The sequence below is a fragment of the Rhinoderma darwinii genome, chromosome 8, assembly GCF_050947455.1.
Source record: "Rhinoderma darwinii isolate aRhiDar2 chromosome 8, aRhiDar2.hap1, whole genome shotgun sequence".
In the NCBI taxonomy this organism is placed as follows: Eukaryota; Metazoa; Chordata; class Amphibia; order Anura; family Rhinodermatidae; genus Rhinoderma; species Rhinoderma darwinii.
Genome location: NC_134694.1, coordinates 97,090,588 through 97,234,766, shown reverse-complemented (window position 1 = coordinate 97,234,766; position 144,179 = coordinate 97,090,588). Strand labels below are relative to the sequence as shown.

Sequence of the window (144,179 nt, the reverse complement as noted above, 5' to 3'; positions counted from 1 at the left end):
TTAGGACATTTGATGATAGGAATGATTTGGTTACCTGCATGCCTTTATTATGTGGGATATTACTGTACAAGGAGGTTACGTCTGCTGTTAAAAAGTGTAAACTGGATGTGGAAACGTCAATTTTGAGATTAAATAGGTCACTGATTAATTGAGTGGAGTCTTTAAGGTAAGATGGTAACGTGAGTACAAATGGTTGGAGGTGTAAGTCTACAAAGTGAGAGAGGTTACTGGTTAATGAGCCGATTCCTGAAATGATAGGGCGTCCGGGGGGGTCTGTGAGTGTTTTGTGGATTTTAGGGAGATGATAAATAAAAGGTATGTTGGGGAAGGGTACATGTAAAAAGCTTTTTTCTTTTTTCGTGAGTAAGCCCTCCTGGAATGCTTTCTCAATCATGGACGTATATTTAAATATATAAGCAGGAAGGGGATTGGACGCTAGTTTACAATAAAAAGTGTTATCATTTAAAATCCTACTCGTTTCCTCAAGATAATCGGTTCTGTTCTGGATAACTATCCCACCACCTTTGTCGGCAGGACGAATGACTAAGTCATCATTATTTTGCAGGGATTTAATGGCCTTTCTTTCGTACGAGGTTAGATTATCATGATAGAGATGGGGAGTCTCTAACGTCCTAAAATCATTACTTACTAGGGTTGAAAAAGTTTCGATGAGGGGACCCTGGTGATAGATAGGATAAAATTCGGATTTGGGGTAGACTTCAACGGGAATGGCTTTTACTTTTTGGAGAGGTGTCTGTGGATCCTCTAATGCAATAGGTAATGAACTAGGTTTTTGTAAAGCAAAGTGTCTGATGAGAGTGAGTTTTCTAACAAAACGGTTGAGGTCCATAAATAAGTCAAAATCATTGGTTGAGGATGTCGGGCAAAATGACAATCCTTTGTTGAGCAGATTTGTCTCATGGATGTTTAGTGTGTACGATGATAAATTAAATATTTTTACTGTTTTGTTCGATTTTTCTTTGGGTTCAATCTCGGGCATAGGTTTACTGCGTTTCCTGCCTCCTCTCCGACCTCTGTGTCTGTGTTTAATTTTCTTTTTATGGAAATCTTCTGTATTTTCGGAAAAAAACGGGTAATGGTTTGAGCTTTGGGGCTCGTTAGATATGGTAGGAGAATGTCGTTGCTGGTAACTGTAGGGGTTAATGGAGGTCTGGTGAGTTCTGAAGGAAGGCCTAAAAAAGAAGTCGCTGCATAGGTGATGTCAAGTGAGGATGTTGCTAAATCCGTGCTGAAGGGGTTGTCTATGAGAGGTGGAGATATGGAAAGACACCTACGGGGGCTGATGAATGTGCCCGGAGGGGAGGACTGGGGTGTGCTGTGCACTGATAATTGAAGTAAGGAAGGTAAGTTATCTTCCATGGTCTCATTGAGTGAAGAAGAGGGGGAGTCAGGAATGGTCAGGACTTCCATCGGTTCTGGTACAGAAAAAAACTTGGAAAGGTGATAATCCAAGTCTGATGCCCTAAAGGCATTCAGTGGGATTTTGGTAATTAGTCCCTTGTTAGGTAAGGGACCCGGTTGTGTAGAAATGCAATCCTGTTCTGGGTGTTGGAGAAGGGATTTATTTGCCATTAGTGGAATGAGTATGGGATGTTTTTCAGCAAGAGTACTGTTAGATACTCTTGTCGAGGGACTGTCGATACTTGGTCTCTGATGTAGTCTTAAACTATTCTTGAAGGACCTACTAAAAGTGTTCCCCTCGGCAATGGGTGCCCGAGGCTTGAAGGGGGCCCTGAACCTTGAGGATTTATCAAAAGGTGTTAAAGAGGTTCTATGTGGGGTATCGTGTTTGGTTGCGACATTATCTGTTTTGGATATGTGCAGTGCAGATGATTTCCAATCTCCCAGGTCGTTTAGGGTATAATCATCGCGGTCTCTTTTGAGTTTCTTCACTTTTTTTAGAATAATATCTTTTTCATATGCATTTATTCTATTCCCCGTAGAGGTTTCAAGTTTCAAAAAGTCACGATGTTCGGTGAATTTAAGGAGTTTCTCTTTGATTGTTGTGATTTCCAATTTATACGAAACACTGAGTGTATTGCGCTTTTTAAGAAGCCTTTCCAAGAGACCTAGATGGCATTGGTCTAAAAAAGACTTCCAGTCAGTGCTGAAAGGCAAATCAGTGGGATAAGGATTGCTGATGCAAAACCTTAAACCCCTTGGGGCTATATTTTCATTGATATAAATTTGTAAAAAACGGCAGTCAATGCTCTGCAGAGCTTCCTTTTTAAGGGCATCTTCCAGTGACAGATACAGATCGGTCATCAGTTTGGTCAGTTCGGGGGAAGCATCATTACTCACTGTCTGGAGTGCCCCCATCGTGGTGTCAGTTCCGATCAATTCCATGATCATGTTTTCCCGTAGGATGTTCCTTTCTTCTGTAAAATCCAACATTATGAGTGTTGATTGTAGGGAAGTGAATAATACGGGATCAAGAATCCACAGCGATATTCCAATGGAAAAGGATAAATCCACACACGCGGCTGCCGATGCAGGAAAGATTCCTGATGTTGGAGTGCTGATCCCGAGTGGGGCACTTTGTTGCAGTCCAACCTAAATGAAAATACGAGAAAAAAGACGGCGCCACCTTGTGTAGATCAGTGGATCGAGGTGAGAACACAGTGCAAAGAAATATGCTCACCAGATATACGCTTTATTACCTCCGTCTATCTGGTGAGCACTCCAACATCAGGAATCTTTCCTGCATCGGCAGCCGCGTGTGTGGATTTATCCTTTTCCATTGGAATATCGCTGTGGATTCTTGATCCCGTATTATTCACTTCCCTACAATCAACACTCATAATGTTGGATTTTACAGAAGAAAGGAACATCCTACGGGAAAACATGATCATGGAATTGATCGGAACTGACACCACGATGGGGGCACTCCAGACAGTGAGTAATGATGCTTCCCCCGAACTGACCAAACTGATGACCGATCTGTATCTGTCACTGGAAGATGCCCTTAAAAAGGAAGCTCTGCAGAGCATTGACTGCCGTTTTTTACAAATTTATATCAATGAAAATATAGCCCCAAGGGGTTTAAGGTTTTGCATCAGCAATCCTTATCCCACTGATTTGCCTTTCAGCACTGACTGGAAGTCTTTTTTAGACCAATGCCATCTAGGTCTCTTGGAAAGGCTTCTTAAAAAGCGCAATACACTCAGTGTTTCGTATAAATTGGAAATCACAACAATCAAAGAGAAACTCCTTAAATTCACCGAACATCGTGACTTTTTGAAACTTGAAACCTCTACGGGGAATAGAATAAATGCATATGAAAAAGATATTATTCTAAAAAAAGTGAAGAAACTCAAAAGAGACCGCGATGATTATACCCTAAACGACCTGGGAGATTGGAAATCATCTGCACTGCACATATCCAAAACAGATAATGTCGCAACCAAACACGATACCCCACATAGAACCTCTTTAACACCTTTTGATAAATCCTCAAGGTTCAGGGCCCCCTTCAAGCCTCGGGCACCCATTGCCGAGGGGAACACTTTTAGTAGGTCCTTCAAGAATAGTTTAAGACTACATCAGAGACCAAGTATCGACAGTCCCTCGACAAGAGTATCTAACAGTACTCTTGCTGAAAAACATCCCATACTCATTCCACTAATGGCAAATAAATCCCTTCTCCAACACCCAGAACAGGATTGCATTTCTACACAACCGGGTCCCTTACCTAACAAGGGACTAATTACCAAAATCCCACTGAATGCCTTTAGGGCATCAGACTTGGATTATCACCTTTCCAAGTTTTTTTCTGTACCAGAACCGATGGAAGTCCTGACCATTCCTGACTCCCCCTCTTCTTCACTCAATGAGACCATGGAAGATAACTTACCTTCCTTACTTCAATTATCAGTGCACAGCACACCCCAGTCCTCCCCTCCGGGCACATTCATCAGCCCCCGTAGGTGTCTTTCCATATCTCCACCTCTCATAGACAACCCCTTCAGCACGGATTTAGCAACATCCTCACTTGACATCACCTATGCAGCGACTTCTTTTTTAGGCCTTCCTTCAGAACTCACCAGACCTCCATTAACCCCTACAGTTACCAGCAACGACATTCTCCTACCATATCTAACGAGCCCCAAAGCTCAAACCATTACCCGTTTTTTTCCGAAAATACAGAAGATTTCCATAAAAAGAAAATTAAACACAGACACAGAGGTCGGAGAGGAGGCAGGAAACGCAGTAAACCTATGCCCGAGATTGAACCCAAAGAAAAATCGAACAAAACAGTAAAAATATTTAATTTATCATCGTACACACTAAACATCCATGAGACAAATCTGCTCAACAAAGGATTGTCATTTTGCCCGACATCCTCAACCAATGATTTTGACTTATTTATGGACCTCAACCGTTTTGTTAGAAAACTCACTCTCATCAGACACTTTGCTTTACAAAAACCTAGTTCATTACCTATTGCATTAGAGGATCCACAGACACCTCTCCAAAAAGTAAAAGCCATTCCCGTTGAAGTCTACCCCAAATCCGAATTTTATCCTATCTATCACCAGGGTCCCCTCATCGAAACTTTTTCAACCCTAGTAAGTAATGATTTTAGGACGTTAGAGACTCCCCATCTCTATCATGATAATCTAACCTCGTACGAAAGAAAGGCCATTAAATCCCTGCAAAATAATGATGACTTAGTCATTCGTCCTGCCGACAAAGGTGGTGGGATAGTTATCCAGAACAGAACCGATTATCTTGAGGAAACGAGTAGGATTTTAAATGATAACACTTTTTATTGTAAACTAGCGTCCAATCCCCTTCCTGCTTATATATTTAAATATACGTCCATGATTGAGAAAGCATTCCAGGAGGGCTTACTCACGAAAAAAGAAAAAAGCTTTTTACATGTACCCTTCCCCAACATACCTTTTATTTATCATCTCCCTAAAATCCACAAAACACTCACAGACCCCCCCGGACGCCCTATCATTTCAGGAATCGGCTCATTAACCAGTAACCTCTCTCACTTTGTAGACTTACACCTCCAACCATTTGTACTCACGTTACCATCTTACCTTAAAGACTCCACTCAATTAATCAGTGACCTATTTAATCTCAAAATTGACGTTTCCACATCCAGTTTACACTTTTTAACAGCAGACGTAACCTCCTTGTACAGTAATATCCCACATAATAAAGGCATGCAGGTAACCAAATCATTCCTATCATCAAATGTCCTAATTCCTGATAACCAAATTTCCTTCCTAACCAACTGTATTGATTTTATTCTTCATCATAACACATTCACTTTTAATAACAGTTTTTACAATCAAATCAGAGGTTGTGCGATGGGTACCAGATTCGCACCAGCCTACGCAAATCTGTACATGGGGGCCTTTGAAGAGGAATATATCTTAGGAGAACATCTTTTTAAAAAAAACATTCTTTTATATAGGCGCTATATCGACGATCTGTTCTTTGTGTGGACAGGATCAAAAAACGAAGCTTCTAGTTTTATAAAACTTTTAAACACTAACAGTTATGAGATTGCTTTTACCCACACTTTTTCTGACACCTCAATCGATTTCCTGGACCTAACCATTAGCTATGACACCTTGACCAAACATTTTATCACAAAAACCCATTTTAAATCCGTCGATGTAAACAGCTATATCGACTTCAAAAGTGCCCATTACCGCCCGTGGCTAACCAATGTACCCTTCGGTCAATTTAGAAGAGTACGTAAAAATTGTAGTACCAACGAGAATTTTAGAACAGAGTGCAACACCCTAGAGGGGAGATTTAGAGAGAAACATTTCCCTCCACAACTTATTAAAGATGCAAGAAAAAAAGCTTCACTACTATCCCAGGATTCCTGCCTAATCCCTGTACAAAGAAAACCAGTAGCCAATAAATACAACACCAACTTCATCACAACGTTTAACCAAGGTAACAAAACAATAAGGTCAATATTGCATAAGCACTGGCACATCATAAAAAGTGACCCTTACCTGAAAGATGCGATACCAGTCCATCCAAGCATCACCTTTCGTCGTTCACTAACCCTTAAAAACATTTTGGCCCCCAGCAGAATCCGAAAACCCAATACGACAGCAGCAACATTTCTTTCCAGACCAAATGGCTCCTTCAAATGCGGTCATCCACGATGCCTATGCTGCAATAGCATCAATAACAAGAAATACTCATACACATCAATAGTGACTAAAGAGTCCTTTCCAATTAAATCATCCCTAAGCTGCAGTAGTTCATATGTTATTTATCTATTGGAATGTTCATGCCCACTCCAATATGTAGGGAGAACGACACAACAACTCAGATCCAGAATAAACAAACATAGATCCAACGTAAACACAGGTTATTTGAAACATAGTATATCTCGTCACTTCACCCACTTACATAAATGCCAATTCAACGAAATTACAGTTACACCCATTGAAGAGATACATCACGACGTCCCCAACAGATTTATTAAACTGAAACAGAGGGAAAATTTTTGGATTTTCAAATTACAGACTTTACATCCAAGAGGTTTGAATGATATCTCCGAATCATCTTTGGACTAACCTACACTCCAAACAATTAAGGAATCATTAAAAGTTTTAATGATCTCCTAGTTCACCCACATCATGTTTTGTCTCCATAATTTACTTTCCCCTATTCATCGCCCTTAAATATAAGTATATATATATGTATATATATGTTTTCTTTCCAAAGTAGCAAAATTCCTGCATGTTTTTTATGGGTGTGTATGTATTTATCTTTTATATATATGTATTTTTTATGTGTATATGTATTTTTTATTGATATGTACCTTTATACTTACAGCTTACGTTGTCTTTTCTATCCCCGGATCTCACTATACAACTACCACTCTTTCCCCTCCATATACAGTAGTGTCAAATATGGGGTTCTCATACTAATCTATATTGCTGTTTCAAACAATTTGCATACTCCGATTATATACCGGACCGAACAGTGTTGCTAACCATGTTAAGTGCCATTTAGCGCAACCCTAGATGAATACCTATGCCTGATATGGCCTTCTCTTATTTAAACAATATATGCCTTTTAATAATAATAATTTTAATACCTTACCCACGGCAAACATTGTTCTATAATTTGTTCCTTTCCTTGTTGTATTCCTCTGGTCGTCCTGGTATCGAGGCCGCGTCCCGGCATCGTCTACTACGGACTTACTCATACTAATTTACACCCTCTAAAAAGGTTGCCAATTTCTGTAACTATAAAAACATGCCGCATACTTCAACCACAATCAGGACGTGACTAAGTTGCTAACCACGCTAAATGGATTCATCTAGTAATGTTTTATCAGCGTAGCTATTTAATAAAACTTATGCCCGACACGGCATTTGAGTGCACTCTTTTATGTAATTAACACACACCTCCAGGCAGCCTTCAAATGAGTTCAATGCCGTACACACAGCAAGCAGTGTTCCATCAATTCATTCAATTGCTGCATTTTCTGCTTGGTTGCCCTGGCAACGAGGCGGCGTCCCGGCTTCGTTCTGTTCTAACTAAGATACTTCTTCCAACTTCGGTTTTACTTATTTTTCACTTACTTCTTTTTCTTGTTTTAACTGTATCCCATTTTATGAATAAACACCTAATTTGTATATCGAAATACATTACGCAACTATATTTAGGCTATATGAACCTTTTTCATTTTTATAAAAAAACCGGGAGTGACGTCATGAACGCACCTTGACCCCGTCAGATTTGGCGGTTTTTTCTATTATGTTAATTTGTATCTACAGACTATATAAGTTGTGTTTCTCTCGAATTATACATGGCCTGATGAAGACGATTGTTCATCGTCGAAACGCGTAGCCACTGTCAATAAAATTGAACTATTAAATATCTCGGGACTTCGTTCCATATCATTTATACCACACAGCAGCGCCTCCAAAAAGATCCAATTTTCTTTTACCTGCAATTATTGCTTACAGACCTCATCTTACGTAACAAACTTATTTATCCGCTCATAGCGTCAAATACAATGAATTGATGATGACTATTCGTTAAACTGGTTTTGTTTCACAGCTTATTGAAAGATGGATTTATATAGTTCCCATCGAACTCTATAATAAATCAATTTTCCTCCAGTGATGGTTGCAGGCAGCCAGAATTAAGGCATGGGAAAACAGCTCCAGGGACATGCACTTCTTGTTACGCACCGTAATTTGAAAATGAGGCATGAAATAACGCCCTGTTGGAACAGAACGCCGTATTTCCCATTGAAATCAATGGGCAGATGTTTGTAGGCGTTCTGCTGCCGATTTTTCAGCCGTTTTTCGGGACGTTTACGGCCCGAAAAACGTCTGAAAGTAGCTCACGTGAACATACCCTTATAAAAGATATAGGTTTTGAAATTGAAGAACACAGAATAATAATAAAAATGAAAAGGTACACTCTGGCCACGGAGGTTCGGTATTTGGGAGTATGGATTCAGGCAGGGACTGTGTAGCTTAATTTATGCAGGACCACATAGTATCCTATATGGACATCCTTTGATCATTGACCTTTATGTATGCAGTATGTCCATATAGGCTGCTATATAAACATGAGTCAGCGACAGCCTGCAGGGCAGTCCCCAGGGTCATTACAAAATGTTTTAGCCTTCGACATGTGTCCTGCAATAGTCCCAGCCCCAAACACTGTGATTTATATATGATTATACCTAAACAGCAAACAGATAATACAACTATACAAGCATCAACAAGTGTTTATAAATACTTTCACACCATGACCAAATATTGCTTAAAAGGGATGTCTCATGAAGACCAGCCCTGCCTCTGTCCTATAATTAGGGCACATGAAACCGCAAAAAAACAGAAAAAAGTTGGTAAGAACATACAAACAAAATGACAAGTGTACAAGTGCGCTCCAACTGCAAACAATACATGGAAAAAGAAAAAAACATTGCAACAGCACTCAGACCACCAAATGCACTGTGTTTCGATCATTTTACACTACTGCTACTATTATCTATACTTACAAATGTATGACAGCGTACATCTTGATCAAACTGTATAAGTACACCTACCACAAGGTGACCACTTTTAACTGGGTCCCTAACCTAAAAAGACACCTCTCTACTGGGCCTAAGCCCGCATAATGGTAGGTAGGAACCAGCTTTACTCTAATTAGAAATACCCTTGGGCAGAATGGGAGGAGCACACAACCAAAATGAAGGCAGTCACCAACCCCCATATACAACATGTAACACAAAAAAGTTGGTCAGCACATCCTAAGGGCAAGTTCACACAGTGCTAAAAAAAAAACGACATGTAAACGTGTCAAATACTCTAGCTTTTCTTGTGAAGCGCTTCTTAAAATACAGGCACTTTGGCCAGTTTTGTGTGCGCTTTTTGAAAGTTTTTTTTACGCTAAATTGGGACTCTCATTGAGTATGGGAACATCTGGTGCGGTTTACGGGCCAAAGAAATAACCAGCTTTTTTTTTTTTTTTTTTAGAGACAATTTTTTTAACACGCTTGAATAAAAAAACACGTATGTACGAACGGCGCGCTTTCCCATTGATTTGAATGGGAAGCTTAACCAAGCTTTTTTTATGTGTATTTCAGCGCATAAAACGCGCCAAAATACACGTTGAATACATGCCATGTGAACAGGGCCTTACAAAATGACAAATGTGTAAGTGCATGTATGTTGTGACTGCAAACAAAACCATTGCAAATGCACTCTCCAAAATGGGGGCAGTCACCACCCCAAGGTCATTCTGCAGGCTAAGGCCAAGATCACACATACAGTTTTGATGCAGTTTTTGGTGCAGTTTTTTGCTCAGGTTTTTTAATCAGACACAGGAGTGGACACAAAAGAAAGGAGATGAATTAGTCTTTTCCTTTTCCTTGCTGTTGGATCCACTTTGGATTAAACTAAAAAGTCCAACACAAAAATTGCATCAAAAAGGTGTGTGATCTTGGCCTTAGGCCCTGGAGAAAGGTGTCTTTTTAGGTTAGGGACTCACTTAAAAAATGTTGCCTTGTTGTAGCATATGGGCACACAAAGTTTGGTCAAGATGTGCGTTGAGATTCTCACCTTTAGGCCGGATTCACACGAGCGTGTGCGTTTTGCGCTTAACAGCTCCGTGTGTCAGCCCCGTATGATGCGCGGCTGCGTGATTTTCGCGCAGCCGCCATCATTATGACACTCGGTTTGGATGTTTGTAAACAGAAAAGCACGTGGTGCTTTTCTGTTTTCATTCATAGTTTGACAGCTGTTGCGCGAATCACGCTCGTCCCACGGAACAAACAACTGCTTGCCAGTAAAGGTATGTACACACGCAGTAGCAAAATACATCTGAAATTACAGAGCTGTTTGAAAACGTATTTTATGGACGTTATTGGAGCTGTTTTGACTTCAATGGGTGAGTGATGCGCGAAAAACGCAGAAATATAGGACCTGTCGTGAGTTTTACGCAGCGGACTCACGCTGCGCAAAAATCACGGACAGTCTGCACTGCTCCATAGATTTGCATAGGTCCGTGCGACACGCGTGAAAAACACGCGGGTGGCACGGACGTATATTGCGTTCGTGTAAATCCGCCCTTAAGTCGTTTTCCTTTGATTGGGCACACCTGGAAAACTAATTATCACAGGTGTCTGAGATTGATTACAATGATCCAAAGAGCCCTAAGGGTATGTGCACACGGTGAGAGGCGTTTACATCTGAAATGACAGACTGTTTTCAGGAGAAAACAGCTGCCTCGTTTCAGATGTAAATGCTCCTCCTCGCATTATGCGAGGCTTCTCTGACAGCCGTAAATTTTGAGCTGTGCTTTATTGAGTTCAATGAAGAACGGCTCAAATTACGTCTGAAAGAAGTGCCCTGCACTTCTTTTGCCAAGGCTGTATTTTTACGCGTCGTCGTTTGACAGCTGTCAAACGACGACGCATAAATGACAGGTTGTCTGCACAGTACGTCGGCAAACCCATTCAAATGAATGGGCAGATGTTTGCCGACGTATTGTAGCCCTATTTTCAGACATAAAACGAGGCATAATACGCCTCGTTTACGTCTGAAAATAGATCGTGTGAACCCAGCCTAAGGGTATGTTCACACGCTGAGAGGCAGTTACGTGTGAAAAGACAGACTGTTAACAGCTGCCTCGTTTCACACGTAAAAGCTCCTCCTCGTAATTTACGAGGCGTCTGAGACGCTCGTAAACCTTGAGCCGTGCTTCATTGATTTCAATGAAGAACGGCTCAAATTACGTGGCAAAGAAGTGTCCTGCACTTCTTTGCCGAGGCAGTAAATTTACGGGTCGTCGTTTGACAGCTGTCAAACGACGACTCGTAAATAACAGGTCGTCTGCACAGTACGTCGGCAAACCCATTCAAATGAATGGGCAGATGTTTGCCGACGTATTGTAGCCCTATTTTCAGACGTAAAACGAGGCATAATACGCCTCGTATACGTCTGAAATTTGGCCGTGTGAACATACCCTTAGACACAATACCATCCATGAGTTTAATTGAAAAACTAATAATTAAATGTTTATGACACTTAAATCCAATGTGCATAATAATTTGGAACACGGTGTATATATCCAGACAGAATTTTCAGGCAGATTTTCCTGCCTGCAAAAGACTCCGTGTGAATAGGGCCTTATGCTTTTTTTTTACCCTAGGAGGGGTTCTGTGTGACGCGCGTAATTAGCGCAAGAGCAGTAAAAAGTATGACTGAAAACAGAAAAGCACCACGTGCTTTTCTGTTTACAAACATACAAATAGAGTGTCACAATGATGGCGGCTGCGCGAAAATCATGCAGCCGCACATCATACGCTGCTGCCACACGGAGCTTTTATGGACCTTTTGCGCGTGCAAAACGCACACGCACGTGTAAATTCGGCCTTATGTTGTACTGTTTTATTTGCACCGGGATGGTGATGGTTGGCTTGACTCTGGGGGCAGGGCTTGTACTATAAACTTTCTGTGTTCACGCAAAGCCATTGTTTAGTGTTGGGGTGGAAGAGACAGATCTGCGCAGGAGTTTTCCCACACATGTGTACAGCAGGCAAGTACTGTGCAACTCGTTGCAGCCTACTAGGCCTTACATTGCCGGACCATTTCCTGCATCTGAACCTGCTGGATTTTTTATGACCGTCAGTCCCCCTTCCCAACCGTGGGGCACCGACTGGCAACCTAACAAAGGCCCCAGGGTCTGCAATAAGCTTCTGTCTATTAGACCATGCCAGAAGCAAAGCCTAATAGCATGCCTGTCAGGGCGGATTTACACGAACGTGATATACGTCCGTGCAATGCGCGTGATTCTCACGCTCCTCGCACGTACCTATATTAGTCTATGGGGTCGTGCAGACAGTATGTCCGCTGCGTGAAATGCACAACATGTCCTATATTTCTGCGTTTCTCGCGCATCACGCACCCATTGAAGTCAATGGGTGCGTGAAAATCACGTGCACCACACGAAAGCACTTCCGTGGGTCGCATGTGATTCGCGCAACAGCAGTAAAACGTATGATTGAAAACAGAAAAGCACCACGTGCTTTTCTGTTTACAAACATACAAACCGAGTGTCATAATGATGGCGGCTGAGAGAAAATCACGCAGCCGCGCATCATATGGTGATGAAACACGGAGCTGTTAAGTGCCTTTTGCGCACGCAAAACGCAGCGGTTTTTGCGCGTGCAAAACGCACACGCTCGTGTAAATCCGCCCTCAGTGTGAGGGTATGTGCACACAGCAACGCCAAATACGTCTGAAATTAAGGAGCTGTTTTCAGGAGAAAACAGCTCCAGAATTTCAGACGTTTTTACAAGTGCACACATTTTTCGCGGCGTCTTTTACGGACGTAATTGGAGTCAATGAAAAACGGCTCCAATTACGTCCCAAGAACTGTCCTGCACTTCTTTGACGCGGCCGTAATTTTACTCGCCGTCTTTTGACAGCGACGCGTAAAATGACAGCTTGTCTGCACAGAACATCGTAAGAGCCATTGCAAGCAATGGGCAGTTGTTTGCCGACGTATTGGAGCCGTCTTTTCAGGCATAATTCGAGGTGTAAAACGCCTCCATTACGTCTGAAAATAGGTCGTGTGCACATACCCTTACACTAAGGCCGGATTCACACGGCCGTGTTCGGTCCGTGATATACGAACCATATGTTGGTCATAATTCCCAGACCTAACACAGTTCAGAGAGCTGGACTCCTAGCATCATAGTAATCCATGATGCTAGGAGTCTCTGCCTCCTCACGGGAATACTGTACTGTAGTTATGTTTTCAGTACGGGACGGTATTCCTGCGGGTAGGCAGGGTGTATGTGGGTGCTTGACTTCTTTTAAGTGAGAGAAGAGTCGACACAGATTCTTGGAAATAACCGTTCACTGGAATATAACGACAACTGTTTTCTTCAGTATTAAGCAGACAGTAAAGCTGAGTTTGGGGACATCGATCCCGCAGGAGTCCCCCTGAGAGAGGTCGCGCCTGAACTCACGGTGCCCGCATGGGGCGATGGAGGCGTCTCCGCCAGTCACTGTGGTAGCTACCCACTACCGAGCGGAATATCCAGAAGTAAGGGTCACACTCTCGGCTCCTGGGTACGCTGTGAGTGTCAGTTGGACTAACCGGACCTTCTGGTACCACCACAGGTCTTTACGGTGCTAACCGCTACCTTTCGCGGTATCCCTCTCCCACCCTCGGCCGGTGGCCCCTATACTCTCGGTCTCACCTGGAAGTGCAATCAGTCCAGTGATGAAGGATATATGTATATATATATATATATATATATATATATATATATATATATATGGCACTTTCTTATATTGTCCATACGTTAGTATAATCACAGTTTAGTCGTTTTGTCCTCTTTCCCTCTCAATGGCGTTCCGTCACGCTCCACTTTTCGCGCTCTCCCTTAACTCCTCCCCCTACCCCTCTTGCCGCGCGTGACGTCATGATGTTACTCGTCACGCCTCTTCCTCCGCTGCTCTGTATAGAAAGTGCCTGGGTCATGACGAAAGACACTGTGAGTGTCATCGTCATGACAATGCCATCGCTTCCTTCGGTTCGGGAGCTGCGCTCCCGAACCCATCCTCCTGGCCGTGGTCACCATGTCCCTGCGCTGCAGGACAACGAGTGTTTATCCTTCTAACAAGGGAGTCCTAGAATCATACATAACTATGATGGTAGGGGACCGGCTCCCTGAAGTATGTTTGGTCCAGGAAATACGGCCGACATGTGGTCCGTATATCACGGACCGAACACACTTGTGTGAATCCAGCCTAACAGGCAATTGATGGTATGAAATAATATGTATTCCACAGAGCATTGCCTGAACTGGATATAATTGTATCCACTTCTCAGCTGAGAACAGGACTAGCTATGTAGGGAATTGCTGCCTCTGACTGTAAACAAAAGTGTTCTCATTCACTGACAGCAAACCAATATCTTGAAAAAATGTTCACACTCATTAAAGAGGCTCTGTCACCACATTATAAGTGGCCTATATTGTACATGATGTGATCGGCGCTGTAATGTAGATTACAGCAGTGTTTTTTATTTAGAAAAACGATCATTTTTAACAGAGTTATGACCTATATTAGCTTTATGCTAATGAGTTTCTCAATGGACAACTGGGCGTGTTTTACTATATGGCCAAGTGGGCGTTGTACAGAGGCGTGTATGACGCTGACCAATCAGTGACCAATCAGCGTCATACACTTCTATCCATTCATTTACTCTGCAGATAGCGATATAGCTATATCGCTATGTGCAGCCATATACACACACATTAACATTACTGCAGTGTCCTGATAATGAATATACATTACCTCCAGCCAGGACGTGACGTGTATTCAGAATCCTGACACTTCTGTAGTGTGTCTGTGATTTACAGCACAGCACAGCGAGATCTCGCTGTGAATGACAGCTTACAGCAAAATCTGGCGAGACTACGCCTGATATGCTGTAAATCACAGAGAAGTGGTCAGGATTCTGAATAGACATTGCGTCCTGGCTGGAGGTAATGTATATTCATTATCAGGACACTGCAGTAATGAGAGAAGTGTATGACACTGATTGGTCACTGATTGGTCAGCGTCATACACTTCTCTCCACAACGCCCACTTGGTCATATAGTAAACCACGCCCAGTTGTCGATTGAGAAACTCGTTAGCATAAAGCTAAAATAGGTCATAACTCCGTCCAAAATGATCGTTTTTCTAAATAAAAAACACTGCTGTTATCTACATTACAGCGCCGATCATATCATGTACAATATAGGCCACTTATAATGTAGTGACAGCCTCTTTAAACTTTATTTATATAAAACCAGAAAACCCTTTAATACAACGTTTAGGGCTTTATTAGTCACTTATCTCAAGAAGACAGTGACCACTTATTGTTGGCAACTACTGCAATAACAAATAAGACGGCCGGGAATCATCACACTGCTGTTTTGTGTTTTCATGAATATATTGACCTCTCTGGAGCATGGAGTGGGAGTATGAGAAGGAATTTTTGGAGCAGTAGTGGGTAAATTACAAGTAAGGCTTCGTTCACATTTGCATCGGGGTTCATTGATTTCAATGGTAATGCTTCCATTGCTAATGGTTTCTGTTTCTCTCCATTCCGTAAGGTTTCTGTTTTTTTGACGGAATCAATAGTAAGAGTATGTTCACACGCTGAGTCAAAAACATCTGAAAATACGGAGCTGTTTTCAAGGGATAACAGCTCCTGATTTTAAGAAGTTTTTGAAGCCACTCGCGATTTTCGTGGCCTTTCTCGCGGCTTTATTTACGGCCGTTTTTGGAGCTTTTTTCAATAGAGTCTATGAAAAACAGGTCCAAAAACATCCCAAGAAGTATCCTGCACTTCTTTTTTGTGGCTGTTTTTTTACGCGCCCGTTTTTCAAAACGGCCGCGTAAAAAAAACGGCCCATCGGAACAGAACTCCGTATTTCCCATTGCAATCAATGGGCAGATGTTTGGAGGCGTTCTGCTTCCAATTTTTCGGCCATTTTTTGTCTGTTTACGGCCTGAAAAACGTCCAAAAATATTTTCGGCCGCGTGAACATACCCTAATGCTAATGGGAGGTTATGGTTTCCATTTGATTTCCGTTCGTGGGTTCCCCTGATGGAAAGGTCTGACGGAACCCACGAAAGGAAACCCGAACGCAGATGTCAACGAATGCTAAGAAAGCTATTAAGTAATTGAATAACATATAATAAATACCAAATAACAAATACAATATATCTTCAATATGCTACATATACATTTGTAATTGGTTTAAATTGAATGATTGCCATCTAGTGGCTGTAAGTGGTATAATATTAAGGTCAGAGCACTAACAAAGTAAGCATGTTTATTCTAATTTCCTGCTGCGTTACTCCCTCCATATTAGTTTAATGGTTGGCCAAAAAAGAAAAAAAACTAGGACCCAAGAAAGATTTACTAGAACTCCTGCACCCACACACAGTAAAATGGTGGAGATTTATTAATAGTAGAGCACCGTCATAGTAGTGTACCATTCTCCCCCTGAGGTCAGCGTGCGCTTTATGGTATTGGGGTTTAAATAATGCCAGGTCTGTACTGGTACAAATCGATCAATTAGTCGCACAGAGTGTCTTTGTTAAGAAAAGCCGTTTAAACCCATAACGACCGCTCACTGTCTTTTGACGACGGGAGGTGCAGGTTCCCAGTCTATAGTGACGTCTTTTGGCGTCACTGTAGAAGAGGCTGATGAGCTTTCCTGGGAGCACTCATTCTCTAAGCAGGAGCTGTGACTTACAGCTCCCGATCATAGAGAGGCCTTCTGAGTACATCTGGGATTGGAAAAAAATCAGACCACTGCTGTTTAACCTTTGATCGCCGTGGTCTGTGACCGCGGCATGAGCAAATGGGACTCCCGTCTTCGATCAAGTCACTGGAAACCAGATGACGCGATCGGAGACTATGTGCTGCCAAGAGCAGCCAGTATGGAGTATGCTAATACATTATAAGTAAAAAATAAAGTTGTAAATATAGTTATCCCTTTATGGGATTAAAAAAATGTAACAAAAAAATAAATAAGAGAGGCAAAAACAAGAACATTTATGTGGTCATGTTATCCGGGTTATTAAAATTGATGACCTATCCTTATGATAGGCCATCAATATTAGATAGGTGGGGGTTCGACTTTCAGCAACCCTTTGCCCCGTTCCTGGTGTCTAATCATTATTTACAGTAATGCTTCAAGGTATCCTTTCATTCAGCCAATGTTTTGATCCCTCTAGTGGCCACATTCAGTAAAGCAGTGTTATAGCTTATTTACTATGCCTTGGTAAATACTGATTAGATGGATCACACATTTAACCCCGTCCCACCGCAGCCATTTTATGGATTTTGATTTTCGATTTTTCCTCCCCACTGCCCAAAATGCATAACTTTTTTATTTTTATAGCTGTATGAGTGCTTGATTTTTGCGGGACGAGTTGTACTTTTTCATGGCACCATTTATATGACCATATAATGTACTAGGAAATGGTAAAAAAAAATAGTTTTGGTGTGGAATGAGAAAAAACAGCGATTCCGCTATTGTTTTTTGTGCTTCGTTTTTATGGTGTCCACCTTGCAATTAAAACGTCATGTTAAACTTTATTCTGCAGGTGAATACGATTATGATGATACAAAATTTATATAGGAAAAAAACTAATTGTAAAAAATAAAGAGACGAGCTGTCGTTTTTATTGGTACCATTTTGGGGTACATTCGAGTTATTGATCACTTTTAATTCCATTCTTTATAGGAGATTAGGTGACAAGAAAAACAACAATTCTGGCGTTTCACTTTTTTTGTTTTTCCACGGCGTTCACCGTGTAGGATAAATAATGTAATATTGTCATAGTTTAGACTTTAACGGATGCAACAATACATTTATCTTTTTTAATTCTTTATTTTATTTTATATATATATATATATATATATATATATATATATATATATATATATATATATATATATATATATAATCATTTATATATTAGAACAGACTGTAACGGTTGAAATCAATCAAACAAACCCACAAAAATTTGTATTTTTTTAAAAAAGGGAACAGAAAAAGAAAAGAAAAATAAAAATATGCTGCAGGTGTCGGCTGTATTTTACAGCGGACACCCGGGACTAACAGTCGGGAGCAGCGATTGCGCTATTACTGGCTGTTTAACCCCTTAAATGCTGGGGTCAATCACCACCACAGCATCTGAGGCATTGAAAAGTTGAGTTTCTTAATGGACAACTGGGCATGTTTTACTTTTTGACCAAGTGGGCGTTGTGGAGAGAAGTGTATGACCAACCAGCTTCATACACTTCTCTCCATTCATTTACACAGTACATAGTATTCTTACTAGATCACTATCTGCAGCCACGTACACACACATTAACGTTACTCAAGTGTCCCGAGAGTTAATAGACATCACTACCAACCAAGACATGATGTCTATTCAGAATCCTGACACTTCACTAACGTTTGTGTGAGATTTACAGCAAGGCAAGCGTAATCTCGCGAGATTACGCTGTAAATGACAGCCCAGCATGATCTCGATGTGCTGTGCTGTAAATGCATTGCGGGGGAGAGATGTGCTGTCAGAGGGTGTCGCCCCCTCTTTCTAATGCCCTAGATGCCAAGGTTGCTATTGACTGTGGCATCTAAGGTGGTAAACGAGCAGGATCGCGCTCGAGCTGGATCCTGTGAGCCCACTCCATACTTTCCCTACCCGGCTATGACGTAATTATGGACAGTGATGTCAGGGGCAACCGCAAAACCAGAGTCCCAGAGCAGAGCATTACTAGCACTCTGCCTGGGACTCCAGCTCTACTCCTGACATCACTGTCCATATATGGACAGTGATGTCAGTGGAAACGCCAGAGCCGGCGTCCCAGAGCAGAGCGCTAGTATTGGCTCTGCTCCGGAACTCTAGGAAAGCCACTGACATCACTGTCCATATATGGGGCTTCCCCAAAGCCGGGGTCCCGAAGCAGAGATGTTTCTGGCGCTCTGCCTGGGACTCCAGCTCTGCTCTTGACATCACTGTCCATATATGAACGGTGATGTCAGGGGCTGCCCCAGAGCAGGAGTCTCGGAGCAGAGAGCTAGTATAGTCTCTGCTCTGGGACTCCTTCTCTGGGGAAGCCTCTGACATCACTGTCCATATATGGACAGTGACTTCAGGGGCTCCTCCTTCAGAAGAATCCCCGGCAATGCTCTGGTTGGGGATTCCACTCCTAGAGCGAGCCCCAATAGAGCTATCTTCTACAGGGGACTGTGTCACGGCATGAAAAATCGCCGGCCTGTTCCTCCTTCAGACCGCTCTCTCCTCTCCCGAGGGAGCTACGGTGCCCAGCAGGCCGCCGATGGCAGTCTCAGGGGCCACATGCGGCCCACGGTCCGCGTGTTTGAGACCCTGGTCTACAGCATACCTCCCAACTTTCAAGTGTTGCAAAGAGGAACAACTGATGCTGCGCACGAGGCAAATTTTTTTCCCCTCTTAAGCCTTGCCTCTAAGCCCCGCCCAATTCCTGCCTCTACACACCTAGTTCAGCCCACACAGTATCATGCTCCCATAGCGCCCCATACACCGTATAATGCCCCATAGTGCCTTCCCACAGTATAATGCCCCCATAGGTCTCCCCACACAGTATAATTCCCCCTTAGCAGGTGCCCCTAAAAAGTATAATGCCCTCTTAGCAGGTGCCTCCATTCAGTATAAGGCCCTCTTAGCAGGTGCCCCCATACAATATAATGCCCCCTTAGTAGGTGCCCCCGTACAGAGTAATGCCCCATAGTGCCTAATAAAAAAATTATAAAAATACTTACCTAGCCCCATTCACATAACGAGTGGAGGAGATCCCTCTGCTACGCCGCTCTGTGTTGAGTGGCTCGGTGCAGACAAGCGCAATGACGTCACTATCTCACGGCCGCTTTACACACTAAATGCTGAAGCAGGGAGTTGATGGTTCCCTGCTTCAGCATTGGATTGAACAGTATTTGCGTCCTGAGGACACAGATACAGTTAAAACTGGGACATTCCATCCGCCGCCCGGGACACCGTATGGAATCCGGGACTGTCTCGCTGAATCCTGGACGTTTGGGCGGTATGGTCTAGTGTCCAGGCTGCTTAGCTCAGAGTATTGCCTAGACTGGATTCAATTATTATCACGTTTTAGCTGAGAGCCGGACTAGCTATGTACCAGTTTACAGTCTCTGAATGTAAACAAGTGTTCTTATTCACTGATAGCAAACTAATATAAGTCAAATGGTGAGGAATTGATACACAAAGTATAGTAGAAAGTTGTAGAAATTTTCATTTATAGTAATGAAACTTTATTTATAGAAAACTAGAAAACCTCTAAGTTCTTCCTTTGTTCTGTTTTTTATTTGTATTTGTTGTTTTTTTTTTATAAAAGGTTTAACAATTTTTTGCTGTTTTTTGTAATCTTGCAAAACCATGAATCATAAAAAAACAGAACAAATACACACAAATGCACATGTGAACTATGAACTTGAAAACATGTGTTCCATTTTTACAACCTGTTGACTTCTACGGGCTACAAAATGGTACCCATTCAGGGACCGTTGGAACATGCTAGGTACTGAAAAAATGGCATGCGCATAAAAAACGTGCAAATAAAAAAAGAACATATGAAAAAAAAGACATTTAAAGGTGAACATAAAACATAAATTTACAAGGCACACATAATAGAAAATGGTGTCTTTACTAGATCTTTTTTCAGACCATAATAGCATTGAAACTGATTGGATTCATCAATATGTATACTAATTGTTAGGAAACATCTGTCAAATTTAGGTTGTCATAACTACTAGTCCAGCTTCTGGGTGGCCCTGGTTTCAGTTGCAGAGCCACTCCTATTTCTCATTCTGCACAAATCAGGGCCAAGTGTGGAGTATTTAAATCTGTACAGTTTTCTCATTGTTGCTTGTGATTGTTCTTGTGTATGCATGTGTCTGATCAAGCTCCTGGTTACTCCCCGTATCACCTTGACTATTTGGACTTTTAGTATCTCCTGGTTTTGTACTCTGCTTGCTGATTACCCCACGGGCTTGTCTGGTTATCCGTTCCGGTATTGCCTGCAGTTGCACCTCCTGTCCAACACTGCACTCTGTAAAAGCAACCAGGGTTCTATGCATCCAAATCCAACTTGCCTTGTGGTGGGCTCTGGTGAAGACCATAGCGTAGACTTAGACTCTGCTGACCAGAGTGGTGACGGACTTGAGGTAGCTGATTTACATGCACGCTTGATCCAGACAGTCTCCAGCTGCCTTTGGGGAATTGGTCGTATAGCAATTCCATAAACTTGCACTCTGGGGAATTGCTCAAGTAGTGATTCCTTGACACATATATTGGTACTATAAACATAATGGTGTATTATTATTATTATTTCCCTTTTATTAATGTTCCACCTTCACAACCATTTTTTTTAGTTGTTCTAATGCATCTAAAATGTGAAAAAAAATAGCCACTTTGCAAAAAGTCTTGATCAAAAATCTTTTTTTGTGCGTGTCACAGCTCTTTTGCATCTCCATGGTAACAGATTACAAACAAACCCGGTGTAGTCTGATCCTACAGTTATGCTGCGTTCCATTCATCCCCTACTTCTTACTAACTTACAAAATTTATATTAGCAAGAAGTAGGGGACAGACTACACAGCACTTGTACAGTGGAGGAAATAAGTATTTGATCCCTTGCTGATTTTGTAAGTTTGCCCACTGTCAAAGACATGAACAGTTTAGAATTTTTAGGCTAGGTTAATTTTACCAGTGAGAGATAGATTATATATAAAAAAAAAAAAAGAAAATCACATTGTCAAAATTATATATATTTATTTGCATTGTGCACAGAGAAATAAGTATTTGATCCCTTTGGCAAACAAGACTTAATACTTGGTGGCAAAACCCTTGTTGGCAAGCACAGCAGTCAGACATTTTTTGTAGTTAATGATGTTTACACACATGTTTTTTTGGCCCACTCCTCTTTGCAGATCATCTGTAAACCATTAAGATTTCGAGGCTGTCGCTTGGCAACTCGAATCTTCAGCTCCCTCCATAAGTTTTCGATGGGATTAAGGTCTGGAGACTGGCTAGGCCACTCCATGACCTTAATGTGCTTCTTTTTGAGCCACTCCTTCGTTGCCTTGGCTGTATGTTTCGGGTCATTGTCGTGCTGGAAGACCCAGCCACGAGCCATTTTTAATGTTCTGGTGGAGGGAAGGAGGTTGTCACTCAGGATTTGACGGTACAAATGTGCTTCTTTTTGAGCCACTCCTTCGTTGCCTTGGCTGTATGTTTCGGGTCATTGTCGTGCTGGAAGACCCAGCCACGAGCCATTTTTTAATGTCCTGGTGGAGGGAAGGAGGTTGTCACTCAGGATTTGACGGTACATGGCTCCATCCATTCTCCCATTGATGCGGTGAAGTAGTCCTGTGCCCTTAGCAGAGAAACAGCCCCAAAACATAATGTTTCCACCTCCATGCTTTACAGTGGGGATGGTGTTCTTTGGGTCATAGGCAGCATTTCTCTTCCTCCAAACAAGGCGAGTTGAGTTAATGCCAATGAGCTCAATTTTAGTCTCATCTGACCACAGCACCTTCTCCCAATCACTCTCAGAATCATCCAGATGTTCATTTGCAAACTTCAGACGGGCCTGTACTTGTGCCTTCTTGAGCAGGGTACCATGCGGGCACTGCAGGATTTTAATCCATTACGGCGTAATGTGTTACCAATGGTTTTCTTGGTGACTGTGGTCCCAGCTGCCTTGAGATCATTAACAAGTTCCCCCCGTGTAGTTTTCGGCTGAGCTCTCACCTTCCTCAGGATAAAGGATACCCCACGAGGTGAGATTTTGCATGGAGCCCCAGATCGATGTCGATTGACAGTCATTTTGTATGTCTTCCATTTTCTTACTATTGCACCAACAGTTGTCTCCTTCTCACCCAGCGTCTTACTTATCGTTTTGTAGCCCATTCCAGCCTTGTGCAGGACTATGATCTTGTCCCTGACATCCTTAGAAAGCTCTTTGGTCTTGCCCATGTTGTAGAGGTTAGAGTCAGACTGATTAATTGAGTCTGTGGACAGGAGTCATTTATACTGGTGACCATGTAAGACAGCTGACGTTATTGCAGGCACCAAGTTGTTTTGGAGCGTGTAACTGGTCTGGACGAGGCTGAACTCTTAATGGTTGGTAGGGGATCAAATACTTATTTCTCTGTGCACAATGCAAATAAATATATATAATTTTGACAATGTGATTTTCTTTATTTTTTTTTATATAATCTATTTCTCACTGGTAAAATTAACCTAGCCTAAAAATTCTAGACTGTTCATGACTTTGACAGTGGGCAAACTTACAAAATCAGCAAGGGATCAAATACTTATTTCCTCCACTGTATGTAGTCTGTTACCATGGAGACAAATAGGTTTACAAACAAACTGTAGAAAGAAAACGATACTTTTAATCAAGACTATTTTCATAGTTGCTTCATTTTTCATTTTACATGTGTTTGGTGCATTAAAAAAAAAATAACTCTAAATATCCTGCCTAAATGTAGATTATTTTTTTTACATAGCACAAACATTAATAGCACATTATTAAATGTAAACATTATTTTGGATTCCTTTAATTTTTATAATGTATCAGGGTCTGTGAATTGATGTTTGAGCTATTGTTTACCTATTGTTTTTCAGTACAGTGAAATGTGACAACCCCTTGAGAATACTGGAGGAAACAGCTGCAACTTCCTACACTATAACAGTAGAAGTCAAATCTTATTACAACGAAATAAAAAAGAAAGAAAATATGACAATTGTAGCTCTTTACTATGTCTTTGAAAACATGGATTATTGCGCAATGATTAAAATCCCATGGCCTGTAGGGAGCACAATGGTCAGGCCCTCATTTAGTATAATTTTTTACTTTCACCACCATCATCAGATATTATCATTTATAGATTTCTATTCACACTCGGCTTTATGGAATGCTGCAGTCTTGAGGGGCTGCTAACTTTTTTATTTTTAAAACTATATGTCTATATATTTGCGTTTCGTTGTCTTTAGTGGAAAAAGTACAATAGGAGAAGCTGCATGTACAGTTATCTTCATTTTCTACTTAATATTGCACATGAAGTTTTTAATATTTCCAAGCACTCGCAAAAGAAAATCACAATCACAGATGTGTTTGCAAAGCGGTTTTGTAGCAATTTTGTGTTTGATGCTACAATTCACACAACTAAATTAAATGTATAAATCTGGGGGAAATGTATCTTGCAATAGAGTACAAGGCTGCAAGCAACAACATAGTGCTAACCCCTGGAGGGCGCTTTTAGCATTTATGAAGGTGGATTCACACAAGAATTTTTTTTGTCCACGTTTTCGTGTGCAGATGGGATTGCACAACGGATGCACTCTTTTTATTTTTACTTTAATGTGAAAAAAAAATGTGAGGTAAAAGCATATGTCTCTCCAAAAAATATCTGCAGCACTTAAATTTTGTTCACATTGAAGTCAACGAGAAACAGACTGGACAACTGATGCGAAAAAAATGCATCAGCAGTGCAATCCCATCAGCACATAAAGACATATGAACTAATGCTGCTACCATGGTCTTTTTGGGGGATTTTAAAAACAAAATGACTCATCTCTTCTCACAGCTGAGAATTTTCTCCAATTATTAGTCTACTCTATTCAATCCTCTGTGAGGTTAATACATCAGCAGCACAAATATTTCTTCCGTCCTGGAATATAACATCTATATGGATTTTCATCATCTGAATATAAATAAGAATGTTTCTATTCACTGACGCAGAGATTTTGAAAATGGTGAGGAATTAAAACAAAGTATAGGGAGTGGCAGACGTTTCAGGGAAAAATATACAATAATAGACTAAATCTGAAAACCCTTACGTTGCATGGGGCCCTGTGCGATATCTTCTGTTGGCACCCCCATATTGTGCACTGTCATACAGTGCAGAAATGAACAAACAATGCCTACTTGTCAGCGTCAAAGAATGGTGTTATAAAGAATTACTTTAAAAATATAATATTGTGCTTATGCAAATAGTGCCATGTTCAAATAATACGGACGTACGGGAATCAGATAACTGCTGCATACATAAAATTATTTAATAACATTGCTATACAAGTAATTCCTGGTGGTTACAAACCTCGGGTGCCAGGTTATCGCTTGTGCCCCTTAAACTGGGGCAGATGCCAGCCATGCAAATAATGCAGTATATATATTTAGACAAGATATGTAAAATAATGCAAAAATATAGGACTCATTACCAAACAGGTCCTGATCTTTTGCTTTATGTATAGTGGAATTCTGTGATTTACACATAGGGCTAATAACCTAAGGAAAGACATGGGTGATGAAGCGCCGATAACTATCTTACACCAACCTCAATAGGATACTGATTCTCATTGCGAAGATCTAGAGCAGCGTTTCCCAAACTGTGGGTCCTGGCCCGCTGGGGGTCGCGAACCACTCACCAATGTCCCGGTTCCAACTGTATCTGCGTCAGTTGAATTCAATGCTGGAGCAAGGAGCTGACGGTAATACTACATGACGAGTTTTTGATAAAACGATTTATACTTTTAGGGTATGTTCACACGGCCTATTTACGGACGCAATTCGGGCGTTTTTGCCCCGAATTACGTCTGAAAATAGCGCCTCAATAGCACTGACAAACATCTGCCCATTGAAAGCAATGGGCAGACATTTGTCTGTTCACACGAGGCGTATATTTACGCGCCGCTGTCAAATGACGGCGCGTAAATAGACGCCCGCGTCAAAGAAGTGACCTGTCACTTCTTTGGCCGTAATTGGAGCCGTTATTCATTGACTCCAATGAATAGCAGCGCTAATTACGCCCGTAATGGACGCGGCGTTCAAGCGCCTGCACATGCCGGTACGGCTGAAATTACGGGGATGTTTTCAGGCTGAAACATCCCCGTAATTTCAGCCGTAACGGACGCCCTCGTGTGAACATACCCTAAAAGACGCTTCAAAGGAATAATATTTATAAAAGTTTTACTTTAAGAACATGAACAGAAAGTGACTATGTGAGAAATAATATTCGTTCAGTCTAGTTAAACCATGAATAGTCCTACATTGAGCAGGACATAGTGAAACAAAATGAGTTGCTGTTGGTCACTTCTGGCAATCTTTCTAATACATAACATGCCAGTAGCCAGATTTACAAGAAAAGTATATTTTACTGGCTGTAAAGGGAGCCACATAGCGCTGCAACCACATGGACATCATAAACTGCACCTCAAGCCACTAAGAATACTCAGCAGCTGAGGTGGTCGGCTCTTGGGTATGAAAAACGTCCAAGTTTGATGAACATAAACATTATAACCCTGATAAAATGTTGTGGTGCCGATTACAGGAATGGAAATGTTGCATCATATTAATGGAAAATGAAATTATATAAGGCTTTAAATTGTTGTATGGAACAGCTGCTTATAACAATGTAAATGCTGAAAAAATCCCATATAAGATAAGAACTGCGTTAATATAAAGCATTATGAGAAATGGCTCGTGTTTTAAGCAATTGCACATACAGCAATTACCTTATATATTTTAATAACTTCTGTGCCAAACTCTAGCAGTGCGCTAGATGCGAGGCTGGTCACTCAGAGAAGGACAGAATGGTGCAGGAGCATAGAGGAGGTAATTATTTAAATATGACTGCTTGTTATGGGGGCACTGTGATTGCCACTGTGGTCATTAGTGTTATGGGGCCAATGTGGCTACCACTGCTATAAAGTACTGTGACAGTTATGGAGTATATTTGTGCGTGTACCATGACTGTCTGTTATAGGGGCACTGTAGATGTCTCTTACAATAATGAGGGTTCTGTGGCTTTCTTTTATAGGCGCTTCATTTGGGCACTGTGGCGGACTCCTTTGGGCAAACCGTAGCTATCGTAGCTTAACCGGGCTCTGCAGATGTCTTTTATGGGTGCACTGTGTCTTATGTGGGCTCTGTGGCTGTCTTTTATGGGTACTCTGTAGGTGCCTTAAGTGAGCACTGTGGCTGTTTTATGGGTGCAATGTAGATGTCTTATATGGGCTCTGCGGCTGACATGGGGATATTCTAGGTGTCCTAAGTGGGCACTGTGTCTGTGTTTTATAGATACACTATAGGCATCAACTTTGGGCTCTGTGCCTGACTCTTATTGGTATACTGTAGGTGTCACATTTGAGCACTGCAGCTAACTAAATACGATGAGTTACTGTTGCTGTACTTGTTATGGGGGCAGCATGCCTAGAACTATTTGGGCTAATGTAGCATCTGAAAAACTTGCATTGCCCAGCACATATTCCTGTCCTTACCACTCTCCAAATATTCGCAGGTGTGATCCATCCCCCATTCCCATATAATTTGCATAAATAAGACTTTCCACTCAGAACTACTATATTGCTATACGTTATCTTCATTTAGAGGCAGATTTAACTAATAATTAGCTGAAATAAAGCAATGTGACAAGTCAGTCCTACATTTACTGGGGATTTTATATTTTAAGGGGAGACGTTCTTCAATTCCAATACACAGCAGTATGGTTCTTGGGATATTAATGAGTCAATGTGTTTCTGAATGTTTTATGGTGTCTTCTCTGTTTTTATGAATGTGCTGATAAACATTAACTGAATTGCTGTGCAAACGTCCCACAAGGGACCCTATCCCAGTAGAATCGGTCAATGCCGTCATATTTTGCCCATAAATGCTGCTTTTTTATTTGCTTTTGTTGACTATTGGAAAACTGCAGAGAAAGTGTTTTCTGAAAATAAATAGCTTGTTTCTAAATATTTACTTAACTGAAAATAAGAAGGAAATAATAATTGCTAATGGATACAAGTTCTTTCTATTTCCTTTTCCATCTATATACTCAAAATTATACATGGTCGAGACTACAATTTTGGTAGGTGCTCAGTTGACTGAACATTTTTTTTATGCGTATACAAGTCTCTTTTACATCTCTTTTTTGGGAAAGATTTGGCTTATTTAATAATGTCGAAACAAATAACATCCTGTTTTTAGAATTAGTAGGGTAAAAGTAATTATATGTTTTCACAACTTTACTCCCATCACTTTGAAACACATAAAATGTCCGTAAAAGTTGAGTGCTGAATGTATTTCTTTTGGTAAATAATTTGTGTACGTTAGTCTCTTAGAACTAAGGCAATGGGTGTTTTTTTATTTTTATTTCTATATATTTTTTTTCGTTTTATAGATTTCATTGGATCTACATAAAAGGTAATACTAGTGGTGATCATATACATAAGAAAGTGTTTGCTTGGCCCACAGCTCTCTATAGGATGAGCGTGCATATTTATCTAAATAGGATAATCTCATTGCGAAATGAACGATCGGGCATGTTAAAATGTCATAGAACAGTCTGGTTGTCCCATATACATTAGATTGTTGGCCAATCCTGCCTAAGTCAGCATGTACGGCCGGTATTTATGGAATGCGGATGGCCACTTTAACCCGAGAGAGAGAGTATAACATTACTTTTTTAAAAGCATATTTCAGCATATCAGGTCAACGGAAAACAATACAAATTTTATTTTGTCACAATCACAAAACAGGTGAGCACTCACACTAGGCCGATGTTTAGATCTGTTTTTTAGAGATCACTTTTCAGCAGTCTATAATCATTGAAAGAAAATAGATAACAAAATATATGAATTTAGAAAATAAAAACAAGTGAGAAAATTTACGTCGTTTTAATTGGAAAAAAAATAATAATAGGGTGACACATTTCCTTTTAAATGCAGTAAACATGGGCATAACCATATCTACAGCAGCCCAGATGCCATAGGGGCCCACTCAGGTGCAGAAATATTGTTCCTTTTTGTGGGTAAAAAAAACTTGGTGCTATTTTTCTGCTGTCCACCGTTAATTGGTGGGGTCTTCTTTGTGCAGATTATCTGACATATGACACTACTATCGATTCCTTGGTAATTATGTTGCGGTTGGCATTTCTACAGTTCAGTTTATTGTCAACCAGGTGGGGTGACCCAATCCTGACATTGCTATAGGGCCCTCAGAATTCTAGTTACTCCCCTGGCTGTAAATATACCATTAAATATTGAAGCTGTCCAACACATAATAAAAAAATTAAATAAACTGGGGCTATTTCTGAATTTTACATATTTAAAAAATATGGTATGGTTAAAAAAAAGACCTATGTCCATCAAAATCAGCAAGGAGAGAGGATGGTGTGAATTAAAGGGAAGAGTAATTCTAAAAAAAAATTATTAATCTTAGTATACCCTTGTTAATCTAGAGGGGAGCAAAAAACCTGTGGTATGCCATGTTCTGATTTGTCCTAAAAGGGTTAAAATAATTCCTTCATGACCTCAAGTGGAGATTGGACTTATGCGGAGAAACCTATGGTTTCCGTTTTTTTCAGTCAGGGTTCCGTTCTGACGGAAAGCTCAGACGGAACGGAACGCCAGAACGGAGCCCTGACGCAGATGTGAACAAAGCCTAACACAGTATGCAGTCGGTTCCTAATCTCCCTCTAGTGGTGACTGCAGGCATCCAATATGTTCTCATTTAAATCTATGTCTATGCAGAGGATTTGGAGCCCTGTATGAGAAGAATAGTGCTCCCATTGCTATATGTATTAAAAAGAATTAATCAGCCCACAATTTTGAACCGAAAGTGGCATGATGACAAAAAGTGGAGATTCATTTTAAAGTGTAACCTTTTATGTTCTCCAGAATCTGAAACCAGAGCAGGGATGACAAATGACACACTATTTTACAGTCTGTAAACTGGTCTCTATAGGTGAATTATAAACCACAGTAAATGATGGTCTTCAACTTGCTGATGGGCTGTTAGATTTTCTGACAGCTGTCCTTCCAAATCTTCAGATCACTTCTGCTTGCAGCAGAAGTAATTCTACTTACAAGAGTACACTAGGTAAAGGCAAAAAATGCAAGATTCTAATAAATTAGAACAAACACCCCTAATTTAGAATTAAATCATTATGAAACACAATTTTGAAATAATTTACTTAACCCCTTAACGATGAGCGATGGATATATCCGTCACAAGCGGGTGCTAGTTCCCGCATAGTGACGGATATATCCGTCACTCACATTTCAAGTGTACTGCCACAGTACCCACAAGATTAGCGTCAGGAGCCGGGCTGTTCTACACAGCCAGGCTCCTGCCGCAACAGCCGATATTGGAGAGAACTGCAATTCCGGCAGTTGAACCCTTTAGATGCTACGGTCAATATGGTTTTTTTTTTTCAATTCCCTCCCCAAAAAAGTGACTAAAAGTTAATCAATCTACTATTTGAACCCAAATATGGTGCAATTTAAGAATACAACTCGTCCTGAAAAAAACAAGCCTTCATACGGCTATGTGGACAGAAAAATAAAAAAGTTATGACTTTTGAATGCAACGGTGAAACACGAAAAATAATGCTTGGTCATTAAGGCCAAAATAGGCCTGGTCATTAAGGGGTTAACACATTTGATTTTTTTCTTCTTAGTCTTTACAGATCATTACAACGTTTTTTTTTCTAAGTAAAGTTAACCTTAAGCGTAACAAAAATGTATATTTTGGACATGTTTACACAGGGCATTGCGGTGAGAAATGATCATTAAAGTTCCACATAGCCCTTGGTTACCAAGGAAACAAGTTATATCCGCTCTGATTTTCAAGAAAGGTGCCAATTACCTGGTTTTAACTATATATTTTTTTTAAAACACACGCACAAAGGTTCGAGTTGTGACAGAAGTTTTCCATCATATGATTCAGTGGCATCATGATTGCACATTACCTTAGTGTACATATATAAAGCTGCCTCTTAGGGTATGTGCACACAACCTCTTTTCAGACGTAATTCGGGCATTTTACGCCTCGAATTACGCCTGAAAAAACAGCTCCATTACGCCTACAAACATCTGCCCATTGCTTTCAATGGGTTTTACGATGTTCTGTTCCCACGAGGTGTGATTTTACGCGTCACTGCCAAAAGACGGCACGTAAAAAGACGCCTGCATCAAAGAAGTGCCTGTCACTTCTTGGGACATTTTTGGAGCCGTTTTTCATTGACTCCATTGAAAAACAGCTCCAATAACATCCGTAAAATACGTGGCGAAAAATGCGAGTTGTTAAAAAATGTCTGAAAATCAGGAGCTGTATTCAGGCGAAAACAGCTCCGTATTTTCAGACGGATTTTACTACAGAGAGTTGGAGACTTGAAACAAAGGGATTGTCCGTTTTCTGCAAATGAATTATATTTTTTGTATTGTAAAAAGTTATACAATTTTCCAATATACTTTCTGTATTAATTCCTCATGGTTTTCAAGATCTCTGCTTGTTGTTATTCTTTAGGAACCTTCATTGTTTACATCCAGTGGATAAAATTCTGTCCATGGTCATGTGATGGACACACAGGTGCATGGCTCGTTACAGTATGTGTATCAGAGCTGTGTTTTCTCTTCTAACCACGAACAGAATTGTATCCACTGGATGTAAACAATACTGAATAACAACAAGCTTGAAAATTGAGAACTTGAAAATTGAGAGAAAGTAATACAAAAAGTACATTTTAAAATTGTATAGCTCTGATTATACAAAAAATAGCTGTAATACTTTAATAATTAATTTGCTGAAACCGGACAACCCCTTTAAGAAGTTTATAGAACAATTCATTGAATTATAGAATATTATCTGAGTGCAAACAAGAACATCATCCCTGTATATATGATAACAAAATATATATTCTATTCCTCACATAGGTTGCCGGGTTTGGATTTACTAGGGCAAGGATGGCAGAGGTCTTGGTTTTAACTAATAGAGTGGACCCCTGTTAGGGTATGTTCACACGGCAAACAAAAAACGGATGTAAAATACGGAGCTGTTTTCAAGGGAAAAAAGCCTCTGATTTTCAGCCGTTTTTAAAGCTTCAAGTGTTTTTTGATGCTTTTTTTAGGGACGTTTTGGAGCTGTTTTTCTGTTGAGACGATAAACCGCTCCAAAAATGGCTCAAGTAGTGACATGCACTTCCTTTTTACGGGGCGTTTATGCCGTTTTTCCCATTGAAATCAATGGGCAGATGTTTGGAGGTGTTCAGCCTCTGTATGTTTAGCCATTTTTCGGGGCGTTTACGGCCCGAAAAACAGCTGAAAATAGGCAGTGTGAACATATACTTAGACATAAAAAGGTTGTCTCGGAAGAACATTGATGGCCAATCACTAGGATACGGCACTCATGTCTGATAGGCAGGGTTATAACCGCTGTGACCACCATCGATCGCAAAAACTCACATCAAGTAGCAAAAGATTTGGTCCGATATAAAATCATTCTAACTAATTCCGAGAGGCCACGCAATTGGCTTTTGACTATAAAGGGCTGACCACTCAGAACATTATAAAGTACAGCAGAGCCAACAGAAGAAAAAGTGCCACCTGCCTGCCTTGACGAGGCGACCTCATTCAGGTCGGTCCCTACGCTAGACATTACAACAGGAGATTCTACCTATCTCTCTGGTCTAGGCCTACAATATATCCCCCTGCTGATACTCCCTGATTATGAGACCAGATTTATTCTCAGCACACTGTTGTATTAAGCCAAGTTCACACATAGCATAAATACTGGAGAATTTCTGTCTGGAATTTCCGCACAGAAATTCAGTGGCGTATTACAGTAGCAGCATAGAGGATGAGATTTAAAGAAAAAATAAATAAAAATAACGTGCGAAAACTAATCTGAGGTGCGGATACTCAATATACAGCATGTCATTTTCTCTTGTGAAAATGTTGCAGAATTTCTTCAAGGAAATTCTGCAGTATTGACACTACATGTGTGACAGCAGTATTTCCCAGAGCGACCACAGTTAAAGGAGATGGGCTCCTAGCAATAGTTCTCTATGAGTATAGTATTTCCATATGGAGGCAGGGACTCCAAGCGTCATAGATAACTATGATGCTAGGAGTACGGCTCTGTGAACTGCGGTCTATCCGGGAAATACGGCAGACACACAGTCCGTATATCACGGACCGAACACGGCTGTCTGAATAAGGCCATAGGGTGTTAACACATGTGCCAGTTTTGAGCAGGTTTTTTTTAGCCACCAGGTGCCGATCATAAAGGGAGAGAAAGTACACAGATAGTACTTTTCCTCTTATTAGAATAAACTCCAGGTTTATGCTTAAAAAACTGCATGAGAAAACCTGCACGCGTAGTCTAAAGCTGGGTTCGTACCTGGTGTAAATGCTGCGGAGTTTCCGCAATGGAATTCTGTGTGGAAATTCTGCAGCATTTACAGTAGCAGCAAAGTGGATGAGATTCACGCTGCAGAAAAAATCCCCTGCAAAAACATTCAGAAATGTACCTACGGTGCAGATTGTAAATCTGCAGCATGTCAGTTAATGCTGCGAAAATGTTGCTCTTTTGTTGCGGGTTTTCCTTATTGAATACAATGGCGAGTAAATCATAGCAACAATCAGAATATGTTGCGATTTTTGCGGCAGAATCCGCCGCAAAAATCGCAACTCAGTAGAGAAAAAAAGCTGTTTTTGGTTTAAATGAATAAAAAGGTTTATACTTAAATCTGAAAAAAAATGAAACTTTTTTTTATTAAAATTAATTTCAAAACCAATACTTACCCCCGAGGCGTTGTCATAGCGACGCATTCCTCTATTCGGAGTGAAGTCCGGCGTTCTGGGATGACATTTCATCCTATGTGACTGCTGCAGCCAATCATGGATAGCAGACCGATAAGGCCTTCCTTTATGTATTTTTTCTGTTTTGGTTCCGTACCTGGTTTTGTCTTGAAAAATAAACGCAAAATCTCCAGAAAATCTGCATCTACACTTCTCTTTACAACGCCCACTTGTACAAAAGTAAAAAAAAACTACCAGTTGGGCATTTAGAACAAATTAGCATAAAACGAAAAATAGTCATAACTCCGTCAAAAATAAAACATTTTTTAAAGAAAAAACTGTTATCTACGTTACAGCGACTATCATATTAGGTAGGAGATAGGGGGGGGGCAATATGCTGATTAGCGCGTATTCTCCATAAAAATACAGCCCTACTTAGAACAATATAAAGCAGATTATAAGGGGCCATTCACATTACACCATTTTCATGCAGTGCAGAAAATAAAATGCTGCAAACAGCATTCCTGAGGTTTTAAGCCATTTTAGTATCTGTATCATAGCCGAAACATATGGACCCACCGCGGTTCTACTTGATCAAACTTCGGGTTCTCAACGTGGCCTTATTATTTGATTATTAACACTTTCAGTGTAGCCATATCAATAATGACCTATTAGGGAAGATTTGATCAGAGGCTTATACAGAAATCATAGGGCCCCATACCCTACTAAAAGGGGGATTTACACAGGACGATTATCGGGCAGATGAGAGTTCATATAACGCTCGTTGCCGATAATTGCCCTGTGTAAACAGGGGAACGATCAGCAGATGAACGAGCAAACGCTCGATCATCTTCTGGTCGTATCGTTTTAAAAAAGTGAAATATTATCGTTGTCGGCAGCACATCTCGCTGTGTAAACCGGGAGACACGCTGCCGACATGATAATAATGGATGGGGATGAGCGATCGGAATAACGACCGCTCGTCCCCATCCATAGCACCATGTGAAAGGAGCAAACGAGCGCCGATCAACGATGTCTCGTTCATCGGCGCTCGCTGCACCGGCTGCTTTTCAGCTGCTGTAAAAGGGCCTTAAAGGGAATGTGTTGCCAGCAAAACATGTTTTGTTTTTTTTAGTTAAACAATTAGTGTGTGGGTGATTAAACATTGCTCACATTTTTTTAATTTTTTTCACGAGTCAGGAAATATTATAAATTGGATTCAATTTATAATATTTCCCAGCACTGGTCACTAGATGGAGCCATTCCCAAAATTGCAGCATTGCATGTGGTAAAGCAACCACATTGCTTTATGCTGCAAAATTGGGTAAAAATCCCTCGCTCTAGTGAGCTCTCAGAATCCCCCCCTCCTTTATCCTGGCTAGTGCCGGGAGAAACGAGGGGATTGAACGGTCTAACCTCCTACACTGTGTGTCGCCATTTTTTGAGCTAACACACAGTGTAGTAGGTTTACATACAGTAGTAAACACACACTGAAGCACGAACATACATAGAAATCACTTACCTGCTCCAGTCGCCGCCGCTCCCTCCGGTCCGTCCGCTCCGTCTGCTGCCGCTGCTCCATGTGCACAAGTCCAGAAGCCGCGACCGGAAGTAGTAATCTTACTGCCCGGCCGGGACTTCCGGTCCACAGGAAAATGGTGCCGGACGGCGCGCATTTCAAATCGGACTGTGTGGGAGCGGCGCATGCGCCGTTCCCACACACACGGCGTACATCATAGTGGATGGAACGGGCCCCGTTCGCAGTCCCTATGGGACTGGAGCTGCCGTATTCCATGTCTGTATGTGTCGTTAATCGACACATACAGAAATGGAAAAAAAAATGGCAGCCCCCATAGGGAAGAAAAAGTGTAAAAATAGAAAAAAGTAAAACCCAAACACACAAATAAATACAAACGTTTTTAATAAAACCCTAACATAAAACTGATATAAAAAAAAAAATGTTGGTGACACTTTTCCTTTAAGAGCACTGACAAAAATACAATTATTTTTTTTATTAAAGAGGACGTGTCACCTCTCCTGACATGTCTGTTTTAGTAAATACTTGTATTCCCCATAAAATCACAATTCCTGTTAGAACTCTGCGTTTTGCCGTTCCTCTGATATTACTCCAAGAAATTTATGAACAAATTGATAATGTGTGTTACCATTCCCCTTGTCAAAGGGGCGTGTCCCTAGACAGTCTCACTCTGCCAGCACTGATTGGACATTGTCAGTCTGTGCAGGGACACAACCCCAACTGGTAACACCCAGTTGTCAATTTTTTAAATATTTTCCTAGGAGGAATAACAGTTAACTGTCAGACATAAGTGACAGACTATGACTACTGAGAGGGCAGTATGAAGGCACAGACAGTATCCCTTTAAGCTAAAACCGTCAGGTCAGACCTTTTTGAATTATTTTCTAAGTAGAAAAGTGGAGGAATTCATTACTAAAAAAAATTACTCTGAAGCCTCGCCAACTTTACCCAACTAGTGGAAAGTTGGCGAGGTGGATAAGGTGCTTTATATATATGGGAAGTAAGAGGAGGGTCCCCTTCTCACCAGAGTCCCCCAAGCAGTGGTGTGGTCTGCCTCTATGGTGATTACACCATTGGCTTTGGTTACTCAGTACAAATCTATTCATCAAAATGGATCCAAACCTGGCACTTTAAGGCTATGTTCACACGGAGTATTTTGGGGGAGGAATATCTGCCTCAAAATTCCGTTTGGAACTTTGAGGCAGATATTCCTCTCCCTGCACGCCGATTTTCGCGGCAATTATCGCGCCGTTTTTCGCCCGCGGCCATTGAGCGCCGCGGGCATAAAACAGCGAGAAATACGCTTTCTCCTGCCTCCCATTGAAGTCAATGGGAGGTCAGAGGCGGAAGCGCCTGAAGATAGAGCATTTCGCTTCTTTTTCCCGCGAGGCAGTTTTACTGCTCGCGGGAAAAAGACGACGACGCCTCCCATTGAAATCAATGGGAGGCGTTCTCGGGCCGTTTTTGCCGAGTTTTGCGACGCGGTTTCCGCGTCAAAAAACTCGCCAAAATACCCCGTGTGAACATAGCCTAAAAGGGATATTCCAGCAAATACCCGAGTTCACCATTGTAATTGTACATTATGGAGTAATTCCTATTGATAAATCTGTTAAGGCCCAGAGCTTGCAAGACAGCGGACAAATGCTGGATCACAGATCATCAGAATTTTCAATGGCCGTGGGACCCCATTAATAGACAGTTTGGTTTTATTTTAGAATTTGCTTACTTTTGTACTTTTGCTGTTGACAGAGCACTTCATACAGCATTATAATGTATGTAGTAGACTGATGAAGATCATATACTACAATCTGTTAGGCTCAGTTCACATGTAACGTAAATACTGCGGGTTTTCCGCCACAGATTTTGTTGCGGAAAATCTGCAGCATAATACAGTAGCAGCAAAGTGGATGAGATAGAACAAATCTCATCCACACGCTGCGTAAATAGTGAGCTGAAAAACCGATCAGAAATTGACATGCGGTGCGTTTTTTTATCCGCAAATGTCAATTGTATTTGTGTAAATGCTGCTTATTTGTTGCAGGATTTCCCCATTAAATTCAATGTGGAGGTAAATCCCGCAACAAATTACAGATGTTGCAGGTTTTTTTGTGGCGGAATTGCAGCGATTCCACCTCAAAAAGCGCAACAAAAAAAAAACGTAGAATTACGCAGAAGTCTACGTCATCCCAGGGCTGCAGGACGTCGGAGGGACGCGTCGCCATGGTAAGTATCCATTTTTTTTTTCTGGGCAGTTTTCCGCAGCAGACATTCTGCCAAGAAAAATACGCCACAATTTGGTGCACTTCTTCGGTCGGAATTCCCTGCAGCACATAGGGCGGATAAACTGTGTGCTTTTACGCAGCGTATCCGCCCTGTTTGAACATAGCCTTAAAGTGTAACTTTTAAAAAACTTTTGACATGTCAGAAGTAATGATTGGTGGGGGTCAGCGCACTAAGACCACCACCGATCGCTAAAACGTTGCGGCAGAAGCACTTAGCTGAGCACTGTGCAGCTTAGTTTCTAATCGGCTTTCCTCAGAAAGCCGATCGAGCGATTTACAGCCCCAATAGAAAATCTATGAGTCCGTACACCGCTCGCTCGACTTTCTGAGGAACAGTGCTCATCCGCTTCTGCTGTTTCAGTTTAGGGATTGATCGGGGTCTCAGTGCTCGGACCCCCACCGAATGAAACTTCTGACATGTCACTATGACATGTCAAAAGTATTTTTAAATATTAGTTACCCTTTAAACGTTTTCAAATCATACTCGGAGTCGGTTTTGAGAAGGCACTTGGCCTTTTGACTGCAGAAAATTGTATACTTTATAATAGTTAACTAAACACAAAAAAAAAATCAAAAAACATAGGTTTTCCTCCACAAAAATAGTCTGTGGATCTTCATGATGTCGGCACTGAGTACTTTGGCAGCATGCAACAATGTGAGCTATAATTTCTCTACTGATATAATAGTACACTGCTGGTTAAACCACACTATGAATGCTTGCAAATGATATGGGGGTGACCTGAATTTGATCTTTCTATATAGCTTTTTGGGTTCTATATTTAGCAATGGGCAAATGCAACTGAAGAGATACATTAGGTTGTAATGCAGGACCATATATTATGTAGCCATGTATATTATCATGCATTATGTAAAGTAGCTCTGCTATAGGAAAGTAAATGAAAGTCTAAACATAATAAAACAAAATTCTTTTTTTTTTTTTTTAGACAAAGGGTCAATGAATTTCCATCCGCCACTTACATTTATATTCGAGAGCAGCTGGCAGGCACCTCAGTTGTTGCTTTAGGAAGACTTTTCCCCTCTCCTTACATGTCTATTTTAGTAAATACCTGTATTCCCCATTAAATAGCAATACTGGAGAATCTTTTCTTAAAACTCTTCGTTGTGCCATTCCTCTGTTATTCCTCCTAGAAATATATAAATTGACAACTGGATGTTACCAGTAAGGCTGGGTTCACACGACCATGTTACGTCCATAAGTCCCGGACCGAACACAGTGCAGGGAGCCGGGCTTCTAGTGTCATAGTTATGTACGACGCTAAGAGTCCCTGCCTCGCTGCAGGACAACTGTCCCGTACTGTAATCATGTTTTCAGTACGGGACAGTAGTTCCACGGAGAGGCAGGGACTCCTAGAATCGTACATAACTATGATGCTAGGAGCCCGGCTCCCTGCAGTGTGTTCGGTCCGGGACTTCCAGCCGAAATACGTTCCGTCTATTACGGACGTAACATGGTCGTGTGAACCCAGCCTAAGGGTGTATACCACACATCCTGACAATGTCCGATCAGTGCTGACAGAGTGAGACTGTATAGGGACATACCATGTACAATGGTACCATCCAGTTGTCAATTTATTCCTACATTTCTAGGAGGAATAACAGAACAACGGCATAGTACAGAGTTCCAAGAAAAGTTGCTCCAGAATTTGTTTTATGGAGTATTTAGTGAAATAGACATGTCAGGAGAGGTGACAGGTCCTATTTAAATACTTCTTATAGAGCTCTTTGCCCCCCCCCCCCCCAGGCACAAGGGCCTGGGTGCTACCCCTGCCCTCCCTATAATTACGCCCCTGGCTCCACCCATGAAGCCAGAAGCAGTAATGGAAGATCACTGCCAGACCTGGGCTATGTTGGGAGGACACGTGCTTGGACTAGGGGATAGAGCGCAGATAAGTAGCAAAAAAGGTGATTTTGTGCATAGAAATGGGGGTTTTGTTAGCTTGGTCAATGGAAGTTTGTGGAGGAATTAGGCTACAACATCGGGTGGAGGGCAAGTAGATTGTCTGCGAAAAGTAGTGTTATAACTAAACCAATTGCCCTTAGACTGCAGTCCTTGATGTCTGCTTCCTTCACCCACAGAAGATCTAGAACTCTTCTCCTTTTAATACTATTGTATTCTGTTACATTCAAAACTGGGTTATACTTTACATTACTGCTATAATGGGATCAATATGAATCATACAGGTCACACTGGCAATAACCCCTCTGTGTATAGTGGTTGTAAAAGCGGGACTGTAACCTGGTGCCAACCAACAGAAATCCTACACTGACATCTCTGCTTCTGCCAAAAAGTTACCATGATTCACATATTCTTACTTCTATGTAACTATAATTCATACAAGCGTAAAAGTCATCAGGGAAAAACGGACAACTTTACATCAGAGTTGAATTAGTATAGTGTCAGAGTGCATTCAGTTTGTCAGTTTTTTACGTCCCTGTAGCTTCAGTGATCATAAGTTTTTCACGTACGTCAAAGAAACTGATGCTGCTATCCGATTTTCCCACTGACCCATTGACTTGAATGGGAGAGTCCAGTGCGATAATCGGACCAAAGTATTACATGCCGTGATCTTCTCTGCATGGACTTACGGTCTGTGTGGAAAATCGGACATGTGAATTGGACATAGACCTGTCTGAATAGTGCCTTTACTATTAATGTCAGTGTATGGTGATTAAAGAATTAGGCCCCATGCACATGAACGTATTTTTGCGGTCGCAACTCATTTTAGCAGGCCCATGCACACAACCATGGTTTCCACGGTCCGTGCATTGCCCGGGAGCCTGGACCGCAAAAAGATAGGACATGTCTTATTACGGACGCATTTTGCAATCCAGGCTTGTTGAAATGAATGCACACAGCAATGTGCACAGCCCGCGATTGGCGGGTGGCCGCGGGTGGAACTCCGCGGCTGACCGAGCCGCAAATCACGGCCTGTGCACACCACTACGGTCGTGTGCATGAGGCCTAAGGCTATGTTCACAAGTAGTGGAAATGCTGCAGATATTCCGTCCGGATTTGTGGCCAGGAAACCGCAGCTTATTACAGTAGCAGCAAAGTGGATGAGATTTCAACAAATCTCAAACACACACTGCGGAAATTTTCCACGTAGAAATTGACCTGCAAAGTAGATTTTTAAACCCACAGCATGTCAATTTCTGCTGCGGAAAGAGCAAGGACTTGTTGCTTGTTTTCCTCAGTGAGTTCAATGGGGAAGCGAAAATCTGCATATCACCTGTGGTTCTGCAGTACAGAAAAAAATACCCCACCATTTTAATAGGTTAAAATGAAAAAACTGTATACTCACATCCCCTGGCACTCACATGGCAACGCGTCCCTGGTCCTCCGACTGGTCTTTGAACACCCAACCTCCAGTTTTCGTGTCGGCACGTGACCACTGCAGCCCATCACAGCCGGAAAGGGTCACATGTGATACAATTTCATTGCAAGAGGCCGGGTGTACAGAGACAACCCTTGTCTTTAGGGACGCGTTGCCACAGGAGCGCCAGGGGATGTAAGTATTCTTTTCTCTGTAAGCTCTGGTGTTCTCTCACAGCGGAAAATCCACTACAAAATCTGCACCAAAATCAGCCCGATTTGGTGCAGATTTTCTGGAGGATTTCCCCACGGGTTGGATTTTGCTGCAGAATTTTCTGCAGAAAATCCAACCCGTGTGCACCTACCCTAAGAATGTAACAAAGCCGTATAAAAATGATTTACAAGTTGACATAGTACGGCTGCTTCGCCTTACTAAATTTCCACTCTGAAGTTTTAGCCTGCCCTTTGATACAGCAAGTAGTAAAGGCGGTTTTACATTGGGCGATTATCTTGCAGACGAGCGTTTATATAACGATAATTGCCCTGTGTAAACAGGGGAACGATCAGCAGATGAACGAACAAACGTTTGATCATCTGCTGGTCGTATCGTTTAAAAAAAGTAAAAATGTATCGTTGTCGGCAGTAACCGAGAGACACGCTGCCGACATGATAATAATGGATGGGGACGAGCAGTCGGAGTAACAACCACTCGTCCCCATCCATAGCTCCGTGTGACAGGAGCAAGCGAGCACCGATCAACGATGTCTCATTGATCGGCGCTCGCTGCACCGGCCACTTATCGGCCGGTGTAAAATGGCCTTAAGTCAGATGTGAAGTAGAATATCTGGTGGGTGCTTCATTAATAACAGTTACCTGTATCTAAGCTCTGAAGGATTCCGTTACCTCTTTGAGCTCACATAGTAGTCATCCTCGTAGTCTACCTCGGAGAGACATTACATTCAGTCGTGCACTAATTATTCATTTTTGCTTTAACATGCAACTCTAAATATTTAATACCTTTCCATTACTAGTGGCTCAACTGTAAAACATAGCATGCCCCTAAAGAATACTTAATTGCTTCTTTAGATTTCACTTGTGAAGATGTGACTTTTATAAGCAATGCTTGCTTACCAACAATGGTCTGCTCAGTGGAAGGAGGAGATCTAGGACAATCACAAGGAAATTAAACTATTAGGTAGGAGTGGAAACTGTACATCAAAGACTGAGGTTAACACTTAATCTTGAGGTTAAAGACATAAAGCTGGTTGATGCTAGTAAATAAGATTAGCTCAGCAAATAATACATTCGAGTGTAAAACAGCAATCAATGGAAGACGGGAAGAATGATAATCCTCGCTGCTGCTTGGTCAAAACGTCACTAAATTATCTTAAAGAGACACTAAACTTAGAAATGAATGATAATAGTAAGGAGAAAACAAATATGTCCTCACTACTTGTCAGTCTGTACGATTTTCCTGAAGCAATCTTGAAGAAACCATACAGAGAAGAGCAGAGAAGGTGGGGCTTAGCCAAGGGGTGGGGCAAACATTATTTGTCTCCTATGGCAGAGGAGTAGGGAAGGTGTCCTGCTGCAGCCAGTTGTCTTACAGCCAGACACAGCATTGTAAAAAGTAGGGGGAAATGGCTGATCTCCGGGGACAGGGGACACATAGAAGAATTCTTTAGATATTTCACAGTTTTGATGTACACTTGCGCTATTCATGTAAAGCATATATTTTCTATGACCTACTATTTCACTAAGATAAATAAGGTGTTTAGCATCGTATTTAGGTGAAGCAATGGATAGGAGAGAGATATAACCACTAGATCCTGCTGATGAGGTGACCCGCTTAGACAGTAAGATTTCTCCTCTGTCAGCCCATCATCCAACAGGTTCTCCTTGCTGTTTGCTTGTTATTACTGGATCGCTTACTCTGCTAAAGATAAAATGAAATGTTTAAAATAATAGAAAAATAATATGTTATGAATAAGGGATAATAATATTCAGCCAACCTATAATAACAACAGGGGGTTCAGTCTCATTTAAACCCATCTGAGCTTAATGGGCACAGTATTAACCACTAATAACTAGGTTACTGTTATAATAGCCCACAGAGATTTATAAGTTATTCCTCTGTGTTACTATTTGAGAAACAGGTTGACATGATGCACATTGTCTACTGTCACAAACCTGCATAATGTAATAATGAATATTCTGTAATATATTGTACAGAATTATGTTAACATTTCCAAAGTGATAAAGTACAGTAAAATAAAATATGTTACTTTATTTCAAGTGAATACAATATTATAAAGGAGTTGGTTTCTGACTAGATTAATTTGTATTATCTTGCCCAACTCTGTGCCGATTTGATAGTGCCAAGGCATGCTGTGGGCAGGATTACCATGTAACAGACTATAATAGCTGTGATTCCTCTCCTCTCTCAGACATTGCTTCTATTTACAGCTACCTGCATGTCCTTCTATTACAAGGCGTAAGGTAGTGCTGAAATTACTCACTGGGGTAGATTTACTAATCCAAATGTGCCAGAATTCTGGCTCAAATTGACCAAGAATTTTGGTGCACATGCCATGCGCCATATCCAGCTTGGCTTAGCAAAAAGGGGAGTGGATTAAGATGCATCAAAGTTTAGGTGCAAAAAATGTTGTCTAAAATAACCAACCAAGAGGTGGTATAAAGGTAGACAGAAGTGTCTAAAGATGCACCAAATTTGTGATCCGGCATGAGCCAATTTGACAAATTTGACACATCTAGTTTAATTCTAAGCTATTTAAATTTAAGACAGTATTAGTAAATCTGCCTTACTGTCTTTACACACAACACAAATCTGCTACTGAGACACTGATCAGCTGTTCTGCTGCTTACTGACTCTGCACTCCTGCTGATCTGCTGCCCAGCATAGAAACACACCGCCTCCAGAGAGGGTGGAGAGCCAGGGAGTAGTGGAGAAAAGAGGCATGTGATCTCATGTCAAGTCAACCACGTGTTCAGTGTACAGGACTTGACACAAGCAGGAGATAAACACCATGAGCATAGTCATGTGACTGCATGTGAGACTGGCTTACAGAGGCATTTCAGCTACAGACAGTACATTAGTAAGTGATAAATCTTACTGCAGTTAAACCATCTGCACACAATTTTTAACCCCTTCCCGCCAGTTGTCATAAGTATATGTCGTAGAAAGCTAGCGCTTCCCGCAATTTGTTGTAAATTTAGGACAAATAAATGGCACGGGCTCAGAGGCTGAGTCCATGCCATCATCCCCGGGTGTCAGCTGTATGTTATGGCTGACACCCTGCTGTAATGGTTGGGACAGAAGTTAGCTCCGATCCCCACCATTAACCCCTTAAATGCAGCAGTCAAAAGCGACCGCTGCATTTAAGGAGTTTGTAGCCAATTGGCACCCTAGCGACGAGATCGCTGGCTGACAATTTCAAGTGAGACAGTGTTTGTGAAGCCCTGTGAAAGGTTCTCTTCAATACCATATAAACCTAGTAGTCCTGCATACAGTTGAGGGTTGGATGCAATTGTATCCAGTCTAGGCAATCCTCTATGAGCGAAACACTGTGGACTATACTTTATCTACATTGTAGCAAACTATCAGGACAGAGATTTGTGCTGCTGCTGATGTATTTAGCTCAGAGATCGATGCCTACACTGGATACAATTGCAACCAACTATGTGGAGTATTAGGGTATGTTCACACGGCCTATTTACGGACGTAATTCGGGCGTTTTTGCCCCGAATCACGTCCGAAAATAGCGCCTTAATAGCGCTGACAAACATCTGCCCATTTGTCTGTTCACACGAGGCGTATATTTACGCGCCGCTGTCAAATGACGGCGCGTAAATAGACGCCCGCGTCAAAGAAGTGACCTGTCACTTCTTTGGCCGTAATTGGAGCCGTTATTTATTGACTCCAATGAATAGCAGCGCTAATTACGGCCGTAATGGACGCGGCGTTCAAGCGCCTGCACATGCCGGTACGGCTGAAATTACGGGGATGTTTTCAGGCTGAAACATCCCCGTAATTTCAGCCGTAACGGACGCCCTCGTGTGAACATACCCTTAGAATGTTTCTATTCACTGATAGAAAACCACAGTCATGAAAACAGTGAAGATTTGTAAAACTAAGTATACTATAAATTTGCAAGACTTTATATTATACAACAATTAAAGGGGTTGTCCACTACTGAACAACTGATGACCTATCCACCTGATAAGTCATCAGTACATGATCTGTGGGGGCTCGACACCCGGACCCCACACCGTTAAGCCGCTCCGGCTGCCTCCGAGCACTGGACGTACATGCCGGAAGATGTTGGCTCCAGCCACTGAATAGCGGCGAGCTGCCCTACTGCAGTTCTGCTCCTATTCAAGTGAATAGGAACAGAGCAGTTCGGCAGCACGACTGGTATGCTATGTACGGAGCCATCTACTTCCTGCTCCGTACATAGCATAATGGGACATAACATCCGGTGTCTGGAGGTAGTCAGAGCGGCTTAATGGTGCGGGGTCCGGGTGTCGGACCCGCACCGATAATATACTGATGACCTATCCGGTGGATAGGTCATCACTTGTTCAGTAGTGGACAACCCCTTTAAAGAGATATTTCCATCTTTGAATGTTATGGCATATTGCTGGGCTGTGCCATAACCTTTTGATTTGAGTCCAACATCTGGAACACCCACATTTTCACAAGACGAAGGTCCCCTTATGAAAACTTCTGCTCATCAGTACTCATAACCACCTGCAGCGCATGGAATTGCAGTACAGCTTCATTCAAGTGGAAGGGGCTGTCAGCTGCTGTCCAACACAAGCTGCCTCAGCGGCCTGTCTAGACGTGATGTCACTTCCTGGACCTTACGGGGGGAACTGCTCCAGTATTAGGGTATGTTCACACGCTTAGCAAAAAACGTCCGAAAGTACGTAGTAGCTGTTTTCAAGCAAAAATAGGTCCTGATTTTCAGCTGTTTTTTAATTAACCAGCGTTTTTCCGGCCATTTTTGGAGCTGTTTTTTTAGTCAATGAAAAACGGCTCCAAAAACGTCTCAAGAAGTGACACGTGCTTCTTTTTCACGGGTGTTTTTTTACAAAACGGTCCCGTAAAAAAACGCCCCATCGGAACAGAACCCCGTTTTTTTTGGGGGAAATCAATGGGTAGATGTTTGGAGGCGTTCTGCTTCCGATTTTCGGCCCGAAAAACGGCCGAAAATAAGCCGTGTGAACATACCCTTACACTGCTTGATAATCAGCCATGGTGCTGTTGATCCTTATGATTTTCCTGTGTTTGACCCGGATTTCCTCTGGATTCTGCTTGATTTGACATATCTGTGTGCCAATCTCTGGCCTGACCCTGCCTCTTGATTCTGACTACTAAGGGTATGTGCACACACACTAATTACGTCCGTAATTGACGGACGTATTTCGGCCGCAAGTACCGAACCGAACACAGTGCAAGGAGCCGGGCTCCTAGCATCATACTTATGTACGATGCTAGGAGTCCCTGCCTCGCTGCAGGACAACTGTCCCGTACTGTTTCAATAATGGTCCCAGATATTCATTGTTCCTGCTGGCTGCCAAACTACCGTACTGTGCGCAACTCCTTCACCAACAAGTCTGCATGATGCCACTGAAGTCTGTTCTTGTGGGTTGTGCTACTCTGCGTCACCGCCCGTGAGACAGTTCACTTAAAGAGAGAAAAATACACAATGGCGCAGACATAAGGCATTATCCCACGTTTGAAATTGTCAAGAATAAGAGACTATTGAATGGTGCTCACCTGGTGATGTCATGCTAGGAGCAGGGCATCCCTGTAGACATATTCTAGGGAATGTAGCGGTCCAGGAAACTGAAAGCCGAGGGTTCGTCCGGATGCAAAACTTTGTCCGGTTACAGTACGGGAAAAAAGTTGTATAGGTATATTCCTAGAAGCTATACCTAAAAAGAAAGCCTCAAAATAAAGAGCACGGAAGCAGCACTCAAAATTCATTAAATTGATTAAACTCCTCACTTTGTTTTGAGTGCTGCTTCCGTGCTCTTTATTTTGTGGATATTCATCATATAGGGAGAAGTCACTCCTTATTTTTGAAGAATAGCACCGACCATTTTTTGGTTTCCTGTCACAGTGCTGCTCCTTCCTTGGTTTATTTTTAAAAAGAAACCTCGGTGCGGCGCTGTTCCCTACTCGTGAAAATCCTTTGAGTGGTACCCAGCAATGAATATCCAAAAGTAACGCTGAGGTTGTGCAAATAAAAGGTTTTAATTGTGATCATCAAAGCAATGCATTTCGGAGCCGTACCAGCTCCTTCATCAGGCAGTATCACAGAGATAGGTTAGTGTGTGAATAGTGCAAGTATTTGCACTTAAAAAAATGGAAAGAAAAAAATGGGAAGAAAAAGGGGAGTGGCATTGATAAAAGGTCAAAGGTAAAAAAAAACAACTTTACAAAAGATCATCGTATATGTTACTTTTAAATAAAAAAAAAACACCCATGAGACGTCCCGCTACACTGCTTCACCATTTTCAAGACATTATTCAAGTTAAAAATACGCTAGATGGAGACTGGTATTCAGGTACATTCGTGGGCTTGTAGTCTAATGCGGAGCATGAGGGTATGTTCACATGGCTTATTTTCGGCCGTTTTTCGAGCCGTAAACGGCCAAAAAACGGCCGAAAAATCGTAAGCAGAACGCCTCCAAACATCTGCCCATTGATTGCAATGGGAAAAACGGCATTCTGTACCGACAGACCGTTTTTTTTGCGTGGCCATTTTGAAAAACGGCCGCGAAAAAGAAGTGCATGTCACTTCTTCAGCCATTTTTGGAGCCGTTTTTCATAGACTCTATGGAAAAACTGCTCCTAAAACGGATGTAAAAACGCCACGAAAAACCGCGAGTGGCTCAAAAAACGTCTGAAAATCAGGAGCTGTTTTCCGTATTTTTAGACGTTTTTGAGTTTGCGTGTGAACATACCCTTACAGGGGCTGTGTTGCAGTTCTTTAAACAGAATGGAAACACTGAGGCCCCGTGATTCAAAGGATCGCTGAGGATCCAGGCAGGACCCCATTCGATCAGTAAGTGAGGCCATATCCTATCCATATGTCATCACTTACTATGATGGGAAAACCCCTTTAAGTTTTATTTACATTAAACCGGAAAATCAGTCTATGTTCACACGTTAGATTTGCCACAGTCTGAAGCTCAGATTTCTGCCTTCAATTTGCCAGCGGATCCACATGCAGATTAGCTGCATTGTAATTCAATGGGGCTAATCCACAGCTTTTCCATGCGGAGTCCACGCAAATAATGAACATGCTATGGATACGCAGCACGTTCATAATTCTGCTGCATGTGAATGGGGTTACAAAAATCTAATTTCCTTTCATTGGATTCGGGATGTCAGCAGATTTGATAGGATTTAGGCGTGACATATGCGCCTAAATCCTCATCAAATCCTGAAAATGTCCCAAGAGGTTTTTCAGGAAGTTTGATGGATGGCCTATCATTAGGGGTCCATGTGGGGTAAGGGTCTGACCACTGGAGCCCCATGGATCAGCAGAATGAAGGGGCTGAAGTAGTATGGCCCCGTCATTGTTCTTCCAGACAAAGTGGCGTGTCTGTAAATGCGCTTGTACCTGGTACTGCAGCTCAGCCTTATTAATTCAAAATATTTCATGAAAAGATGGGTCTGTGTCACACACTCTGCAGGATTTGCGTAAAATCTTCTCCCTGTGCACTCTTAATACCTTTTTCATTTGGCGATACAGCTTGTCGATCGGCGCTCATTTGCTTCATTCAAATGGAGCAATGATCGGGAGTATGGGCCGAACTATCATGACTACGATTGTTCGTCCCCATACATTAGCATCTTGTCGGAAGCAAATCCCGGAGAGATGTGCTGCCGAATAGCGATCATTTTACTGGCTGCATAAAAGATCGAATCAGCCGATGAACAAGCATTCCTTCGTCATTGCGCAGGGCAATATTCGTGAACCAGCGTTTGTACAAACGATTGTCACTCGATCATTGGCCCATGTAAAAGGTACTTAAAGGCTCTATTCACACTAATCTTTTACTGTACTTTATTTCTGTATTCTGTTTATTCTTGTTTTTACAGAAAAGTGTAACTGACCTGACGTTCCGTTATTTTTACCACTGAACTGGAGCAACAGATCTTAATGGAAGCATTCAGATGCCTTCAGATAAAAACAGAAGTGGGACACTAGTGTGAACAGAGGCTAAATGAGCAGTTCTTATCCTGCCTGGTCTCCAATGCAGGTAAAGCAAAGCCGAGAAAGACAGAACAGCTCAAGGGGGTTCTCCAGGACTTAGGATAGGCCATCAATCTTGGATCAGTGGGGGGTCCTATGGGTGCTGATCAGCACAGTAAAGGGGTCCCTTTATAATCATTAACCACATAAACACGCAGCTCTTTCGTACGAGCGGCTGCACCTGGTACTGTAGATCGTCCCATTCAGTTTCAAGCACCCCGCCATTTAAACATTGATAGCTATCCAAAGTATATGCCATCAATTTCAAAGTCTTGGAGAACCCCTTAACCCCTTCCCTCTTTAGCCACTTTTGACCTTCCTGACCGAGCCTCATTTTTCAAATCTGACATCTGTCACTTTATGTGGTAATAACTCCGGAATGCTTTCACCTATCCAAGCGATTCTGAGATTGTTTTCTCGTGACACATTGGACTTTATGTTACTGGCAAAATTTGCTCGATATGTTCAGCATTTAATTGTGAAAAACACCAAAATTTAGCGAAAAATTGCAAAAATTAGCATTTTTCTCAATTTAAATGTATCTGCTTGTAAGACAGGCAGTTATACCACACAAAATTGTTTCTAATTAACATCACCCATATGTCTACTTTAGATTGGCATCGTTTTTTGAACATCCTTTTATTTTTCTATGACCTCACAAGGCTTAGAACTTTAGCAGCAATTTCTCACATTTTCAAGAAAATTTCAAAAGGCCATTTTTACAGGGGCCAGTTCAGTTGTGAAGTGGCTTTGAGGGCCTTATATATTAGAAACCCCCAAAAAGTCACCCCATTTTAAAAACTTCACCCCTCAAAGTATTCAAAACAGCATTTAGAAAATGTCTTAACCCTTTACACATGTCACAGGAATTAAAGCAATGTAGAGGTGAATTTTACAAATTTCATATTTTTTTGCAGAAATAAATTTTTAGTACAATTTTTTTTATAACACAGAAGGTTTTACCAGAGAAATGCAACTCAATATTTGTTGCCCAGTTTCTGCAGTTTTAGGAAATATCCCACATGTGGCCGTAGCGTGCTACTGGACTGAAGCACCGGCCTCAGAAGCAAAGGAGCACCTGGTGGATTTTGTGGCCTTATTTTTGTTAGAATAAATTTTAGGCACCATGTCAGGTTTGAAGGGCTCTTGCGGTGCCAAAACAGTCAAAATCCCCCAAAAGTGACCCCATCTGGGAAACTACACACCTCAAGGAAATTATCTAGGGATGTAGTGAGCATTTTGACCGCACAGCTTTTTTACAGAAATTATTAGAAGTAGGCCGTGAAAATTAAAATCAACATTTCTTCAAAGAAAATGTAGGTTTAGCGATTTTTTTTTCTCATTTTCACAAAGACTAAAGGAGAAAAAGCACCGTAAAATTTGTAAACCAATCTCTCCCGAGTAAAACAATACCCCACATGTGGTAATAACCGGTTGTTTGGAGACACGGCGAGGCTGAGAAGGGAAAGAGCGCTATTTGGCTTTTGGAGCTCAAGTTTAGCAGGAATGGTTTGTGGAGGCCATGTCACATTTACAAAGCCCCTGAGGGGACAAAACAGTGGAAACCCCCCACAAGTGACCCCATTTCGGAAACTACGCCCATTGAGGAAATTATCTAGGGGTATAGTGAGCGTTTTGACCCAACAGGTTTTTTGCATAAATTATTGGAAATAGGCCCTGAAAATGACAATCTAAATTTTTTCAAAGAAAATGTAGGTTTAGCTTATTTTTACTCATTTCCACAAGGACTGAAGGAGAAAAAGCACCACAAAATTTGTAAAGCAATTTCTCCCGAGTAAAACAATACCCCACGTGTGGTAATAAACGACTGTTTGGAGACACGGCTTGGCTTAGAAGGGAAAGAGCGCTATTTGGCTTTTGGAGATCACATTGAGCAGGAATGGTTTGCGGCGGCCATGTCACATTTGCAAAGCCCCTGAGGGGAAAAAACAATGAAAACGCCCAAAAAGTGACACCATTTAGGAAACTACACCTCTTGAGGAATTCATCTAGGGGCGTAGTGAGCATTTTGACCCCACAGATGTTTCATAGAATTTATTAGAATTGGGCAGTGAAAATAAAAACAATCCTTTTTCTTCAATAAGACGTAGCTTTAGCGCAAATTTTTTCATTTTCGCAACAAATAAAGGAAAAAAAAGAACCCAACATTTGTAAAGCAATTTCTACCGAGTACGGCAATACCCCATATGTGGTCATAAACTGCTGTTTGGGCACACGGCAGGGCTCAGAAGGGAAGGACCGCCATTTGGAGTGCAGATGTTTCTGGATTGGTTTCTGGGCGCCTGTGGGCCCAAAACAGTGGAAACCCCCCAGAAGTGACCCCATTTTGGAAACTACACCCCTCAATGCTTTTACCTAGGGGTGTAGTGAGCATGTTAACCCTGCAGGTGTTTTGTAGAAATTAGTGTGAACTCGATGTTGCAGAGTGAAAATGGGATTTTTTCCACAGATATGTGGACAATATGTGGTGCCCAGCTTGTGCCACCATAACGAGACAGCTCTCTAATTATTATGCTGGGTTTCCTGGTTTTAGAAACACCCTACGTGTGGCCCTAATCTCTTGCCTGGACAGTCGACCAGGCTCAGGAGTGAAAGCGTACCATGTAAAATTGAGGCCTAATTTGGCGATTTACAAAGTATTGGTTCACAACTGCAGAGGCTCAGATGTGAAATAATAAAAATAAACCCCTGGGAAGTGACCCCACTATGGAAACTGCACCCCTCAAGGCATTTATTAAGGGGTGTAGTGAGCATTTTCACCCCACAGATCTTTTCCATAAATGAATGCGCTGTGGATGGTGCAAATTAAAAATTTATATTTTTCCCTAGATATGCCATTCAGTGGCAAATATGTCGTGCCCAGCATATGCCACTGGAGACACACACCCCAAAAATTGCTAAAAGGGTTCTCCCGGGTATGACGGTGCCATATATGTGGAAGGAAACTGCTGTTTGGGCACGCTGTAGGGTTCAGATGGGAGGAAATGCCATTTGGCTTTTGGAGCGTGGATTTTGCTTGGTAGTAGTTTTGTTTGGAGTCTTACTGGTGTTTCCGTTTATAATGTAGGGCATATGTAAGCCGAGCGGAGTATATAAGGGGCATAGTCAGGTGGTATAATAACGGGGTAAAAAAAAACAATAAAATAATCCATAGATGTGTGTTACGCTGTGAAGCAATCCTTTCTGCACAGGCCGGTGTCGCACTGATAAATGGTGTCATTTCTTATCCCCCTTTTGGTCCACACTCCGCGCCTTTGTAGTTTGGGGAATTTTGCTGGGAAAGTGTTGTCCTGGTATAATACGGGCACCGTCGCTTCCAGCGGATATGTTTGGGCCCTCCCTTTCCTGGTTCCCTAATTTTAGGTCCTTGAAAAATCGCCTCTTCAAACAGAAGAAATGTTCCCCTCGGGCACAACTGCATATTTTTTTATTTCCTGACTTATTGGAGCCATAACTAATTTTATTTTTCATAGACGTAGCGGTATGAGGGCTGGTTTGTTGCGGGATGAGCTGTAGTTATTATTGGTACCATTTTGGGGTACATGCGACTTTTTGATCACCTTTTATCCTATTTTTTGGGATGCCAGGTAAACAAAAAAACGCAATTCTGGCACAGCTTTTTTCGGTTTTTTTTTATACAGCGTTCACCATGCGTTATAAATTACATGTTAACTTTATTCTGCGGGTCAGTACGATTCTGGCGATACCTAATTTATAGAACTTTTTCATGTTTTACAACTTTTTTGCACAATAAAATTACTTTTGTAAAAATAATGTATTTTTTCTGTCGCCAAGTTGTGAGAACCATAACTTTTTAATTTTTTTGTCGACGGAGGTGTATGAGGGCTTGTTTTTTGCGGGACGAGCTATAGTTTTTATAGGTACCATTTTTGGATACGTGCGACTTTTTGATCACTTTTTATTCTAATATTTGTAGGGCAAAGTGACCAAAAAACAGAAACTCTGGTAACGTTTTTTACGGTTTTTTTTACGCTGTTCACCGCGTGCAATAAATAATATAATATTTTGATACCTCCGGTCGTTACGGTCGTGGCGATACCAAATACATATGGTTTATTATTATTTTTCAATAATAAAGGACTTGATAAGAGTAAAAGGGGGATTGTGTTTTATTTGATTACTTGAAACTTTTACTGTTTTCAAACTTTTATTTTGTGCACTTTTTTTTACACTTTTTTATACTTTTTTTACACTTTTTCTCAAGTCCCACTAGGGGACTTGAAGTTCCAACGGTCAGATTTTTTTTTTTCTAATACATTGCACTACCTATGTAGTGCAATGTATTAGATCTGTCAGTCATTCACTGACAGCAAGCCGATTAGGCTTCGCCTCCCGGCGGGGCCTAAATCGGCTTCCGTAATGGCAGAGCAGGAGACCATTGTGTCTCCTGTTGCCATAACAGCAGTCGCCAGTCCCGATTGCCTGTCAGGGCTGGCGATCTGCTAGTAACCGCTACGATGCAGCAATCGCTTTCGATTGCTGCATCGAAGGGGTTAATGGCAGGGATCGGAGCTAGCTCCGGTTCCTGCCGTTACAGGTGGATGTCAGCTGTACAGTACAGCTGACTTCCACCGCTGATGACGCCGGATCAGCTCCTGATCCGGCGCCATCTTGCCGACAGCTACGGAAGCCGATCAGGCTCCGCCGCCGGGCGGATCTTGACCGGCTTCGGTGCTAGGCAGACCTGGAGGCCAGTATTAGGCCTCCGGTTGCCATTGCAGCCACCGGAACCCCGGCAATTTCATTACTGGGGTTCCGATGAGCTGCAAACACCTTAAGTGCAGCGATCGCGTTTGAGCGCTGCACTTAAGGGGTTAATGGCGGGGATCGAAGCTAATTTCGGTCCCCGCCGTTACAGTCGGATGTCAGCTGTAAGATACAGCTGAGATCCGGTGATGATGGGACCGGCTCAGCTTCTGAGCCGGTCCCAAACATTTGGCGTACATGTACGGCAAGATGCGGGAAGTCAGTACTTTCCATGACGTACATGTACGGCAAATGTCGGGAAGGGGTTAATGTCCCACCCCTTTTCCCAAACTTTTTGTCTCCCATGTTCTAGCATGCGGCAGAGGGGCTTATAGACCTTTTGTTTCCTGAGAAAAATGTGATAGCGAAAAGCCAATTGAGTATGGCAGACGATATGTGATCTGGACACTATGGCTAGGGCAACACGGCAACATTGGTCGGGTGACATGAAGATCACAATGTGACATCGCAAGCAAAATTGTGAATGTGGCCGCGTTACGACATACGACAGTCGCAAAAAATCCAAACCAGATAAGATTTTCGCTCGCAGATCGACAGTTGCGCGCTTCTTTGCCTGCATTAATTTCAATGTAAGTCGTGCGCAACTGCAACTCATTTGGGACATGTCAGCAATTTTTCATCGCACAAGACTCGCAACTAAATCGCACCCCAAAATAGTAGTTCGACAAAAAAAATTTGCTGTGCGACTTGATGTCCCTGTAAAAAGATTTATCTTCAGTGTCCCTGAGAAGCGCAGGGAGACTGTATTGTATATGTAACACATGCTGAGACTGTCAGTCCGGACCCCGCAGCGCCGTTACCCGGTTACACCCGAAGTGAACACAACCGCCGCCCCTCAGTGTCACCTTTACCTCCGATACTAGATGACGACGTTCCAGGCGAAGGGCGGAGCATCATTGACGTCACTGGCGCATCACGTGACCGGCTTTAGTCGGGCTCCACCCTGCGCACAAGAAGCTGCCGCAACCTCCCGTCCTCTCCCAATATGGCGCCGCTCGCCTGCTGAGCTCTCCCAGTTCCTCCCGTCCCCGCCGTTCACCGAGACATGCTCACAGCCGGATAGTGGCAGCACCGAGCAGCTCAGCGTTTTCTCGTAAGCAGTGTGGGCCCCGTCCCCACCGAGACAGCCCTCTCGCCTATAGTCGGAGCAGGAGGCCTCAACGCCGCCATGGCTCATTCCCCGGTAGCCGTGCAAGTGCCTGGGATGCAGGTGAGAGGCCCTGGCCTTGGGGAGAGCGCTTGTCATTATTGTCTATAGTGTCCATTATGTGTGTGTGACAACAGGGAAGGGAGTACATATATGTAGTGTGTGGCACATGCGAGTTGTGTGTCTATGACACATACATAAGAAGTGTATATTTTCTAACAGCCTCCATTATTACTAAGCTGGTGGTAGACACAGATTTAGCCTAAATTGCTGCTATATATATTCCTTATTGGGAGGCTTGGCCTTAAAGGGGAGTTCCACTAAAACAATCTTATGGCATGTTATTGATCGCAACGTCATCTTCTGACATGTTACTAATGGCCATAAAGTAGCAGTCACACAGTAATGTGGGTAGACCACCATGGGTGACTTGGATCGCCAGTGGCATCGGATCAGAATTTCTGCTGTTACCAAGGACCTTAACCCCTTTCTCCTGTGCCTGGCTGCTAATATGATCCCCACTGATGTGATCCACCGACCTGTCAGAAGGGGGGAGTTGCCCTTTAAATGTCATAGATCCTGCTATAATAGAAATAATATTTACAAATATACATGATTAACTTTCAAAATAAAAAATGACTTTGTTTTCTTAACAGATTTCTGTTAAAATATAGTTTTGTTGATTATCTGTGTGAGCGCTTGTTATTGGTTGTAATGGGTGGACGCCTATATATGTCCCAGCAGGCTGTGCGTACATGTACACCTGTAGTCTAATGACTTCACTTGTTTGTATATACAGATTGACGCCTGGTTCCTCTGTGTCCGTCCAGTGTTTGTGTTGTAATAGGCTTTATGGAGCTCAGATCATGTCCTGTAAATTGTGGCAGGGGCCTGGTGTACACACTTATGCAGTAGGGCCCTGCCTTTTATCCTCATTGGTTACACATGTCTTGGATCTTGGTGTGTTTATAGGGTTTGTTATATTTAGCATTTTTGCTCTGTCATTGTTTGAGGTTTGTATCTAGAAATATTTTGCATGCAGTTGGGTTTGCACTGTATTTATATTGGATATAAGTATGATGTTTGTTACATTGAATCTATCGCTTGGCGGGTGTCGGGGCAGGTGTAGCTGTGAGGTCTCTTAATTCTCATCTACCAGGAAAGATATAAATGTGACTCCCCTGTAACCTTCTCACAATATTATATTACCATCTCGCTCCACTTTCCACTCTAGCTCTAGTTCCTATAGAGGTAAAGAACTTTTCCAATATTTCTCTGCAAAACTTTTTTTTTTATGTGGAAGGGTGAAAATAGTTATACTTCCATAATGCGGTGCCATATAGCGTCTCAACACCATTAAGTGCCACATAATACCATCATGTAGTGCCTGTGTGATTATATAAGTGCTGTACAGTGCCAAAATAACAGACCTATGTAGTGCCCAAATCAAATGAATGCCACAGTATTTACCACGTTGTAAATTTAAACCATGGTGGAGGTCTCGCGTAATAACCTCTATTGCCCATACTATGATCACACCCAACCCTGATTCCAGAATGTTTAACACTGTGGAGCAAGTCCTTTTTTTTTTCTTTTAGTCTGTGCCAGGGGTCAGCAACCATCGGCATTCCATTATTGTGAAACTATAACGCCCAGCATGCACTGACAGCCAAAGGCTTTCTTATTCTAGCTGAAGGCTCTCAGGGAATGCTGGGAGTTGTAGTATTCTTCAGCATCTGGAGTGCCGGAGGTTGCTGACCCCTGGTCGATGGTCTCATCATGAAGTAGCAGCACATGACACTCCATAATGGATGCGTATGTCATGACGTTAAACTGTCCATGTCTATGGACCTGTGTACCTAAACACTGTATTTATCATGACGTTATATCCGTCATAAAGCTAGTGCCGCTACCCCATCATGCACAAATGTGTCAAATAGCAGGAAGGGGTCATAGAGCCCCAAAATAAGTGTGCAAATCCCAATAATTTAAAATTTTCTTGAGTGCTGTCATCCAGCTTTCCAGAAACCCTGAATGACCTAAAATCTGCGTTATCTAATTATATCCCCCCTACTGCTTCACTTGTGTTTTATACTAGTTCTGGCAACTTTATAGTTCTCGCATTATCTTTGTGATCCAGGAAGATCAGTATGAACAAAGCTATAGACCCCTCCCAGATAGGGAAGTGCTACACTGCTTCGGGTGGTTGGAGGACACCGAAAAAGGTGAAAAATACAATTGGATTATAATTGGTGCGCAGTGCTGTATTTACTGCTCAAGTGATGCGTGTTTCCTGGGTGAACTCTCACTGGTCTTAAATCTGCAATAGAGGTGGTGGGAAATGCTACACAGCGTATTAGTGTTACTGCTTAGGTGTAGGAAAACATTGAGCAGTGTTGGATTACCCGGTATTTTTCGTCAATTCTGTTTTTCAAGGTCAGAATTCAGAAATGACATACAAGTGCAATATCAGCTAGTTGACTTGGTCATCTTCCAACTCCGATAAACTCCTATTCAGTTCTGTTTCCTCCTCCAAGTCACAAAGGAGTCTTTTTGTCACCTTGTGCACACATAACAAGTGAATGAAGTCTGAATCCTTTGCAGTTATTATATATATATATTTTGTAAGTTTCCAATTCATGAGCGGTCAGAAGTCTAATGAAGTCAGCAAAATGTGCTGCTTCCCTCCGCTCCTGTGGGGATGTACATAATGATCGCCTGCTGTAAATGTTATTTCCTGATCATTTTGCTCTTTGCACTGTAAGTGCAGATTAACAGTTAAAAACACGACTCTTCCTTGTAGGTTCTCTTTGAGGGTGCTGTCCCAGCTGGGCGCGTTCAGTGATAGCACAAATATGACACTGAGCCCTGTACGATTCCCCCGAGCTTGCTTAGTGACTTTGATAACTTGGCAAATTCATAGCACTGCAGTATTAGTTCTGCACAACAAAGGTTCAGCCTCTTGTCTCAATTGTCCAGATAGCCTTGGCAAATCCCTGTATCCTGCTACTTTATACCTTGTCGGTCGGTCTGTCGTCTTATGTATTGCAGTCAGTCATTACGTGGATTTAAAAGGGTATTCCCATCTCGGACATTTATGGCATATCTACAGGATATGCCATAAATGTCTGATAGATGTGGGCACTTCATCTGGGACACGACCCCATCGCTAGAATGGGGGCCCCTGACCCCCATCCTTCGTTCTCCTACTTTCGCTGGGCTCTGGCAACTGGGCCAAGAGGTAGCAGGGAGTGCGGCTGAGCAACACGCTTTCCCTAACTACCATAGATGTGCATGGGAGTTAGAGAAAAGGCAAAGCACTGCGACCTACACGGTTTCCAAAGGTCTTAAGTTATGGAAACAGCGCAAATATTCTGTGACATGTCTACGATGGGAGTACCCCTTTAAGGGTATGTTCAGACGGTGAAGTTGTGCTAAGGTTGTTCCCATGTGACAAATTGCCACGGTTCTGCTTCTTGCACAGGAGAAGCTCATTAAAACCACACAATCTATCCTAAGTGTAATTTTAAGAATTGCATTAAAGTACAGGTCTGTAATGTAATTTATAACTTAAAGGGGTTTTCTGAGACTGTAATATTGATGGTCTATTTTTAAGAGGCTAGAATTATCTCATCAATTGAGGACTGAAATGCTGTTCTCCTTCATTGTTTACTCAGGCACAGCGCTGTACATTGTTTTGGTTGTGCCCAGATAAACAATGATGGGGATGCGGCACTCCAGTCCTTCTGTGCAGCTGATTCACGGGGGTGAAAGGATTCAGAGCCCCACCTCTCCGATATTAATAGGTCATCAATATCAGTCTCAGGACACCTTTTTTTTTGTTGAGACAACCACTTTTTTAATTGATATGTCGTTCTTTAGATGTCCCAGACGAGCAGCTGTAATCGCCAAAGAAAACTGCGGCTTTTTCAGCGGATAAACTGATATGCGGTGAAAACATACTGGACGTTCAAATGAATAGCTGGGTCATGTCCACCAAAGTGAGAACTGCTTTGTTAGACTGGATTCACACTTTGCATATTAGTTGCATATTTTTGAGCGGAAGCCAGAAGTGGATCCAGAAGGAAGGATAAGTTCTTTCTTTATATTTCCCATTCCTTTTGAAACTACTTCTGGCTTTGGCTCAAAAATCTGCAGCAAAATCTGAAACAAATATGCGATGTGTGAATCCAGCCTTAGTGGCTCTTCGCTCTAGCTAATAGAGGAGGCTCTTGTTCTGACTTATCTTATTTGTGGTATTTAGTGATCATTTATAATTTGAGGGCTTTCTTAACACCATAATATTTTTTTTTTTTATATCATCTCACGCTAAATAACCTGTTAAATTAATTCTTCTGATTTTGTTTATGTAATGTAGGGGCAATAAAATAGATTTTATGCAAAATAATGAATGTTGGGGGGGGCGGAGGCATTGTGTTTTTTTGTTTTTTTTTGGGAATCCCATTAAGGGAGAACTTTACTTACAACTTTATCTTTTACTTGTAATGTATTAGCATACTCCTGTGTGCTAACAAATTACACTGTCACTATGACACAGGCTTCTGGAAGGGCAGTACATAGTGTGCCTTAACAGCAGGCAAACTGAACAGACAGCCCTGGGGTCCTTTATAGGTCCCATGGGCTGACTGCAGAGGGATTCCCCGGTCTTTGATCACGTCACGAGATTCCCGATGACCAGATCAAAAGGGAGTTCCCTTTGATTATGCCGTGATCAAGGCAATGAAAGGGTTAAACGGCTGGGGTCGGAATGTTTTCCGACTAGCTGTATTCAGCAGGTTGCTTTAAGATCAGAAGCTGTAAGTTTCATCTCCTGCTTAGAGAATGAACACTCACAGGAGCGCTCATCAGCCTTTTCTACAGCGACGCCAAAAGACATCGCTGTAGACGAAGGACCTGCACCGCCTGACGTCAAAAGACTGTGGGCGGTCGTCAGGGAGTTAGTGTACCTTCAGATTTGCATAGTTTTTACACATAGGACAAGTGTAAAATAAGTTCCCTCCAACCTGTGACCCTATACACTATTTTATAACAGTCTACATATAACCTACACATGTATCCTCAATATAAATAGGGCAACTCCAAACTACACTGACCAAAATGTCAATAATAAGGCTACACACCTAAATAGATATCCAAAAAGGATGTTCAAGTTTATTTATAAGACCATATGATATTTATTTAATACATAATCAAAAGAGAAGCTGACCAAGCTGGTAGGAAAGTGAAACGCGCGTCAAGGTTTTTCTTTTTTTTGTTTGTTCCTTGTAGTGTAACGTTGCAGACGCCGTGTCCAGGGTGAAGTTACTTGGACCTCCACACAATTTCCACATCAAATAGTTTGGGGTTTGGAGTTCTTGGTAGTTTTGTTGTGTATCTATAACAGAGGTATTCACATTTATTGATGTGTTTTATTTTCGATACTTGACAACTAACATGACAATAATAGTTTGTATTTTTTGCCTAGGTATAATAAAATCATACTGGTTTATATTGGGGCTAGAGAATTATGCACCCAATTTGTGATTTAGTGGATGAAATAGAAGTGGGTTCGGTACGAGTGGCATTATTGTTTGTTACGACACCCTGGCACGTGTATCTTGTCTTTGATATTAAAGGGATAGTCCCATTTTGTTAATTATGTTTAGTATGACAGAAAATATAAATATATTCATTTTACTAAAGTTTGTTTTTCTAATCTGTAGCGGTTTCCAGATGTTCATGCCTCTTTACCCTGTGTACCTTTTGTTTGAAGCTCGTTGTCTAGGGTTACAGCCACCGCTGTGGTCCTGTAGGTGTTCTCCTTTAAGCCCATTGCTTTAACAAACAGGCTGGCCGGGGTCTTGTGAATGCACCTGTGCGATTTTCTCCCTTCATGGCCACCTTTCTGGAGCTGGATAGACTGCTCTGGGGCATGCGCAGTAGCCCATGAGCCATTGAATAGAGCATCAGGCCTCAGGAGCAGGAGTGTGCATGTTCAGGGCAGCGGAGCTATTATTACAGCACATTGCAGTTGCCGTAAACTATTAAACGCGGATGTGGCAGGCAGCGATGCGCCAGAAGTGTGGGTAAGTGGCGAAATAGGGGTTTTCGGGCTTCTAAAAATGTTTTTCCCAATAGCTGAAAATGAGATGATATAACAAAAGCAGCAATATTCACCTATACCTTTTCCCTAGACGATCCAGCGCTGATGCGGCACTTCCAGTGATTGTTTACATGGAGGTAGCATGTGACCGCTGCAGCCAATCAATGGGCTAAGCGTTGACGAAAGGATAGATGAGTACTGCTTCTTCTGTGAATCTCATTTTCGGTCAGTTGGAAAAAAATGGCGGAACCCGATAACCCTTTTTAAGAAGGTGTCTTTTGTTTTTACATTGTCTGGACAGTGTCATCTTGACCCTTGTTTCTGTTCATCTTTTTTTCTGAGTATCTGTCATATGGTATAATTCATATACTTTATAAACTTTTTTTTTTAAAATTATCTGTATGGGTCTTGCAGCCTTGTTTTTGCTGTTTTGGCCTGCCACAGTCTATATTTTTTTGCTGAACTGCAAGGTCATTAGATTCACGGTGACCGCAATATTTCCACACTAAAAGTCTGCGGCCTCACGTTGCGGAGGCAACCCAGCCATTGTGTACCTTCGATATGGCTGAAACTCTGCAGACACGTAGATCAGTGCGGTTTTATAAATAGACCGCAGGTGAAAAAAAAAAATGTATGGCCGCACGGCTATGCAGCTAAACGTCCGTTTACCGTGAGACCACGAAGGTTCTTTTACCTTAAGTCGGTTTGAAAACTGCGCTGATCTACATTTTGCAGTTTTCACGGCATTGCTTGCGCACCTGAGCGTATGTTCACACGCAGTGTTTTCAGGCATATTTTTGGGCGTAAGCGCCACAAAATACGCTTCGAAAAACACTACTGAAACGCCAACAAACAGCTTTCCAGAGAACTGCATTTTATGCAGACAGGACGTTTTTTTTTGTTTTGTTTTTTTACACCGCTCTTTTAAAAAACTGCATAAAAAGGAGCATGTCACTCGAGCCGTTTTTTGGAGCTGTTTATCATAGTGTCAATTGAAAAAAAAACAGCTCAAAAAAATGGCACAAACATTTTTTGCTTCCAAAACTTGCAGAAAATCAGAGGTTGTTTTCCCCTGAGAACAGCTGTGTACTTTTCAGCCGTTTATACTTGTGCGTGTGAATATACCCTTAACTGCAATGCTTTTGCAGTGTGAGGACCGAGTTTATGGTAACCCCTCCTAATGACGGAAACCAATTGTAAACCGGTGCACAGAATAGAGTATACAGCAATTCAATCTCCATAGACAGACATTGTCAGCAGTATGGGCCTATTCACACGTTTCACTATCTGGTAGTCTGGTGGATGAATCTGGGTTTGGTGGATGCCAGGAGAACGCTACCTACCGAGAGGCATACTGTAACGTTTGGAGGAGGGATAATGGTCTGGGGTTCTCAGGGTTTGGGCTGGGCCCCATTTTTCCAGTGAAGGGAAATGTTAATGCTACAGCAAACCAAGACATTTCAGACAATTTTATACTTTCAACTTTGTGGCAATTTTTGGGGAAGGCCCTTTCCTGTTCCAGCATGATTGGGCACCTGTACACGCAGAGAGGTCCTTAATGATGTGGTGTGAAGAGTTTAGTGTGGCTGCACAAAGTCCTGACCTCAAACACCTCTGGGGTATATTGGAACACCGATTGCGGACCAGATCTTCTCATCCAACATAATTTCCTGACCTCACAAATGCTCTTCTGGATGAATGGGCACAAATTTCCACAGACATTCTCACAAATCCTGTGGAATGCCTTCCCATCAGAGTGGAGACTGTAATGGTATGTTCACACGGCCTATTTTCAGACGTAAATCTGGCGTTTTACGCTTCGAATTACGCCTGAAAAGACGGCTCCATTTTTTCTGCAAACAATGGGTTTTACGATGTTTACGAGGTGTAATTTTACGCCACTTTTGACCTTCCTGACAGAGCCTCATTTTTAAAATCTGACATTCTTCACTTTATGTGGTAATAACTTCGGAATGCTTTTACCTATCCAAGCGATTCTGAGATTTTCTCGTGACACATTGGACTTCGTGTTAATGGCAAAATTAAATCCGTATTTATTTGTGAAAAACCCCAAAGTTTAGAGAAAAATTTCAAAAATTAGCGTTTTTCTAAATTTAACTATTTGCTTGTAAGGGTATGTTCACACAACCTATTTTCAGCCGTTATTCGGGCTGTAAATGCCATGAAAAATTGATAAAATATGCGGGGGGCTAAACGCCCCCAAACATCTGCCCATTGATTTCAATGGAAAAAAACGGCGTTCGGTTCCCACGGGGCATTTTTATACGTGGCATGTCACTAGTTTTTGGAGCAGTTTTTCATTGACCATAGAAAAACCGATCCAAAAAACGCCACAAAAAAATGCAAGTTGCTTAAACTCTTTCAAAAGGCTATTTTTACAGGGGCCAGTTCAGTTGTGTACACCTAGGGGTGTAGTGAGCATCTTAACCCCGCACGTGTTTTGCAGAAATTAGTGTGCACTCGAAATTGCAGAGTGAAAATGGGATTTTTTGCATAGATATGCCACTATGTGGTGCCCAGCTTGTGCCACCATAACAAGACAGCTCTCTAAGGGTATATTCACATGCTTAACAAAAAACGTCTGAAAATACAGATCTGTTTTCAAGGGAAAACAGCTCCTGAGTTTCAGAAGGTTTTTTAAGACACTCGCAATTTTTTTTCGCCGTTTTTCGGTGTGTTTTTAACCAACGTTTTTGGAGCTGTCTTTCTATAGAGTCTGAAAAACGGCTCAAAAAAGGTCTCGAAGTGACATACACTTCTTTTTCGCAGCTGTTTTCACGCGGCCAATTTTAAAAACGGCCGCATAAAAAAAACAGCCCTTCAGAACAGAACTCTGTTTTTCCCATTCAAATCAATGGGCAGATGTTTGGATGCATTCTGCTTCTGATTTTTCAGCTGTTTTTCATGTGAATATACCCTTATTAGGCCTAATTCACACGAACGTGTACGTTTTGCGTGCGTTGCAGTTCCCTGTGTCATCAGTGTTTGGTGCGTGTCTGCGTTATTTTCGCGCGTATGCCATCCTTATATCACTCGGTTTTGACGTTTACAAAATGAAATGAAGGCGGTGGTTTTCTTTTTCCCATCATTTCTTGACCAACTGTTGCACGAATCACGCACAGCACACGGATGTGCGTCCGTGTGCTGTCTGTTATTTTTCACACACCCAATGACTTCAATGGGTGCGTGATGCGCAAAAAACGCTCTAGTATGGGACATGCAGTGAGTTTCACGTAGCGGACACGCTGCGTGAAAAACACGGAGTGTCTGAATGGCCCCATTGACTTTCATAGGTCCGTGCGACGCTTTTGATTTTCACGCGCGTATCACAGACGTGAAATACGCTCGCGTAAATAAGGCCATATGCTGGTTTCCGGTAGTAGAAACACTCTACGTGTGGCCCTAATCTTTTGCCTGGACTTTCGATCAAGCTCAGGAGTGAATTATGTATGTTTTATTTATTTTTTCAAAATTAAAGGACTTGAGGTAAAAAGGGGAATTGTGTTTTGTTTTATTTTATTACTTGAAACTTTTTTTTAATTATTTTCACCTTTATTTTCACTTTAGTCCCACTAGGGGACTTTAAGGTCCAACTGTCAGATTCTTTTTGTGATACATTGCACTACCTATGTAGTGCAATGTATTCGATCTGTCAGCAAGCCGATTAGGCTTCGCCTCCGAGCGGGGCCTAATCTGCTTCCGTAATGGCAAAGCACGAGGCCATTGTTAGGCCTCCTGTTGCCATAGTAGCAGTCGATTCCTGCGATTGCAGGGCAGAGCTGCCGATCTGCTGCCAACCACTAAGATGCAGCGATCACTTTCGATCGATGCATCTAAGGGGTTAATGGCAAGAATCAGAGCTAGCTCTGGTTGCTGCCATTACAGGTGGATGTCAGCTGTAACATACAGCTGACATCCATCGCTGATGACGCTGGCTCAGCTCCTGAGCCGGCGCCATTGTGGTGGCAACGGAAGCCTTTTAGTCCCCGCCTCCAGTCGGGGCCTCTGTCTTCTGTACTTGGCATACCGGGAGGCCAGTGTTAGGCCTCCGTTTGCCTTTGTAGCCAACGGCATCCCGGCAATTTCATTGCTGGGGTGCCGATGAGCTGCAAGCACCTTTTAAATGTAGCTAATTGCTTTTGACCGCTGCATTTAAGGGGTTAATGGCGGGCATCGGAGCAAACTTCGGTCCTCGCCATTACCCCAGGGTGTCAGCTATAACATGCAGCCGACACCCGGGGATGGTGGCACTGACTCAGCCTCTGAGCCGAGTGTCCACCATTTGTCGTATGGATACAGCAAAATGCGGGAAGCACTAGCTTTCCATGACGTATCCATACAACAAATGTCGGGAAGGGGTTAAAGGGTATGTCCACCTTTGCAACCATTTATTTTATGGCTCCAAGGCATCTAAAAGAATGAAGCGACTTTGCAAATAATCTGTGTAAACTTAAGGGCAATGATCGGGAACGAGAGTTCATGTGAACGCTAGTTTAGCTGATCATTGGCCCGTTTAAAAGGTCCTTTAGGGCCAGTGAGCAAGGATGACTTTTTTTTTTTTCTACAGCCTGGGCAAACCTCCATAAGTATATGGAAAGATGTCTGTGGCCAATATCAATGAATGGGTCCGCAATTTCATCTGTAATTACAGATGAAAACTACGATAGTGTGCATGGGGCCAGTGTTGGGAATATCCCTTGCCATGTCGTAATAATATTTAGATCCTGAACCCTTAGGCGGGATTCACACGACCGGGTCGCGTCCGAGTGCCGGCCGGTAAAATCGGCTATTCTGCCCGGCCGGTTTGCATAAAGTTATGCATCCGTGCCGGGCCGGGCAGATCCGGACAGTGACATCAGCGGCAACTCCTGAAGGGGAATCCCCATGTGTTCGGGGATTCCGCTTCAGGAGTTTCCCCTGATGTCACTGCCCAGATATGGACAGAGACATCAAGCGCTCTGTCCAGGAGCGGAATCCCCGAACACACGGGGATTCCGCTCCTTCAAGGAGCTAAAGTGTGGCTAGCACATAGCAGAGCGGGGAGATACCTCCCTGCTCTGCTATAGTGGCGTCGCTACAGTAGTAGCAGCAGCTGCTAGCGGCGCCATCAAAGGTGTCGCCGGGCCAGGGCGCTTTTAAAACAAGCAGGAGAAGGGAGCCAGCGCAGCGCTCCCTTCCACCTGCTGTACACCCCGGCCCTGCCACACCGTGTACATCGATGCCATTCGTCAGAATGGCATCAACTCCTCCTCCTCACATGCACTCTGCGCTGTGAGGAGGAGGAGATAGAGCGCAAGAGCCGGAAAACCCGGCCGTCACTCGGGACACATCCCGGTGATGGCCGGGTATTACCCGGCCCCATAGACTTCTATGGGAGCCGGGCGGCCGGGTACCCGGGCGAAAATAGAGCATGTTCTATTTTTTGACGGGCGGTTTTCCCGGCCGTCAAAAAATCGGTCGTGTGAATAGCCCCATTAGGGGTCTATTATTCCTAATGCAGCCGGGTGCCGGCCGATTTATGAACGGCCGGCACCCGGCCGGGAAACCCTGCCGTGTGAATGAGGCCTTAGATGCCACAGTAAATGCTGACCCTGGAATCTTAGTCATTAGACAGAGGGACGGCCCCCCCCCCCCCTGTCTCGCCATCAATTCGACACCGTAGCAGGGTGCTGATAGGTTGGTATGGCAGCCAGGGGCCTAACAAAGCGATCAAATAATCGCATGGTCTAGCCCCTAGTGCGGAAAAAAGTTAATAAAAGGTATTAGGAAAACATCCAAGTAAAAAAGAAAAATATCCTATTTTTCTCTGTACGAAGTCAAATAACGTTGGAAAAAAGTTGAAGATAATTTAGTATCACTGGATCTCTAATGGCCCGTAATATAAATATAAAATATTAATTGTCTCGCATTGGTGAAATGTGTTCATCTTGCCTCCTAAAAATGGAATAGAAAGTGATCAAAAAGTATGTATACCAAAATGGCACCAATGAAAACTGCAACTTGTACTGCAAAAAATTAGCCCTCACTTCTCTGTAGTCGACTACGCTAATGCTTACTGCAAAACGACTGGTCCGGTGCACAACGGACACAAATGGAAACCACGGGCACCAGATCAGTCACCACTGAAATCAATGGCATGCGCCGCTCCCACACAGACCAAAAGGAAGGTCTTTGGCAGAGCGAAATCACCATTTTCATGTGGACCGGAAGCCGCGGCTGAACAGTTTTCATCGTCTCATTCCAAGAGCTATAACTTATTTTTGCGTCGACATACCTGTATAAGGTCTTGATTTATCAGGACAAGTTGTATTTTTTAATAGCACCATTTTGGGGTACATATAATTTATTGATTAGCTTTCATTAACTTTTTTTTTTTGGGGTGGAAAAGAAAAAAAACAAATTTCGCTCCTGTTTTTTGCATCCTGAATCCCTACGCCGTTTACCGTGTGGTATAACAACACAATAACTTTATTCAGTGGGTTGTTACGACTGCAATAATACCAAATTTGTATAGATTCTATATGTTTTACTACTTTTACACAGTGTGAACACTTTTTTTTTTTTTTTTTTTTTTAAATTATTTGTTTTTGGGTGTCCATATTTGAAGAGCCACAGGATAGGTAATAACATGCTGATCGTTGGGGGGTTTGACCGCTGGGACCCCCATCAATCACAAACGGGGGTCCAATTCCTTTGACTGAATGGAGCGGCAGGTCGCACATGTGACCTGCTGCTTTGTTCACTATCTATAGGACTGCCAGATGGAGTACAATGCTCGGCTATCTCTGGCAGTCCCATAGACAGTGAATGATCATGAGCGACCTTCTGCTCCATTCATTCGGGGGAACGGATCCCCATTTTCATGATCGGTGGGGGTCCCAGTGGTCGGACCCACACCGATAGCATGTTATCACCTATCCTGTGGTTGGGAGATGACATTTAATCTTGGGACAACCCCTTTATGCCTCACCCCCTTGGACAAGCTGTGCTGCTCACCAGCCGAAAATAGAAAAGATCAGCTAGAAATTAACCCGTGTTCTCTGCAGGATTTCTACAAGACAAGGCCCCTTGCACACGAACGTGCTTTTGCGGCCGCAATTCCCCCGAAAATCCACGGGAGAATTGCGGCCCCATTCATTTCTATGGGGCCATGCACACGACCGTAGTTTTTACGGTCCGTGCATGGCCCGGGAGCCCGCACCGCAGAAAGAACGGACCTGTCTTATTATGGCCGTCTTCTGCGGTCCGGGCTCATTGAAAATAATGGCCGCGGTCATGTGTCGCGATTGGCGGGCGGCTCGCGGCTGTCAGTAGGTTTCAGAAATGTATAGAAAACCCAGCAAAATGACTAACTCTATGATCAAGTTTACTCTTATTTTTTTCTTCAGCAGTCGGTGGGAGTGTAGGTGCCCAGACTCCCACGAATATGATCTTCTGATGTCATTTAAGCACCATTAACTATTTTGCAATTTTTTTTTTCTGCTACATATTTATACAACTTATTTTTTTTCTAATTTGGTATTTATTAAAAGTATATACATTTTTGATAGGTGACCCTAGATTCGAGCAAGTAAGAGTTTTCCTTTTGGTCACCATGCCCATAAATCCCTCATCTCCTTCAGCATTCCTGTCAGCCATGTTCATGTGTATACTCCATATTCAATGCAAAAGCCTAGGATGTATCTCGTCAGGACGACATTAAGGGAAAGTCCGGAGAGCCACAAAAATTACTGAGCGAAAACACGCAAGTCACAGCCTGGTACTACAGTATGGTTCACCAATAAGGTACACTTCAGGGGGATCTAGCATGATCATCTGTGGTCAGTGATTTATAAACCTTTGTTGGGACTTTTCTTTTTTGTAGTCCTGATATAGCACCTTCTCACGGCTCACCTACACTTACATACAGACACTGCTGTTTTATTACATATGAGTTGACTTGATAACTGCCATCTTGCTTTCTTAGCTCATGACCCATTGTAGCCGCATTATATATCAGCCCTGGATAATTTAACTCTTAACGTTAGAAGCGTCCATTAAGTCTTAGTTTTTTTGTTATGTAGTATGGGATATTTTGTTACATAATTCAACAACAATAAATTATATTATAAAAAAAAAAAGTGTCACTTCAAGGGAATCGGTCAGCCATTGTGACCCCTTTAAAACTGCTGATATCGATATATAGATAGATGATATGGAGAGCAAGTGTATCTATACCTGGAGTGATGGTCACGCAGTTTGCATGACCGAGAAATCCAGGTTTTAATATCCCCAGCGTTATGGTCACAAGTGCCACTGAGGCGTCCCCTTGATGTTCAGTAGGCATAGGGACATGACTGATATAAGGCGAAAGAGACCGAGAAATATTTATATGCCGGTTGGATGACCAAAGGTAGTTCTCCAAATCTTCTAAAATTAATGTATGCTCTACTATTGTGCAGCAGAAAGTGAAATACTTTTCGTAAAAACTTCAACCAAAAACCGCATCAAACGGCAAAGTGTGATCCGGTCTCGTGTCTAGACGCCAAGCTAAAAAAGTTTTACACCAGCCATGTAACTAACATTCACCATCACCGATTTCAGCAATGTATTTAGTAGTATCAGACGGGTAATATATCTTGATCCAATTTCCCCAGTAAATACTACTCATGAATCTGATATTGACCTCCATTTTCCTTCTGTAATAATGTAACTGCCAGATTTCTTTATAGTGATGGAGCCCTCATCCAGGTGCAGCTATCCATAGTGGGGATGTAATATTTCTGATGTTTCAACCAGTTACTCACGGAGTTATATATTTTTTTTTCTGTCACAGGTTCTATAGAGTTGATTTTGTGCCGTACTTTTCAGTGTGAATATTGCATTATGAAGCTGCACAGAAGGCTTGTCTGCTTCTGTGGTTTAGACATAACCCATGATGTGTACCCCAATGGGAGTGCCTACTTGGCCTGTCTTGTGGTACAAGTCAATGGATTTCTTTGACTTTAAAGAGGCTCTGTCACCAGATTATAAGTGCCCTATCTCCTCCTTAGTCTGATCGGCGCTGTAATGTAGATAACAGCAGTGGTTTTTATTTAGAAAAACGATCATTTTTGAGCAAGTTATGAGTAATTTTAGATTTATGCTAATTAGTTTCTTAAAGACCAGCTGGGCGTGTTTTTTACTTTTGACCAAGTGGGTGTTGTAAAGAAGTGTGAGGCTGACCAATCAGCGTCGTACACTTCTCATTATTCCAGCCCAGCTTCTTTCACTGCACAATCACACTGTAACAATGGGATGGAACAATGAGAAGTGTATGAGGCTGATTGGTCAGCCTCACACTTCTCTACAACACCCACTTGGTTAAAAGTAAAAACACGCCCAGTTGGTCTTTAACCCCTTAATGACAAGCCATTTTTTAAGTTTTTCCATCGTCGCATTCCAAGAGCTATAACGTTTTTATTTTTGCGTCGATATAGCTGTATAAGGTCTTGTTTTTTGCGGGACAAGTTGTACTTTTCAATAGCACCATTTTGGGGGACATTATTTATTGATTAACTTTTATTAACTTTTATTTGGGGGGAAATAGAAAAAAACCTGAAATTTCGCCACTCTTTTTCGCATCTTAAATCTATGTTTACCGTGTGATATAAATAACACTAACTTTATTTAGCGGGTTGTTACGATTGCAACGATACCAAATTTGTATAGTTTTTGTATGTTTTACTACTTTTACACAGTAAAAACGCTTTTTTTTCAAAATTATTTGTTTTTGTGTCTCCATATTTGAAGAGCCGTAACGTTTTTATTTTTTCGCCGATGCGGTTGTATGGGGGCTTTTTTTTTGCGGGGAAGACTTGTAGTTTTTATTGGTACCATTTTGGAGTAGATGCGACTTTTTGATCACTTTTTATCACATTTTTTTTAAAGTCAGTATTCACAGAAAACAGCAATTTTTCCATAGTTTTTTATTAAATTTTTTACGGCGTTCACAGTGCGGGTTAAATAATGTAATAGATTTATAGTCGGGGTCGTTACGGACGCGGCGATACCAAATATGTGTAACTTTTTAACTTTATTTTGTTTTTTTAATAGTAAAGCATTTTGTGAGGGGAAAAGCTGGGTTTTTCATTATTTTTTCACATTTTTTTTTAAATTAACTTTATTAAACTTTTTTTTCACTTTTTTACTAGTCCCATTAGGGGACTATAATATGCGATTCTGCGATCGCATTTATAATACACTGCAATACTTTTGTATTGCAGTGTATTACTGCCTGTCCGTTTAACATGGACAGGCATCTGCTAGGTCATGCCTGCAGCATGATCTAGCAGGCATTCACTCTAGGCAGCCTGGGGGCCTTTATTAGACCCCCGGCTGCCATTGGAGACACAGACACTCGGCGATCGTATCGCCGGGTGTCGGTGGGAGAGAGAGGGAGCTCCCTCTCCAAAACCACTCAGATGCGGTGCTCGCTATTGCGCACCACATCTGAGGGGTTAAACGTGTGAGATCGATACTAATATCGATCTCACCCGGCAGAGCAGGGACGCTCCCAGCCCTCAGCTGCCTCTAGCAGCTGAGAGCAGGGAGATTTGACAGCTCCCTGCTCTGTAAACTTATTCCGATGCCGCGACGTAAAAAGTCTATGGCATTGGAATAAGGCCCGTTAGTGATCGACGTAGAAACACGATGGGCCGGTCACTTATTGGTTAAGAAACGAATTAGCATAAATCTAAAATTGCTCAAAAATGATCGTTTTTCTAAATAAAAACCACTGCTGTTATCTAGATTACAGCGCCGATCAGACTATGTAGGAGATAGAGCACTTATAATCTAGTGACAGAGCCGCTTTAATGGCTGGGACATCAGTGCACTCTTGTAAATGAGGAATTGCTCATAGGCCAAGGTATTTCTATTCTTAGCACAGAGCCAGTGTTGCGTTATAGCTGGCACAAGGCTTTTATAAAAGTACCATCCAATCTTTCTTGCATTTCTGCCTTTTGCTATTTAGTCTTGGTGTTTAGTTTTCAAAGGGATGCATTTAGTAGCTGAAGTGTTGATGTTTGGAGCTCATATAAGTTGCTATTTGTAATGTTTGCATCATTTGTAGTAGATGGCAAATGACATGTGGTATTCAAAGTCATAATCATAAGATGTTAAAGGGGTTGTCCGTTATGAGAAATTGATGGCCTATCTTCAGGATAGGCCAGCAATATCTGATCGCTGAGGGTCAGACTCGTGGCACCCCGCCGATTAGCAGTTTTGAAGTGACTACGGCACTCAGAGCCCTGTTTCTTAATTCTTTACCTGCTCGCACTGTAAATCACTGGCACGCTTGGAGCATTGCTTGAATGGGAGAAGGCTGTAATATTGTGAACAGCCGCTACAATCGTGTTGGCGATTCACAGTACAAGCGGTGACCAGAATGAAGGGGAAACGGTGCTTGTACGAGGTCCACGGTCCCTTCAAAGCAGCTGATCAGCGGGAGCACGCGAAGTCGGGCCCTACTGATCCAATATTGATGGCTTATCCTGAGGATAATCAATGTCTTAAGACTGACTGGACAACCCCTTAAATAAGGGCCTTGGCAACACTTACTCCTCTTTAGAGAATGACCATAGATACCCAGACACTTTGCATTGATTCTCCGCACCTGGCTGTTCTTTCACGACATCCTGAGGTACCGTTACGAGGATCGATATCATTGTAAATGAATTATCCTGTAAAGGTTAGGGCTCAATGGTGACATTTTTGTCCCACACGTCGTCATAAAATTGCAACATCGGTGCAAATCGAGCACAATCTCATGGTTTTACATATGGTGAAAAAGCAGCGTGACTGTTGCAAAATATTACCACGAGCCCAGGCCTTGATAGCGGGTTTAGTTATTTTAAAGCTGTTGCACAATGGTCAGAAAATATTGGTTTATTTTTCTAAAAAATAAAATTGGTTATGGCCAGCTTTGCAAAACTGTGTACAGCCCTTCCTGTTTCTTTTTTTTTTTCTTTTTCTACCGAGAAATACCAACAATTTGGCTTCACAGGAATACATGGGAGCTGAAACGGAGAAATCCGCATATGAATGCTGTCTGTTAGGAAGCCGAATATACATTATACTGTACACTGCAACCTGTGGCTATCCAGCTGTTGTGAAAGTACTACATCCAGATTGCCCGGGCAGTTTTGGGATGCTGGGAGTTAGATTCAGAACAGCTGGTGAGCCCACTGTGTAAATGAGTTTCAGTAGTGTATTTCCCCCACTTCGCTGTTCTCTGCTGTTAACAAATAGTTTTGGTTTATTTTATTCGCTTTTGGTGATGATCCTTAACCAAAACAATATGCGGCCCCCGGAGCTGCAATTGTCTTTGGGGAGAGCGACAGACGTGTCTTTACATTAGTGCTAAAGGCTGTTGGAGTGATCTACATTTTCCCTGCTCCGCTGGGAGATACCGTGCTGACCAATTATCTAGGTTTGTGCAGGATTGTTTTGTGTTCTTGCAGATTGTTAGTGGAATATGTCATTAGACATTTGTTTTGCATGGTTCTTATTTTGACCTGTCTATTCTTGTTTCATTTTATGGATACAGAATTTGTTTATACATACAAATATGCCCAGAAAGTTGTTACCTAGTTTGCTTTGGGCAGATTGTTGCTGGCACAGTTGATCTCTCTGACAGCCACTACCGCTGCCTGCCCATACAAACCACAGCAATTCGTAAACATTACGTGTACTATTAGGACAGACAGATGTAGATTCTCACTGTAAACAGGAAGACCCAAATGCTATGAGAATTCCTGATGCCTGCAAGACTTACCCTTTTCTGGGAGCTCAATGTGTTTTACTTGTACTGAGGCTGGATAAGTATAGTCTTGACCATCTGCATACATTTCGCCCTAATAATTTCAAACAGAGATGATCGAGATTGGACATATATTTATTCACATTTGCTTTTTCTCTGCTCAGTCATAGGAGCAAAATAACGAAAATGATGGTGGTAGTTGATCCGTTGCATGACTGACCCCAACGGCACCCGATAGAACTAATTTACTTAAATGGGTTTCGTCAGGATTGTGTCCCTTGTGTTACTAGGATAAAATGCGTAGCATACTGTGCATTTCTTTCTGGCGTTTCGGGCCAGAGCTGCGATGCAGGCTTCTAACAGATGTGAACTTAGGCTCTATATATGTCAGCGCTAGGTTTTACGTTATTCTGTTCCATGGTAAGCGCATTAGAATGAGAAAATGGAAGCGCCAGGCTTGTTGCTTGGTGGACACCAACTCCGCTTAACAGAACCGAATGACTTTAAAGAGACACTCCTGTGAATTATTTTATATGGTACACCCAGTAAAAGGTAGGGCAGGCCATCCTGTCACAGGGCGCTTTGTTGCCGAGCTCTCCATGGCGCAATTAGGTCACGAGACCGGCCGATTCCTACCGTGTTTGTGTGGACCAGAAGTCTCAGTCACTATGTATTCCCATGAGCCTCACATTTAGCGCCTCATAGGAATATATAGTGAAAGTGACTTCCAGTCCACACGGCAGACGCTGTAGTTATCGGCCGGTCACAGTGCAGGCACGTCACCTAATTGCGTCCGGGATAGTTTGGCAAAAAAAGTGCCTGGTAAGAGGATGACCTGCTCTACCTTTTACTGTACAAACGGGGGCCATAATAAAATTAATTTAAGGGAGTGTCTCTTCATTGTGCACCGTTTCAGTCAAGGTGTTCGAAGTTTTTTGTCTGGCAGAAAAGACAAACTGTGACGGAGACTCCTGATGGGTGCAGAGAACAGCCTTACTGTAGATTTGAGGAGTTGGCTAGACCACTCCAGCAGCCAATCTGATTATTTTTCCTATAGTAACCAGGCAATAAGAAAAAAATCCTCAACAGTTAGGCAACAGCAGCACGTTTCTAGATATGTTGGCTGCTTGGATCCTGGTGTTCTTTAAAGGGGTTTTCCCATCAGAGACATTTGACCTATCCACAGGATATGTCATAAATGTCAGGTAGATGCGGTTCCCACCTGTCCCACCGCACCTATCTTTAGAACAGGGTCCCCTAAACCCCGGTCTACTGCTCTGTGTGTGATTCCCGACCATGCGTTATGGGAACGTTCTAGCTCGCTGAGCTATGCGTTTTCCGTAACTCCCATAGTAGTGAATGGCAGTTGTGGAAGCAGCGTAGCATGTGAGCCATGCTGTTTCCGTAACTAGTGTTCAGTTCTATGGGAGTTATGGAAAAAGAGCAAGAGGCCTCTTAAGTGTCTGATTCAGATGGGGGTTCGTTCACTAACTTCGCCTTATACGGGGGAGGAGTGGCCGTGTATTGAGGCTGTATAAATGATGGGGAGGATTGTACATCCTCTATAATCATAGAATGTCAGTCATCCATGAAGGAAGGTTGTTCATCTTTGATTAGTTTATTAATGCATGATGAACATAGCTGGTTTTTTTGTATGCGTCTGCCAGCTTCTTGGAGCATGTAGCACATTTCTTTTGATCTTTTAAGCTCTCAATGCTTAGGTTTTTGTAATCCCTCTTTCTCCACCTAATGAAAGAGAGGGAGACCCAGCTAGTATAGATAACATTAATGTGACCGCTATTATCCCCAGGGGGAAAACTCACGGGAGTGGATGGGCAGGAGACCTCACAATCTGCAAACTGGGACCCCACCAGATCGGTACCAGGAACGGACATGCTAGGAAACGCAGACCTCCGAGCAGGATGCATGTGGCAATCTGTTCTGAACACACAGGTCTTTTACCTGCTCCGCGTTCCTGATGCATTCCCCACTTGCGACGTCTCTTCCATCCGTGCGGTCGCCTGGCGCCACTTCCGCCAGATTTGGCCACCTGGCTGAAACCCCACGTGGGTAGGAACGCCAGCGGAAGGGCTTCACTCCGCCCAGCGTTGGTCTCACGGGACCACAGGCAAATGGGTGGTATCTTCGACAAGGGGGAGGGAAACCCTTAGGTACGCCCCCCCCAAGTGGAATCCCGGTCTGAAGTAGGAGGCCCCCGATCCTGAGCGCCACGTCTAAGGTTAGACACCTGCGTTCAATTCCCCTCCTCCTTTAAAACAAGATCTGCTAGTACAAGGGCCATTATGACACCAAAATCTCCAGAACCCTAGTTTATCAGCCTTGATCCTGAAGGGACACTGCTCAAAGAAATGGGTTTATCCCAGGTGGTGGTAACCCTAAAAGCTAGTCGTAAACCAGTTACTTCTGCAATTTACCTAAATTTGGCATAGATGTACCTCCTGGTGTGGAGACCAACCCCCGGACCAGAATCATCCAGTCATCCGCAGATTTTGGACTTTTTACATCAGGGGCTGGATCTAGGTCTTAGACCAAGCACCCTCAGAGTACAGGTCTCATCCCTTAGTACTTTTTTTGGACACCCAACTGTCAGAACACAGGTGGGTGAAAAGATTCATATGTCTACAGGAGGGTGTCCGTGCTGTAGAAACCTTCCGGACAAAAATAGGACGTGTCCTATTTTTTTTTATTTTACGGACCACGCTTCTGGGAGCACGGCTCGTAAAAACGGCCGGCTGACCGCAATTACGGGGGAGGCTGAGGGTGGGGCCCTTATAACCTCTCTCAGTTCCTGTCCCTGCAGAGGTCAAGGGATCATCCTCCTAGTGTGCTGTCATGGGGGACTCAAGGAAACTGATTTACCAGTAAGACTAATTCTTACTTTCCGTTCATGGGTTCCCCTTGCGGAAAGGTCAGATGCAATCCCGATGCAGATGTGAACGAAGCCTAAGAAAAATATTTTCTGTTGAGCTATTTGACTGCAAATCAATGTGCCAGTATAAGGCGAAATTCACACTACTGTCACCTCCCTTTAGCGCTCTTCTTTTGTTTCAGTTGCAGTTTGTTTGCCTCCAATTGCTAGTTTTCCGTTTTTTTTTTTCATGGAAGAAAAAGGGCTGCAGACTGCAGTTTTGCTTCCGTGGAAAAAAACGGACACCTAGTGAACGGAGGCAAATGGAATGCAACTGAAACAAAAGAATTGCCATCGAAATCCATGGTAATTCAAACGAAAGTGATTCTTTCTTCAGACGGAAAATGACAGTAGTGTTGACTTGTAATGTTCCTGCTGGTTTTGAGGCTTTTAGGACTTCAATGCGATCTGCTGGAGCTTCAGTACAGGACATAACATTTCTGCTAGTTTTGTGAATGCTATCGGTAGTATGAAATTCACTTGTAATTGTGGATTATTCCAGTTCTCTGACAAGACATGCTGCAAGTCTACGAAATAGAAAACTTGCACATACATGAGATTGTGATGACAGAAAGAATAACTTGCGTGAATCAGACTATTATGTAGCAGTGCTTGCATGTGCATATCCGTGTTAAAAAAAAAAAAAGGCTGTATGAAGGCACATGGATTCCATGCATCGGTGCTAGGCCTCATGCCCACTTCAGTTATTTTCTTCAGTGTGCTATCTGGTTTTTTAACGGATAGCACACTGACACATTCGTTTTTATGGGGCCGTGCACACTTCCGTTGTTTTAACGAACAGTGTGACCGTTCCGACAAAAATAGGACCGGTCCTACTCCTGTCCGTTTTTGACTGAACAGTCTCGGCCATTTCACTCATTTGGTCCGTAGAAACAACGGACTGCATATGAAAGCCATCCGTGTGCGGACCATATTTCATGGAACCGTAGTTAGCGGCCGTACGATAGCGAATGTAAGTGTGCATGAGGCCATGCAGCCCTGAACAAAAGTTTTGAGACAAATTTTGGTTTTCACAGAGTTTGCTGCTTTCGTTTTTGTAATGGAGTTAATCTTGCATTAACTCTAGATTATAATGAAGTGATGAGATTAATTTCAATGGCTCGGGGAATAAAACATTGAAATTTTGCTTCCGTGGCCAGGATACTCCCCAGATCTCAATCCATTTGGGAACCTTTGATCAATCCTCAAAAAGCTGGTGGACAAACAAAAACAAAGAAATTGTGACTCCAAGCACTGATTAGTCAAGAATGGGTTGCCATCAGTCAGAATTTGGCCCAGAAGCTGACATCCAGCATGCCAGGGCGAATTGCAGGAGTCTTTGGAAAAGAAGGGTCAACACTGTAAATATTGAGTCTCTGCATAAACTTGATGTATTTGTCAATAAGTTTCAAAACTTATGAAATGTTTATAGTTGTACTTCAGTAACCATAGAAACATCTGACTAAGGCCTTATTCACACGGACCTATGTAAAACAATGTGGCAGTACACACGGCGGCTGTTTCAACAGACCGTGTGAAGGGTCTGTGAGAAAAAAGGACATGTCCTATTTTTTTTCACGCATCCCTCCATAGACTAGTCTATGGAGTATGCGTGATATCGCGTCCCACAGTGCGGAACACTGATGCACATCGTATGTGAGAAACGCCCGTTTTTACATCCGAGATGCACAACACCCGTCTTAAACTAGCCTAAAATCTAAAAACACTGAAGCAGCAAACTTTGTAGACAAAAATTTGTGTCCATTTCAAAACTTATGGCTGGACTGTATTGAGACGTAGGCGCTCTGTGTTTTTTTTGATTCCATATGAAATTGAGGGAATACATGAATACCTTAAAGCTCCTTTAAAAGCAACGGGTGCCATATTTTGGCTCCATGCAACTCCGGGGTTGAATGCGGCTGTAATACACTTAGATGCATAATACCTAAGGGGTCATGGTAGGAAAGCATCATATGGGAGCGCCTAGTCCTACAGCGCCATTATATGTTTTATAGAAAGCGAATAAGGTGTAATGTAACCGTTTAGCAGGGAGCGCCTTGTTTCTGGGTGTCGCAGCTTATTGCAGCTCGGTAATAAGTGGTTTGTGGCGTCACTGCAGACCTGACCTGTGCTATTTGTGTACTTCCAATCTGTTTCCTTTTATGGTTCCATTGACATTCTTTAGTGAACTGTCATGACGAGGCCGAGCCTCATATCTCCGGGTTGGTAACACAGTAATTGTTGTAACTCAATATCACGCTTTGTTAATAAGTAAATGGAAAACCACTTTAAGAGAACTCCTTATCTCGATTCTATAGCAAAGGTGCATGCATGCTAGAGCCAAGTCCTCGTCTGCGCCGGCTGTTTTCACTGTCAGGCCCCCTTCACACATTGTATATTTGCTGTGTACTTTCTGTGCAGAAATTCTTCAGCGTTTTTGTGACACAAATTAACCTGCTGCAGATTCAAAATACGCAATGCAGGTCAATTTCCACATGTCTTTTCTGGGATGTCGCCCCCCCCCCCCCCGTCCCCTGCAGCCCCCGGATGAGATTTATTCAAATGCCATCCACTTTACTGCTACTGTAAGGGTATGTTCACACGACCGCTTTTCAGATGTAATCGAGGCGTTTTACACCTCGAATTACGCCTGAAAAGACCGCTCCAATACGTCGGCAAACATCTGCCCATAGCTTGCACTGGGTCTTACAATGTTCTGTGCAGACGAGCTGTCATTTTACGCGTCACTGTCAAAATATGGCGCGTAAAATGACGGCTCGTCTAAAGAAGTGCAGGACACTTCTTGGGACGTTTTTTGAGCCGTTTTCCCATAGACGCTATTGAAAACCGCTCCAAAAACGATGCGAAATACGAGTTGCTCAAAAAACTTCTGAAAATCAGGAGGTGTTTTCCCTTGAAAACAGCTCTGTATTTTCAGACGTATTTTGTTAATCGTGTGAACATATCCTAACACGTGGCAGATATTTTCTGCGGTAAATCGGGGTCAAAATTCTGCAACAAATATCAAACGGGTGGTTTCATTTAGTTTTGGAAAAATTACTAATTTTTTTTTCCATTATTTCCCCATGTGCCTCCTTCCAAAAAAAACTGCACGACAGCCAGATGTAGCTGCAAGTCAATAGTAAACTATAATGACTTATACTTTGCTTGTGGCATTTTTCTTCACTCTTGGTGGGTTCTTGAAGTACTCCGGTTTTTTGCTTTTTTTCCCCCGAAACGCAGCATGCTTTAGGTATGGCGTTATGTTTTTCGTGTCCTGCAGAGAAGCTTATAAGAAAAACGGCAGAAAAAAAAAATGCATGATAATGATTTATGACTTAAAAAAAGCTTGTAAAAAGACCCATGAAGTTAATGGATTTTTTTGGAGCCAAAAGAAATAAAACGCTGCAAAATAACTAAAGGAAGTGTTTGTTTGTTTTTTTTTAATCCATTTGTAACGAGCCGTTACGGTTAGAAAAAAAACTGCATTTATAGAACGGTAAAAGTAATTTTTTTTTTGTTTTTTGTTTTTTTTGTTTTTCTTTGATCCATTTTGAGATCCTTTTCTTTTTGGCCCACTTTTTCACACTTTGTTTAGTCTAACAACTGGCAGATCTCTGTTTACATAACAACGCAGACAAACAATAATTTTTAGGTCGTCATTAAAACATTCAATCTACGTAAAATTTCTCGCTGATTGTGCAATCACTGCACCTGTTTACAAGGGCCAAAGATTGCCGCCTTTTGGTATTACGATGTTTTGTTTTTTTACACCATAATTGACCATATAAAAAGCCCTCTTACTGCGGGCGCTAAGGTTTATCATAGGATCTCATTGGTTTGGTTACAATGTGTATATGATGAACCAGAATGGTGTCTCCAAAGGAAGGACCCAAAATACCAGGGGTTTTCGACTGTTTTCCGGCCCTGTGCACTAGATGTGTTGCTGCCAAAGTTATTGTGTGCAACAGTGATGGAAAATTTGGTGATGTGTTTATGTAAAATGATCCACAGCTAGTTGAACCCATGGCATATGGGTTAAATGCGTAAATGACATTCCTGTGTGGTTACTCGACCTAATTTTATGTAGATGTGTTTTGTTGTTTTTTTTTGTCTGGCCTCGCACTCACTCCACCTGGGTGGGATCTACGGCACTTTTCATCACCAACTTTATTTTACTTCTGGCGTTCTGTTCATGATCCACCAGGAAGACTGACACTTGGGCATCACGAACACATCCTTCACCTTCTTCACGGCCGTAAAGAACGGATCTGTGTCCGTTTTGACATCCATATGGTTTCCGTTCTCGCACCGCATTCGTTCAGTTGCTCTATTTTGCATCCATTGTGCTTCCGTATGTCCGTTTTATACCGTCCGCAAAAAAAGTGAGGAATTAAAATTGAGCTGAACATTTCACGTCACAGGGATCACCCGTGTAAAGGTCACATGATGGTTTTGACGCAGTTTTCTGTAGCTTTCAGGCTATAGAGGACAGTTTGTTTGCTTGTGTGGTCCGTTATTTTGACGGACCCATAGGCTACAATGGGCAAGACGGAACCTCAAAAAACGGACTGGAGTAGGACATGTTTTATTATTTTCAGAACTGACACACAGATGCGTGAAAATAACGGAAGTGCGCATGGCCTATAGAAATGAAATGGTCAGTGTGCTATCCGTTTAAAAAAAAATAAATAAATATGATAGCACACTGTAGAAAAAGTGTACTTGACGCGAAAAATACGTACCGCAGGTCAATTTCTACTTGGAGATTTTATGCAGCGTGTGGATGAGATTTGTTAAATCTCACCCACTATGCTGCTACTGTATTCTGCTGCGTTTTTTCCGGAAGAAATTACGACCGGAAAAAACGTGGCAATTCCGGAGCGTGTGGACGAGCCCTATTTATTGTTTTTGTCAGCCTTGTCATAAATATGTATAGGCCAGAAAGTCCTCAAGATACTTTGGCCTTGGAGTTTCTTTTAGCCATTGGAAGAAATTTTCAAAGCGTGCATTACTTTAAGAGGTCTAAGGGGCTGATCACATCTGTGTTGGCGGCTCCGTCACAGATTACATTATTTTTACCGGACAAAATAGCGGAAACCATGGGTTCAGTCGGATGCCGATATTTTCCATCAGGCACCGGATACTGAGCTTAGTGTTTTTATTGTTATGCTCCTATGACTGAGCGGAGCAACGGGAACACGAACGCAGATGTCAACCTGGCCTAAGTTAGTCAACAGCAGAGTGTGTTTTTTTTTTTTTTGTTTTTTTTTTTTTTTAATGAAATGACAGTTGAGACTTGTATTATAGACGGCTGATCTGTTTGTTTTGTTTTTTTGTGGTTTTTTTTTTGTTTTACGGTCGTGAAATTTGGTGGCCATCCAGAAATCTTAATCTTCTACTTCACCTGTACAGACATGTCGGGCAGCGTAAGATAAGGGACGTGATCCTTAACATCCTTCTTGACATCAAAGTATTTTATAACTCAATTGTATTTGGGTGTAAAAATTCCAGTTTTTGTACGTGCTTCTTGTGTCTAGCCAGTAAAAGTATAAGCTGCTGCTGACTTTTCTCCTTTCAGTAGCAAAGAGTGTCTTTCATGCAAAAATGTCACGCTCTATCAGAGCATGCTCAGTATATAAAGTCTGTCATATTGGGGATCCTCTTTGTGTGGTCTGTTCTTCAGATGTAGAGCATGCTCCTGTCAGTCCCCGTCCTGCTGGCTTTCTAAGATCTTCAGTATGCACTTTTAGGCCCTGTTCACACTGAGTGAAAAAATCTGCCTCAGAATTCCTTCAGGAATTTTGAGGCAGATTTTGGCCTGTCTACGCTTCCTTGCCACGGTTTTCCAATGAGATCATTCAAGCTAATGCAAGGACTGCAGTAAAAAAAAAAAAGCTGTGAAAAACGCTCAAACTAGTGCTTTGGGTTTTTGTTCTGCCTCCCATTGATCTCAATATGAGGTCAGAGACGGAAGTGCGGCAAGAAAAGACATGCTGCTCTTTTTTTCGCCGTGAGCGTCTAACAGCGGCCAGGGAAAAGACTCCTCTGCCTCCCATTGAAATCAATGGGAGCGATTTTGATTGTTCGGCACTCATTCCAATGCGGTTTGTGTCAAAATCGGCACCAAAAAAACGGTGTGAACAGGGCCTTCCTCTTCTAGGAGTCTACATTCGATAACTGATACTTGTGAGATGACCCTATTCCAGCGGTGGTTCACCTGTAGCACGTACCTGTATACTGAATATGGATTCCTTGTAGAGAGTGTGTGTGGAGTCTACACTAATAGCATGATTCATAGACTGCCATGTCTTTGACTGTATTCTCTTCTAGAAGAGCAGTTTTCATTACTTCTAGGGGAAAGCTTTGTCCCATATACAGCGCCCCACAAGTTGCTGTATGATGGGCAATGCTGTTCTGTGTGGCGGGCTGAAATGCACATATCGGGGTGCATGAGACGTAGGATTGTAAAGCTGGGATGCGTGCGTCGTGATACTTTGCATACTACACAATCGCAGAACAGTTTGTGACGTAAACCATGGTGAATCACAACAATGACTATTTCAAGGAGGAATTCTTACCCCGCTACTCAATAGTACTACTTATTTATGTAGCAAGACTATCATTAGATGCATTCATTTCTACCAATAAATTTGCACGTGTGTTTGTAGTCACGAGCCAGGAACCAAATTGCTTTGTTAGGCCCCATGTACACGACCGTAAAAAGTCTCTAATTGCGGACCGTAATACGGTCCACAATTAGGATGCATTCAGTTCTATTGGCCGCGGACACCTTCACGTATCGCTACGGATAGGTGTCCGTGCCGTAGAACTGTACCGCGAAAGATGGAACATGTTCTATCTTTTGCGTTTTACGGGCAGTGCTCCCATACCTTGTATGGGAGAATGGGCTGAAAAAGCGGGCTCCGGCCGTTCCCGCAATCGCGCGCCGTGAATACAGGCCCGGCCTAGTGCATGAGGCCTTACTGCTGGATTTTCGGGATGCAGCCTAGTTTATCATATGTATACTCTTAGGCTATGTTTACATCACATTTTTTTTCCTGCATTGGGCGTATACTTTGGAGGGGGGGTCCTAATGTGCACGTTAAATGTATGCTGTGACAGATTATTAACATTGCCATTCCTCATCATAGACTTTAATGGATAGGTCGTGAACGGGAGTCGTGGTCCATGACGCAGCCATTAAACGGATACGATTATAGTCTAAGGATAAGTTCACGTGTTGCATTAATACGGTGGATTTTACCCAACAGATTTAGTTGCGGAAAATTTACAGCGTAACACAGTAGCAGCAGAGTGGATGAGATCTGAACCAATCTCATCCACACGCTACGTAAATGCTGAATGGAGAAACCGCTCAGAAGTTGACCTGCGGTGCGTTTTTTTTAATCCGCAGCATGTCCATTGTATTTGCATAATCGCTGCTTTTGTGTTGCCGGTTTAATCCTTTGAGCCGTTGAGTTGTTTTTTTTTGCCCAGAATTCTCTTTCTTCATCCAGGCCGTCCTCCTGGGATGACGTTTCATCCCATGTGACTGCTGCAGCGGTCACATGGGATGAAACGACATCCCAGGAGGCCGGCTTGCAAGACGACAGGGACGCATTGCCATGGCTACCAAAGTATGAAAAAAAAAAAGTTTTTTTTTTTTTGTGCAGTGACATTCCGGCTGAAAAACTGCACCGCGTTTTTTCATCCGGAATAAACTGCGATATCCAAGGCTGATAAGCTTCGTAAAAGCACACCGCATATCAGACCTGTGTGAACATAGCCTAGGGGTGATGGATGCCACTATTGGACATACATTTAACATAAGTCACCCACAGGCTCCTATGTAAAAAAAAGAATTATATATAATACAGCATGGAATAGGGATTTTTTTTGTGGGAGCTGGAGTAATTGGAGAACGTATCAAGCGAAAAGGGGGTTGGGTGGTATAGCTGGGACCTGCATCTCCGACATTTATGGCATATCCTGTAGGTATGGCATAAATGTGTCTAAATTGACAATATTCTTCTTTTGAAAAGCAGTGTCTCCTATTGCTTGTATTCTTTATGATATTCGTCTCCCAAACTTGTTGCTTTCTGCTCCATTTTTCAACACTGAAGGGTGAACATTAAATAAAAATGTGAAGTAGAGCCCCGGGTGTCTTTCCTTTTTATTGTACTGCTAGTCGGCTTTGCAGTTGGTTGTTACTGGGAAGTCTCTGCTGAGACTGCGTTTCAATGACGAGTGACACAATAGAAGAGAATGCGGTCTATCCAGTTGTTTTGTACTAATCCTTGTTGCCCTTTGATATGACACGGCCACACCTGTACGCGGGATGCTATATGGGAAGGCTGGCTGCAAGATATACACCTTCATAAACTGCTGTATTACCTATCAAACGCATTACCAGAAATATCTTTATAAATACGAGACTATCTTCATATGTACAGTATTAGTATTGGGCATGCCTAGATTGCTGATATGAGTCACTGAAGTCTGCTGAAGTGTACAGTGTCATATTGGGAACTATATTAAAACATTGGCCAGTAATTGTATAGTGAGCAGTTCAGTCGATTTTTGCATTGACCTTTTTTTATTAAATTCCCTCCGCATGTGAAGACCCCTGTGTGTTGGTATTGCTGAGCACTGCGGTCTGACAGGAGCTCACAGTATTCCTCTTATGCCAGGCACAAGGGGGAACATTGTCCTCATCTGAATGGCAGACGCACCACAGGTCCATGTGTGGAAAGTCCAGTGTCTCACCTCTCTACCACATCGGCAGTGCTGGGATGCCGTCTCCAATTCAAGCGTAAACTTTCAATGCTTTTTTATTTTACATGACAGCCCCTCAAATCTGTGCGTATATATTTTGCTGCGTGTGAATTGTTTTGTAAAATCCTATCTGCATGTATTGCATTTTCTTAAATCAAGCCTAACCGATACTCTGCAATGCCTAGTACAGGGCCTAGGGGGAACCTTTGAATCCCAGTGTAATGCACCTGCATTAGGGTCCATTCACACTTGGCGGTGCGGTTATTATAGCATGGAAAACAAATTTTACTGTGATTTGATGCAAATTTCCATGTTTTTGCTGTAAAAAAAAAAAAATGCAACCGCATTGAAATGTACCAAAATTGCAGTTAAAACGCATTATCGGGTGTGTCCGTGTCCCCCCCCCCCCGATACGGTTCTAACGGGTGAATGTATCCGAAGGGTCAGTTTTGCCTAGATTGTACTTTAAGGCTGTGTTAATGTTTAACAATATTACTACACTCTGATCCCCAAAAAATGTAGTTCGCACTAAGAATTCTTTACTGATCGCTGCTGCTACAACACTTGTAATGTGTGATGAGATCGCAGTGGTAAGGCCAGGGCTACACCTAGACGTGTTCTAGTACTACTGATTAGTTTTAACTACTGAATGACTGCTACAGTACGAGATTGCATGTAACTCAATGGACTCATTTGGACCTCAGCTTTAGCTCAATAGTTAAAATCAATTATGTAGTACTACAAAAACTCTAGGTGTAGCCCTGGCCTTATATTTCGCAAATGATGGCCGCAACGTTTCCTGTGAGATTATTCCCGGTGTAAATGGCTAGCTGAGATTGTCCCATCGCTGGTCTGATTTGAGGCCAATATCTTTTTGTCCACCCAGCCTAAATTGCTTGGCAATAGTTCAGATTAAGGCCCTGTTCACATGGAGTTTTTTGCCGTGGAAACCGCGAGAAAAATGCCTCCAACTGATTTCAATGCTTTTTTTTTTCCGGGTGTTTCGGTCCCTGACCTCCCATTGACATTCGAGGCAGAGAGCGTTTTTCATGGCGTTTTTTGCCCCAGGCGCTCAATTGCTGTGGCTGAAAAACACGGCAAAGAGAGGGCATGCAGGTCAAAATCTGCCTCAAAATTCCTTCTGGAATTTTGATGCAGATTTTTCTGCCTGCAAAAAAACTGTGTTAACAGGGCCTAATAGGATTAATATTATGAACTACTATCAAATGATACAATCATTTTGGAGACACACCCATAGCAAGGTGAGGCTGCCTCATCAGGTGTTTTGGTATGTGCCAACCTCAGTGTTAAAGGGCAAGTAACTGACATGAATAGATATACACAGTCACAGGGTGTCAGGTAGATGTGACCAGCGTAGCAACACCGCTCACTGCATCTTTTGATGACTACAAAAACACTTGAGGGTGTTCAGGTGGTTGTAGATTTGGACTTTTTCCCCAAAAACTTTTAGGCCTTGTTCACACTGAGTTTATTTGATGTGTTTTGCGCGCCGAAAAACTCGTCAAACGCATGCGTGAACAATAGAAAAATAAGCTGGTAATATACCGACCGTTGAAATTCTAATGAACGCTTCAGTGACTACTCTGTCAGAACTGGATATCACCATATTAATTATAAAGGGTCCTTCCTGGTTTAAAAACACCTTCTCCCCTTGTAAATCCCCCATGCCCCATCACTGGCTGTACTCTAGTCCCCTGCCTGCCTCTGTTTGTATGAATCATCATTGCCTCAGTGCTATAGTCACGTGGCCGCTTTAGCCAATGACTGGCTGTAAGGGTATGTGCACACGACCTATTTTCAGACGTAATTCAGGTTTTTTACGCCTCGAATTACGACTGAAAAGACTGCTTTAATACGTCTGCAAACATCTACCCATTGCTTGCAATGGGTCTTACGATGTTCTGTTCAGACGAGGTGTGATTTTACGCGTCGCTGTCAAAAGACGGCGCGTAAAATTACGCTCGCGTCAAAGACGTGCAGGACACTTCTTGGGACGTTTTTGGAGCCGTTTTTAATTGATTCCAATGAAAAACAGCTCCAATTACATCTGTAAAAGACGCCACGAAAAACGTGAGTACATGCAAAAACGTCTGAAATTCAGGAGCTGTTTTCGCCTGAAAACCGCTCCGTAATTTCTGACTTATTTTTCGTTTGCCTGTGAACATACCCTAACTGTTACATGCCGAACATGTTCACGTGCGGTACTGAAATGCAACACACCAGCACTCAAGCAATGTAAACGGATGCCCCTCGGGGGGGATCACAGGATCGTCGGCGCCATGGATTTAAGAAGTGAGTAGGTGACCGTTTTTACGCCTTTAAGAATCTGTCAATGTTTTTTATCTTCTTTAAAGGATGTAGTTAAGAGGAGGGTCCTCTGTTCATGAGGCCGGTTACAAGGAGCAGATCTTCGTGGAGGTCATGTCATGAATTACACAGGCAACCCATTGAATAGGCACTATGTAATGCTTAATTTCTCCTGTGGTGGTGCTGCAGGGAAATTAAACACTTACTGCCAGGTTTCCCTATAGATTCAACTGATGGTTGGAGATCCCAACCTGGGAGACGTTGTGATCTTCTTATTATCAAGGGACCCCTCTTACAAGTAGGGATTATCAAAAGCCGAGAACCCCTTTAAAAATATGCTGCCATTTCGGGTTTATTCAGGATAGAATCTGTCTGGATGGAAATTACTGATTTTCCTGCAGTTACAGGTATGTTAGTTCGTATTTGTCACAGGTTTATTCTGTACTATAATTATAATAACAAGAGCCTTTAATTTTCTCCTACTCCACAGCTTGCATGACTAATATGCAATTTCACTGAAGGCATTGTCTTATCCTGCTACCTTCCATTAAAGAAATAATAATAAGCACGTCCAGCCCAATCTCCTTATGCCGAAGTATCAGGTCCGCTCCAGCTGCACTGCAGTTGTCTATGTCACTTGTGCTCACAGGCCATTGGGCTCTTAGATTTCACATCCTGCTTGAGCTCTTGACTAGCCATCCATGTTTGGTCGCAGTCTGACGACTCGTTCAGTTATTCGCGGCCATCCACCATTTGATCTGTAGCGAATTTCATCTCGCGGAACAAGCAAAATACTCAAGTATGTTTCCTTGTCCGGCATTAAATGTCAATTGCATAGAAATCCTCGCACTAAAACGGTAAGGTCCCAGACAGCCGCAATAACACAACCAACAACCTTGCTGGCTCCCTGTTTGGCGCGGTTGTTCAAACCTTATCCACATGGGTAGGACTGTCATTCGCAGCATTTCTGCCCCGTGTCAATCCAGCCTGTAAAGGGGTTTTCCCATCAGACGTTTATCACATATCCAAAGGCGATGTCATAAATGTCAGATACGGTTCCCACCTCTGGGCACTTATCTCTAGAACGGACCCCCCTAAACCCAGTTCTAGGTTTTTGCTGACTCCCAGCCACTTCCTGATTATATGGTTGGGATTTACGGAAACAGCGTAACTCGCTGAGCTACGCTGTGTCCGTAAGTCCCATAGAGCTGAATAGTAGTTGCGCAAACAGCGTGGCTCATATGCTACGCTGCTTCCGTAACTGCCATTCAATACTATGGGACTTACGGAAGCAGCTCATAACTCCCAACCATGTAATCGGCAAGTGGCCGGGAGGCAGAGTGAGCACAAAAAGATAGAACGGGGTTTAGGGGACCCCGTTCTAGACACAGGTGCGGATCCCAGAGGTGGGACCCGCATCTCTCTGATATTGTATATGCCATAAATGCCCCTCATGGGGAAACCCCCTCCCCCTTAAGGTCTACTCATATGTTTAGGTCTGATTAAAACCACATGCATTTTTACCATGATTTGCTGCATTTTTGTGATGCGGTAAGAAAACACAACCACATTGAAAAACATAAATCGATTTTAAAAATTCATGTGGTTTTCAGATTTCGGTTATTAACTGAACATCAACATCTAAATGGACCCTTATTGTCAAAGTGGCATGAAATGTGTGTGTATATCCCTGACAGTCTTTATATTCTACTGCTACTCCGTACTTTTCTGGTTTTGATCCGTCTGTATCCTGCTGTGCACGGGATATCATAGTTATGACATACCGTCATCTTTACTTTGTAGATACTTGGAGCTCGTGAACAGGAACGCTGGATAGATCAGCTAGACGTGTTTAGAATTGTCTGATCCAGACCAGAGTCAATTATTCAGAACAGGAGTGCCAGATAATGCCATCTCGGGTCGCTGATATGGCACTGGCTAATGCTCGTACCCTTGGGTATAAAGCTACTTGCTATATATTAGACTATATATATGATTTTTTTTTTTAACAGCCTGCAGATTTGTATTTAGGGGTGGGTAAGAATTTCCAAATAGCCGTACTAATGCATCCTAAACTGACCATGTATAACTCGCCATGCACCAAAGCTTGTACGTTTATCATTGAGACGAGACTGCTGTGTCTGCTTTCCATGCGGCCCTGCGAGTAACCTCTACAGATAAGGCACCAGGCCTAGATCTTCTGTTGCTGCAATTATTTATGGGTGGGACGTAGCAAATACATCTGTAGTGAACTGATAATACTTGGTAAAAACAAAAAAATAAAGTGTGTGTGTTTTATAGTAAACTTGCTCCAATTTTTATTTTATATTGGCTTGCTGTCATGTTGAGATTTTTGAGCCTGTTAGATCTTTTTAGGCTCGAACTGTAATGGGGTTTGTTGGAGCAAGAACAGCGCTGCAGACTTCATTTTGTTGTCAAAAATACCTGGAAGCTGGATGAAAAACCCGACGGGCTCCATGGATGCAAGTGTGAACGTCTGCTTAAAGTTTGTTTATTCTCTCTGTGTTTGTGTGATTGTAGCCGTGTGTGTTAGGGGAGTTAAACTGCGTCCTGCTGGGAACAAGGAATGTGTGAGTGCATATGATGGTACTATATAAACTGTGGGAAATTAAAATAACTTTTAAAATCTTGCAGGAAGTTGGGAGCTCTTAAATTTGTATTTTTCCCAAATGATATTCTAATAGTTAATTACAATTTCCATAAGCCATCACAAGCCACACCACCACAACCTTTGCTGCTGTCCACTGTAGCACTTAAAGGGGGTTTCCAGTACGAGCGCTGCACCCCCTTCAGAACATCTGATTGGTGGGGGTCCCAGATGTTTAGTAAAGTGGATGTATAAAACTGTTTAGCATGAATATGGTCCAGGTGAGCAGTGTCTTCATATTTCAGGCTGTGCCACTCTTGTACCAATAAAAGTCACAATTTGTGGTACTCCAACATACATGTTAGGCACAGAGAAGGCATGGGTGCAGCAATTGGGCTCACGTAATCATCCAGAAGGGTGATGTTACTTTTATTCTGCAGGCTATTGCGTTTACAAATTCAACCAACATGCGGTCCGTATATCATGGACTGAACACAGCCGTGTCGCTACGGCTGCCCCCGGGCAACGGACGTACATGCTGGAAGCAGTTGGCTCCGTCCACGGAATAGCGACCGAGCTGCAGTACTGCAGCTCTGCTCCTATTCAAGTGAATAGGAGCAGAGCTGCAGTTTTGCAGCACGACCGCTATGCTATGTACGCAGCCAACTGCTTCCGCCACCGTCCATCGCATAATGGGCAATAATGTCCGATGCCAGCGGGCAACCGGAGCAGCTGATCGGTGCGGGGTACGGGTGTCGGACCCGCACCAATGATATATTGATGACCTATCTGGTGGATAGGTCATCAGTTGTCCGGTAGTGGACAACCCCTTTAACTGTAGCTAACTTTTTTTTTTTTTTTGGGTGGTCAGCAATTCTGGCTGTGGTTTTTATTGGTGCTCATTGTACGGATAAATGCGGTAATTTTGTAAAAAAAAATTCTAAGGGGAAAATAAAATAAAAACATTTCTGTACACTTCCACTTGTTTGTTTTTATTTTTTTACAAAATTCTTTTGTCCCCCTCCCACTATAGGACTAAACATGCTAACATTTGTTCGCTTCTATAATACACTGCAATACTTCTGTAGTGCACTGTATTCTTGAGTGTCAATGTTAGGGTATGTGCACACACACTAATTACGTCCGTAATTGACGGACGTATTTCGGCCGCAAGTACCGGCTCGAACACAGTGCAGGGAGCCGGGCTCCTAGCATCATACTTATGTACGACGCTAGGAGTCCCTGCCTCGCTGCAGGACAACTGTCCTGTACTGTAATCATGTTTTCAGTAAGGGACAGTTGTTCTGCAGCGAGGCAGGGACTCCTAGCATCGTACATAACTATGATGCTAGGAGCCCGGCTCCCTGCACTGTGTTCGGTCCGGGACTTGCGAACGAAATACGTCCGTCAATTACGGACGTAATTAGTGTGTGTGCACATACCCTTATATGGACAGACAGCCTATTAGGTCCTAATATTACATAGTTACATAGTTACATAGTTAGTACGGCTGAAAAAAGACACATGTCCATCAAGTTCAACCAAGGGAAGGGAAAAGGGAAGGAAAAATTTCTACACATAGGAGCTAATATTTTTTTGTTCTAGGAAATTATCTAACCCTTTTTTAAAGCCATCTACTGTCCCTGCTGTGACCAGCTCCTGCGGTAGGCTATTCCATAAATTCACAGTTCTCACTGTAAAGAAGCCTTGTCGCCTCTGCAGCTTGAACCTTTTTTTCTCCAGACGGAGGGAGTGCCCCCTTGTTTTTTGAGGGGGTTTTACAAGGAACAGGATTTCACCATATTTTTTGTATGTGCCATTAATATATTTATATAAGTTAATCATGTTCCCCCTTAGTCTTCTTTTTTCAAGGCTAAATAGGTTTAATTCTTTCAATCTTTCCTCATAACTTAAATTCTCCATGCCCCTTATTAGCTTCGTTGCTCTTCTTTGTATTTTTTCCAACTCCAGGGCATCCTTTCTATGAACTGGAGCCCAGAACTGAACTGCATATTCTAGATGAGGCCTCACTAATGCTTTGTAAAGTGGCATTATTACATCCCTGTCCCGCGAGTCCATGCCTCTTTTAATACACGACAATATCCTGCTGGCCTTTGAAGCAGCTGATTGACACTGCATGCTGTTATTGAGTTTATGATTTACAAGTACACCCAGATCCTTCTCAACAAGTGAATCCGCCAGTGTAGCGCCCCCTAGGACATATGATGCATGCAGGTTGTTGGTACCAAGATGCATAACTTTACATTTATCTACATTAAACTTCATTTGCCAAGTGGACGCCCAAACACTTAGTTTGTTTAAATCTGCCTGTAATTCATGAACATCTTCCATAGTCTGAACTATATTACATAGCTTGGTGTCATCTGCAAAAATAGAAATAGTGCTATTAATCCCTTCCTCTATATCATTAATAAATAAGTTGAATAATAGTGGTCCCAGCACTGAACCCTGGGGTACACCACTTATAACCGGGGACCATTCAGAGAAGGAATCATTGACCACAACCCTCTGGATACGGTCCTTGAGCCAATTCTCAATCCAATTACAAACTATATTTTCTAAACCTATAGTCCTTAATTTACCCATTAGGCGTCTATGGGGGACAGTGTCAAATGCCTTTGCAAAGTCTAAAAACACTAAATCCACAGCGGCCCTTCTGTCTAGACTTCTGCTCACCTCTTCATAAAAACAGATTAGGTTAGTTTGACAACTTCTGTCCTTAGTAAAACCGTGCTGGCTGTCACTTATAATGCTATTTATTGTCACATAATCCTGTATATAGTCCCTCAATAGCCCCTCAAACATTTTCCCCACGATGGATGTTAAGCTTACTGGTCTATAATTACCCGGGGAAGACCTAGAGCCCTTTTTGAAAATAGGCACCACATTTGCCCTGCGCCAGTCCCTTGGCACTATACCAGTCACTAGAGATTCTCTGAATATTATGAAAAGGGGGACAGAAATAACTGAACTAAGCTCTTTAAGAATTCTAGGGTGTAACCCATCTGGTCCCGGAGCCTTGTGCACATTTATTTTATTTAATTTAGCTTGGACCATCTCTACATTCATCCAATTCAGTATATCAACTGATATATTAACAGCACTGGCACCGGCTACATCAGCTGCTCTTTCTTCTGTTGTATATACAGAGCTAAAGAACCCATTTAGTAACTCTGCCTTCTGTTGATCCCCTGTGATCAACTCCCCATTACCATTATCTAGGGGTCCTACATGTTCAGACCTTGGCTTTTTTGCATTTATATGCTTGAAGAATTTTTTAGGATTTGTTTTACTATCCTTGGCCACCTGCCTTTCATTTTGTATTTTTGCTAATTTTATTACATTTTTACAGATTTTATTAAGCTCTTTATATTTTACAAAGGCTACAGCTGTACCCTCAGATTTGTATTTTTTAAATGCCCTTTTTTTGTCGTGTATTGCCCCTTTCACAGAAGGTGTAAGCCATGTGGGGTTTAATTTGAGTCGTTTATACTTATTACCTGTAGGAATAAATTTTGCACTATAATAACTCAAAGTAGATTTGAAAATCTCCCATTTATCATTTGTTCCATTATTTGACATTAGTTCTTCCCAGTCTATATCCTGAATTGCAGCCCTCATCCTGGGGAAATTGGCTTTCTTAAAATTAAATGTTTTTGCCCTCCCAGCCTGCGTTTGTTTTTTACAGTATAGGTAAAATGTAACTATATTATGATCACTGTTACCGAGGTTTTCACGAACATTGACATTCCCAACAAGATCTGCATTATTAGAAATGACCAGATCCAACAGAGCTTCACCTCTAGTCGGGTCTTCCACAAACTGGCCCATAAAATTTTCCTGCAACAGGTTGAGGAAATGTCTCCCCTTTGCAGTTGAAGCCGAACCATGACACCAATTAATATCCCGGAAATTAAAATCTCCCATTATCACTACAGTACCCGCCTGTGCAGCCCGCTCCATCTGTTTATATATCTGACCTTCCATCTCCTCAGTTATATTGGGGGGTCTATAGATTACACCAAAAGTAATTTTTTCAGTGATCACCTCCCTTTCTAGTTCCACCCACAAGGTTTCAACCTCCTCACAGTCTTCACCCACTATTGTCTCTTTCACACTCGCCTTCATATCACTTCTCACATACAGACATACACCACCACCTTTCCTATTTGTCCTGTCTTTACGAAAAAGTGTAAAACCCTGTAGATTTACAGCCCAGTCATGTGAAGAGTCCAGCCATGTTTCAGCAACACCAACTATATCTATATTTTCTTCCAGTATCAAGGCCTCCAGCTCCCCCATTTTGCTTGCTAGACTTCTGGCATTTGTGAACATACACTTTAACTTGCCTGTCAGTTTTTCACTTTTATTATCAGAAATGTGATTTGACATTAATCGGTCCTTTTTATTTACACTGATGTTTTGTAACGAAAGGATCTCCTTATCTTGTTGTCTAGTCCTCTCCCCACATTCTGTTTCTCCCCCCACCAATATAGTCTGACCCCTCTCTAACCTGGCTACCCCTTTTTTTTCTACATTGACCTCCCTCCTCAGCCCTAGTTTAAAAACTCCGCCACCCCAGCTAGAATTCTCTCCCCCAGCACAGCGGACCCCCTTCCATTTAGGTGCAAATCATCTGCAGAATACAGTTTGTACCCCAATGAAAAGTCAGCCCAGTGCTCTAGGAACCCAAATCCTTCTCCTCTACACCAAGACTTCAGCCATGCATTTAACTCCCTAAGCTCCCGCTGTCTTTCCTGTGATGCGCATGGCACAGGCAGTATTCCTGAGAATACAACCTTGGAGGTCCTTCCCTTCAGCTTGTAGCCTAGTTCTTTAAAATTATTCTTAAGGCTCCTCCACCTACCATTTATTCTGTCGTTGGTACCGACATGGACCACGACAGCTGGATCATCACCAGCCCCTCCCAGCAATTTGTCCACCCGTTCCACCACATGCCGAACCCTGGCACCAGGGAGACAGCAAACCATTCGGTTGAGGCGGTCTTGGCGACAAATTATTCTATCCGTCTTCCTGATTATAGAATCCCCTACGACTATCAATTGTCTTGGCTTGCCTGCATTACCATCCCGCCGACTACTAGCTGGGCTGTTCTCCCGGCTGTTAGGGAGATCAGTATCCACTAGGGCTGCCTTTTCTGAGACTGACACCCTCGCATCATCACCCAACCTGGCAATTTTGCTTGGAATACCAGAAACCGGATCGGCCTTCCTTGTCTTTGACCCCTTTCTACTGCCCCTAACTACATTAACCCAGCTACTTACCTGATCCTGCTCACCCATGTCTTCACCCTCCAGTTCTAACCCACTAACTGCATGCTCTGTGAGCAGCAAGCTCCGCTCAAAATTGTCTATCCTCCTCAGTGTTGCATTCTGCTCCTCCAGATCTCTAATACGAGCTTCCAGGTGAACAACATGCTCACATCTGCCACAGAGATATTCACCCTGGAACTCCGGCTCCAGTCGTGTATACATATGACAAACTGTGCACTGAAGAAAACCTCCAATCTTGCTATCCATTATCCAAGTTACACCAAAACAGCGAATAATTGTCAAAGAAAAAGAAGAGTACTTACTGGGGCTTCAACTCCTCTTTCCAACTCCGGTTTTAGAACTCCACTTAGTTCACAAGCCACTTAAACCACCAAGCTCAGAAAGAGCAAGCTCAAAATGAGGTCTGCTGACTAATTTATACCACCTGTGTCCAGTTAACCCCTTCCCCCTCGTCAGCTGTTCAGCTGGAACGAATCTGCAAGGGAAAAAAAAAAAAAAAATTTACAAATTTTGTTTTTAAATTGTGTGAGTTTTTGCTATCTTCTATTTGCTAGCAATCAAAACAGATTCACAAACACAGAAATACAGCAACACAATACAGAAGTACAGCAACACAATCCGGTTTTAGAACTCCACTTAGTTCACAAGCCACTTAAACCACCAAGCTCAGAAAGAGCTCGCATACATGGCAGATCTGGGGTCCTTTGTGGGCCTATGATGTTGCTGATGGGTTTAGAGGCAGCAAAGGAGTTCTCTCCGACCCTGGACATTGTAGCAGGGTGTTGCAGCTGACACCCGCTGCTAATGGCAGGGACCGCACATGTTCACGTACAGCAATATGCAGGGAGTACCTCCCGCTAGCACCATACATGTGTGGGAAGGGGGTCAACCTGCGCAAAATCAGGTGTAAACTGAATAGTGATGGTCACTGGTTGGTTGTGTTCAGAAGAACCTGGTACAGGACTCTCAAAGTAAAATCCTGTCCTTGTTTTGCACCGCCATGGACACGACACACCGGGCGGATAACCGCTCCTTTAATAAAGGTGCTAAATTGAATTTTACGCCACGCAATATGGGCTGTGAAAAGAAGAGCTGATGGAGATAGCTAGTTAATCGGCATTCGTTTGCTCCATTCACAAGGAGCTATGATCGGTTGAAACGATAGTTACTACAATGGTTCGTCCTCAAACAATTCCATCATGTCGGCAGCACATCTCCCGGTTTACAGATGGAGATGTGCTGCCAACTAGTGACCTTTTTATTGGTCGCATTAACTAGCAAACACTCGTTTATCGGGTGATTGCTGCCATCTTTGCAATGACACAGGGCCCAAACCGTCCTTATTCTGTTCAGGCCATCTGTGCGCCTTCACGTGTAGCCCACAGTCTAACATTTGCACGCTGCTTTTAGAGATCAGTGAATCGATTCTCCGAGTTATACTAACTTGTGGATTAATTTGCAGTTGGCCCACCATTAAGATGCCTTCTGTGATTCTCTCTTGGAGAAGGAATTGGGCAGACGATTGTCATTAAAATGTGATGTTTGTGTAATGTATGGACCCGCCAGATCCTTCAGGAAGGCAAGACTTTTTGTAGTAGCCCTCTACTGTGTTTAATAGAGAATGTATCATGTTAGGGTAAAATAGTTGCAATAGTGAGTTGCCCCTAATGGGGCATATAAATAGTACATGAATAATGCAGGCAAAGGAAATAATTACAGAACATTTTCATGTCCTTTAATTGACTTTGTGTCAAATTGAGCAATTTAACCAAATTGACTACCATTACAACACTGCTTCCTGTTTGATGGAGTGACACCCCTTAATCCGGAATCTGTGAAACTAGGCAAACTTGCCATTTCAGTTTGGGAAGCCTGAGTGACGACTGTGATGGCCGCCATATTTCGTTTCACACCGCTATTCCAATGACTGGTGTAAACAAATCAATTCCTGGAAAAACTCTTGGCTACCAAAACAGCTTCTGGAATTAGCACGCCGACCAAAAGGCAAAACTGCGTTTAACAAGAACCAGGCAAATTTGTCATTCTTGTATATCTGGGTGGCAATAATTGTGGCAATATTGGTTATCGGCTACGAAATCGGCAGGAGCTAGCAAACCATTGAGTCAACGATTTATATTTACTAGTGATTTTTCTTGTATTGTGGGTAGAACTGCTTTGCAGAATTTGCACAAAAACTGCTGATGGGGAAATTTCCATTGCGTTAAAGAAAGGGACACATATGTTCTCTAAATTCTTTCTTCTTTTTTTTTTATTTTTTTACATTTCACTAAACATTTTTCTGAGCCTTTTAAAAGGCAGTCATTAGCTGCTGAATGCGCTTCCATGCGAGCGACTTTACTTTTGACCTCTCTTGACCTACTGCAGCTTTTCTAGTCTAAAATGGTTTTGTCTCGGCGTCTGACAGTGGGGGCAGCAGCTCCGTATGTGCCAGCGCTTTTGTAGCAATCTCCATGGCACTAAATCGCCGGCCTCCTTGCACTTGACAACTTTTTCTGTCTCGATGTGGCATCTTTCTTTTATTTATTTTTTCATTTTTGCATTCTGACAGATAATGAAAAAATAGTCCGTTTCCGGGCTTTTTGTATCTAGTCACTTTTAGATGGGTTGCTAAGGATTATGGGATTTGTCGATTTACGTATGGAATGCAGGCTTTTTTTTTTCTTTTTACCGCTCATTGAGCCAGACATAAATGCTTAATATTTGACATGCTTGCTCGCCAGTTTTTAATGTGTTCTTCTTTTTTTTTTTTTTAATAGAATTAAACAGTGTTTTTGGCAGCGATGTCTGGAGTTCTTGTCTTGATAGTCCATCCACCGTTTCAAAATTACGTATCACATAAAACCTGTAGCTGCTGGATGCAGGGAAACTGTCAGACTGTAAGGGTTAAATGTGTTAGTTTTATCTAGACGCCTAGGTATTATTCTGAAATATTAGCTTTGAAAAATGTTAGCCATCGTATTAATATTAAATACCAAGTACCATCCCACAGGCTGTGATCCCATGTCTGATTTCTGCTGTGGTTTTGCTGTACAAACTGCCTCATTTCTGCATGCAGATTATCCCTATTCAATGGGGCTAATCTGCCTGTGGCTACCTGATGCGGTTTTAGTGGTGGAATACTCTGCTCCGTATAACGGGGTGGTTTTCCATTGAAGACAATGGGAGTCGTCTGCCAAGCATTTTTTTTTTTTCATCCTTATTCTGGAACCGTTTTAACCTAGAAAGGTCCAAATTTCTGGGCTTATACGTGTGGACAAGCCACAAGACCTATCAAGAAACGTAACGGAATTGCTGCAGAAAATTTCTGCAGCAATTCCGTTGACCGTAACAGATTTTCCACTGCGGCAAAATAGTTTTTAACTGCAGAAAATGGTGCGTATTTTGCTGTTTTTCTCAATGCTGGGAGACGGCGACGTCTCCTCTAAAAAAAAAACGCCGCAATTCAGTCCACTTTCCGTAGGGGCAATTGACATGCCGCAGAATGAAAAATATTCACCGCAGGTCAATTTCTGGTCGGAATATTTACTCAGCATGTGGATGAGATTTGTTCATTTTCTCCCACTTTGCTGCTACTGTATTCTGCTCCATCCAATTCCGGACGTAAAATACGCAGCAATTCCGCTACGTGTGGACGAGCCCTTGTTGTTGTGGTTTGAGTGTCGTTTCTGTTAGAGCTAAAAATGTGTCAATTTATCTTTGCAAATTATATCTGATAAGTTTATAAAAAAAAAAAAATGCAGCATAAAATGGGTATTCCTATCCAGAGGATATGCCATAAATGCCTGGTATGCATGTGGATGAGCATACCCATTTAAAGAGGCTGTCACCAGATTATCAAATCCCTATCTCCTATTGCATGTGATCGGCGCGGCAATGTAGATAACAGTAAAGTTTTTTTTTTTGTTTTTTGTTTTTTTTTAAACGATCATTTTTGGCCAAGTTATGACCATTTTTATATTTATGCAAATGAGCCTTTCTAATGGACATCTGGGCGTGTCTTGTGTTTGTAACATCTGGGCGTGTCTTGTGTTTGTAACATCTGGGCGTGTTTACTTGTTTTACTAGCTGGGCGTTGTGAATAGGAATGAAGATCTGGCACTTTATTCTTATTAGCATACAGCACGGGAAAACTAAAAACCGGGATACTAAAGGTACAGAGCCCACTTAGAATATAATTATAGGTTACATCAAAATGATTTTTCACCCACTAACACCAGGTATTGCTGGTTTAGGCCCCATGCACACGGCCGGCCGCCGACTGCCACCCGCATTTTTGGGCCGTGCTCCCATACAAAGTATGGGAGCATGGCCCGCAAAATGCAAAAGAACGGACATGTTCCATAATTTTCTGAACAGTTCTACGGCACGGACACCCATCCGTAGCGCTACGGAAAAGTGTCCGCGTTCAATGAAAGTGAATAGGTTCATTTTTGCGGACTGCAATTGCGGTCCGCAAAAACTGAGGTTTTTTACGGTCGTGTGCATGGGGCCTTAATAGGTGAAATGCTGGTGACCGGTTCCCTTTAAGTGGAGACTGTCTCATATTGCAATACATGTGCTACACTGCCACGTTCTACTGGTAACACATGTCTCATCTACATTGAGCAAATGATTACTTCTAATTTGAAGATGTTAAACTGTTTTTTTTTTTCTCCCTTCCTTTCTTAGAACCACCGGGCTGATCCAGAAGAATTATTCACAAAACTTGAGCGCATCGGGAAGGGATCCTTTGGAGAAGTTTTTAAAGGCATTGATAACCGGACTCAGCATGTGGTTGCTATTAAAATCATTGACCTGGAAGAAGCAGAGGATGAAATAGAAGATATACAGCAAGAAATAACAGTTCTCAGCCAGTGTGACAGTCCCTATGTGACAAAGTACTATGGATCTTATTTGAAGGTATCTTGGCTTTCTCTTTTTCTAACTTTTTAAGTAAGAAGTTGATTTGTATATGATCGACCAGTGAGACGGTATGAAGAGAGGCGCTGCTGTGGTGGTATTTTTCGATTTGTAGAGCACAAGTGGTACGGTTTATCTTCGATTGTGTAATGCAACAAACTTTTCATCTGGTACCATTTAGTATTTGAGGCCCACTATCCCAAAACTGAAAGCGGGGACTTGGGTTAACTGGTCTCCTGTGCTCTACAAACACGTGAATACTTGCACACTGTTACATTACCGCCATCATCTGTTTGTTTTAGCCACTAATGTATTAGTTAAAGGAGTATTTAATAAAAGGTTTATTACTAGGGTATAGCATCAATCTCTCATTGGTAGGGGCTTGGACCAACACTGGTACCTAGAACTAAGGCGCTTCAGGCGCTTTAACTTCTTTGACCATCGCCAACTAAGTGCTATAACTGGTATTGCACCACAAGAAGGCTGCTGCACCTTATCTGTCCCCCTTGTTCTAGAGCTCATTGGGTCCCAGAGATTGGGCCCCTATCAATCCGACATTGATTATGATATATGCAAAGGTCTGTCATCTGAATGAGTTGTAATTGTATTAACCGTTCTTTGTTCGATATCTGTTACTTGAATTGCTCTAATTACAAGATGGTGCAATAAAACAAAGCAGGGCCACCAGGGTGGAAAAATATTTTATTTATTTTTTTATTCTTTAATTGAGGGAGCAGGGCACTATTTATAATGTGGTGATGAACATTGTTAAAGTGTACTTAACCTTTCAGGTGACTTTTCAGAATAAACTGTGTACATGAGGAATAACACTATTTCTGACCATTATAAGTATTATATTCTGCATTATTTAGGTCTCTGTCTGAATTAGAATATGTATTTCAATGGGACCGTTCACACGGCTGTATCAACAGACCTGGTGACGGGTCTGTTGAGAAATAGGACATATTCTATCTTGTTTAGTTTTCATGGATCTCTCCATACTCAAGTCTATGGGGGATCCGTGAAATCGGAACCCGCACGGATGCACCTCGGACGGGGAAAACCAGTTTTTCACGTCAGTTTTCCTACGTTCGTGTGAATCTGGCCTTATTCTCAGTTTTCTCTAAGCTACCGGGTGGAGTGATACGGAGTCTGATAGTGAGTCTCCTATGCACCACACACACATAGAGAACTCCTCCTTCTCGCCTATCTCTTACAGATATATAGAATCAGCAGTAGGGGTGACGTTATACAAAGTAATGAGCAGTATAGTTAAAGGGGTTGTCTGAGATAAAATGACTGTTAATTCTTGTAATTTATAAATGTAAACACATTTGTAATATACTTACATTTTCCAAAGTGGCCCCGCTTCCATATCCTGTCGTGTGGTACTTGACGGGTAACCTCACTCTCTGGTCGCTGTGTTGAGCTTCAATCCTTTTCCAGGTATACGACATCACTTGGGACGTGCCCTGTATCGGCTGTTCTGTTCTAACGCGCATGCGCGGTCCCTACTGTTATCTCAAGAGCAGCAAGGACCGCGCATGCGCGTTTCGGGCTGTGCAGCAGAACAGCCCATACACGGCAGACATGTCTTATACCCGGAAAAGAATTGAAAATCAGCACAGTGGCCAAAAAGTGACGTCACCCGTCCAAATACCCCACGGTACTGAATAAATCCATCCCGCTCTCATTGTGGCAGATTATTTGGTCGCAAGCAGCTAAAACCTCCATCTGCACTGCATATAAGGAAAACCAATATAAAATCCTTATGTTTTGGTACCATACCCCTGCCTTTTTGCATAGCTTCAATCCGGGTATTCCGTCGGATTGCTGGCGATGTAGAGGTCAGAGAGGTGATCTGTTCCATATTTTCTGGAGCTGTTCACTGGTACAACAGTATTGGTTGGAAGTTAAGAACTTGGCATTGGCGGTGTTGCAGCAGGATATTCCCTTAGACCCTCTTCATTACCTCCTAAATGTTCCCCCTAGGTCTTTGGGGAAATCACCAGCTCGACTCTTTCGACACTTTCTCACAGCCGCTAAGACGTTGATAGCGTGGAAATGGAGACAGACAACCCCTCCCTCCCACATCGACTTAGTAACTAGAATTAGGGAAATACGTACAATGGAGCATATGACGGCCTCTATTGACAATGAACTGGACAGGTTCAAAGTGGTGTGGGACCCGTGGGACAAGTATTGGATACAGGGAACTCAAGATTAGGTGGTAGGTGGAGCTCCGACTATCCCCCCCCCCCTCACCCCCTTAAACCCCTGTGTTTTTTCCCAGATGTTTTGTCTGTCTATTGAAAGTTACTGTCTTACTATGTGAATTGCATGGCCCTTCATGCTGCTCTAAGTTATATGTATATTTTTGAAAAATGTTCAATAAAAACACAGTTGAAACCAAATACCCCACGGCAGGATCTGGAAACGGCCACGTTGGAAAATGTAAGTTTATTACAAATGTGTTTACATTTCTAAATTACAAGCATTAACACAGTCATTTTATCTCAGACAACCCCTTTAATAATCCAGCACTTCGGTGAGATAAAACACTTACTAGAAGCTACTGCAGCATCTGTGTCTCTTCCTCCCTCTGCTTCTGCTTTCCCCTCCTCATCCTTTTCCGTACACTTCTATGGGCAGATGTAACCTGATCCCTCAATCTTTTCTTGAGGAGACCGATTTAAGTAGTGAATTCAAAGTGAGTGGAATAGTTAGGAGGGAGGAATAAAGACTGATAAGTGTAGGAGGCATTTTTTTTCTAAGTTACTGTATATTGCAAGGTTTCTTATATTCACTTGTACTATTGGTTTATGCAAAGGTTGTTGAAAAGTTACTCACCATTTAAAGCCTCTCTGAACTTTCCCATTTAAAGAATACAAGTGCTGTTAATGTTGCCTGCCGCATGGAATTCTCCTCTACTTTATTGCCCTAATTGCTCCTAATATAATGGGTATACAGTAGTTTACCAATATGTGGCTTTAATTGGCTACAGGTAACATTTTGGAATTCTTTATTACCAAGACCTACTTCTAAAACCTCCTTTTGAGTAACAAAAAAAGTTAACCCTTAGGTAATCAATATAATTTTTTATTTATTTTGGAAACCTATCTTTCTGTGGGAAGACCTCCTAATCCCTTTTGACAGTCAGCCTTTCACTGATCTTCACTAACAGGTTGTTTTTAAAATCAAAAGTTTTGTGTGTCTTTTTAGGGTCGCATTATTTTGATGCGTGGAAAGCTTGGACGATACCAAAAGATTCTTTGGGGAATGCAATTAATTTATTCCCTTTGGATAAGTGACCTCTGTAGACACTTTACTAAACTGGATTGTAAATCTTAGGTTAAATGGACACTAACTTTTCAAACAGCCAATGCTAATCTAATAGTATACCTGATATAGATCAGCTTTGTAATTTAGTTACTGTTAAAATGTAGTCTCTTTCCATGCTAATTCTTTGTGAAATTACTGCCGCTAGGTGTCTCGCCTTGTAAACTCCTGTCCACCCCCTGTTGCAGACAGACTGTAAAAGGTGGTGTGTCTCTTCACTGCCTGCCAATAGAAATCTATGGAGGGGGGAGCAGAGAGGAGACACACGCTGCCCATACAAATCTAGGGAGGGGGGCAGCAGGAGCAGAATAAGAGACTCCCACAAAGACATGCTGCTTCCTGGTAAGATTGCTGTCACCCCATTGCTGGATTCTCAGCTACACTGTTCAGTACTGCTCTATAAGGTCCTCCATGCTGCTGCTGTTTCTATCTATATATGTGATAGAAGAGGAGAATTCTGCTCTCATCTATGTGTGCACTGTATAGGAAGACATGATAGCAGTTAGTCTTCACAAACTAGATCAGAGACAACTGAGAATTACAGCTAGAGCCTGCATAGGAGAAAACGGCTAAATAATGCGGAATACAAGTCCTAGTGTGTGTGTGTGTGTTAACATAACATGATTTTATGCTTTATTCTGTTACATTAGCTTTGTTCAGTATGTGTAAATAAAATGGAAACTGCAGACTAAGTTTGTGTTCTGGTTTGTGGTGACCTTTAGGGTTTGTTAAGAAATCGCGGTTATCAGCCAACATCCCTATAATTTGTAATGGTGCGTGTTTTAAGACAAGCAGGCTCGTGGTGACTACTGTTTAGACTTCTTAAATGGTAGCACCCCTCTGTCGGAAATACATTTATCTTGGGTGAGTAGAGTTCCTTCGAAACAATGATTGGTGTCCACAGCTACACTTGTTGGCTACAAAATGTAAGAACAATCAGGAAATGAAGAATCCTCACTTAATCTAAGTAAATGGGATGCACAAAATAAGGATGCCGTCATTGAACGCCATTTGGGGCTTCCTTGAATGCATATGATGATAAACTGTGGGAAAAATCTCTACAAGCTTGTTAAGAAACACTATGCAACTAGATCTAAATCACTCGCCATCAACCAGATCCTTTTTGGGGTTGTCCGTGATCGGCAGTTTTCACCAATTCCCAAATCAAAGTGGCCTTGACACTGAATGCACTGGTGCTAAATTTCCAGCACTTCTTGATATATCTGTCAGAGTGGTTAAAGTGGCCTTCAGAGCCTTTGTTGTGGGAATTGGTGGGGGTCCAAGCTCACGGACACCTACACCTATATTATTTGGGTGCTCTTTCAGCAATTTGAGTGTTTAAAAGATGATATGCTTCCTACAGATCCTGGTGTGTATCTTTAGTACACATGGTGGTAACAATGTACGATACACATCCATGTTACATTAGAGCAGGTATCCACACAAGATAGAGGCCCTGCAGAGTCCCTATTGTAGACCATTAAAACATTTGATTTCCCAACCTGTCTATTTTCTATATTTCACGTTTAAAGCGGTACTATTGTTAATAAATCTAAACTAATAGAGCACATAACTTCACAACATTTTCTCTTATTTCGGGTGCCTGGGGGTATAGCAGCAAGGGCAGGCTTTATACATCTGGTCCATATATATTGATGGCATGTGCACATATAGATTACTATAATATATATCTCCACCGTGTTATGTACTTTATGCATTTAAACATGGGGACGTCGTGCACACAAGTATTATGCCAGTCACATTTTGGACATGGATTATACCTCAAAATACAGTTCATTGGTCATAAATATAATCCTTCCACACCTACATTTTTCTGGATGACTTTTGTCACATTTCGGTTGTCATGAATTTATATTCCCAAACTGTCCATTTCTTGAGTGAATTTAACCAGATTTTTGTCAGATGAGAAATGTTGCAAGTTCTTTTAAGTGGCGATTTTTCCCAGGAAAAACCTTGTAACATCAGACGAAGTCCTCGTTAACACGAGCGTGATATCTGTGCGTGCGACGCGCGTGCTTTTGACGCGTGTCGTACGCACCTATGTTAGTCTATGGGGGCATGCAGACAGTCCGTGAGTTTTGCTCAGCGTGAGTCCGCTGAAAAAAAAACAACTCGCGACATGTCCTATCTTTGTGCGCTGTTCGCGCATCACGCACCCATTGAAGTCATGCGAACTGCGTGACTTGCGCAACAGCTGTCAAACTCTGAATGTAAATAGAAAAGCACCACGTGCTTTTCTGTTTACAAATATCCAAATGGAGTGTCATAATGATGGCGGCTGCGCGAACATCTCGCAGCCGCGCATCATACGCTGATGACACACGGAGCTGTTATGTGCCTTTTGCGCACGCAAAATGGCGCATTTTTTTGTGTGCGCAAAACACACACGCTCGTGTAAATCAGGCTTAGGGCCTGTTCCCATCAGCGTTCGCTTTCCTTTGAGGGGTTTACGGAATCAATAGCGCCGTCGACGGCGCTATTGATTACATCGAAAAAACGGAAACCTGCCGGAAAGGTGACAAACGGAAACCATTAGCAATGTTTCCATCACCATTGATATCAATGGTGATGCAAACGGAAGCTGTGGTTTCCGTTTGACTTTCCGTTGCGGGGTTCCACGAGGGAAACCTCTGACGGAACCCCTGAACGGAAAGCCAACGCTGGTGTGAACAGTCCCTTACTCGCCTTTTAAAAATGGGATGTAGTACAGCACTGCAGGATTAGCTGTACACTTTTTTTTAAATATATTTTATACTTCCGAGGTAGGAAAAGGTTGATAGCAATACAAACCTTCTTGCGGAACGTCATGTGTCCTGCCCCATCCGCAGTTCTGATATTCCAGCTTCTGCCGGGAGACACTAGGCGTGCACCATAGGTGCATAGTCACCAAAACCTGACAAATTTATTGTCATTTACGTCAGAAACTGATTTTAATTATAGTAGAAATCTACGGCTCTGCCTTACCGCTCCCCTATTAGTCCCCCCCCCCCCCCTTGGACATTTAAAAATGAAAAAAGAAATTATACTTGCCTTACCGCCCCTTCTCCGGCTCCCTCATCACTCCAGCGCTGCTCATGCGATGTAATGAGTTGCATGCAATCTTGTGGACTTCATCTGTCGCTCAAGAATTAATCAGTGGTACTGCAAAAAGTCTGTGTAGCAGTGGCCTTAACCCCTTAATGACCAGTTTATTTTAGACCTTAATGACGAAGCTATTTTTTACGTTTTTCAATCGTCGCTTTCCAAGAGCTATAACGTTTTTATTTTTGCGTCGACATAGCGGTATAAGGTCTTGTTTTTTGCGGGACGAGTTGTATTTTTTAATAGCACCATTTTGAGGTACATATTTATTGATTAACTTTTTTGGGGGGGGGAATAGAAAAAAATCTGAATTTCGCCACTTTTTGCGTTCTAAATCTACGCCGTTTACCGTGTGGTATAAATAACACTAACTTTATTTAGCGGGTTGTTACGATTGCAACGATACCAAATTTGTATAGTTTTTGTATGTTTTACTACTTTTACATAGTAAAAACACTTTTTTTTCAAAATTATTTGTTTTTGTGTCTCCATATTTGAAGAGCCGTAACGTTTTTATTGTCGCCGATGCGGTTGTATGAGGGCTTTTTTTTGGCGGGAAGACTTGCAGTTTTTATTGATACCATTTTGGAGTAGATGCGACTTTTTGATCACTTTTTAATCACATTTTTTTAAAGTCAGGATTCACAGAAAACAGCAATTTTTCCGTCGTTTTTTAATTTGATTTTTTACGGCGTTCACCGTGCGGGTTAAGTAATGTAATAGCTTTATAGTTGGGGTCGTTACGGACGCGGCGATACCAAATATGTGTAACTTTTTTACTTTTATTTTGTTTTTTTAATAGTAAAGCAGTTTGTAAGGGGAAAAAGTGGGTTTTTTCATTTTTTTTCCTATTATTTTTTTTATTAACTTTATTAAACTTTTTTTTTTTTTACTTTTTTACTAGTCCCACTAGGGGACTTTAATATGCGATTCTGCGATCGCTATTATAATACACTGCAATACTTCTGTATTGCAGTATATTACTGCCTGTCCGTTTAAAACGGGCAGGCTTTCATTACAGGCAGACCTGGGGGCCTTTATTAGGCCCCCGGCTGCCATCGGAGACACTGACACTTGGCGATTTTATCGCCGGGTGTCAGTGAGATGACCGCTCAGATGTGCTGCTTGCTATTGAGCACCGCATCTGAGGGGTTAAACGGGTGAGATCGATACTGATATCAATCTCACCCGGCAGAGCAGGGACGCCCCCAGCCCTCAGCTACCTCTGGCAGCTGAGAGCAGGGAGATTTGACAGCTCCCTGCTCTGTTTACTTATTCCGATGCTGCGACGTAAAAAGTCTATGGCATCGGAATAAGGCCCGTTAGTGACCGATGTAAAAACACGATGGGCCGGTCACTAACGGGTTAACATGCTGGAGGAAGGATTATCATCTGCAGACCTTCTTGGACTGCAGTGGAGAACCATTTGCGCGGTAAAAACCTGTATTTTTATTTTTTGGGTGCTTGGATTTTAATCTGATTACCTGCCCCGTTCCAGCTATTAATAATTCTAATAATGGCTGAGGTGCTATTTGTTTTATTCATATGATAGGGCAATAGTTAACCTTTTGAATGTGTCCTGAGAAATGGGTTACAACTCCTGCATTGCCATAAAGTCATACAATTACATAAATGTATGGTGCTGGCAGGTAATAAGGTGTCTGCTGACTGTACAGAAGCTGTTGAATGATATACACTTATTTATTATATTTTTTATTTTTTTTTCCAGGGCACAAAACTATGGATTATTATGGAGTACCTGGGAGGAGGCTCAGCGTTAGACTTGGTGAGTGACCGGAAGTTAGGTCAACTTTGTTAGGGCTTGCTCACACCTAGCAGAATTGCAGAAGAAAATTTCTGCAGCAATTCCGTTGAAACTAGCAGACATTCCGCTGCAGAAAAATTATCAATTTCCTGCGTGTTTTTTTTTTACTTTAGAAAATGGTGCGTATTTTGCTGCGTTTTTCTCAATGCTGGGGAATGGTGATAACTCTGAAAAAGCAGCAATTCAGTCCACTTTCCGCATCAGGAATTGACGTGCTGCGGTATGAAAAATACACACCACAGGTTAATTTCTGGACAGAATTTTTACGCAGCGTGTGGATGAGGTTTGTATAACCTCACCCACTTTGCTACTACGGTATTCTGCTGCGTATTTTCCGTTCCCAATTCTGGCAGCATGTGCTTTCTTCAAATAGCTTCCGCCACTGACCTCCCATTGAAATCAATGGGAGGCAGACAAAACCTGGGGCAATTGTTTGGAGTGTTTCTTTGCCCTTGATTTTTGCATTAGATTCAACGGCCGCGTGCAAAACAAAATGATAAAAAAAACCCGCTGGCAATAATCAATCTGCCTCAAACTTATTCTGCCTGTAAGAAAAAAATTGCGGTTAGCTCCCCCATAAGATATACAGTCCATAGTTAGGAGAGTGCGTATTTATGCTTCAGTATTCAAGGCTGTGGGTCTATGGTATGGAGATAATATTGCTAATTTAAGTACATGCGCTCCGTGCACCAGGCTACTACTCTAAGGCGACATTCACACGAGCGGGACAAATATATGCGCGTAAATGTGCGTTGTTCTGGTCCGTATGCATTGCGTTATTGCAACTGTGCTCTGCGCAAAGCGCTTTGTTTTTCTATGGAATTGATAGGCAAATCACGCACAGCACACCGATGTGAATCCGTGTGCTGTGCGTGATTTTCACGCACCCATTGACTTCAGTGGGCGCGTAGGTGCCTGAAAACACGCCAAAATAGGACATGCAGTGAGTTTGACGCAACGGACTCTCGCTGCAGGCAAACTCCTGCATGTGGGATTGGCCCCAATGAAATCAATGGGTCTGTGTGCTCTACGTGAGTTTTACCCTCATCTAAGCCCTAATACTACTCCATTATAATTATACACTGCATAACCGGGTATATTTTAGCATGGCAGTAGTCTGTATAAAGTATATTATAGCTGCGGTCTGAATACTATTGTGCAGTCTGTATATAGTACATGTGGATTGCTGCCACATTGTTATAGTATCAGGAAAGCAGTTTATACTAAATGTGATTTATAAAATCAGTGCGTGTATATGTGTATGTATATATATGTGTGTGTGTTCAACGTCTGCTGTTAAAGCATGTAGTATGTAGCACATGTGATGTGTGTGGCTCAACAACCACATATGATTTGTGATGCCAGTGTAGTAAAATGTTGCTGCAAGTTACATGCTTCCTCAACGGCAAGATTGGATGCGGTCGTGGATGATCCCAAAACCTGCCATTTATTCCTGGACCCTGAAAACGATCCTGATGGCTCTGACCCACTTTAAAAAAAAAAAAAAGTAAAAGTTTGATCGGTCATATATTTGTGTTGTGTCCTTAGGCAGCATAAAGAAGTAAGACACCTTGTTTTCAGCGGTCTGTCTCTTATTCGGTAAATCACCGGAGTTTAGGAGAACTTACACTTTATAGTAGTAGCGCTCGGGATGCAATGCATGGCTTGAAACCAATGATATTCATGTTATCACACGGCCCCCTTTCTGCTCGGTCTTCTGTAATGCCACAATGTATACTGCAGCTTTATGCCGGAAACAAGTGCAGGGTTATCAGACTTTCTAGATAATGGAAAGCCAGTTTAAATCTCACTGTAGGTAGTAGATTTACATTAGAAAAAAAAAATACAAAACTGATCTTACTGATAACTTTAGTGTGATTCGCTGGTGTACTGAGCAGCCTGGAACTGCAGGTACTGCATAAATAATGAAACAAATGGTCACGCTTTTCCTCTGCAGCCCCTCTGGTAGCATGCAATATACTCACTTCTCGTAGCTTGAAAGACTTTTTCCAGGTATAGCAAATATGTATACAAATATAAAGCTCATTTAACTGAGCACTAGATGTGCTATACGGTTGTAATATAACGTTTCAAGACAGTAATTGTATACTATACGTTCTACTGCTACCCACCTTTTTGGTGAGGAATACCAAGGGTGGGAGGAAAAAGAAACTTGTATACTATATCTCAAACTCGTAAATCGTAATCTTATTAGGATATCTTTGGGTTACGCTGAATGGCATATTTGTTTTTTATGTATATACGCCAGAAAACTCAAGGGGCTTTACCAAAACCCCACCAAAGGTCATAGGCCATTTGGATTTTACCATACATAACATTCCTGTCACCTGTTCACTTTTTCTGGTATTCCTGCTCAACCTAATTCATGTGAATGGCATTGCAGCTCAGCCCCAAACACACTGCGTGGATGAGAGTGGCACTGTTAAAACAATAAGGTGCAGCCCAGCCTTTGGACCCACAGCTTTTACACACTGAGGGCATATCCTTGTTGTATGCCATCAATGCGTAAATTTTAATATTAATTTCTTTAATGCATCTAAAATAAAGAAAATTTGCAAATACTTTTAGCATCCTACTGTTGTGTAACCTGCTCCTATGCAGACCTATGTGTTTCCATGGTTACAGGCTGCTAACAATGTGTAGTCTGACACATTCTGTAGTTAGTGTAATGGTTTTTCTCAGCTTTTCTACAAGATGAAATTGTAAGCCATCCATACATGGGCCTGGGCATAACTACAACATCTACACTTTCTACCTCTACACGTGTCCCTGCATGGGTGTACGAAGACCCTGTTTACGTCACATTTGTGCGTGTGTGCGCCGAGAAAGCTGAAATACGTGGTAAACGTGTCCATAGAGTTACATTAGCCCAACGGAGGGTGAGTGTCCTTGAGCCCTCAGCAAGTCGCATGACTGAGAAATCTACATTTTGATGTCCACAGCGCTGTGATCTGAAGTGCCACTCTTCTCTAAGTGACGGCTCTAGCGGTCTCCTGATTGGATGATAGAGCCGAGGGATAGCTGCAATCGGTGCAGAGACCTTGGAGCACTGAACATGAAGAGGCCTCCTCTGTAGCATTTGCCATCGCAGCGCCAGGGACATGAAAACGTGGATGTCTCCCATGCAACTTGCATGACTGATAACACCGGTATTGTTACGCTGCACTCCACACAATGTATATAGCGCTGTCAGCCGTTCTGAGGGCTCAAAACGGCTGTCAGGTTCTCTTTGATGGGACTGAGCTGCAGTATCAGGGATAGCCACTACCGCATGTACAGACCTGTGCCTGGTAAGCAATGAAGAGGCCGCAGCGCTCACCGGAGTGCCACTAGCCCTTCAGTCAGCTAATCAGTGGTGGTGCAGGAAGTCTGGGTCCCATTAATCTGATATTAAAGATAACGATAAGTCAACAATATCAAAGTCCAGGAAAACTCCTTTAAAGGGAACCGTTCACCAGCATTTCCTATTAAACCAGCAATACCTGGTGTTAGTGGGGGAAAAATCATTTTGATGTAACTTATAATTATCTTCTAAGTCGGCTCTGTACATTTTAGTATTCAGTTTTTTTAGTGTTCCTGTGCCGTATGCTAATGAGCATAAGTCCTATCTTCATTCCTCAATCAAGCCTTTCCGAGTTAACCTCGACTCCATACTTTTGATTGGTCACTACTTTTCTCACCACAGCACACACGAAATCCCACGCTTGCGTGCGTACAACGGGACACCATAGCGGCACATGCACAGTAACTAGATTTGAAGCCCGGACGAAGCAGGGAAGTGTCGGGACCACACATGATGAGTGCATGCGCGCTGTCTCAGAAGAGATTTTGGCATTTAGGGCTGGCTGGTTTTCAGAGGTGGGCGAGCAGAAGAGGAATGAACAAGACTGCTGGATTAACCTAAAAGGCGCAAAATATTTGCAGATCATTGTTTATGGGCGGAGGAGTGTAGGAGAGGGGACCGGTTCCCTTTGACCCCTTCCTGCTCCAGGAACTATTAGGTCACACGAAGTACAACGTTCGCGCTCCGTGACCTAATAGTAGGTCATGGGAATAACAGCCCTGCTGCCCCCCCTCCAGGCACTTTTATGAGCTGTGACAACTGCTGCCTCATACAGTAGTTGTCACCAATCTTTTCCCAGGGACCGATCGCATTGTCCCCGACTATTTTTAACCATTTAGAAGCCGCATTCAATAGCGATCGCTGCTTCTTAGGAGTTAAAGCACCGTTGATGTCCTGTGACATGATCGCGGGCGCCGATGGTGGCTATGCCATCTGCGGAACCCTAGTAGGTCTTGACAAAGTCAGGACCCACTATGCTTGCTGTCAATGAGTAGCTGACAGCTCTAATACACTGCGCTACACATGTAGTGCAGTGTATTAGAATAGCGATCAGGGCCTCCTGTCTTCAAGTCCCCTAGTGGGACTAAAAAAAAAAAAGTTTTAAAGTAATAAATTAAAATCCCCCCCCCCCTTTCCCCTTAGCAGTCCTTTTATTATTAAAAATATAAATAAAAAAAAATAAACTATACATAATTAGTATCGCTGCGTCCGTAATGGCCTGAACTAAAGTATTTTGTTTATGCCGTGCGGTTAACACCGTATAAGAAAATGATAATAAACCATACCAGTATTAAGATTTATTTTTTTTGGTCACTTCACCTCCCAAAAAATGGAACAAAAAGAGATCAAATGTCGCGTGTACCAAAAAATGGTACTGATCGAAACGACAGTTCATTATGCAAAAAACCAAGCTCTCACACGGCTTTCTTGATGGAAAAATAAAAAAAGTTATGACTCTTAGAATATGGCAACACAAAAAGTAAATGATTTAAAAAAAAAAAAAAAAAAAGTATTTTATTGCGCAAGCGCCATATGACCTAAATAAAACAACCTACGTTATCGCCATGCTGAAAAAGTGTAATTTATTGTGAACGCTGTAAAAAAAAAAAAAACAAAACCCACAAACGAATAAATAAAAAACAGCAATTCTACTATGTTTTTTTTTTTTTTTTTGTCACCACGCCGCTTAAAAAAAATATGGAGTAAAAGCTGATCAAAAAGCTGCAGTCACCCCATGAAAACTATGATGAATTCCTCAAGGGGTCTAGTTTCCAAAATGTTGTCACTTTTAAGGCGTTTCTCCTCTGCTGGTGCCTCAGAAGCTGCAAATGCGACATGGCGCCCAGAAACCAATGCAGCAAAATCTACATGCCAAATAGCACTACTCCCTTTTGTCTAGCCGGCAGTTTGACCACATATAGGGTATTGCCGTAATCATGAGAAATTGCTTTTTAAATGCTGGGGTGCTTTTTCTCCTTTATTCCTTGAAAAATTTTAAAAAGTTGTGCCTTTTGATCAGAACAATTTGATTTTCAATTTCGCCGCATAATTCCACAAAATGCAGCAACAAACCCTGTGGGGTCTAAATGCTCACTATACCCCTCGATAAATTCCTAGAGGGGTGTTGTTTGCCAATGGGGCCATTTTTGGGGTTTCCACTGTTTTGGCACCACAAGACCTCTTCAAACCTGACATGATGCCTAAAAATATATCTGTATTTTTCAGACTGACGCACCCAGGTTTTAGACCACAGAAAATAGGAAAAAATATTTTTTAGATTTATTTTACTTTTTACAAAGAAAAAAACTTTAATAATAATTCAGTTTCACCACATTCTGAGAGCCATAAGTTATATTTTTCCATCGTTTGAGGGGTGTGAGCTGTAGTTTTTATTCGCACCATTTTTTTGGGTACATAAGATTTTTTTTCTCACTTATTTTATTCTTTTTAGCGCTATGGTGACCAAAAGACAACGATTCTGGGGTTTTAAATTAGGTTTTTTTACGCCGTTCACCTTGAGTCAAATAATGCTTTATTGTAATAGTTTCGGACTTTTACGTACGCAGCGATACCAATTTTTTTTTATTTTTACATTGTGCTTGGGGAAAAATGGTAAATGTTTTTTTTTTTTACTTTAAAATTTTAATTTATCTAACTATTTTATTTTTTTTTCTATTTTTTTTAGTTCTGCTAGGGGACATGAACCAGCGATGATTATATTGCTGGTACAATACCTGCAATACATGGATGAGTTACGGAAACAGCGTAACTCGCTCAGCTACGCTGTTTCCGTAACTTCCATAGTAGTGAATGGCAGTTATAGGAGCAGCGTAGCATGCCACGCGGTCTCTAACTACTATTCGGTTCTATGGGAGTTACGAAAACTGCGTAGCTCGGTGAGTTATGCGGTTTCCCTAACTCGACCATGTAACCAGGAAGTGGCCGGTAGACAGCGGAGCTGAGTAAGGTACAGTAGGGTTTAGGGGGCCCCGTTCTAGAGATAGATGCGGGTCCCAAAGGTGGGACCCTCATCTATCTGACGTTTAGGACATATCCTGTGGATATGTCATAAATGTCCTTCATGGAAAAACCACTATAAATGCCGCGGTCGCTATTAACCGCGGCATTTAACTAAACGGCCAGGAACCGCGCCATCACTGTTCCTGGCCGTTAGAGCAGCGTGTCAGAAGCGGACACCTGCTGTGTGGAGTGGGCTCAGCGCGTGAGCCCGCTCCATACATCATCACCTCCCCGCTCCATGATGTGCCGGCACATCATGGGTTGGGAAGGGGTTAAGTAAGGAGCAGTCAGGGGGCCTGGCGCTGCTGGGTCCCTTGACTGCTGACTATGAGACGCAGCGACTTTTTAGCAGGATTTATTCTGGCTAAAAACTGCATTTTATAGTCTGAAAAATACGGTAATCTAATAAAAAGGAGGCCCCAAAATCCACCAGGTGCTCCTTTTGCTTCTGAGGCCGGTGCTTCTGTCCATTATCACACTAGGGCCACATGTAGGATATTTCTAAAAACTGCAGAATCTGGGCAATAAATATTGAGTTGAGTTTCTCTGGTAAAACCTTCTGTTTTACTGAAAAAAAAAATGGAATAAAAAGGATCTTTTCAGCTAAAATGTGTAAATTTCACCTCTACTTTGCTTTAAATTCCTAAAGGGTTAAACGTTCTAAATGCTGGTTTGATTACTTTGAGGGGTCTAGTTTTTAAAATGTGGTGATTTATGGGTGTTTCTAATATATAGGCCCCTCAGTCACTTCTGAACTGGTACCTAAAAAAAGGCTTTTGAAATATTCTCCAAAATATGAGAAATTGCTGCTTATGTTCTAAGCCTTGTAACGTCCTAGAAAAATAAAACCATGTTCAAAAAATGATGCCAACATATATTAGACATATGGGAAATGTGAACTAGTAACGATTTTGTGGGGTATAACCCTCTGTCTTACCAGCAGATACATTTAAATTCAGTAAAATGCTATTTTTTCCCAAATTCTCTAAATTTAGCTTTTTTCACAAATAAACACTGAATATATCAACCAAATTTTTACTACTAACCTAAAGTCCAATGTGTCACGCGAAAACAATCTCGGAATCGCTTGGATAGGTATAAGCATTCCAGAGTTACCACATAGAGACACGTCAGATTTGAAAAATGGGCTCTGAGCCTTAAGGCCCAAACTAGGCTGCATCATTAAGGGGTTAAGCATGCTCCTGTATTCAGTAATGAGGTAGATCTACCGTCAAGTACTCTAGGTCAGCTGGGAATAAAGCTCGCGAATAGCATCTGTGGAAGCTGTTATTGCAACCATATTGATTGTCATCCTGCTTTCCAAGAAACATCTCAACGTTATTTTACAGCTTGACACAAGACAACTCCTTTACATCACTGTGGGACTCTTGTTTTTGTTGGAAATTTTATAATGCTGACTACGTCCTGTAGTGGAGAAAGTTGCTGGCCAGTATAGCTTTACCTATACACCTGGTCACTAATGCAAATATCTTTCCAGGCTCCATTGCAGCTTCTTGGCTAGAAGATGACCATATACTTAATAATTTATTTTAATTTTTTTCACAAAAGGTGTACATAGCCTTGAGGGTAGGAACATACACAGCATATTCAGGGCGTATACACTTCGTCATGCTGCGCAGCGTATACGCCCTGAACACTGCAGGGAATGCCGTTTGAAATCGCACTGTGGTGCGGGTTTGTTTTTTTTTACGGATGTTCCGCTGCATATATTAATGCACATACTTACCCCCCTACCTCCTCTGATTTCCGCGCCGGCCTCTCTGGATGACATTGCTGGCCATGTGACCGCTGTAGCCTGTGATTGGCTACAGTGGTTACATGGCCTGCAACTTTATCCAGGGAGGTCAGACTGGTCAAGAAGCAGGGAAGTCTGGGTAAGCATAACTTTATTTAATTTTTTTTCTTGCGATTTTTGCGGCGGAATCATTGCAACACATGACAAATTATTAATCAAAAGTATTAATTGATATGCAGTTGAAGAAACCGCAGCGCAGGTTAATTTTTGTGCATTTTTTTTCTTGGCGGTATTTTCCCCGCAGTGTGGCGATGGGATTTGTTGAAATCTCACTTACACTGCTGATACTGTAATACTCTGCAGATTTTCCGCATTTAATCCCTTGCGGAAAATCCGCGGTGTTTACGCTGTGTATTCGTACCCTTAAGGTATTGCCACAGGGTTCGGAGATCTGAAGTTCTTCACTAAACATGAGGTGCTTGATTTCAATTGAGCGATTCTTAATCATGGAATAATTTGTCCTTAACTATACAGACATTTCTTAGTGGCGCATAACTTTTGTCACCGTTCATACACAAATTCAGAACTCTAGAAGGAGGCTTGAATTCATTTTTCCACCTGTGTTTGTGGCCTGATGTTTCCCCATGAGCATGGTCACCCTGAGATCCTTCCTAATGGCCTCTTCTGCATTACTTTACCCACCGTGTAATACATGGACAGGCCGGGCCCACCAGAAGTTGAGCCGTTTTAACGCCTTCCAAGCAAGGGACCTCTAGGATATCAATATGCATAGGACATGTGAACAGTGTTGCCATGAGTTCTCCTCTCAACCCATTTTCACCCTGCGTCGTACATTTAAGCCACCAATGGCTGGACCTTAGCGTGAGGCATCACAAATGTACGGCGCAGGGATGGCACGTGCTCACGAGCCTAGAGCGCACCATCAGCAGTGGCTGTTAGCTATACCCTACTGCTGGCAATCGGCTGCAACTGGCTACTTCTGATTCTAGCCTTTTAACCCTTTAGATGCTGTAACTATTTGTGGTTCCCATGGGTTTCTGGCCGCTGGGGGCCAAAATCAAAATGCCTGAAAGTAACGACCCATATGATAAAAGTAGTTTATCCTGCACGGTGAACGTGTGGCGTGCTTCTTTTTTTTTTCCGATCATGCCGTCCAAAAATCATAAAATGGTTTCGAAATTTCATGTGTACCCCAAATTGGTACTAGTAAAAACTACAAGTTGTCTCGTAATAAAAAAAAAACAAGCCCTCATACAGCTACTTCGACGGAAAAATAAAACGTTATGGGTCTTAAATTGCGGTGACACACATTTTTATTTTTTTTTTTTGAGTAGTTTTTATTGTGCTAAAGTAGTAAAACATTAAATTACAGTATAAATTTTGGTATCGTTGTAATCTTACTGACCCGCAGATTAGTGATGTTTCTATTGCACGTTGAAAAGCAGTCTAAAAAATAGCCGTGTTTAAGATTTTTTTTCTACCCACCCCATATATTTAAATAAGTTGTAGTGGACATTGTGTACTTTAAAATGGTTCCATTAAAAAGTACAACTCACCCGACAAAAATAACCTTTCATGCAATTACGTAGATGGAAAAATAAGTTATGGCTTTGAAATGCTGAGATAAAAAAAAATTGCACCCTTAACCCCTTCCCGCTCCTTGACGTACTATTACGTCATGGCAGCTGTATCGTTCGCGCTCCATGCCGTAATAGTACGTCTCAGGAGTAACGGCCGTTTCGGCCGTCCTCCCGACACATACAGGAGCTGTGACGCTGCTGTCTTGTTCAGCAGCTGTCACAGCTCCTACAGCGGGGACCGATCGCTGTGTCCCCGCTGATTAACCCCTTAAAAGCCGCGTTCTATAGAGATCGCGGCTTTTTAGGGGTTAAGCTGCCATCGCCGGCCTGCTACGCGACAGCGGCCGGCGATGGTGACTATGGCAACCGGACACCAAACAATGGCGTCCGGCTATGCCATAGACGGAAGCCTAGTGGGTCCTGACAACGTCAGGACCCACTATGCTTGCTGTCAGTGAGTAGCTGACAGTTCTAATACACTGCACTACGCATGTAGTGCAGTGTATTAGAATAGCGATCAGGGCCTCCTGCCCTCATGTCCCCTAGTGGGACAAAGTAATAAAGTAAAAAAAAAGTTAAAAAAAGATGTGTAAAAATAAGAAAATAAAAGTTTTAAAAGTAATAAAAGTAAAAGTCCCACTTTTTCCCTTATCAGTCATTTATTATTAATAAAAATATATAAACAAACAAATAAACTATACATAATTGGTATCGCCGCGTCCGTAACGGCCTGAACTACAAAATTATTTTGTTATTTATCCCGCACGGTGAACGCCGTAAAAAAAAATATTAATAAACCGTACCACAATCACAATTGTTTGGTCACTTCACCTCCCAAAAAATGGAATAAAAAGAGATCAAAAAGTCGCATGTACCTAAAAATGGTACTGATGGAAAATACAGTTCGTTACGCAAAAAATAAGTCCTCGCACGGCTTTATTGATTGAAAAATAAAAACGTTCTGGCTCTTAGAATAAGGTAACACCAAAAGTGAATGATTGTTTACAAAACGTATTTTATTGTGCAAACGCCATAAGACATTAAAAAAAAATATAAACATCTGGTATCGCCGTAATCGTATCGCCCCGCAGAATAAAGTTAATATATCATTTATAGCGCACGGTGAACGCTGTAAAAAAAAAGTATACAAAAACAATAGTAGAATTGCTGTTTATTAGTCACCACGCCACCTAAAAATGGAATAAAAACTGATCAAAAAGCCGCATGCACCCCAAGAAAAATACAATGGATTCCTCAAGGGGTCTAGTTTCCAAATTGGGGTCACTTTTGGGGGGTTTCCAATGTTTTGGCACCACAAGACCTCTTCAAACCGGACATGGTGCCTAATAAAAAAGAGGGCTCAAAATCCGCTAGGTGCTCCTTTGCTTCGGAGGCCGGTGCTTCAGTCCATTACCGCCCGAGGGCAACATGTGGGATATTTCTCTAAACTGCAGAATCTGGGCAATAAGTATTGAGTTGCGTTTCTCTGATAAAACCTTTTGTGTTATAAAAAAAATGGTATAAAAAGAGTAAATTTCACCTCTACTTTGCTCTAAATGTCTGTGAAACACCTAAAGGGTTCATAAACTTTCTACATGCTGTTGTGAATACTTTGAGGGGTCTAGTTTCTAAAATGGGGTGTTTGATAGGGGTTTCTAATATATGGGCCCCTCAAAGCAACTTCAGAAATGAACTGGAACCTAAAAAAATAAATAAATGAGGCAATACTTCGCTTCTTACATTATACTGATGAGCAGTGCCCACTCCGAGATGACCCCAGTTTTGACCGTTTGTATAAACGGAGACCCCTATTAGACCGTTCCAGTGCCCGGTTTTCCCAAGCATACACCCCCGAGAAGTGTTTTTCTATTGATGAGTCCCTGGTACATTTTAAAGGGAGGGTTCAATTCCGCCAGTACCTGCCAGGTAAGAGGGCAAGGTATGGCGTGAAGATGTATAAGCTGTGCGAGAGTGCATCAGGGTATACCTACAGGTTTAGGATATATGAAGGAAAGGCCACCCCCAAACCAGACTGCATCCTGGACTACAATAGGTACATGGGAGGGATGGACTTGTCAAATCAAGTCCTGAAGCCCTACAGCGCCATGCGGTGTGGTATAAGAAGCTGGCCGGGCACATCATACAGATGGCTTTGTACAATTCGTATGTGCTACGTCGATGTGCAGGCCAGAGGGGAACTTTCCTGGAATTTCAAGATCTAATCTTTAGGGACCAGGAAGGGGGGGCACCCAGTACTTCTGGAAGCGAGGCCACACGCATCGTACCAGGGCAACACTTTCCAGGAGAAGTTCCCCAAACCGGTGGAAAGGGAAAGAGTCAAAAGAGGTGCAGAGTCTGCTATAAGAGGGGGATAAGGAAGAACACAATATACCAATGTGACACGTGTCCCGAAAAACCAGGGCTCTGTATAAAAGATTGTTTTAAAATGTATCATACATCCCTTGATTTTTAATTTACCCTGATGCACTCCGCACAGCTTACCGCCCTCATCTTTCCCTTCTGAGCCCTGCCGTATGCCCAGGCAGCTGATAACAGCCACATGTAGGGTATTGTCGTAACCAGGAGAACCCACATTACAATTTAAGGGGTGTAGATCTCCGGTGGCGCATGCTGGGCACACTATATTGGACACTGAAATGGCATATACATATATAAAATTGCAAATCTCACACTGCACCATCTGCTGCGCATTATCTTTTACACAGTACCTGTGGGGTCAAAATGCTCACTACACCTCTAGATGAATGTCTTAAGGGTGTAGTTTTTAAAATGGGGTCACTTCTCGGGGGTTTCAACTGTACTGGTACCTCAGGGGCTTCTGCATACATGACTTAGCACCAGAAAAGCTCCAGTAGGCCAAATGGTGGTCCTTTTCTTCTGAGCCCTCCCATGGGCCCAAACGGCAGTTTATCACCACAAATGGGGTATTGCCGCACTAAGGACAAATTGGGCAACAAAATGGGGTATGTTGTTCCTTGTGAAAATAAGAAATTTTGATCAAAAATGACATTTTATTGGAAAAAATATCATTTTTTTCATTTCACAGCCCAATTCAAATAGGTGCTGTGAAAAAACTGTGCGGTCAAAATGATAACAAAAACCATAAATGAATTCCTTGAGGGGTGTAGTTTCCAAAATGGGGTCACTTCTGGTGGGTTTCCATTGCTTTGATACCTCTGGGGCTCTGCAAATGCGACATCGCACCCGAAAACCAAACCAGCAAAATCTGGACTCCAACAAACACATAGCGCTCCTTTCCTTCTGAGCCCTCCCATGGGCCCAAACGGCAGTTTATCACCACAAATGGGGTATTGCCGCACTAAGGACAAATTGGGCAACAAAATGGGGTATGTTGTTCCCTGTGAAAATAAGAAAATTTTATCAAAAATGACATTTTATTGGAAAAAATATCATTTTTTTCATTTCACAGCCCAATTCAAATAGGTGCTGTGAAAAAACTGTGCGGTCAAAATGATAACAAAAACCATAAATGAATTCCTTGAGGGGTGTAATTTCCAAAATGGGGTCACTTCTGGTGGGTTTCCATTGTTTTGATACCTCAACGCCTCTTCAAACCTGGCATGCTGCCTAAAATATATTCTAATAAAAAAGAGGCCTCAAAATGCACTAGGTGCTTCTTTGCTTCTAGGGCTTGTGTTTTAGTCCACGAGCGCACTAGAGCCACATGTGGGACATTTCTAAAAACTGCAGAATCTGGACAATACATATTTAGTAGTGTTTCTCTGGTAAAACCTTCTCTGTTACTAAAAAAAAATTGAATAAAATTGAAATTCAGCAGAAAAAATGAAATTTGCAAATTTCATTTCCACATTGCTTTAATTCCTGTGAAATGCCTGAAGGGTTAAAAAACTTTCTATATGCTGTTTTGAATACTTTGAGGGGTCTAGTTTTTAAAATGGGGTGTTTTATGGGGGTTTCTAATACATAGGCCCCTCAAATCCACTTCAGAACTGAACTGGCACCTTCAAAAAAAGGCTTTTGAAATTTTCTTAAGAATATGAGAAATTGCTGTTTATGTTCTAAACCTTGTAACGTCCAAGAAAAATAAAATAATGTTCAAAAAACGATGCCAATCTAAAGTAGACATATGGGAAATGTGAACTAGTAACTATTTTGGGTGGTATAACCGTCTGTTTTTCAAGCAGATGCATTTAAATTCTGAAAAATGCTATTTTTTGTAAATTTTCTCTAAATTTTGCAATTTTTCACAAATAAAGACTGAATATATCGACCAAATTTTACCACGAACATGAAGCCCAAAGTGTCACGAGAAAACAATCTCAGAATCGCTTGGATAGGTTTAAGCATTCCGACGTTATTACCACATAAAGTGAAATATGTCAGATTTGAAAAATGGGCTCTGAGCCTTAAGGCCCAAACTAAGCTGCGTCCTTAAGGGGTTAAGGGGTTGTTTCTTTTTGGCCAGAGGTTACGTTTTTCTGTAAAAGCTGGGTGACCATAAGCATGGCCCCCATTATAGCTCCCTCAGGCTTACCCACCCAGCTTTTTGAGACTCCTAAATGGTAAAGGTGACTGTTTGCAATGTCGCGATGTATCACTGTGTCAATAGGCAGAAATAGGGCGACCATTCCTGTGCAATCTGTAATGGTAAACAGATTCAACTGAGAAGTGACTGTTCACGATTGTTAACAGTGACGTATACTGAGTGTGTGAGTGTGTGAATATATATATATATATATATATATATATATATATATATATATATATTTTTTTTTATTTTTTTTACTATTCCTTCTATGTTTATAGTGCAATGCTTTATGTCCGACACCTATATGAATGCTGCATATGCTTGTTTATGTAAAAACACGTATGTTCTTTTTGGTGTTGAGCTGAATCAGAGCCCGATTCCTTCCAGCCCGTAACGGAGCTCAGAACTCTCTGAATAGGAAACGTTGAGCAAGACGAAGATGACACAAAGCAGCCTTTCATCGGCTTGTGATTTCCATACCTAAAAGGCTGCCCAGGCACAGAACATAAGTGGACTTGTTTGGTTTGAGGCAGAGAAGGTCGCCTTACACCGTTGTTCCATCCAGATCCTGCCAATTGCTTTTTTAAGACTGGAAAGGAAACTAAATTAGGTTTATAGTTTGTTTACTGGGCGCTTATTTCCATGAGCCGGCCACAACGTACCTGTGTGAAATAAAGACTCTTTCACCCTGACTGCTCATTCCAGAGTGCTTCATATTTTTTTATGTTTTTTTCAATGTGCTAGGCTGTAATTTCCTGCCTCACACAGGAGCCATTAGTTTGGTCTCGGACTACACTGTCTTTATACATGTGTCCAATATTCAATTGGACCAGTGAAAACCAAGCACTGTGGTTGGCACACTTTTTTTGCCAATTAAACCCCAGCACAGGCTGCTTGTAGTACCTGGTTCAGCTCTGCTCCATTAAATTGCCGGTCCGCTCTATTGAACACAGCTAAGCTGCAATACCAGACACAAGCTGTGGACAGGTGTGGTGCTGTTTTTGGAATACAGCAGCTGTGGTTTTTTTTTTAGTACTGGACAGCTTCTTTAAGTTCCTACACGTTAGACAAATGTTAACGTCCCCAAAGAGGACAAACTGTAGTTTTGGCACCTGTTCCCAGGGCAATGGCCATCTTAGGTTGGCTCCATTCGTCTTCATCATGGGTAATGGGCCCCAGTATGGGACTCGACAACATAAGCAATTAAAGAATGACCGTGGATTGGTCCCACAGGCACACATCACCATTTTGTCTTAGCAGGGAGGAAGTTAGATGAGGAAGCATCATACCTTGAGTCTTTTTTTTTTTTAAATGTTTGTTTGACCCTGTAGAGGATTTGTGGCTCTTACATTTCTCCATTAAGACACCACTCCCATGGTACGTGATTCAGTTTCTGTTCAGTACCTCCCTGAAAAAAAGTATGTAGAAATGGTTTCTATTTGTGTTTTTTATTGTGCGAGAGGCCTGCTTACCACCCAACTCATAAAACAGCCCTACAAAAATATGAAGATCAGAGTACAGTCCACGAAGCTATGTATTTATTAACCCCACGCTTCCTTCATGAGCCTATGATGTGTTTTTGTGCAGGTCTCTTCCTGCTTGACTCAGTGGAGTTCAGAGCAGCATGAGATTTTCGGGAGTTTGGGTTACATTTTATTTTTATTTTTTCTTGATCACAGTGCGATGTTAGACCAGGCATGTGAAATGTGTTTTTACAGATCTGTCAAAATAAATTTTCAGCTTTTGCCGTTCTATAAGGAAGCCAGAGTTTCTCCCCTTGTAAACTTAATCTAAGTGAAAAGACCATCTGTGGGACATACATGTAGAAAACTAATAGGTATTGTCTGGGAATGTATCAAGAAGTAGAATGAGAAGTGGGCTTGCTCCTACTTTCTAGTACTGAACCTGAGTGTTCGTACCGGTGCTTAATACCGCTGCACTTCTGTTCCTTTACCAGCTGCAAATCTGGCCTAACCTCAGGTCGTATGATGGGGATTTATGATGCTTTTAGTTTTGAGTCATTAGATTGGTGTTTCGGCTCGGGATTTGCGCTTGTGTGAAACATGTCTAAGGCACCACTTTCTAGGGACCTGGGGTTTTTCGTGATCTAGTAAGATGTACTGTAATACAGAACTGTGCCATTATAGCTGGCTGAAGCCTGTACCGCTCTGTCAGAGTAGTGTCTTATTTTATACAGGAGTTGTATAAAATTCCAGTGTGTATTGTAGGTGGGAGCGAGACATTATCCAATTTATTTTGTTGCATGAAACATGGAGTATACAGGTTTTTGTTGAGTAAATTTTGTTTTACTTTTTTCTCTTTTAGCTACGAGTGGGGCCTTTTGATGAGTTCCAGATTGCGACCATGTTGAAAGAAATCTTGAAGGGTCTTGATTATCTGCATTCGGAGAATAAAATTCACAGGGACATCAAAGGTTGGCCCAAGTCAGGCTTTTTATGATGTTTACCCCCCTGACTGCAGCTGGGCTGAATTCCATCTATCTCATGTTGTCTTGTCTTACAGCTGCCAATGTCCTGCTCTCAGAACAAGGCGATGTAAAACTTGCTGACTTTGGTGTGGCTGGACAGCTGACTGATACACAGATTAAAAGAAATACATTTGTAGGGACTCCTTTCTGGATGGCACCGGAAGTTATACAGCAGTCTGCTTATGACTCTAAGGTGAGAAAGCAATACTTTATCCACTCTCCCTTCCATCCCTATGACTCAAATGAAATCCGGTTTATTCAAGTATAGAAACACTGGCCAGTTATCTGTTTTCCAAAGACCTAAAGGTCTTCCAAGTAAAAGCCGAGCTCTGTTTTTGCCCATAGTTAAGGTGCCCATTCACATTAGACAAATGTCGGCCAAACCCACCAATTTCGGCAGACAACCATCTAGTTTGTGTAGCGGTGTCCGGACTCTCTCGCAATGTCCGATATAGAGTTAGAAGTATTGGGCTGTTAGATTCCAACTGGCCCAATGCTTTTGTTTGCAAGGAGATAAGCAGCTCCCAGATCAATCTGGCAGCTGCTTTACTCCTCCCTATTGAAAACGCATGCACACTCGGTCATTCCTGTGTATGGCGGAGTCAGGAGGAATTGGGGTCTACTAAACGAGTTCTCAGCCGACAGCTATTTAAAATTTATGGTACGCATTAGACCTCTCAATTCCCCTAAAATCTTTCTCAGTACTACGCCTCTCCTCTACTGTAATACAAAAAATACATATTGGGCAACACATCGGCAAAAAAGTTCAAATCTCCAATTCTCCCTGTCACATTACTAGAATCACTAGCATGATCTCCCACTAAATTGGAGGGACATGTATTGGCGCCCTGGTCATCGGCAATGATGTAAATTTATGTAATGTAGTCTTGGCTTTTTTCTTTTGATATCTTGAACCGCCTGCATGCATTTGTGTGTTTGATATATTTCGATATATTAATACAGTGGCAAGAAAAACAGGAGAAATACACGTGTGCGTTAGCAGAAGACGCAGTAAATTTGCTCGAGGCCTTTTTTTAAATTAAATCTGAGATTTCCCTTTGGACACTAGGAATTATACACTGAGCATTCTAGTAATTGGCGAGTAGCGTCCCCGGTTGTTTTGATCACGGTTCTGCTCTGCCCCTGTGATATAACTGTACTCTTGGCACTGGGGATTTTAGTCAGACTGCAACCATGGACTGGTTCACCAGAATAATATACATTTATGGTGTCTGCGTATTTCACATACTTTTCATATGGTAAATGTTTCCAAACACTGGCAAAAATATTCTCTTGTACCGCTGGTTTATAAAGTTGAGGTTCATCCTTCCATAATACACCTTTGTTACATGAATCGCTCCCACTACAGGCAGGGGATAACATTTCTCACTTCTCTTGCACAGACAGGCGTTGTTTAGAGTATGTATTCTGGCAGACGAGGGGTGAACGGTTGTCATGATACTGCTGTTTCTTTCCAAAGACAGGTTTTATAGTTTATGGGTATTTTTATTTTTTTTGTTTCTTTAAAACAATTTATACCTTAAATTCCCTTTTTTAATCTGGAATACAACAGCCCAAATATTCTGATGGTCTGGCACTTGTTTCCAGACAAGAACTACAAAATATACCTGGACATTAAAGCGACCCTCCGGGACCGGAACAACATTTTAAATCTGATGGTGTATATGGCGAATAGATTTGGTTCCCTCCAGTTGCCCCTGCTGTTGTAGGGTCCTCTCTGTGTTGTCTCAAATTGGCCACAGCGCTTCTCAGGCCGAGTCTAAAACACTACCTCTACTCACAGATTGGTCAGTGCTTCGGTCCAATCTGTGAGCAGAGGTAGTGTTTTAGACTCTGCCTGAGAAGCGCTGTGGCCATTTTGAGACCACAGAGGGGACCCTAAAACGGTGGATCAACGGCATAGGGGGGCAACTGGAGGGCACCCTGTAATACTACTCCATATACCCAGTCACATCTATAATTTTGTCCTAAGACTGAAGGTTTGCTTTAAAAACGTGATCAAAAGCACATTACTAAGGGGACATCACCAATTCTCAGACACCTCTGCTTAAAAGAAAGTGGTGGCACTTTCATTACCCCACAAAGGCAGTCAAATAATGCCCCTGGACCAAATTTACATTTACCCCTGTCTTGAATCACGTTTTTTAGTTTTTTTTATTCCCGCTAAAAAGTTGATTTCCCATTGTAGCTGGCGCATTGACTGAATTCTGCTTTTCTTACTGGTGACCAGTATCCTTAGGTCCTTCTTTGTATTTTCCTCTTGTTAAAAATGGAGGACTGCATAACGTAATTATTTTTTTTTTTATTTGGATTTCTGCCATATTACTGGAACTGAGACCATAGCTTATTGGGACATGTATTGAGTGCCGTCAATAGTGTCGGATATCACGTAATTAAAGGATTTTTCCCCATATTAAAGTGTATTTAAAATTAAAATAAAGAGCGCAATATGACTTCCATAGTGACATCACTGCGGTTATATGATGGATGACATCATAATTTTTCTCTTTTTGCGTTAAAAGAATGTGATTTTAAAGGGTTGCAAAATTTTATTAGGTGCCCTGACTGTCTAGCTGTTTAGTTTTAAAGGAGCAAGTCTGCTAGATGGCCATATGAAAACGATTTAGAGCAACCCTCTAGTCCAAATCCAAAATTTGATTATACATTGATAATAGTAGACTTACCTGGTGCCCTTCTACTTCTTCAACATGCCTCTGTGTTCTGGTGCCCCATTCTCCCTTGTCCAAAATGGCTGCCGCTGACTCAGACTTCCCTATGGAAAGCGCTGGCTGGAAGTCTGATACACACCCTACACTCTACACTGCCCTGTGATGGACCAGCGCTGATGTCCGTGCTGTTTCCATCTTTAGACGCACCCCCTGCTGTGCTCTTTACAGGGGTTCTGGCTCCATGGCCACAGCCGATGGAGCGTCTGTAGAGATGGAGACAGCGCTGCGTCATCAGTGCTGGTCCATCACAGGGCAGTGGAGGATGTGGGGCCGTCTCTCATACTGCCAGCCAATGCTCTCCATAAGAAAATCTGCGGCGGCCATCTTGGACACTGGACAATGGGAGATCGGATCGCGGGAACGATGGCAGGATGAAGGAGGGCACCAGGTAAGTTCACCTTGCTTTTCCAATGTATATAATTTTTTTTGTTTTGGACTGGATGGTTGCTTTAAAGCTGTTTTCTAGCCTGAAATTGATGGCCTATTCTCAAGATAGTTCTCCACATTGAATGGGTCCAACTACTGGACTCCCACCAATATGATCCAATTTACATGTTAAAGTAACACAGGTATTCACACACCGCATTTTGCTGTTTGGTTGAGGTCGAAGAATCAGCAGCCAGATGTTTCTTTAAAGTCTACATACAAAGCGTTTTGGATTTTGGCTTTTTTTCTTCAAAACACAGCATGCTTTCAGTATGTTTTTGTTTTTTTTGGGTGGGGGGGTCAAGTCCTATAGACAAGCTTATGGAAGAAACGCCAAACCCAGAGTAATCTGGTTTTGAAAAAACTTCACTGAACTCAAAAATGTCACAAAAACAAGAAAACTTTGTTTAAATTTTCAAAAACGCTTGTAAAAATAAAAGCATTCTTACATTAAAAAAAAAGCTGTCATTTTTACATGCTTTTTTTATGCAATTAAAAAAGGCAGACAAATACCCTGTGTAAAGGAGGCCTTAAAGTAAAAAAATGTAACACTCCCTTTTAACCCCTTCACGCAAAATCACGTACGTGATGAGGGTTAAGGGGAAGTATGGAGCGAGATCACGGGCTGAGCTCACTCCATACACAGCGGGTGACCACCCCTCAAACGTGCGATAACGGCCACTTGGTCTAAAGTAAAAACACGCCCAGTTGGGCATTTAGCAACTCATTAGCATAAATCTAAAATCGCTAATAAAGTTGTGAAAACAGATCGGTTTTTTTAAATAAAAAGCACTGCTGTCACCTACATTATAGCGCCCATCTCCTTATATAGGAGATAGGACACTTATAATGTGGTGACAGAGGCTCTTTAAGCCCTCACATCGCTAAATTGATGGAAAAATAAAAAAGTTATGGCTCTCAGAATACGGCGACAAGGTTTTTTTTAATTTAGCAAATGGTTTTATTTTTTTAGAAGTGGTAAAACATAAAACAAAACATAACTTTGGTATCGCTGCAATCATATCAACCTGTAGAATAAGGTGACTATGTCGTTTTTACCGCCTGATGGACGCCATAAAAACGAAATCCCCCAAAATATGATGTAATCGCTGTTTTTTGCTCATTTCACCCCACAAATATTTTTTTTCCGTTACCCAGTACATTATGCAGTACAATAAATGGTGCCATGAAAACTACAACTTGTCCCGCAAAAAACAAGCCCTCATACGGCGATATAGACGGAAAAATAAAAAATTATACCTTTTTGAAAGGTGGGGAGAAAAAAACAAAAGTGAAAATTTGAAAAAGGGCTGCGTCCTGAAGGGGCAAGATAAATGCAAGTATTAGGTGAAAGGGCGTTACGTATGTACATAGAAGTAACTAGCAGAGTTAAGCTGGTATTACACAGCCGGACATGGGCTCTGCAAACAAGCGCCAATCAATGAGACAGATTGTTAATAGGCGCTCATTCGCTCCATTCACATGGAACTAGTATGGAGACGAGCGCTCGTTACTCCGATCACTCGTCCCCATACACTTTTATCATGTGAGCAGCGCGTGTCCTTGTTTACACAGCGATGTCAAGTTTAGGCATTTTAAAATGATGCAATCATCCAATGAATGAGCGTTTGCTCGTTCATCTGCTGGTATCTACCCAGTTTACACATGGCAATTATTGTGTGTGTGTGTGTGTGTGTGTCTCCTAGTGATATGAAGCAAACGCTCTTGTCTCGCTAAGACTACAGTCGTGCCTCAGTATGTGGGGAGTTTCGGCAGTTGGCTGTGATGTATCGTGTCAGCCTGGAGACGGGTTTCGATCTGAGGGGTTGGGCAGCTACCGTGTGCTTGAGTGTTTCATCCAGGTGCAGAGTTTCTTTTTGGAGGCATGACCGTTCCGAAAAGGGTTTCATTTATGAGCATGAAATCCAGTATAGGTATAGTGTAGTATAGGTACAGGCTGTTCATGGCGAGTAAAGAAAGATGGCTGGATTCCTATGGAAACCCGGTGTAAAAATACTCGGTTGTTATGGTAACCTGGTGTAAAACGGTGTGTCAGGGAGGCTAAGAATGAAGGACCTGTGAGCTTCTATTGGCTTATACGGGTCATGTGATTTGGAGGTGGGCCTTTGATGTGTAAGTCAGTCGTGCCATATATGCTTTTGTACTGCAATTTTTGGTGAATGTCGAATGGTAGACCCTAGAGAGCTGAAACCCAGAGTAAAACCTCTGAAAGCACTTGATTTACTTGTGCCAAATTTTGTTTCAGATTGGTCCAGTCGTTTGGCTGTGCACAAAGAACAGACAAAACAAAATAAGTGTGTGTGTGTGTGTGTGTGTGTCATGCAGCAGCCCTCAAAATGCAATTCCAAGATGGTCTCAGGTGCAAGCAGGTAATCCCGATCCCGGGGATATAAATCAATATCTAAGGAAGTCCCACAGCACTCCGTGTTAGTGAAAGAAAAAAAATGGTTTATTAAGCCAGCACAAGCTGCAATGTTTCTGTCCTGCTATAGGACCTTTATCAAACATGCTTGATAAAGGTCCTATAGCGGGACTGAAACGTTGCAGCTTGTGCTGGCTTAATAAACCACCATTTTTTTCACTAACACGGAGTGCTGTGGGACTTTCTTAGATAGATACATAGATTGATAGATATATCCATCTATATATCCATATCTATCTCTCTGTTGTAGATCTACGTCTCCAAGCATGCCATGACGGGGCGTTCTGTGAGTTGTAGTTCTTTAACATCAAGAGACAGGCCGGTTGAGCACCACTACCCAAATGTAAAAAGACCTAAAACACAGCTAGTGATGGTGTGAATGAAGGATGTGGCATATGTTAGTAGCTTTTGCACTTGGTACTAAGTTGGCTAATTTACATGTACAATCTGACACTTGTTAGTTTTTTTTTCTTTAGGCCCCTATAGTTAGCACTTGGTGTAGCAGTTTACGAGGGTCTCCATTATTTACAGGGTACAAGGACTCAATTATGTATAGCTTCTGTCCTGGTGACAGGTTCCCTTTCAAAAAGGGTTATTAAAGCAGGTGTCAACTTTATTAAAATGTTCGGGGGGGGGGGGGTGTTCTATAGATAATGTCTGCAATGTTTTTTTCCTGCAAGCTTTTTTTTTTCTATAATGAATATTTTTCTATCAAAATGATGTGAAATTTTCCAAGCCAGCTACAAAACACTTTTGTTTCACAACGGTGGTGTGTGTGTCACTCATTTAAAGGGAGTTTTCTTAAACTTTTTTTTTCCCTATTCCAATTATCACTAAAACAGTCACTTGTTCACTGTAATCCAGACTGCCACAGAGAGGCTTTATTTGACTAGCCCACTCCGTTATGGTACTTAGAAGTTAAAGAAACGGCAGAGCGCCAAACCCTCTATAAAGACCACACTTGTACTCCCCCCATTTTTATTTATTCCCCCCCCCCCCCCCCCTGGTTCACTGACCTGAATAGGGTGCTCTCCCGGATTCCAGCGCTGATCTGTGCGGCCGCTCAATACTTCATATTCTAAGTGCTGATTGTCCGACAGAGAGGCCAGACAAGCGGTGGTCAGTTGGTCACCAGGACGGCTTCTTTTTTTCTAGGAAAGAAAACGTCCGGATGGGACACGAATGCTGACGTCTTATTGTTTTACAGCTTAGGTCATGGTACATGTGCTGTATGTATATTATACATTGAATCTTGTCTCAACTGGACTTGTTTCTGTCTTTGTATTTTAGGCTGACATTTGGTCTTTGGGAATCACTGCAATTGAATTGGCTAAAGGTGAACCACCCAACTCCGATATGCATCCGATGAGGGTCCTATTTCTCATTCCTAAAAATAACCCACCCACATTAACAGGAGACTTTGGTAAACCTTTTAAAGAGTTCATTGATGCCTGTTTAAACAAAGATCCATCCTTTGTAAGTATTTAGAAGAAACAATAAATGAGCGGTCACTGCTATTTTAGATTTATACTATAATATCGAAGTCCGTTTTGCTTTCTCTTGTGATTTTAGAATGAATATACCAAATAGAAATACGTTATTTTATGTGGAGTATAGACCCTAACCACAGCAAGTGAACTATTTGTTCAGTGCAAAGCCCGGAACTGACGTGGCTGCAGAGGTGCTGCAACCTATGATCATAGTTTTATGACCTGTCACGTGACGACCACTTTTTAGGTTTATTTAAAATGAAGCGAGACCATTTGGTTGATCAATAAAGTTTCTGCCAGTAGCCAATTTTGTGGGTAGCCCGATAGATGAACCCTATTGATGGAACTGGGGTGGGGTGGGAGGTGTCGCGGACATTGCTCAAGCGTGCTTCATGGGTTGTCACTTCGAGCATTTCACCAGCGAGGAGTGGGGTAAAGGCCTAACAACTTTTTCTTGCCCAACACAAGGGAGGCAAAATCCAGATCTTTGGGGCAGGGTCCCCAGATAGTTACTATTATGAAAAAATTGTCAGTGGATCCCATTGATGTATTTCTTGCTAGCTAATTTACTAAAATGTGGCAGAGAATCTAAGTTAGAGTGATAGCCAAAGTTTAGAAATTGTTTTGCTTACATAGATGTTGGCATTGTCGTGACAGACATTTTTGAGAAAATGACCTCCGTAAGTTTAGCCGTATTGATTGTGATCCTTGAATTAGCTTCTTAATAACTGACTACAAACTATCGGCATCATCGAGCGTGACTTTCTGCCGAGAAGGCTATTTCAACGTTGACAACCAATGTGACTACAAATGCGGTTTCTTTGGTAAGTATATCGCTGCCATTACAAAACCAAAAAAATGCCAATATCTAAGTGAGAGACCGAACTATCAATCTTTGGCTACTGCTCGAACTTCTGATTCATTATGGATTACGTTTAGTTTTACCTGGTCATCCCCTTTAACTATAAACAGAAATTCTAGCCGGGCACATTTAAAGCTCGTGTATTTTATGTAACTAAACAGTTCAGGTAACGTGCTAAGCCTATATAGTTAGGTCTCTGTTCCTGAGCGTCTCTAAACCCTACTATTGTGTAATGCTATTAATCCCTAGCATATTGCAAAAAGGTAAAATAAAACCTGCCGTGTCTCCTAGCGACCTACAGCCAAAGAACTTCTCAAGCACAAGTTTATTGTGAAAAATGCCAAGCGGACATCTTACCTAACAGAGTTGATTGACCGGTATAAACGATGGAAGGCCGAGGGGCACAGCGACTCTGAATCTGATGACTCCGATACGTAAGTATTCACTCACTGAATGTGGGGTTTACAGAATAGATTTACTACCCGGTCACTGGGCTGCAAAGTATTGGCTTACACGTCTATAGTTGTAATATTTGGAAATTATTTTATTTTTAATAGCCCTACAAGATAGAAAGCTGTCCCCTGCCCTATACCGTCCACGTGTATAGCATGCCAGCCCAGTAGTGCCTTAGTAGCGGTTTGGAATAGTATGTTTGTAGAACTGTCTGTAAGGTGCCGATCATCTAAAGTATGGTCCTCACCCTCACAGGGAGCCCAGTAAGGAGAACAATACACATCCTGAATGGAATTTCACCACAGTTCGGAAGAAACCAGATGCAAAGAAATTGCAGAATGGAACAGTAAGTGTCCTGACTAGCGCGTTCTAAAACTCGTATTAGGCCTTGTTTGAAAAGTGTTTTGTTTTTTTTTTAAATCCGTTACCTGGAATATAGGTCTCTGCAGAGAAAATATTGGGGCCCACCCATTCGTGCTATTTTTAATGCATTTTGGACCTATTCACCTTATATAGGGTAATCTATCGGTAATTATATAGTGTCGTGAAACTACATGGTTTTCAACACTTTGGCTCACTCCTCGCCTGCAGCGGCTTCCCATGGCAGTGCCATCAAATAATCAGAACAGCCAATCGTGGCAAAGTCTTTTGACATTACTTTTTTTATTTTATTTTTTTTTAATTGCGAAGCTGCTTCAAAAAACATTTACAATTTTCCAGTACAAGTTGCTACTAAAAAGGTTGTGCTATAATTTACATTCTGGTGCCTTACCCATAATCCCCATTCATGCCCTCATTGCCAACATGTGGAGCAAGAACCTGTAAAAGCTGTTCTGACTCTATAGATTTTGCCAAACTGAATACCAAGTAACTTTTGTTAGATACATTTACTTTTGGTGTCTTTCCCTTTTGTGAGCGGGAAGTGTTTGTAGGGGATTTCAACATTTCTGCCATTGCCCGGCAAGACCTAAATGGGATATCTATGCACCATTACCTGCAGTCTCTATGGGATGCTGTGATTCCAAGGTGTTCCATCACTTAAGACTTTTTTACAGTTTCTGGATTTCCCAACACAAGTGCATTAAAGTCAATGAATGTCTGATGGTTTCCTTACATTTGTTACGTGTTTATTTACTGTAGAATGACGTGTAGTCCACTAATACATTTACAGCCTACAACTATTGACTGTTCATATTGTATGGTCTCTGTTTCAGGATCAAGACCTTGTGAAAACGCTGAGCTCCTTATCAGTAATAATAGCCCCCGTGTTTGCTGAGGTACAGTGGGTTTTTTCTCTTATGTATTTAGCCTTATGTATTGTAATGTTTATTACAGATATTGTAAGTGGCAGTAATCACACTATCGGACATTACTTGTAAAAGTTTTTTTTGATGAGCCAAAACGTTGCTTATTAGCGGTTATGGAAATGCTGACGACCTCTTCACATTTTTCTTGGATTCTATTATGGTGGATATGGACTATTCCACTGGACAGTCTGTTGCACTTCTTATCTTGATCCACATTGGAGAGTAGTGGTGCTGCTTTCATATTTTCTGCTGAGGGACCGTGGCATTTGTCACAATAGACTTTAATGGTGTCCGTTAAACAAATATATTGTGAGCTGGGGTCATGATTATATGATGGATACCATTGTCCTCTAGGGGTGCCAGATGCCACTATTAGGCATCCTTTTAATGGCTCCGTCACCTGTGGACTATAATAGAATCAGTTTAATGAATACGACATGAAAGGCTATTTGAAAGCCCATGACGTATCTATTAGGCCTCATGCACGGCCATTAATGACAGATCCGTGAAACACGGACCGCATATGGATGGCTTCCATGTGCAGTCCGTTATTCGGACCAAATCAATGAAAAGGCAGAGACTGTTCCATCAAAAACGGACAATAGCAGGACCTGTCCTATTTTTGACTGAACGGCCACACGTTCCCGTTAAAACAGCCAAAGTGTGCATGGCCCCATTGAAATGAATGTCAGGGTGCTATCAGTTAAAAAAACGAATAGCGCCCTGAAGAAAAAAAAAAACTGAAGTGGTCTTAAGTGGATGCCTGTGACATGACCTACAGTGGCATATGTCAGCCATAGACTAGCTACCATGTTACAATAAAAATAAAAATTATACCACACGGTATGTTTTTTTTTTTTGGAGTAATCTGGGAAAAACATAAGGTATGCTGGCGTATACCAGCCTGACTGGGGTCAAAAGGACACTCTTGTCCTCCATCGGTCCAGTGAAGCCATATTTACACGTTTACTGTGTGTCAGGAGCTTTTCTGATGTACACGCCAAATGGACATCACAAATTTGATGTGAAAAGAGCCTTCGAGGTTGATTGGCCTTGACCACCTTACTTTTTTTTTTTTTTTTTTTTTTTTTTACAAGGCCATTTTATTAAGACCTCCTATCAAATCAATGGTACAAAGTACAGAAATGTAATAACCTGAGTGTTACGCAGAATAAGCCATACAACAGTACCAAATACAGAAGGTCAATTATGAACAAAACACACAGATAAGTTTTCCCCCATATTGACCTGCAGATCAGTTGAAATAAACACTAACAGCCGTCCTTTGTAAGCAGTAGATCTAAAATACGTTCTAAATAGGACCAGTCAAAGGGAGACTTCCAGTGGAGGAACGGGGGAGCAAACAGACGTCCGAAACCTCAGGCCCAATTAGCCCAGTCCATGTCCGCTCTATAAGCTAGTATGAGGGTTGGCTATCCATCAGCTCCATATTATGACCAATTTATCAGGACATCCACGCGCTTCATAGGTGAGCTTAAAAGTGGCAGGGTAGAGTTTACCAACGTAATCCATGCTGACAATGTAGTAACCTCAGAATGGCTCCAATTCAGGAGTATTGTTTTTTTGGCATAAAATAAGAGAAGAATCAGAGACCTAACGGCCACAGGAAGTAGAAGTCCCCCGTCCGTCCGTCCCCCAGTAATAAAAGACAAACCCTTGGCTCAAGTATACGAGGGAGTCTGACCTATAAAGTTAAAGTCCGTAGAATCAGAGGGAAGAGTCTGAGATCATCAGTCCAGGGCCCTATCAAGTTTATTGGAAGATGCTGTCGGCCATGACTATCTTTACCTACCTAGAAGGCTCTATGATGATGCGCTAAAATAAAACATTACACCGTGTCCTTTCAATGCCTGTTGGCATCTGAAAGGCATGGCTGGTGATTGCCTGACGCACATTGTCGGCTGTTTTCAATTAATCGCATCTTCCGGAGGGGAATGTGTGGGCAAAAGCTCAAATCTCTCAGCCAAACGCTTGTGCCCCTTCTAGTGACGGTGGCAGTCTAGGCCTCTGATGTCGCTATAACCAGTCAAAAGTTTAATGAACTGAGTGATCCTTTTATTGGCTTTGACGGTAAAGATGAAAGGAGTTTACTGGTGTATGTGCCGGAGGGGTCAAAAAGTGCATGGTTTGGGGAAGCAAAGACGTACTGTCACTTTTTAAAGAAAAAAAATTATTGCTTGTACGTTTCTGAACATCATTTCTATTTTGTAGCTTAAACAACAAGACAGGAACAACACAGTGAGGAAAAATGCAATTGAAGAACTTGAAAAGAGTATGAACCTGGCGGAAGCAACTTATCCTGGAATTACTGACAAGATGGTAAAAAAGCTTATGGAAAAATTTCAAAAGTGAGTATAGTGTAATATGTGTGATGAACAGAGATTTCAAGAAGCCTTAATAAGCCCAAAACATGGGGAGACTTTACGCATAAAGTTTGTGCTAAAAATATCTGCAATCCTTTCTGTATCGCCATGTGTTTGCGTTAATTAGCGCCCTCTGCTGGAGGAAAGTAGAAGTAGAGCTGCCAACTAAATGTATGCAAAGTGTGTAAGCTGCAGGAGAGAGGCTGAAGACTATCCTTATCCTCCATTGCACATGGGGGGAAACCGTAGTCAGAAACCTGAGTGTGCCGGCAACTAATCCTAAACATCAGTGATTGGAGCAGGAAGACGGAAACCTCGTTTACGCTAGTCGGTCTGTGGCCGAATAGTCTAGATCACTGCATTCAAAAAGAATAGAGGCAAAGACCCAGTGCTTTTTTTATTCAATTTAATACTAGTTAATTTGCTGTACATCTTTATTTCTTGTTGATTGCAGGTTCACAAATACATTACCTGTATTAAATATTTGAGGCTTTTAAACTTATAATGGGGGACGATTCTAATACAAAGTATGTATAAGGGAATTCCTTTAGTACAGCACCAGTCCAGAATTTGCCTGATCGTCCAGCATTGGTGCCCAGGTTGTCATAGTGTATGTCCACCAGGTAGTAATGACCAAGTCACTAAGGCTGGGTTCACACGACCTATTTTCATACGTAAACGAGGCATATTATGCCTCGTTTTACGCCTGAAAATAGGGCTACAATACGTCGGCAAACATCTGCCCATTCTTTTGAATGGGTTTGCCGACGTATTGTGCCGACGACCTGTAATTTACGCTTCGTCGTTTGACAGCTGTCAAACGACGACGCGTAAATTGACTGCCTCGGCAAAGAAGTGCAGGACACTTCTTTGCAATGTAATTTGAAGTCAATGAAGAGCAGCTCAAGATTTACGAGCGTCAGACTCCTCGCATAATGCGAGGAGGAGCTTTTACGTCAAACGACGCAGCTGTTTTCTCCTGAAAACAGTGTCTTTTCAGACGTAAAAGACAGTTCCCGTGTGCACATTCCCTAAGTCACTAAGGCTCGTATATATGATTTTATACATAAACTACCATTTGTTAGGAATTTCCAGTAATGCCAGACCTTCCAAATTTTGCATAGTTTTCTACAGTAATTGTGCACTTGTTTTTTCACACTATTTGATTTATTTTCCAGGTTTTCAGTCAGTGACTCCTAAGTATCATGTCATGACCATGACATCGCTGTAAAAAAAAATAAAAAAAATGGGAGAGGGACATCCACCAAAAGTACTTCACGCCTGGCCGTGCTTAGCATTTTCAGCTCCTTGTGCCTTTTGGGTCTTCGCAAAACACATCCATGACCATGATTGACCGTTTGGAAGGAAAACAAAGAAACTCCATATTTTTATTTTGTTCTTTCCCCCGCCCCCCTTTTTTTTTTTTTGTTAATTATATATATATTTTTGTTTTGTGAGGGTGTAAATGGTTTTTATATTTTCTGGAAATTATTTTGTAAAGACTGAAAACTTTTACTACTTTAATCCTTTGTTGAATCCTGTACATGTTGGTATGCTGTTTTTGCTGTTGGGTAACCTGTGCCAGTGATGACAGTATGTTTGGTTGTGTTGCACTGTACACTGATGATCTACTGGTCCTTTTTTGTTTTGTTTGTGTATGACGACTTTTGCCATCTCTTGAGAAGGTATCGGATGAGAAGCGGCTACACGATGTGAAATGGAGCATTTCTGTTTCACGGAGGCACAATGGAGCTGCTACACATCAAGGGTTTGCGTATGACACCGTTGTTTCTCCTGTAAACAAGCACTTGTCCATGCTGTAAAATGAGAACAATGGGCTGTAGAGCCCTATAGAGAACCATGACATGGTCAGTTCTGTCTGCATTACAGCCTTCGACAGAAATGCCAGAACAAGTGGCACTTGGTGTTCTTGTCTCCTAAAAACACTGGAAGCCGCCATTTTCCTTTTCTTTTTTTTTTTAAAGAAAAGGCTGTATTAATAGGGACCAGTGACCTACTTGTATGTAGCTACATCAGTAATATTACTGGTCCACAGCTAATTGATGGATTATTTTCCTAAGTCTTGACTTTAGCTTAAAACGAATCACCAACTTTTTATCTTTTTTTTTTTTTAGGTCCAAAATTCCGCACTGGTTCATTTCTTATAAGATCTTTATAGTGGTCGGAGCACCGTTTTGCGGATAGAGCTCCAAATCCCCCTGCAGAGATTTTTTTTTTTTTTTTTTTAAAAAAAGAACATGCTGGTCACAGCAGCCACTAAGAGGGTGGTGTTCAAGGGTGTACATTCACTAATAAAAAATAAAAAAAATGGCTGGCTGGTTCCACCGTGTGCAAGTTACAGGTACATTTTTAATAAAACCGAAAAACATATCACTGCACTGCTGAAACGGAGTAACTCTGCTGTGTATATGCCCGGGGTTGCTTGTAAATGAGATCTACTTATCTTTTCTATACTTGCTGGAATTGCTCACATCCGTGCCTGCGAAGGCTTAAAACCTGGATGAGGATCTGCTGCTCAATTTTGTTTTTCCCCCACCCTCTAATTCATTTAAAGGGGTTGCCCCACAGTTAAAACTTATGTCAATCGGTTGTCCTAAAGTCTAAAATAAATGAGGAAATGTTAGACCCCAATTTTTTTTTAAGAATTAGCAGGCCCAAATCTAGTTAAGAGTTTTTTCATTGAATTGAATGGGAGTTAGAGCTATGGATATGGACCCCCGCCCATCTAATGTGTCTGCCTTGAGAATGAACTGTGGGACCATCCCTTTAACAAATAAATCATGTTTCGTGCTGTACTGTTGTAATTCCGCTCTACAGAACAATATGGCAGCAGTGCTGCGGGTAAATGGTGACTTGGCTTAGACTTGATATAGCGATCTCCCACGTGTAAGGTTTCTTGCCCCTTTTTTCTTCAAGCAGAATTAAAGCAATATGTATTTCTTTTTGTTTATTGTGAATAGACAAAGTATGTCTAACATTATTTAAATTTTTGCTTCTAGAAGGTGCCTGCGGTGCATTTTAGCAATGTGACATAGGCCTTTTTGCTAGAGTTGACCTGTTGAAAGACAATTATGTAACTTAAGTGAAAACATAAAGCCCGCTCCACCTGCACAGGCATAGTACAGAGACAATGGTTTGCACCAGCATCCCCCAAAAATCAGATCCCCCATGTAATATATTCCATTTTTGGTTTTCTTTTCCAGACTTTTCATGCCTAACAGCACCATGATGTATTTATACTCCTGTGAAAGTGTATTTTAAATCTGTATTTACCATTTAATATACAAGTAACTAAGTTATAGAGATTCTTTCAGACACGACCAGGGAAAGACTTGATGGTTGGCAGTATAAAATAGAAAAAAAATAAAAATATTTCCAAACCGGCAGAACTGTAAATGGAAGAAGTATATTTATGGTACTGCTTGATGGGATGTTCTCCTCCAGTTATCCCATGTACATATATACATATATATATATATATATATTGCTTCCGCATGTACTTCAACGTTTCTGTTTCCTCAAAGGTGGTGTAATTATAATATTATAATAGGTGGTTATATTGCTATATTATAATATTATGATCTGTTAGTGTGCGTTTTATGATTTGAGCCCAGTTTTTCTTTCTTATATGTTGAAGGGGATCATACCCACATGTGCCAGAGACATTGGCCCGCACAATCCTCCTCTGTGGTGTATGGCCAGTCTCTCACGCACCATACAGACTATCTGCCAAATCTATAAAATGTAACCGGTGCGTGACCGACACATTTTATCCAAATGCCATTGCAGTGTTTTTGGATTTTATAATAAACTAGAGAGTGGTTGTTTAAGAGGATGTGACCGCCAGTATCTGATGCAAATGAGCATGCTGCAGTGTCAAGTAATTGATTTATAGCTACCCATAGGGATGGTTAAACTGGCAGCGTACATACTGCTTTTGCTGTGAAGAACTGGCAGCACAATGTCTTAATAGCCACAGGGAAAGTTTTTTTGTTTTTTTTTGCCAATTATGCCACGCGGCCTTGTCCTGCATTTTCTACCATGTAGCGTAAGCCTTATTCTGATCAGGTGCTGGGACCGTTGCCTTGTATATATTAGGTCAGACTGCAATAGGACCTTATAGACTTTTGGGTGCATATATAGGAGTGCATCGAGCAATGGTGGTGTAGTCTGTAGTCAGCCAGTCAGCTTGGTAGTCCTTTTACTTGTCCACCGGAACATAGCTGGTTGCTAAAGATTACAGCATTGATGCCCGTGCGTCACTTCTCTACCACATTCCCCCGCCCCCCCCCACCCCCCATTGATCAGATGCTCTTTGATGCAGAGTTAAATGTCCCATACATGTAATATATAGTTAAATTGCTTCAAATTGCAGCATGCTTATTTCCACTGCAGGGTAGATAGATGCCCCACAACATAATTCCTGCTTTAAGGGGGACACTTGAAAACATATTACTGGCTAATGCCAAGGAATGAGCAACATTTTCAGTGGTGCCTACACAATTGAGTTCACTTTTTAATTTCCTTGTTCTTGTTTTTAATTGTAAGGAACCATTTCTGTTTTTTGTTTTTTGCTCTAACTAAACTCACTTCAAATTTATATCTTGAGAAAGTCTGAAAATAGTTTTTGAAAACAATGTTATCGTTAAAAAATAAAATATTTTTATAAATATATAAGCATTAAAAGTTGTAAATATGGTCAATCAGAAAGCTTTATAAAAACTTCACAGATAGAAATAAAAAATAAAAAAATGGAAAAAAAACAGTGGTACCCATATATCCTTCGTAGTTATTACTCTTGTAAATCTGTTAATAGAGTAAGCTTATTTCAATATTTCAGGGGATTTTAAATGGTTTAAGAATAAATATTTAAATTCTGATTGTGTCATTTTTTTATTTCTGTGAAATGTTTACCATTAGTAACTTGGCAATGCCTATAAATTACATACATAGTTTGTACGGTTGAAAAAAGACACGTCCATCAAGTTCAACCAAGGGATGGGAAAGGGGAAGTAAAAAAATTCTACACATAGGAGATAATATTTTTTTTTTGCAGCCATCTACTGTCCCTGCTGTGACTATTCCATAGATTCACAGTTCTTACAGTAAAGAAGGTTTGTCGCCTAAGCAGGTTGAACCTTTCTTTTTCCAGATGGAGGGAGTGCCCCCTTGTTTTTTGAGGGGGTTTTGCTTGGAACAGGATTTCACCATATTTCTTGTATGTGCCTTTAATATATTTATATAAGTTAATCATGTCCCCCCTTAGTCGTCTTTTCTCAAGACTTTTAATTATTTTAATCTTTCCTCATAACTTAGATTCTCTGTCCCTTATTAGCTTCGTTGCTCTTCTTTGTATTTTTTCCAACTCCAGGGCATCCTTTCTCTGAACTGGAGCCCAGAACTGAACTGCATATTCTAGATGAGGCCTCATTAATGCTTTGTAAAGTGGTAATATTACATCCCTGTCCCGCGAGTCCATGCCTCTTTTAATACACGACGATATCCTGTTGGCCTTTGAAGCAGCTGATTGACATTGCATGCTGTTATTTAGTTTATGATTTACAAGTACACCCAGATCCTTCTCAACAAGTGACTCCCCCAGCGTAGCTCCCCCTAGGACATATGATGCATGCAGGTTGTTGGTACCCAGATGCATAACTTTACATTTATCTACATTAAACCTCATTTGCCAAGTGGACGCCCAATCACTGTTTGTTTAAATCCGCTTGCAATTCATGAACATCTTCCATAGCCTGAACTATATTACATAGCTTGGTGTCTTCTGCAAAAATAGAAATAGTGCTATTAATCCCATCCTCTATATCATTAATAAATAAGTTGAATAATAGTGGTCCCAGCACTGAACCCTGGGGTACACCACTTATTACCGGGGACCATTCAGAGTAGGAGTCATTGACCACAACTCTCTGGATACGGTCCTTGAGCCAATTCTCAATCCAATTACAAACTATACTTTCTAAACCTATAGTCCTTAATTTACCCATTAGGCGTCTATGGGGGGGACAGTGTCAAATGCCTTTGCAAAGTCCAAAAACACTATACCCACAGCGGTCCCTCTGTCTAGGCTTCTGCTCACCTCTTCATAAAAATAGATCAGGTT

The 144,179-nt window shown here is 42.0% G+C and overlaps 1 protein-coding gene across 1 annotated transcript; it reads left to right on the top strand.

Moving 5' to 3' along the window:
- Positions 1–54,854: 54,854 nt before the first annotated feature.
- STK26 (serine/threonine kinase 26) lies at positions 54,855–141,206 on the top strand. Its single transcript, XM_075835962.1, has 11 exons — positions 54,855–55,175; positions 100,665–100,895; positions 109,066–109,122; positions 125,760–125,868; positions 125,958–126,115; positions 132,832–133,017; positions 134,185–134,327; positions 134,602–134,692; positions 135,561–135,623; positions 137,886–138,022; positions 139,216–141,206. Exons 1-11 carry the CDS (start codon positions 55,134–55,136, stop codon positions 139,235–139,237), a joined length of 1,239 nt encoding a protein of 412 aa, XP_075692077.1. The 5' UTR covers positions 54,855–55,133; the 3' UTR covers positions 139,238–141,206.
- The last annotated feature ends 2,973 nt before the right edge of the window (positions 141,207–144,179 follow it).

Excerpts from the sequence above, each read along its gene's own strand:
- STK26 (XM_075835962.1), top strand. The coding sequence starts at position 55,134 with ATGGCTCATTCCCCGGTAGCCGTGCAAGTGCCTGGGATGCAG. Across the intron at positions 55,176-100,664 it reads TGCAAGTGCCTGGGATGCAG|AACCACCGGGCTGATCCAGA; the intron begins GTGAGAGGCCCT and ends TTCCTTTCTTAG. Across the intron at positions 134,328-134,601 it reads GAATCTGATGACTCCGATAC|GGAGCCCAGTAAGGAGAACA; the intron begins GTAAGTATTCAC and ends TCACCCTCACAG.